Consider the following 144179-nt stretch of genomic DNA (forward strand, 5'->3'; position numbering starts at 1 on the left):
TGCATGTATTTAGTTGTGATAAAGTATATGAGTGTGTGAATGTGCATGTGTGTGTGTGTGTGTGTGTGTGTGTGTGTGTGTGAAATGTGGAAGACTTTTATGGAAAGAGATATGACTAGTCAGGACAGAGCACCACAAGTACCTTAATTCTATTCTTTTAAAAAATATTTTTATTGAAAGTATAGCTAACATGCAATATTATATTAGCTTCTGGGATATGCCATAGTTATCCAATATCTGTATACCTAAAGAAGTGATCACCATGATAAATCCAACAACCATCTGACACCGCATCATTCTATCATAATACTATTGAGTATATTCCCTATACTGTATATTATATCACCATGAATTATTTGTTTTATGCTTGGAAATTGGGACCTCTTTTTACCCTTCATCTTTCCCCCCCTTTTTAAATTTTTCAATTACAGTTGACATTCAATATTACTTTATATTAATTTCAGGTGTACAGCATAATGGTTAAACACATATAATTTAAGAAGTGATCCCTCTGACTAGTACCCACCAGGCACTATACATAGTTATTAGCATATCGTTGACTATATTCCTTATGCTTTACTTTATATTCCCATGGCTATTTGGTAATTACCAATTTGTACTTCTTAATCCTTTTACCTTTCATCTTGCCCCCACCCCCAAAACCTTCCCATATTATCACCCCCAATAAATCTAATACCCATCTGACATACATAGTTATTACAATATTATAGACTATATTTGTTATGCTATACCCTACATCCTCATAACTACTTTGTAACAACCAATTTGTACTTCTTAATCCCTTCCCCTTTTTCACCCATACCCCCAAACCCCCTCCCATCTGTCAGCCATCAAAGTGATTTCTGTATATCTATGAGTTTATTTCTGTTTTGTTTGTAAATTTTGTTCTTTAGTTTCCACATTTAAGCAAAGTCACACTGCATCTGTCTTTGTCTGACAGTCTGTTCAGTACAATACCCTCCAGGTCCATCCATGCTGTCACAGATGGCAAGAACCCATTCCCTTCCATGGCCAAGCAATATTACATTGTGTATATGTACCACCTCCTCTTTATCTATTCTTTCATCGACAGACACCCAGGCTGCCTCCACATCTTGGCCATTGTAAACAATGCTGCAATGAACACATGGATGCTCATGTCACCTGGAAGTAGCATTTTAGGTTTCTTTAGATAAATACCCTGAAGTGGGATTTCTGGATCCTTCATTGTCTCTTCTTATAACCTGTGTTTCAAAGTCTATTTTGTCTGGTATAAGTATTGCTACCCCAGCTTTTTTTTGTTTCTTTTGTTTCTATTTTCATAAAGTATCTCTTTCCATCCCTTTACTATCTGTCTGTATGTATCTTTCAATGCTTGTTGGTATGTATTATCTACGTATTAAGTAGATCTGCTATGTCTCCCTGTCTTGGTCAGGTGGGCTTATACAGCCCTGGCACAGTCTCTCTGATTACCTGCTCTGGGTGCTCCAGGAGAGTCCCTTGTGTGGATTGTGTGTGAACTTCTTTTATAGTTGATTGCTTTTGGCACATCAATAGATGGGGTTGACCCTCAAGCTGATTGGTTGTGGGGTTTAGCTACATTCACAGCTTTATGGGCTTACCCCACTGAGTGGGATTCACCCCAGTGGGCTCTGGTACCTGTTGAGATTGCCTTTTGGGTGTGCTGCTTATGGGGTTAATTGGCAATGCTCTGCTGTGGTCTGAAGCCAACCTCCAAGTGTTTTGGTTCTGGGGCATCTTGGGAAGATCTCCACTTCAGGCCCAGGTCACCCACTGCCTGTGACAGGCTAGAGTCTACCTGGTAGGAGGTACGAAGTGATCCACAGTTGTTGTACTAAATCTGAAGGTTGATGGGAGATGCCACACTGAACTGAGGCCATCTGCCACCAGTACCGAGCCTGGGGTAGCTCTTCAAAAAGCAGGACACCCTGAGGTCTGCTGCCACCTGCTGGCTTCCTTAACATTCAAATGCTGATAGAGCCTCATGTAGTATGGAAGTTGGGTGAGACAGGGTTTAAGGGAGTTACTAGAGTGGGAAGAATCGTGGTCACCAGGTTAATGTAAATTCTGATTTGGTGCCAGTGCTGAACTGGAGTAACTCAGGAAAAGTCTCAGAGCACACTGAGGCCAGTTGCTGCCTCTCTGGGGCCTGCTGGACTCAGATAGTTTTCCAAGAAGGAGTGCAATGTAGGCTGGGCAGGCTGCTCTCAGAGAAAGTGCCTCCGGCATTGGGCAAATTGGGTAGGGTGGAGTCTCAGCAGAGCTCACCAGCCCAATTCAGATTCAGATTTGACCTATAAGGGAGGGCTTAACACAGGAAAGATGGCTCCCGCCGGCCAGCTGCACAGGAGAAGGACCCCTCACAGGAAAAATGGCGACTGTCCTCCATCCCTTGCCCAGAAGCCACATACCTCAATCTGCCCCTCATATGCCTCTGACATCCCTGAGTCACTATCCCTCCACCAGAGCTCAAGGTAAGTGCCTGTGAGTGAGTGAGTCTGTGCGCAGGCCGTTTAAGAGGACATCTGGGTTTCCCACAGCCATCTGACCCACCTGGATGATCAGAATCCCCATGGTTTTTCACAGCCAGATGTTGTGGGGGCTCTGCCTCTTCCTGGCACTAGTAGTCCAGGCTGGGGAGCCTGGTATAAGGCTGGTGTTCCTCTTTCGTCTAGGGGGAGACTTCATAGCCAAGATATCCTTCCTGATTCTCAACTGCCACACAGAGGTTTGTGGCCCGTTCTGCATTTCTGTTCCTCATACCAGTCTCGTAGTGGCTTCTTCTTTATATTTTCAGTTATAGGATTTCTGTTCGGTTAGACTTCAGATGGTTCTCCAGGTTGATTGTTTTATAATTGTAATTTTAATGTGTTCAGAGGTCTCAGGGACAGTGTTTATCTACTCCCCCATCTTGGATTCCACCCTGCCTTAATTCTATTTTTAACATGTACCCGTACCCACAAATCCAAAAGAAAAAAGAAAAAAAGAAAAAAGAAAATACATGCACAAAAAAACAAAATCAAACAAAGAAACACTTTATTGCTATTCAGGGTTGGCTCCAAATTCCCATGGAGAGCTCCAGCAGGCTAGGCTAACATCAACCATACACTGATTCTTTTGACGGGGCTATTTGGTCCTAAGCAGCGTAGAACCAAAGTCCAGTGGAAGGCCTACTTGCTTTCTTTACTTCTACTCCAAAGTTTAAATTTAATTCTAAATGGCAGCACTCTGAGTCAAGTAAAGCACACCATCTAGCAACAAACAGTGAAAGAAAGCACAGAAAACGAAGAAAGTGTTTGGCCCAAGGCATAGGGCAGAGGTGGTTGGATTCCCTTTCCCTGTGTTTTTTGGGTTGGCTGGGAGAGGAACTCAAGGGAGCTCCCTTGGCTCTTCTTATGCAGCTGGGTGGAAGAACTAGCCAGGGTTATGCAACATACACCAGATAAAAGCCTAGCTCAGTTATATGAGGCCAGAAATATAAAGTGTCTGAAATTGTTTTCTTCCTATAAAACTAAACAAAATGAACCTCTTCTCTTAATCAAGAACATCCTTTGCTCCCACACAGAAATGAAAGATCCCTTAAATGAATCTTATTCTCATATTAGTTCTGAAAAATTATCAAAATTCTAAATTATGTTCAGAAATATCCATTTTCTTTTTGCCTCTTATTCTGCTGTTGGATCTGGTATTCAGGATTCCCAAAACTTTAGTGTATCAGCTCCAAGTCTAGCAGACCTCTGGTGAGTTTATTTGCTCAGTAGCTTTCCTCCTTCTTCATGTACAAATCCCATGCATTCCTGTTTTCATCCACCTAATTCAGTTGGGGGCTGACACTGATTGGTTCATGGATGAGAATATTCCACAAACTGAGCAAACCAGAGTTCCTTTCCAGGAACTGAATCTCTTTCTATCATCTCTCTGATCAGAAACCTTTGATTAAGTAATCAGGAGGCTTTCCATATTCACCATATGAGTTATTGGGAAATCTAAAAAAATAAAGCTGACTTCCCACAGCCCCCAAAATATAGTTGAGAAGTAGAGAAAATGTGGTGAGAGTATCACCGTATATAAAGATCCCTTTGGTATCTGGTTTATCCCCGAAGCTAGATCATCACCTGTTCTTCCAAAGTCTTTATTGTTTGGTAATTTTTTAAGTTTTGAGCATTAGACAAATATCTTTCCAATAAAACCCTCTTTTTTGCTTCAGCTAGTTCAAGGTGGGCTTCTGTCACATATATTAAATACAGTCCTGTCCTGACTAATACACCAAGACTTTCGTTTATTGTTGTTGTTGTTTTTAACAAAAACAAAAACATTTACAAATTGCTATACCACTCCTAACTGTGGCTTCAACTTCAAATTCTACATTGGGAATTCTAGTTGTTGGGGCTGGCCCCTGTGTCTAGACTGGGTTAGCCTGAGAGGCCTAGAACAAAACTGGTCAAAAGTTGTGGATTTGGCCTACTCCACTCAAATTCACTTACTGGCTTTTACCACATGGCAGAGATTGATAGTTGCTTATTTATTTCAGTTTCCATTCTCTTTTTCTTCCTTGTAATGGAAACCTTGGATTTGAGTTGGAAATATGGCTGCCTGGATTTTCCTTGCAGTGAGATATGGCCATGTGACTAAGTTCTGCTCAATGAAATGGATGGCATGTAAGCAGAAGTTATTTTTTGCTATTGTTGTTGTTTTTTAACAACTTTTTGGTCAGCTGGCATATGTTCTTGGCCCCTTGGTCCTTCCTTCTTTTCAGCTGCCTGTAAAACAATCCACTTGGGACTTGACCTGTTCTCTTGGACCATGAGGTGGAAATCAGAGCTAAGGTTGATGGAAACTGAGTCTGTGACATTGTGGAGTCCTATACCAACACATGTTTTTGTGTTTTTTTCCACATGAGAACAAAATTAAATTAGAATTGTTCTTCTTTGTTGTGAGCAGAACTTAAGGTAGTCTTATGGAAGAGGCTTGCATTCTCCCTAAGGCCAACATATTTATGTTTAAATGTGGTAGAAAGTACCTAATTCTCATTTCATGAGTGGATTCAGTCATTCTCAACAAATACTAAACTCTTAATATTGTTGTTTAGTGTCATATTCTAAAAATGTCGTCTGAGTAATGTCATTACCCTACTAAAAGTCCTTCAATGACTGAAAGCTCATAATTAGCAAAGATTCTATCTATTTGTTTCCTTATTTGTTTGGGATTTTTATTTGTTTTATTCTCTCAGAACTCATTATAACCTCTGTGAAGGCTGAGACCATGTCTATCTGATGTCACCAGTACCTAGCACTGTGTATAGCATATACTAGTCAACAAATGTTTGTTAAATGAACAAAAGAGATGAATAATTGAAGGAAAAATTCATGAAGTTTAGAAATCCTTGAGGTAACACTGTCTATCATGCACTTAGATTGACTTGATTATTATACTCAAGATTCTGGTGTGTGAAAACATTAAACCAAGTAGCATTTTTAATAAAATCTTGTTTTATTTATGGAGAATGGGTGCCATGGCATGCTACATACAACAAGCAGAATTGTAAAATGACTTCCAATGTTCCACGACCTTGTATAACATCCACCCCATGAGTGTAGCTGAAACTGTAAAAATGGTGGGACGTCACTCCGACGAATAGGTTACTAACCAGTTGCCTAACCACTGTCAAAATAGAGATTATCCTCAGTGAGCTGGACTTAATTGGGTGAGTTCTTAAAAGAGATAAGATGCAGCAGAAGATACATTCCTGCTGGCCTAGAAGAAAGCAAACATCTATGACCTAGGGAGAATGACCTAGGAAGAAAACAAACTCTTGACCTAGGGAGAATTTGAGATAATAAATTTGTGTGGTTTTAAGACTCTAGGTTCGTGGCAATGTTGTTATACAGCTAGAGAAAACTAATACAAATTCTTTCACATATGTTATTTTATTCTTATAGCAATACATACACAGATTTATGTTTTAGTTCAGTGGTTACAGAAAATGAAACTGACTCCAGAGAGGTTCAACAACTTGCCAATGTTTACCCACCTAGTAAGTGCATAGTATAGGGAGAGTTTTAGAAAGATCACATTAGGGGTGGAAATACCTTTAGCCTATGTGCAAGTGATGGAGTAAACTGAGAACTGAGGGAGCAAACACCTCCAGGAAATGGTGTGATTGCTTCTACCCAGCTGACAGCATTGATTGAATACCTTAATTCTAATCAAAGTGTAATAACCTAAGCTAAATCTTTTCAATTTTTAATGGTTTCAAGACCAATTATTTCAGCACTGTCAATGCTTTTTAGGTTACCTATTTGTAGTCTTGCCTTTCTACTCCTGTTTTCATTTTTCCACTATTTTATTGGACATGTTCTCATTGAAATCGCTCTGAAATACTGTATGGCATGAAGTGCAATAAGTGTAATAAAAAGAAAGGGAGGAAAGAAGGATGGGACAAAAAGAGAGAGGGAAGTAGAGGTAGAGAGAGGAAGTAAAAGAAAGTAAAGATGAAAGGAAGGAAAAATAAGTGTGGGGACAGAGCCAAGGAGAGCAGTTTCCAGGTTCTCAGCCTCACGTGGAAAGCTGCTGGCTTGGTTACTAGATGGCCATCCGCTGTGGCTGGGTGGCTATCAGCTGTTACCGGTTAGCCATTAGCCACTAATATAACTGCCATGGCTACGCTAGGGGGTCGGTTGTCTGGCAGGGAGGTGGATTGTGGATTGCAGATTGTGTGGCTCCTGCTTCCTGTATCTCCAACCCAACCTCCAGCGAGAATATGGGGTTATTCTCCATATCCATGGCTCCCTTGTTAGTCCTTTTTGGCCTCACCATATCCTGCATTCTTGTGCAGGGAGCAGGAGCTGAGTCTCTGCATTACAAAAAGATAAACAGGAAGTAAGAAAGACAAAAACTAAAGAATGATGCCTTGCAACTGAGGAAACTATGACTCAGAAAGGTTAAACATCTTGCACAAAGTCACTCAATTTACAAGATATAGTGCATAGTTCCTATGTCTTGTGGCTTTGAAATGTATGCACTTTTTTTTTCAGGCTCACATAAATATTTAATTCTCTTCATCCTAGTGCTTTCTATTTTTATAGCAGTGTGTATATATTGCTCAGGCAAATCTGTCGTGCGGGGTCTCCTGCGGGGTGACAGGGGGGGTCTCTGGTCCCGCTCCCCACATAAGAACACAGGATATGGCGAGGCCAAAAAGGAACACCCACAAAGCCATAGGTAGGGGAGTCACACCACTATAGTCTCACTGGAGACTGGATTCACACGACATGCGACCTGCTGTCCCCTTTTCTGCCAACTGACCGACTCCCCTTGCTAGCTGCAATCCGCCGCTTGCAGGCTCAGACACCATCTTCATCCTAGCGTCCATTTTTTGCTAGCGTAGCTACAGCAGTTATATTAATGGCCAATGGCTCACTGGTTACAGCTGACGGCCAACTAGCCACAGCTGATGGCCATCTGATCACAGTTGGCCATTTGCTACTTGAGCCAGCACCTTTTTATGTGAGGCTGAGAACCTGGAAACTGCTCTCTGGGGCTCTGTCCCCACAAAATCATAAGGCAAGTACCTATTCCACCTACTCACAATGAAAGGGTCATTAGTGCCCATCTGTTACCAAATAAACTTTGTAGTAGATTTGGGTCTCTTTGCACAGCTAATAGGAAGAGACTGCTTAAGGTAAATGTGGGGACAGAGCCCCAGAGAGCAGTTTCCAGGCTCTCGGCCTCACATAGAAAGGTGCTGGCTCAGGTAGTAAATGTCCATCAACTGTGATTGGATGGCCATCAATTGTGGCTGGTTGGCTGTCAGCTGTAACCAGTGAGCCATTGGCCACTAATATAACTGCCGTGGCTACGCTAATGGAAAATGGGGGCTCGCAAGAAGATGGTGGCTGAGCTAGCAAGCGACGGTTTGTGGCAGAGTGTGGATTGCAGATTCTGTGGCTCCTGCTTCCTGTGTCTCCAACCCAGCCACCAACGAGACTATAGTAGTATGACTCCCCTATCTATGGCTCCGTGGGTGTTCCTTTTTGGCTTCACCATATCCTGCGTTCTTATGGGGGGAGCAGGACAGGAGAGCCCCCATGACACCCTGCACGACAGTAAATATACCTGAGTCAGCTGTAATCCACACATGCTACAGAAATTACACTTTAACTTCAGGATAAAACTGAGGCCTTGAAAATTTAAAGAGTCAGACAGGAATCAAGAAATAAAATACAGTTTTAGGAAGGAGAAAATAATAACAACATAGAAGGTAATAAAAGAAGAGAGAAGAAGAGAAGGAAGGGGAAAAGGACAGTTATAAAACAGAACTAAATAAAAATAGAGTTTTTAAAATAAATCTTAAAATTCACTCTGACATTTTTATTTTTGCTATTGTAAAGCAGTTCCCGTTTGTGACTCATTTATTATGGATGCAGTTTGGATTGCATATGGAATATCAGAGTATCTAAAACACACTGATCCTTCCAACTTATCATTTCATTGTACAATTTGAGATGTGATTATTTGGTTTAGATTCTTTTTTCCAGAGATCGAGATATTTTTTTCAAAGCTTTGGTACATAGTAGCAATTTCTGTTTACTGAGGAGAAAGGTTGTTTGAAGAGAAAGGATAAACCCTCAGACCTTACATGTAGTCTTTCCCATCACAGTTAATGGCCACTCCATCCTTCTAGTTGCTCAGACCAAAAAATATTAAAGTCATCCTTAACTGCTTTGTTTCTTTCACACCTTATTTATAACATATGAGCAAATCCTGGATTTCAAAATAATTCTAGGATCTGACCTTCTATCACCAACTCCAGTGCTACAACCATATTCTAAGAGACCACCCTTTCTCAGCTGTTTCCTTTGTCCTCTAAAGTCTATTCTCAACCTAGAAGCTAGAGTGATTCTATTGAGGTATTAGATCATGGTACTTCTCTGCTCAGACCCTCAAATGGCTCCCCATATACCCCAGAGTAAAATCCCATACTCAAGTGTCATCTTCCTGAAATCTTCTCTGTCCACTCTATTTAAAATTGTCGACTGTCGTGCCATCCCCTGCTAGAATGACGCTTCACAAGCACAGGGATTTTGTGTATGTATGTGTATCTATTTTATTCAATGACTTTCCCTGAGTATCTTGAATAATTCCAGGCACAGAGTAAGTTATGTACTAAATATTTGTTGAAGAAACAAGTTATTGATTTGAGCCTCCTCTGAGGAATGTAGCATAAATAGTTATCTAATCTTTTATTAGCCTTGGTTGATTTTAAATTTTCTACTGATGTTTGGGTATTATCATCCTAATAAAGAAGTGGTCATAGCACTAAAATGAGACATAGCCCTAACATGTGGCCAGTTGAGGAAATACAATGAATATGTAGCAGGTACAAAAATATATCTATATCTATATCTATATCATCTATATCTATATCTATATATCTATATCTATATCATCTATCTATATCTATATCAATATCTACATCTACATCGACATCGACATCTACATCTACCTATCTACCTATCTACATATCTATCTATCTACCTATCTATCTACCTACCTATATGCATGAAATGAGGCTGGAGGAACAGGCAGAGATTAGATGATGAATTCTTTGATATGCGCTGCTAAGAAGTTTAGATTTTATATTGGAAGGAGTATAATATGGCCATTGTTGAGGTTTGAGGGATTTTTCAGCTCATCAAGGAAAAACATAGTGCCCATGAGAGGTAGTAACACACAGCAAACTTTATTGGGTGGTGCTTGGACTAGGTTGCATGAGAGGGAAAGTCCCTCGTAGTATGAGACCGTCCAGAGGCTTCTGGGCAAAAAGTCTCATATGTACTTACTTGCATAGTAAGTTTTTAATAAATAGTAGTTGTTACTAAATTTATCAATGCAATGGAGAACATTAGGGGGAATTTTAGATTAGGTGGATACCTCGCAGCAGAGTGGATGATGAGTATGGCTCCAATGACTTTTGGCACACACAATAAGGAACATTTTATAGAAAACTACAAGGAAAGCCAAGTATATGACAGTGATCATGGAATAACAATTAGAACAAAACAATTAATTTAAGAAATAGTAAGGGGAAAAGTTGACAAGACTTAATCACTGGATAAATGTGAAGATTGAGTGCAATTTCTGACTTGAGAAAATGGATGGGAAGTGGTAGTTTGCCAAGACAGGGAAAAGAGGAGGTAAGTAAATTTAAAGGTAGGAGGAAGATGGCTGAGTTCAATTTGGAACATAAATTTGAAATGCTCTAGACCTGAAACTAAGATAACATTGTATGTCAACTGTAATTGAAAATATATATATATTAAAAAAAGAAATGCTATAGACTGTCCAAGTCAAGAAATTTTGCATGTTTGTTTTTTCTTGAATTATCCATTAATTACATAGATCTGGAGTGGACTTAGGTTGGAGATTTAGATGGAGTATTAATGTTAAATGGCAGTTAAAATCCTATAAATGAATAAGATTTTCTCTATGGGAGATAAAGGAGGGAAATCAAGAGTTGGTGATGTCATAGCAATCATGAGGAAAAAAATTTCAAGAAGAAAGATGATGAATAGCATCATGAATAGTGGAGAGATCCTGTAAGCTAGGGACTGAAATATGAAAGTTGTTAGCAACTAGAAAGACATTTGTAGGATTGGATTTAATGGAAGTAAAGATGCACAGTGGTTGAAACAGTCCTAGGAAATGGGACAGTGGAAATAAGTACCTATAGCTCTTCGGAGAAACATGGCTGTACAAGGAAAAGGAAAAGTGAGGTGATAACTAGGAGATAAATAAACTAGATGGGAGATGCTGAAAGAAGAAGTTAAAGATACAGAAGAGAGGAGATACACTTGATTTATAGGGTTTCCAAAGAAATGGATACATGTGATTCAAAAACAGATGGAAGAATTAACATTTGAAATGTAGGACAACCACTTAGCTGAAATAGAAGGAGAAGGGGTAAGGCTGGCTCTAACTATATTTATATTGTTTTGTGTTGTGGGGAGAGATAGGAAGTGGAGAACATTCTTGCATAATGGTCTCTATATTTTCTCTAAAGTAGAGTTCATTTTCTGAGTGATGGAGAAAATCAGAGTGGTGAGGGTCTGAAAATATTATTGTGGGGAATGAGAGAGGAAGTGGACTAGGGACAGTTAGAAGTTTTACTGTGTAGTGTTAATAGTGCAACTGATGTGGTAGACCATGAATTTGTAGTGGCTTCAATCCATGTGGTTGTGGCATTTGTTTTCAGCAGTACTTGGCAGCCAGCTATGAGGCTGGAAAAGACACTCCTGGTTGACCCAGGGCTGCAGTTTTGCTAATTAGGTGCAAAGGAAGACTTAAGGGCAAGGGCACTGATGTTTATGGCAAGAAAGTTTTTTAACTAACAATTCATAAAATTTAGGTGGGCCAGGTTGATAACGATTATTTAGTGCCTACTCTTAGAAAAGAGCAATGCTATGTGTTTTACATAATTTATCTCTAATCTTCACATCAAATATGAGAGGTGGGTCTTACTACTTTCATTTACAAATGAGGAAAATGAAGCTCAGCTGAATAATTTAATGACATTAGAAAGAGGATGAGAGATTGAGATAAATTGAAGGAACAGGATTAGAGTTCTTAATGAGACTGAAGAATATTGTTTGTGGACCAACAGGTTGAGGAAGCAGAAAAATTAGGAGATTTAGCACAAAATTAGGAAATCACCAGAGTGTGGTGATCCAAAATTATAAATCCAGAGGTGGAAGAATTATCGATGTGGTATGCTTCAGAATGTCCATACAGGGACATATTGACAATGAGGTTGGTGTGTTGGATATATTGCCTGCACAGAAGTGGCAGTCATCCAAGAGGCAATAGAAATAGGGGTGAAAATCTGACCTTATGATTGCTCTATTCAAGTCTTTGCTAACCATGTAGGAAGTGAGTTGGGAGTAAGAAAACAGCAGTTGCTTGTAAGTGCTAGATGTTGATGCTACATGTTGATGCTAGTTGCATGTTGATGCTAGATGTCTTGAGTTTTAAGACGTTAATGTTTAAAAACAGTGACAGAAAATCTCATTCTTTTGGGTCGTCTTTCTCCATGCACATTCCTTTCATCCTTGGTCATATCCCCCAAATTGGGTCTTTTCCCTGTTTAATCTATGCTGTTTCAAGTCTGAATTATCCATTATTCACTTTCATCTCTCTCTATCCCACAACTAGAATCCAACATATTACGAAACTCTTTGTAAATTGAGCACTCCATTTCCTTGCGTTAGCTGAAATTTGAATTATTCTCTCAAAGACAGTGGTGGATTGTAGAGGGTAGCTTGTGTTTAATTTTTTTTAAAAAAGATTTTATTGGGGAAGGGGAACAGGACTTTATTGGGGAACAGTGTGTACATCAGAACTTTTCCAAGTCAAGTTGTTGTCCTTTCGATCTTAGTTGTGGAGGACACAGTTCAGCTCGAGGTCCAGTTGCCGTTGTTAGTTGCAGGGGGCCTAAAGGAGCCTGTGCTCCAACCAACTGAGCCATCTGGCCACCAAGGAGCTCAGCGGCAGCTCCTTGACTTCATTCTAGTTTAGGAAGGCACAGCTCACTGGCCTGTGTGGGAATGAAACAGGCAGCCCTGTTGCCCAGAGCTCGAGCTCTAACCAACTGAGCTACCCATCTTCCCAGTTGGTGTTTAATTAAGTAAATACATCTTTTCCCCTACTGTGGAAATCCCACCTTATATTCTGGGATGCTCTGGCCTCGCATTTCCCCACAGAGACCAGGGGTGAACTTGAAAGAACACTGAGTAAATGATCATTTTTTTTAAGAGCCCAAACTAACTGATATGAGGATACTATGGGCCTCTGAAGAAATTCTAGCCCAGGTATGCAGACACCCAGACTAACTAGTTGCCAGGGCCTGACCTTGAGGGGGAAACAGCAGCAGCCCAGGGGGTGACAAGCTGTCCCCAGCACCATTGCTTCATTGGCTCCTTTAGGCACTCGCTCAGACTCAGCTCCTTGTAAGCTTGTGGTCAACTAACACATCTCAGAGTTGAGTTTTTTCCATGCCAATGTTTATTAATTCCCTTGTCCCTGTGTAGTTTGTTGTACTTTAATGTAGCCCTATGTTTTCTTATCTTAGTGCTTTTATCGTTTTGGCCATGATCTATCTATCATTCCAGTCTGTTAGGCTGTTTTACAATTTTTTATTTTCTCATGCAAAGTATCAGTTATTTCTCTCTGCATTGTCTTATATTTTCAAATTTACATAAACATGCTTTCTTTAGCTTCATTTAAGCTATTGAGATGAAGTAACATTAAAGAATGAAGGACAAAGACTTTGTTCCACTATTATCGAACCTGCAGGTTGACATAGATAATTTTATCAATATTTCTTATATGGGGTTGCTCAGATAGATATGGATTCATGTAATTGTAGCTACCTCCGTAAATCTTATTCATGAAAATATCCAGAGAAACTCTGTCAAATTCTTCATTAAATTCAAGGTACAGTCTATGCAATTTCCCTATTTACTACCTTAAAAACTTTTAAAATAAAACATAAACTCCCAAACCAAAGAAACATGGCAGGAAAGTGGGATTTGTAAGGCAGAGCCTGAAGTATGAGAGCTATGGTGATTCTAGGAACATGTACAGCCTCCTGTGATGGTGAAGTTTGGTCTTCTGCTTCTACATTAATAGCTTAATATTAGTTTTAGAATTTTGTTTAGTCTTCAGAATCTACATTTGTTCCTCAGGGCAGGCCCTATTATTTAGGGGGGAAAAATGTTTTGAAAAGAAAGTAATTTTAAAAAATGAGCAGTTTTGAGGGGAGTGGTAAAACATAATTGATATGTTTTTTTTTAAGAATGTACAATAAATGTAAGAAAATTGCTTAATTTTCTGATTCTTTTATACCAGATTTTATGATTTAGAATCTGACTAGAAAACAATTATTTCTCTCTCTCAACCTCTCTGTCTCTCTGTCTCTCTGTCTCTCTGTCTCTCTCTCTCTCTCTTTTACTTAGGAGAAACTGTAAAGATATGCTTGATTTTTACTGATTATCTGGGTTTCTATCAGTCAGACAGCTAGAATACTATAGTTATCATTGAATCTATACTATAAGCATTACATTAACTTTCTGTTTTTAGACATGAAATAAGTTGATGGAGACAATTTAGCCCTATTTTTGCTGAATGTGCTAAGCACAAGACACTTTGTACCAGCAACTGAACACATTAATAAAACATCTAATTTTTAATTGAATAGCTGAAACCATACCAATATGTGAAAGACTGAGTTATAAATTGTAACAAAATATAATAGATTTCATTGAACAGTATTGCATATAGTGGGCTGCTGCTGCATGTATTTGAAAAAAGGAAAGCAAATGTGGAGCAAAACATTTATGTTTCATATAAAATATACTACATTTTTCTTAGTACAAATTTTCTACTAGGTAGTGATAAGTTGACTTCTTGTCAATGATTTGTATTCATGATTCAAACACTGACTTACAACTTGATTGAAAAAGAGATAAAGCATCCTTAAGTTGATAAGATTATTATACTCTAAACTAAGTATCTGCTTTATATATTTGATTATTATACTTGATATTTTATAGTACTTTACATTTTAAAAGGACTCACAACCATTTTAAATCTCTTTTGTAATTCATTTGTAAAGTAACATACAAAAAAGTAAAAATTTATATAGTATATGTAAGTTTTCGGTAAAAATTTATATAGGCACTATTGGCTAAAAGTTGAGAAACATGAGGTAGGTGTTAAGGAGGGCAGTAATACAGATTGATTTTTGATGTAAAAACCAGTTAAGGTGAAATAGCATTACCAAATGTGTTTTTATAGGAAAGGAGACAGCCAAATAAAGGAGAAAACAAATAAATTACCTTGCTGAGAATTATGAAGCAATATGGGGATTCAAAAGAGTGTTGGAAGATGTATTGGGGGGAACAGGTGAGAATGGAAATTTGGTTCCAATTGATATTTGTCCACCATGCTTAATACAATATTTTTAGTTGCACTTTTAGTTTCATTACAGGTTAGCATAATTCTACTCCTTGTCTGTTAAGATAGCAAATTTATTTTTCTTTTGCTTTAGCAGGTTATGGTGCTCTAGTCTAATGTCTTTCTTCATACACTGACCCAGGTTAATCATACCTTGCCTCTGTATGGGCCCTGCTTTGAGTTCCCTTTCTCATTTACTAGGCAAAGAAGGAACTTCCCAATTGCATTACCTACGTTCTGTACCTGCAATTCCCTACCTCCATTCTACTCACAACACACTGAGATCTTCCTCGAAACTTTTTTGAAACACGTTCTAAAGACAACCACATTGGCAAATCCCTGGGATTTGCCAGTGGATTGATTTTGTTATGGTGAGCTTGATGTAACCACACATTTTAATCCTCACCTCCAACATTTGTGTGCTATCACTTTCTTTGTTCTTTATTTATCTGTCAGTCTGTTGTTCTCAATTTCCTTTATAAACTTCCTTTCCTGTACTCACTGTTTAAATATCGTTAATAGTGTTCAATTGGTTTTCTTCTCTTTTACTGCGGTAGTCTCCTCAGGCCTACGGATCTATGCCCTCTGATTTATTTATTAGATGATTGTTCCTAAATCGATAGCTCCACATATCAAACATTTCAATCAGGGACAGACCTATATTTCAGATTCCCATGAGTTCCTCTCCATTGAATGTCTAATGTCTCCCACGTCTCAAAATCCTCAAAGTAAACAAGCAATCTCACTCTTGCTTGCAGTGGATTCCCTGACTGCCCTCCTCAGACTAGCCAAGACAAATGCAGGATTCACTTTGCTCACCTGTTTCTTCCTGCTGGCCACCAAATGTGTCTACTACCTCCAAACGATCTTTGAGACCTATTCCCTCTTCTCCTTCACCTTTCTCTTTGCGTTAATTCAGGCTCTATTTATTGTGCTGTTGAAAAATATAATTTTATACCCTTATACTTAAAACTGCTGCTCATCTGAGTCTTCTTTCCTTCATTCTTTAAAAAATTCCCCTCTTCCATTGCCACCAAAGACATCTTGGTGGGGCAAATAGAATCATTTCATCGCACTTCTTAAAACCCTTGACAGATTCATCACTGTTTTTAAGATAAATTCCAGAGTCTTTCACATGCATATAAGGCCATTTGTCATCTGTTCCCTGCCCACACACCTCCCAAATCTTTTGCAGAACACAAAAGCTACTCAGAGTTCCCTAAACAGCATATGCTCTTTTATTCCAGACTCTCCTCATGGACAGTGACGCAGTCACTCCTCTCCTACCTTGTTTGGGGGGAACTGGCAAAGAACCACTTGTACTTGAAGACTTGGTTCAGGTTACCAGGTCACTCACCCTCTCTTGGCCGTGGTCTCAGGGCTGAGCTGAGGGCTAGTTCTTGATCTGCCACATCACCAGGCACATACTTAGGTAATAACGCTTGGGTATCTTCTGTGTGTCTTCTACTAGGAAGATTCAGAGATAAGGATTTTGTCTTGTGAATTTGTATCAGCAGTATCAAACATGTTGCTTGGCAAACAGTAGATATACAATAAATAGTCATTAAATTGAACGTTATAGGAAGGTCAAGTATTGAGGGATATATATGTGTTATATACCTGTGTGTATACGTGTATGTAATATGTATTATATTATGTTATATTATATCATCATATTATACACAAACTTCTGTGATTTGGAAATTCTGAATATTTTAAACGAAACACATCTAAAATCTGATGACGATAGCAACAATTTACAGAGCACCCACTATGTGTCTGGCATGCCATATACTTTATTTCCTTTAATCCTCATAGCCACTGTATACAGTCTGTAATAATATAGTCGTTCTATATCCTCTGATATAAAGAAGATATATCCTCTTATGTGAGAATTGAAGAACTTATTTTTCCAAGAGTGCAGTTAGTCAGTGGTGGGGGGATTTAAATGCAAGTCCTGCCTCCAAAGCCAGTGCTCTTTCTACTAACTTTTACTCAATAAGGCAACTCCAGACTTGTTTCCCAGTGTTCTCTAATGATTCTGTCTAACTATTTATCTTGACCGTTTCTTTTTTTTTTTTTGAAAGGGAATTACAATTTTATTGAGTATCTTTATCATGCCAGAGATGTTTTCTATATTTTAATGTACAATATTTTTTTTTCAGTGTTTAAGAAAAGATCATTTATTTTTTGTAATAATCAACTTTTTTGACAGTTTCTTCTGAAGTGCATTTGAATTGTTATGTGATGCAGTCAAATGGGAGTCTACTGACTGGAAGGGAAAGGAGCCAGGGGTCACAGAAGAGGGAAGTCAGGGGGGCTGATGAAGGGATTCACAGAAAAGGCTATACTGTGCCCCCCACATTTGTACGTATGTGTTCTCCTTTCTGAGTTACAAAATATTTGTTTTTGGCTGAATATGTTTTATTCTGTCATGTTTAGAAGCTTGTAGTATGAAAAGAAAATGCTCTTTTTGAAACTTGTAATATTAATGAATTTTTGTTTTTTGATGATTTTTTGTTGTTGAAAGAGAGGAAATGGTTAATCACTGCAGCTGAGGATGATTCTTTTAAATTTATTATGACTTGTAGCCTGGGTAAATTTGACCTACCTCTAACCTTCGCAATCTTTTCAAACTTTGAAATACCTGATGCACATTTTAGAATTTAGAACATCTTTTATGCAGCCTGGCTACAAATGGCATTTCGGTTAATCAGAAAAAGAAAGAAAAAAAAGAATGTAATGAAATGACTGTTATTTTCAAAAGTGAACCTTTTTTTTTAAGGAAAATCGAGTTACCCTTTTGCTTGTATAGTTGAGGATACATGTGAGAAATACAATAAGTATGTGTCACGAGGAGCGGACTATTAGCAGATGAGACAGCACATCACAACTTATCTCAGCAGTTTTCCTCTGCCAATGACTCCCTATGGAAAGAGAAGCATACTTAAAAAAAAAAAAACACATATGAGATTAAATATCCTTGCATACTTACTTGACTAAATGAGAAATATTTATTATCCCACTAGTAATTAACAGGTTTGTTTCATTTTTAAATAAATTGAAATTTATGAACTATGAACAAATTATGTAAGTTTGGAATAATTTAGCTGATTATTATTATTATTATTTACTGCAAATTAGGCATAATGATTTTTTAGAAGGTATTACAATATATTCACAAATGACTTAAGTTTCTAGTATATGTGCTGCCGAAGCGAGCACAGGACTTAAGTTTCTAATGCTTTCTTTCCTTTGGCATTGTACATACGATGCTTACTACTATGTCACCTACAAAAATTTTATCAGAGCGTTACATACAATAAGCAAAGTGACTCGTAGGGGAATATCTACACCAGAATCTTCAGGTTAACCAGCAGGGACTCATGAACTCACAGGAAAAGAGCCTGACCAGTTGCTGTAGGCTCTAAAAATATTAACTGAATGGGATTCCTGCACACAAGTTGGATGCACATAAGAAGCACAGGAAACGTGATCTTTTTCCTTGTAATTGCAATACGTAATGACAATTAAATGTAATCATTACTATAATATTCTCTTACAATGGAAGTGTTGCATTTTTCTAATCTATTACATTGGAGATTTTAGTTTCCTAAGGCAAAAAGAAGGTCGTTTTCTTGTCTACCAGTTCTAATCACAGTTAGAGCTAAACATGAAATAGAGCTAAATGAACTGGCTTAGTAACAGAGCTTATTATCCTAGTTTCCTAGGTAAGGAAATAGTAGGAAACAAAGCGCCTTAAAATGTTACTAAGAAGAGTAGCCTAATTTGTGAAAAGACATGATGTACAGACAGTATTCCCTTCTCTGGGATTTTAAAGTCAAATCAGAATGTCTTTGCTTTGTGTTTGATTAATAATGGAAAGCATTTCCTAAAATTAAAAACTGAAATTCATACTTTATTAATGGAACTAAGAAAAGTTAGCACTCTCTCTCACCCCACTCCATCCAAAGCTTTGCCTCCAGATGTTATTTCGTATTTATTTTGCAATGTTTATTATGATAGTCCAAGCCGTTTATGTTTTAAAGATACATTGGTCAGTTTATTTATAGAGACAGCTTCTTGAAGTGAAGACAATTTACTTTGGGTGTGGGGCAAAGCTACACAACACTAGAAAGAATGGGTGCGGCTGGTTTTCTCCAGTGTGTTCTCTATTATTCCTTTCATCATTAGAATGTTGTTCTTGTCTTTTTCTTTCTTTTTCTTTTAACCCTGTAAGGTTTTACACAATTTACCCTGTGAGAAAGAGATGAGCTCCTGGAGCTGTTATCCTGACAGGAAATGAAAGAAACACAGGGCAGAATGGGTGACTAAGACTTGGTGTAATTTTTTTTTTTTTTAATGAGTTGCAAAGCCTTTTATGGTAACATTTATTTTTTTACCATATACGTTTGCACTGGTGGTTAATGAACAATTATTTCAATACTTGCAGATACATCTGTCTCTAGGTTTAGTCATAATGCATGAATCTAAGCTAATAAAATTAAACAGCAACAGCTCATCTAATCCTTCTTTATATTCCTTCATGATCAGCAAGATGTATAAGAGTTCTTTAAACTGTAAAACCCGTATGAGAAAGTTCAACAGAGTTCTTTTCCTTACTGTGACTACTTCCATGCTACTTTGGTAAAATAAAATAGTATTTTTTCTGAAAATTGTTTTGGATTATAAAATAGCATTCCCCCCCCAAAAAAATTCTTTTTCCTTACCTCTGTTTTGTGGAGTCCCTCAGAATGCCTTTAGTCTTTGAAATTAATGGGAAATCCAGCACTGAGTTGGTGGAGTGTAGGCTGGCGACATTGCAAAACAGAAGCTGGGAATGCGAGATCTAGAGAAGGTGAGGGAAGCTCTGAGGACAGTTTTGGAGTGGTGCTGGTATGAAGTCTTTAGACCCACCATGCGATACTTTGCAGGAAGACCGAAGCCTCATTTTGTAAATTAGAATATACGGAGGATTCCACTTTTAATTATTTTCCTCCACTTTAGTGTTATTTTTCTTTCTGCACTTAAAGAAGTTATTTGGGAATCAATTTGTTTTCTGAAGTATTCTTCTCAATTGATTTTTAACTTAATGATAGTGTTTCAAGTAACTAACACAAGAGAAAGAAGGACACGATGCTCGTTTTCTTTGAGGCTCTGAAATAATCTTATATCCAGCTGCTTCTCCATTGGAAATGCTACTCAAAGCATCTTATTTTTGTAAATCCTTTGTGACCTTCTTGGGCAGCAGGTTAAGACCTTAGTTTTGTTACCTAGGTCAGTAGTTCAGTCATGATTATTTTTAGATAAATGCATTTTCCTTCGAACTGAGACTTAAATCAGTTTATCTCTTTGCAAAATTAGAGATTGTCTTATTTTCTTTTCTTTTTGGTATCAAAACATAAAATTATATAACAAAAGCCATATGTTTTCTTTATCTTTTACAGACTGAAAAACATTAATATTTGCTGTGGATGCCAGGGTTGGTGCAGTAATTGTCACAAAAATAACACAAGGCTTTTGATCTCTACCTAGAGACCTTAGAGAAAATTTTAGAATATTTATGTAGCATATGAAAATACTAATTCTGATTGAGTAGGTTATTGGTCACTCAAAGCACTGTTGCTAATTAGTTGTACAATAAGGATGGTAGAATCTATAGTTTGATTATTTCTTTGTTTAAATGATACTTCATTAATGGATGGTCTGAATGTGTCACCCCACCCGCAATTCATGTGCTGAAATCCTAATGTCCAGTGTGATGGTATGGGGGGGTGGGACTTTTGGGAGGTTCTTAGAACTTGAGGGTGGAGCCCTCAGAACTGGGGTTAGTGCACTCACAAAAGAGGCTCCAGGGAGCTCCCTAGACCTTTCTACCATGTGAGGACACAGGTGGCAGATGCCATCTATGAAGCAGAAAGTGGGCCCTCACTTGACACCAAATTTGCTAGCTCCTTGATGTTAGACTTCTAGCATCCAGAAGTGTTGTTTATAAGTGACCCAGTCTTTGGTATTTTGTTCTAGCAGCCCTAGATGGACTCATAGACAGGAAGTGCTTCTACTGATGGGGTTTGTATTCATTTCCCAAAGTGGCTTTATTAACGTTTTTTCTGAAACAAGTAATGTTTTTCTATAGTTATTTTCTCTTTTTAAGTTTATTCTTTTTAAATTATTTTATGTTTTTCAATTTAGTCTTAATTATTATGCAATTGACTGGTGGTGTTTTTTTGGGGGGCCGGTAGGAAAGGGTGGAGGCAAGGAAACTGATACTGGTCCTGAATTTCAAATTGTTTAGGCATGCAGGAATGTCTATGACTGAACAATCTATTTTGATGATTGTGGAAAGCATAATTTTCATAATACATTTGGAAAATCTGGAGACCTAGAACACCACATTCTAATGATCTGTTTTCTTCTATAAATAATACCAGTTTGGATTTGATTGGATCATATGGAAATACAAATTAAGCATTATTCTCTTGACCCTTTCACATGTTACATATTAAGCTGTGCTTTAAATATTCCACAGTCAACAAGCGGAAATATTGGTTTACCACAATAATTCATTCTTCCTCCCTCTTACCCTAAAAACTCCAACATTTAAAAGGAGACTAGGATAGCAATCAAGAAAACTAGAATTCATTTGCATGAAAATGACTCACTTTCCTAAACTGACTCTGCTTGTCTATGTCTTTTTGGAATCATAAATTATTCTCACTGCTGGTTTGGATAAAACTAAAATCAATTTTCCTGTAGCATTTGGTGTGTTCCTAAAGTGAGTCATAACCATTTTTTACTATGGGAAAAAAAAATCAGTAAGGGCAAACAGTGATAAATGGGACCTGCTTCTAAATAGTTACCACATGAGGAAAATCCCCTGGATGTTAAATACCAAGTGTATTTATTTTTGTTTTTCTAGTTTCCTTTTGTTTTGTTTTATTAAACTACTGCTGTAAGAAGTGTAAATACTATGTTTTTCTTAGTTTTACATTAAAAGTAGAGGAACTTACTATAAATTGTTTCTTTTCCAACTTATTCCTAGATTAATTTTTAAATCATTAGGTAGTTTTTGTTTCTCAAACTTGCCAACCAAAAAACATAAACAAACATAGTACAAGACTAAAGCAGGGAAAGAAGCCAAAGTCCAGGATGATTGACATTGCCACCATGGACAGCCCAATGCCCCAGGGCTAGGTATGAGCATGGCTTTTTTTCTTTTTTCTTTTTTTTGGTATAGCATTCTATAACAGGCAAGAGGCAGTACATGGTTGTCATTGACTAGCCATAAGGATAAGGTTGAAATTAAGAGCCCCTATTCTTTCTGGGATCACAAGTTTTCTTCTTTCCTTCCTTCCTTCTTTCTTTCCTTCCTTCCTTTTCTCCCTCCTTCCTTCCTTCCCTCCCTCCCTCCCTCCCTGTCTCTCTCTCTCTTTCTCTTTTTTCAAACCTTGAGACTGTCATGGCCAGATGGTTGGCTGAGCTACTGCAGAACTTCCTACCTCTTGGGAGGTTGAGACCCACCAAGAATATTCATGATGTGGGGAGAGAGAGAGCAAGCATGATTGTTAGCATCAACTAACTCAAAAATTTCTCTGGTATAGATTCAGATTTAAGGTAGTTTATTTTACTGTGTTTGGGCACCACAAAATTGACAAAGTGAAGTGGTGCCGCGTGCTCCACCTTTGACATAACTCCAGTGCCAAGAGCTACAGAAAACTACTGTGGTCATCGCTGCATGCTGCATTCTCAAAGTTGTAGTCTCCTCAAAAGTTAGTGCTTTTATTAACTCCTTTTTGGGAAGGTTAGGGATAATTTCCTCTAAGAATGAAGTCTCCCATGAGGTCAACAGTCTGAGGAATGGGAACAGGAAAGGAAATCTGTTGCTGTAGTTAGTGAATGGCTAGCAACAATAGTAGCTCATATATTTGTTATGCTTGACAATTTTAAAGCCCTTATAAATGCATTATGTCATTTCAGATTTTATTATAAACATAGATGCCTCTGTAAAATTTTTAATGAGTTGTTACATTGGTTGAAAAAAATATGCCTGTTGCTTAAAATCTATTTATGATGGAAATTCGACGGGGATAACTAAAATAGTCACTGACGTGAATAGTATAAACACTAGTACATCAGTTTAATTAGTCAGAAAACTTTGGTAATTAAGATTGCTATTCAGCTTTGTTTAAAAACATTTCTAATGTGTATTTGCCAATTCTCTATTTTTAAAAGTAAAACTTAATCTGTAGTAGATGTCTTGGATGTCTTGGATGGTCTCAGCAGCATTTAGAACAATATTTTCCATTACACAATTGTAGATATAAAAGTGTTAGATATTTTTCAAAGTGTTTATCGATCAGATCATTTTACGCTCATGTAATTCTGTCTTCTAAAATTATCACATTGCCAACTTTCCAGCTAATGGAATATTCCTACTAGGAGAGATTCTCTTACAACTGTATTTTAATGAATATGAATAAAAGTGGTTATTATTTTTTGCCTGCCTTCTTTTCATCCCCTCCTTTTTCTTACCTGTTTATATGATAGATATGTTATTCTTTGAATTACTGGAGAGGCAAGATGGGGAATGAAAGGTATGTGACAAAATAGTGATGCTGAATGTCTGAAGTACCTGCAAGGAAGTAAGACATTGTCTAAAGGAAGTCGTTTGGGCCGTTCCAACAAAACATCTGTTGATGTTTCTTCCTGTATCGTGGCAATTCTAGAAAAGAACTCAGGAAAAAGATGATAATGTTGGAAAATATTCTTCTTACACTGCAAGAGAACTGAATTGAGAGTCAGTCCAGAGTCATACAAGGCTAGAACACTACCGGACTTTTTCCAGGAGTCATACTTGTTGTCCCTTTCTGTCTGAACTTTGGTCTTTTTCTGAAGGCACATAATTCTCATTTCTTCTTTTCCTTCTAAACACACTTGCCTCTTCCAATCCACTGCCCCACAAGCCAACCCACAGGCCCTCTGGAGAGCTCTCTCTCTCTCTCTCTCTCTCTCTCTCTCTCTCTCTCTCTCTCACACACACACACACACACACACATTCATATATACATAATCACGTATGAGTTCAGATTCAGACTTGAGTCTTATTCTGGATTGAGGCCTCAGTGATTGGACTTCTCAGGAATGTTCTAGTTCAGATCAGGGAATGTTCTAGTTCTAGTTCAGGGAATGATCTAGTTCTAGATCAGGGAATGTTCTAATGTTCTAGTTCAGATCAGGGAAACACATGTCCATAATGTGTATCGTAGACTTTGTTGGAACTAACAATAAATATGGTTTTAAGGGATATGATGTGAGGAAGGAGCGTGGGCTTTGGAGTCATCCACAACTGGGACTGACTTCCAGGATCACTGGTTGCTGACTGCAATGACTTTAGGTGCTTCTCTGTGCCTCAATTTCCCCATTTTCAAAACAGAGATATCAATAACTCAGAGGGCTTGGGAGATAATTACATAATATGATTTAGTCATGAGTAAGCATAAAATAAGGCTAGCATAAAAGACGTATATACAATTTTTTGTTTCTCTTTTTCTAACAAATCTACAAATATAATAAAAATAATAATACATACTAAGTGAGACACATTGTTATTGTTTGCAATGAGAAAGTGTCATTTGATCCAATCGCCATCTTTATTTAATCTTATTCTTTTAGTAGAGGATGGATTTATTTTAGTTTCCAGAAGAACTCTATTTGTATTATTAATATAAGAAATAATGCCCTGTTTGTAACAATTCAACCTTAGAAAGAGCCTTTAAGCCCTAATTTGCTCAGAATTAGTAGCATATATATTGAGAAAGTCTACTCAGTTCCTCTGCTATTAAAATATATCCATGAGAAAGAGGAAGTGCCTATTTATGCCCATTTATAAAAGTGCATACTTTAAAGAATAAGTAATTCCTTAATTTTAAGAGGACCTAAGACAAAACTGATATTTACAATTTAGTCACTATTATTCAGTTCATTTACATTATTCTCACTTATATACTTATTCTTTGAAATTATTACATGTGTATACTTATATGGATATTATTGCATATCATTAATCAAGAGAAATACAGTTGATTTCTATGTGTGACTTGTTGAATTAGTCATTACTTTCCATTGATATGTATTTATACACAGAATAAATATTATTATAACGAGTGATTAACCTTTTAATTTTCATAACCACCTTGCAAGATAGGGGTTTCCACTTCTTCGTTGCAGATAAAGAATGGAGGCTCTGAAAGACCACACAACTTGCCCAAAGTCACACAAGTTATGACCAATTAAATAACAAAACTGGGGTGTTAACACAGGCTGTCTAATTTTAGCTAAGTTGAATTTCCCACGTTGCTGTCTCCCTTTGTGGGAATCAGCCTCTATTCCTGGCATTAACCATATTTATGTATTTCTTCTTCCCTTCTCAATGTTATTCATGTCAATATTTTAATAACCACTAGTGTAAACAACTTTTAATTCAATCACATCAGAGCAGTGCAGTTTAAGAGACTATACATTTCCACTTTTGGGGAAAGTAGGGAACCCAAAGGACATTCACTAATGAGGTATCATTAGGGGCATCACCCTGAATTAATAGAAGTGTCACATGCCCCCCCCCCAACTGGGACTATAGTGATCATCTCTAGCCTACCTCTCTTGTGTCGCACATACGAAATGGGGACACAGAGCAGATAACTGATGTGCCAATATCTGGGACTGGAACCTAAATTTGCCAATAAAACAGAGACTTCCCTTCAATTATAGAGAATTTGGAGACCAGAGCAGGAGTGTGGATCAGACATAGACAGATTTATGTTGCTGCACTCTCTCAATTCTCTTTGTAGCAAGAATTTATGAGCCATCTGTTACCACCAACAGTTTACCAGATCTTAGAGACAGAATCAGAGGAGAAAGTTAATGCCTTCTGCGACCAGAAGTTGATCACGAGTTTTTGCCCAAAGTTGAGTATGCTGCTAGTATAAAGATCATAAGGATTCCATGTGCCTAAAGATATTACAGGTAGATTGACAATTACAGTTAAAATCAATGCTATCTTTGTCTGCATTTTATATCTCACCAATGTATCAATATTAATGTTAGTTTTCATTTCTCTTTCCTTTGTAACAATTCTACTTTTATTTAAGTGCTGCATCAAAGACTTAGATTGTCTGCCATTGTCTGGAGGACCACAAGATAAAAGTCTTGAGTCCAAACACATGGGAAGACATGATAATCATGTGCCACAATTGGAGTTTGTTTAACTCTTTGTCCAGCACTGCATATGCAGGCATAGACCTTCCTAGTAGTTTCTTGTTGAAAGAATGAGGGCAATGATAAACATAGAAAGATACACAAAAATAATTTGGCCACTTATGCTTCACTAGATAAGATTGATGACAAAGATGGTAGTGGAAACCAAGCAAAAGTTCTAGAACATGTGAAAACACTTCTACTTAACATAGTTTTGTCGAAAAAAAAATGGTCCTTGGTAACATAAGTTGTATTTGAAGATAAAATTATTTATATACATTGGGAATAGATCTAGTTAGTTGAAATATTTTTTTCATGTGAACAAGAAAACATCAGAGTAAGAAACAGAAATACATCATTCAGAAAGTTTGTATTTTGGAAGAGCAAAAGAGAAGTGGAAAATGAATTAATCCAATCAGTCCACATGAACAGTACAGTTAGTAGAGAAAGAGTGACGAGATAGGCAGCCAGAAGGCTAATTCATTGCAAATTCTTCAGAAAGCAGTGATCTTTAGAGGGCTAGGAAGCATGGTGGACAGAGCAGCCATGCATCCTTCCATTATAACAGGAAGGTCAAGGTGGGTCATGAGATTCTGTGCTGCACGATCAGAGGTTCCTCCTCCTGCCCTGGGCTGACTGTATACTCTGTGAAACACTAGTAAGGCCTCCAGCTAGGTGACTTCAATCCCCAAAAGAAGTCCACAGACAGGGGAAATATGCAGAAAAAAAGGACAAATGTTCAAGATTCAGGAGGAACCAACACACAAGAAAAGATGCTAATTTCTAAGCAATGAAATGGGAGCAGTGAAATAATTTAAAGAGGTCTTTACATTTATAACTACAATTTTGTTGATTAAAATAAGAAAAAAAGTTGAATAAATACCTCGTAATACCCTATAAGCAAATCTCTATCAGCTCATGTCCAAAGTCGGATTCAAAAATAAAATACTAAGAAATGTAACATGTTCTGAATCACATAGGCTACATAGGAATTACATAGGAATCTTCTTTTCTAATTCATGTGTCTCTAAGAGTAACAATTTTCCAACAAAACAGACAATAAAACAAAACAAAACTTTAAAAACTATCAACAAATATATTTATTGTGGTGGCTTTCCCCCCTACTAGATACACCTTGTTAGAAAGTATTATCCCTTTTAGTTCCAAGTGGACCATTAAGCAGGTAATAAAATTGTTTTTCTCTCATTGAGTGACACAGAAAACACATGACTTTGCAAACATGTTATATCCTCCTTGCTCTAGGTTTTGTTTTCTATGAAATCAGAATTTTCTTCTAATAAGTATGATTTTGTTTTGGGGAGTAAGTTACAGGTACATGTTTACAGACTTATATAACCCAAGGGATAGCAGAGGCTGAACCACACAGTGCTGAAATAGATGGGAAACCTGATCCAGGGAATCACAACCCTTCACAGTTTTGTTAAGCACAAAAGGTACCTCCAATTCTATGGTTTTTTCCACATTTGGCCTTTCTCCAATCCCATACAGTATATTGAACTCTATGTGAACTCTCAGGTTTCTTACAGAAGGACAGAATGAGGGCAATAGAACCGATCTTAAAACAGTTGTTTCTGTGGTGATAATTCTTATGATTCCAAATGCCAGGCCCTAGTATCTGAGCTCTCTCTAGATCTGGACAAAACGACACTGTCCTTTGAAAGATGTTTCTCTCCCCTGATCTCTTATTTGTTTTGAAGGGATACCGTATCTTTCAATTTGCAGAACTATCTTTTGCTTCTCAAAACAATAGCTTGAAAAAATATTTTTTTATAGGGAATAGATGTTGCTTCTCCAGATGTCATCATTATGTTGTTACATCTTATAGCCTATTGATAAGTATGTACAAAATTTCTTGTCTCTTAAAAATGCACAGAAGCATGTAAGATTACCATTCAAAACATCCCTTCTTTGAACTCTGGGCTCCGTGTTGTTAACTACGCTTGTATGAAGATATAGCGACTATTTGGAATGTTGTTTAGACTGAACAGTAACTGACGCGTTGTCCATTTGTGGTCCTAATGGCTAGAGCACCTGTCCTGGGCATTTGGTTGAGATAGCAGCATCACGAGTCTACAACAATCTCATGGGACCCTCTAGTGTACAGTGCTGACGGATACCGATTTCTGTTGTTTATCTTGGACCTTTCGCTTCTTCTGCTGCTGTTTGTTTTCTCGTTGTTCTGGGGTTTCTCTGCTGGGTTCAAGACCTTTGTTATCAGGTATTGCGTCCTTACTTTCTTCTTTATTAAGTTTTTTTCTTTTCCTCTCCCTTCCTTTTTTCCCTGAAATGAAAGGATATACCTTTTAAAAAACGCATTCAATTATGTTCTACTGGGTTATTCTGAGTTTTTAAAAATGAATTAAATTTCTCTTAGGTTGCATACCATACTCATAGAAACAAATATTTAAATCACTTACTCAGCTACTCTTTACTAAGTCCGTACTATATTTCAAGCAATATAAATATGAAACTCATAGAAAATGTAATGAAGCAGTTAATATATAATAGTCCCGAACTCTAAAAGGTTCTATTGTTAAAAGGTTGGTAATTATTTTACATGATAGTTATTTATGGATATTTAAATGTAAAGTTTTGAATAGATTTCTTGCTACGTAAGAAATTTGTTAATGTGTATATGTAATCTGGCTCTTATTAAGGCTCTATTTTGTATTCACATTTTTCCAAGTAGCAGTTATTTATCTGCAATCTGCCAATATATCTGCAGGCCATATACTAGAGGAGAACTGATTTGACACCAAAAATGCATACAGTGGTTCATGAGGAATACCAGGATAACTGTATGAACTTTAACAGAAATATTTTTATGTTGAAATTGATTTTTATTGCAAATACACTACATGCAGGGGTGGAGATGACTATCAATAATCTGGTAGTATAAGCTATGAGGGAAGGGACATTGTGTCTCTATCAATCAAACAAGTAGATAGTTATTGCACGTAACCTGGATTCCATGGAGGTCTCTGACTTTGAAGCATAGATTTCAATTCAGATTTGCACGATGAGGCATTTTACAAAGTGGTATCAACACGACTTTAAAGCTTTGATGTGGGAAGGCATATTGTAAGGTAGAGCGGAGCCAGGTGAACAAATGCAATTCATCCCCTTGGCATTGGGGAGTCACTGAGAATTTTAGAGGAAGAGAGTAATTTGATCAAAGTGCATGAGCCTGGCATCAGATGGGATGGATTGTTTTTATTTATTTCTAAATAACAAATTAACTGCATGTTTTATTGTCTTGCAAACATTATATATATATAATCAGCAGTGTAAAATAATTTCTAAGAGCATGGTTTTAGTCACATCTATTAATGCATATATTCCAATGAGAAATTACTGATTTAAATGAATATCAGTAAATGAAAACTAGGAACCAACAATTTATTGATGTGGAACAAATTCTGATAATTTGTATCCCCATCTACTAAACCATGTAAAATTTGATATTAGTCTCTGTCTACAAAAAGCCACTTTGGATCAAGGTATTTTGGAGAATTTATTTGCATGAAAGAACCAAAATATTTTCAAATCCTGAAATAGGCTGCAAATATTGAATTCAGTGGTTTGGCTTTCCTTTTCTTGAGCTCTGGTTACGGAATCCCAGAGAGCAGTATTATTAATAATGCATATGTGTACTCAGCCAATACAGTCTCCTCGGATTAATGATTTTATGCCGCAACTAGCTTTGTCTGAGACTGTATTTATAAAGGCTTCCAGTTATTTGATGAAAACCTGCCTTGTTGGGCTCAATGTAACACACCTCCAAATTCTGGACTCTAAAAGGACAGTTAATGAAAATCAGAATTCAGCCCACTGTAAAGCAAATATCAAATTGTTGTGGATATGTAGAGGTGAAAAAAATTATTAAAGTAGATTATTATGACTACTGCTGAACTAGTTATGCACTGATTCACCAATTCTATTTTTCTTTCCATTTAAAAGAATATCACTGAATTGATAAGATTCCTACAGAAGAAATCCATGTTTTGTTTTGTTTTCCCCTATACTGGCTTTAACTACAATACATTTGAAGTGTTGACTTACACTTGGTAACTGATTTTCATAAAGCTACACAAACTGAAAGAGACAAATGTTGGTTTTCATGGTATGTGCTTGGTTTTCAGAAAGACATGGCTACAGAGGTTAGATTACATAATATTTCCAAAGTGAGGAACACTTTGGAGGTATTCAACTCTAAAATAATTGTCAGTAAAATCATTCCAAAGTTTCATAAAAAACTACTGACCCCAAACAAAATGTTATTTTTATGGAAATTATCCAAAAGTTCAATGTTTGACATTGTTCTCTTGATGATGGTCCAATATCTTACAGCTGTGATCCCAACCATAATGCTTTGGACACATAAGAAATATATTGTTTCTTTCTTGGTCACAAATTGATTTATATGGTTTTTAGCCACATGTGACAACATACTCAACTTACAGCATATTCTGCTTATTAGCAAACTGATATGATTATTTCTTAAGACAAGCAGAAACATTTTTGGAAGTAGCTTGAAACTCAGTATTATTGTTTTATTATCCAAGGAATAGCTATTTAGTCTGGGCGGTGAGTGAAAGGGAGGCGCTAGTCAAGTAACAGGAAACTAGCACATTGTACGTTGTTGTTGCCCAACGGAGGGCTATTGCACAATAGAAAAATGGGATTATTTTTTTACAAGCCATGTGTTAGTGGTTGGAAATGCTAACTACCCGTTTGCATAAATAATATATTTTCCTCTCGTCCAAGAAATAAAATAGAAATGCAGAAGAGTGGCTGTAGTCCATTAAAAATCACATGCAATTTGGGATATTTTATAAGGTTTTCATTAAAAGGGACTTCTTTTTCTATTCTGGTGATTTTTCATTGATGTGGTCAACAATTATTGTTATAATTTTTTTGGTAATTTTGCAAACTAAGCATTCCAATGATCACAATCGTACATATATGTTTTTGTATTGTCATTCCCTGATTATGCTTGTGTGTACGTGCACACATGCCCCAGAATTGGGCTGTAGAGCATTCATATGATTAAAAGAATGTTCATCTCCCCTTAATGTTCCAGCTATGAGGGTGGTGTTTGGATTGAAACCATCAAAGAGAAATTGCCATTAGCAATGAAAAACAATCTGAGCCCTTGTAGGAAAGCACGATGGTGCAATGTTTAAGAACACTGTCTTTAGAGTCAGAAAAGCATGGTGTTCAAATTCTAGATCTGCTACTGACTGGTTGTGTGACTTTTAGCAAATTGTTACTATCTCTCAGGGTTAATTCTCTGATATTTAAAATGTGGATAATCATGAGTACATGTTCAACTTTGTAAGGATTACACAAGATGCTTGTAGAGCACTTAGCATAGTGCCTGGCACATGTTAATCATGAGAGAAATGAAAGTTAACATTATTAACTCATTACACAAACATGAATTAAGCCTCTACTCCATGCCAAACATTGTGCTAAAACCTAGGGATACAAATGAGATATGGAGACAGACACAATAATTGCAGTCACAAGCTAATGTTGAAATAGAGGTATGCACACGATCTTACTGGGGACACAGAAAAGAAAGCATTGAACTCTGCCAATGGAAATTGAAAAAGACTCCCCAGATGGGGTGATGTTTGAGCTGAGCCTTAAAGAATGAGTGCGAGTTTGCCAGGCTGATGAGGGAAGCTGGGCATGTGGGTCAGGGAACAATATGTCAACGGCATGAAGGCATGCAAGGACATGGTAAATCTGGGGAACTGAAAGTAGACCTCCTTGGTTTGATCAGAATCTATATATAGGATATTTTACCCAGAGAATCTGGAATGATATACAGGACTTAATTGCCATGTTGGGAGCTTGTCCTGAGGACTAGCGGTACCGAAAACTGGAGAGGGCAAGTATCAGAATCTGAGAGCTGGGCAGAGTTTGGAGGTTCTATGACTAGTTTAGAAAAAGTCAATAGGATACTTTGACATGTAACCTTATTTCTTATTTCAGAAATACTCCTATAAGTAATAAGAATCCATAAAAGGAGTGTAGGCAATGCCTGGTATTGATTCTTGAGCCTTATCTTTTAAGAGGAGCTAAAATCTCTACGCAGAACATACAACCACATATTATTTAAGATTTTGTTGCAAGTTAGTATCACATAATTGAATAAGTGATTGATAATGTTGAGATTCTGAAATTATTTTCTATTAGTGTAAGAATAAAGTCATTTACATAAGCATCTCGTAGGGCTTTCAGCAGACCAGGTTTCCAAGCATTAATGACTTTGAAAATGCAGATTCCTAGGCCCCATCCCTGGAGATTATGATTCAGTAGTTCTTATGATGGGCCCAGGAAACTGTAGTTAATAACAAGTTCACCCCCAGTTTATCCTGATGTGCAGTCACATTTAAGAACCGCAACTGTAGATCAACAGAAGGTCCAATTTCCTTAAACATATATTCTCAAAATTCATTTCACATCATATAGCTTCTCATTTAATTTCTTATATATTTTCCTGATGTATATCAAATATGATTTATTTATTTATTTATTTATTTATTTATTTTACTTACTGTCGCTACTAATTTTTAAGGCAACTTTTCTGATTAGGTATATTTGAAATAGACACCTAGATACAAAATGAAAATTTGTTGCTCACTGTCTTTTTAAAACCTGTTCAAATAGAACTGTTAACTAAAAAAATAAACATGTAAAGAGAACCAAGAAAGAGGGAAAGGATCCTGAATTATTTTTCCTGTTACGTATCACATATTTAAGTTCCAAGTGAAAATAAAAACTATATAAAATGCTCAATTACACTTTTAAATGTAATGGTGTTATGAATAGAAATATTTCCCTATAATCACAAATAGAATTTATTTATTGAGAATTACTCAAATTACGAACATCAGCACACAATTTTCTGGATGTCTAAAAACATCTATTCACAGGTCTTTATAAAAGCGGCTGCTTGGTAAATTTCTAGCAAGACCACTAAGGGGAGCCATTGAGCTTTAAGTAGCTCCACTTCCAAGAGTAAGATATTTTTTTCTCAAAAAGCTAAAACTGTATTCCACACTCTAGACTGAGGACTAAATATCACTGAATCTACAACGCAAAACAATTAAATAAATATCCCATTAAAAATTAAAGTTTTTTGCCAGGTCTTTTCTCCATTGGGTGTAGAATGAAATTCCATTGGAAACCATGGCTTTATACCTTCAGAAAGCACAAATGATGTGATAATGCAGTTAATCTGATGAGCTTTTCATCTAGAGTTGGACTTGATTTTTATGTATAGAGGATGAAAATTGCAACTTTTGTCCCTTTTAGTTTAGATATTACTGGAGAAAATGTGCAAAGAAGGGGAAATCGCTTCAGCAAAATTTCAGCAACTATGATCTATTGTGTAGATACATATTTAAAAGCCTTTGAATGTGGGCTATATAAAAACAGGACAGCCTGACCCAGTGGTGAAGCATAGTGGAAAAGTCAGCAATGTCTAGTTCCTTCTCAGCTATATTATTACCAAGTGGAATTGACTTGCATTCAAACCTTTTGTCTTTTGTTTGCTTGTTTCTTTTAATAAAATAGAAATACTTATTTCCCTGCTATTATTTTAACCTAGAAATTTATAACAACCTGGTAAAAATGGAAGAATAGATACCTTTAAAAGTAAAAATAGACACTAAATTTCTCCAAATTGAAATGTGAAGCTATCTGAATTATCTACTCTGTAGTTTAATACATAAATTAATTCAATTGCATTTTATTTATCTTCCAAGATGGTTCTGATTAATTATTCACAGAAAAATAATTTGACATGTCATTACATACTCTACGAGATGCTGTTAGCTTGGGAAATTACCTTGAATCCATTTTTGCACAGATAGCTCTGATCGTTAAAATATATAAAGATCTAACTCAGACTTAGTGTTTCTCTGCCCCTGTCACCCTGTCACAGAAACCTTCCTTACTCTCCTAATCTTTTCCTAGGCTATGTTACGTATATTTCTCTTCTCTTTGCCCCATAAACTCCCAATTAGTAATCTGTTGCCATAATCAAGGTGACGATAACTTGGGTGATCTGTTTTTAAAAATAGGACGAGTAATGATAGGTAAAATGTAACGAAGACTTGTAAGTACCAGGCATACTTCTAAGTAAGAACACTGTATCTACAATCTCTACTATAACCCCACTTAACGGATGAGGAAAATGAGGACTCTTAACCACTGTATTCTTCTGCTTACACATTATGTCTCGATAGAGCACAGTGTGACATGGCATCCTTTTTTTATTTCACACTTCAGCTACTGAGTTTAAAAAAAAAAAAAAAAGAAAGAAAGGCAAGGAAAGTGTCCAGGTATAGACTAACTTATTAAACAATGAATTTTACAAAAATTAAGGCTTACAACGTATTTACTTAGCCTCTTGAAATTTGAATTTTCTGAGCAGCAACTTGAGCATCAGAACCTGACAGCATTTTTGTCAGCACCATTCAGTTACCACATTCTCTAGTCTCCTCTTTCTTATTGCCATAAGTATATTTATTTTTCAGTATTTCTACCCCACCTTCAATCATATAGAGGCAGGATGTAGTATATATGTAATTTGAAAATTATTTGTATAGGATACAATTTATCTCTAATTTAAAAACTTTATTTTACCTTTAAACTACCACCATTGCATTTTTAAATCCTAATAAAATTACCAGAGACTTTTATATTTTGTTACACTTAATACCAAAAAAGAGAAAGAAAAACTGCATGCATTTTAATTTTAAAATCCCACCGAGGTTGGAATGCAGTCTTATCATTTCATTTTATAACAAATATCATAAACACCAAGAATCACACTTTTTAGAATCTAGTGTTTCCGTAATCTCATTTAGCATAATGAACTGTTCTTGCCAAATCAAATACTTTTCTTATGAATTGATTGTGTCAATAGGACTTTACAGATGTTTTTCCTCTGTTGCTTAAATAATTTCCTTACTCACTGAAGGCTTAGTATCTAAGATTTTGAATTTGGGCTCTATGTCTTGACAGAAGTTTCCACAGCCCTATCACCCAAGGTAACTCCATTTCATTTCGCTGCTTCTGTTGCTCAAAACTCTAGCCTGGGCTCCTGGCATTCAAAAGGGATATTAACTAGAGTCCAAAAGAAACTGTTCAAGACGCTGAATTTTGCATACTAGACTTTCTTCCTGTTGTAAATCACCAGTGTTAAAAGAATAGTTGAAAGTGGAAAGAGGAAAATGTACCCAAAGATTTTTTACTATTTGCAATATTTACAATTTACTCATTATAAAAGTAAAGGGAATCCTATATTTTATAATATTAAAAAATAGGTTTACAATTTATATTACGTAACAATTTTAAGTTTAGTAGTTAGTTACTTCAGTTAAAAAAAAAAGTAGCTGTCAACCCAGCTACACTGTGCTATAAAAAAAAAAAGTTTAGTAGTTCTTTATGTGGGCTTATTTCTGTTGATTTTACTACTTTGGGTTAAAAGTTCATTTGAAATTACTTATTTTAGAGTTTCTTTTTTTCAGTGCAAAATCTCTTAACTTGACTTTGAAATTCTATCTACTTCATTAGGCTATATTACAAAACTCTCAGAAACTAAATCACACACATTAATTTACGTGTTGAAAATTTCTGGATCTAAACATGTTTGCGTAATGTGTTTTGCATTCTATCTTGGGTCTTAGACAATTGTATCTGCTGGATTAGCATGTGAACATTCTGAATTTTACTTGCTGTCAAAGGGTGTGTTGATAAATTTCACCTATTAAATCCAGTTAAATTTTGTTCATTACTTTTGCCATGAAATTCTTGACTAGTTTGTAAAATGAATGTTATTACTCCCATAAGAAAAAAAAATGACTCTGTGTATATATTGATTGTTTTATATACTGTTTATGAACTTGTAGTAGGGAGATTTATGTGATATTGCTAATCTTCAGAAATTTAGATAGTAGTGTGGCTGGCTCCACTATTTCAAAAAACCATTGAAGCCTGCCTAGTAGCATTGTCAAGTGTCCTTTCTGACATTTTCAGTACAGACCAGTCTTTTCCAAGTACTAATGACTATATAAAAAGTGAATTGATGTGTTTATTTTTGGGGGGCATTCTGAATCTACTTTGTCTCCTCCTCTCTGTTCACCCCCGACCCACGCTGGCTGCTGCTGTCGACCACCATCTTATATCTCAAGGTAGAGAATATGTGTGAGTCTATGAAATGTTTATGTCAAACATTTCTTTCATATCCTCCTGTAAAAAATCAATTTCAGTAATTTAAATATTAAGAAAAACCAGTGAAATAGCCTGTTTGGAAATTCCTATCGCTTCTCGGCCTTTTGGCTAAGATCAAGTGGAAATTCCTATCATATACATATCGCCAAACTTAAAGTATGTAGTTAGTATCATGAATAGGTTTTCCTATAAAATTATTTTAAAGAAGAATACACAATTGTTATCCAGACCATCTATTGAGCGAAATTTGTAAGACGTCTGGAAAAATTATGTATTTAGGATTTCACTATAATTATTTTTAAAAACTTTTCACATTTTGTGTGATAAATTAGTTTGCCTAATTTCATGTCAATTTAAAATTTAAATGTAACAACTTTATTTAATATATCACTAATCAACAAATCAATTGACAGCACTGCCTAAAGTATAGGTTGCTTTGAAAATCTGAGTCTTAAAAATATTTGTTTCCTGGTGAACTTTATTTTCTTGCTCTAAACCTGAGTTGACAATCATGCTTCCCCAGCCCAATAACACATATTAAAGTAACATGACAAGGAATGCTTAAATTTGTTGACTTACTGTGGGGACAGAGCCCCAGAGAGCAGTTTCCAGGCTCTTGGCTTCACATAGAAAGGTGCTGGCTCAGGTAGTAAATGGCCATCAACTGTGATTGGATGGCCATCAGCTGTGGCAAGTTGGCCATCAGCTGTAACCAGTGAGCCATTGGCCACTAATATAACTGCTGTGGCTATGCTAGCAGAAAATGGGGGTTAGCAAGAAGATGGTGGCTGAGCCTGCAAGCAGAGCAGTGAGGGTTGCAAACAGTGTGGCTCCTGCTTCCTATGTCTCCAACCCAACCGCCAGCTGGGAATATAGTGGTATGACTCCCCTATCTATGGCTCCATTGGTGTTCCTTTTTGGCCTCACCATATCCTGCGTTCTTATGTGGGGAGCGGGAGCAGAGACCCTGCAGGCCGCCCCATATGACGCTTACCCAATTCATTTACCTCAGAAAAACCAGAAACTTCACTTGTATCAATATTTGGTTCTGAAAGTTAATAATATTATTTAATTTTTTTTCCATCCTTACATTCTCCTGTCACAAGGGAGCACAGTGATAGTGAGTTTTCATACAGAGTTTAGAATAACACTGTTATTTGAATTTTTGCCATTTTTCTTGAGTTAGATGCATAGACTCACAGTTCAGTCTTTCATACTTGATATACACGTCCTGGAATCTGTTTATGGTAAATATCCACCAAATGCCTCTCTCTCTCTCTCTCTCTCTCTCTCTCTCTCTCTCTCTCTCTCTCTCTCTCTCTCTCTCTCTCTCTCTCAGAATCACTAAGCCAAGAGCACTGCTGTCTTCATCTTTGATGAAATATAGCTTTCCAATTAACAGGAAAGTCCTTCATTTCAAAAGGCTGAACAGAATGCTACTTGAAAATTCATTCCAGCTGGTTAAATTGAAGAACTGAAAGAATTCCAAAGAAAGAATATTCTCTTGGCATTTATCATTTGATTTTCATTTGGATAAATTTCCATTTGCTCCAAGAACTTGTCTCAGAATTTTGTTCTTCTGAGACAGAAAAAGAAGTGTTGATAGCCATGTTTGACTGTGCTATACTTCCTCCCTTACCCAAATTGTCTACTCCATTGTCTTGACAGGAGGGGGTGACCTCATAGTTGCTGACACATTTGCAGTGATGGATTATACAAGAAATGTTGATATTATGCTATTCTCTTTCATCATTTTATGCATTAGTTGCCTCTGCTAATTCTCATTCTACCATAGCCCACTCTTTTCTTTGAAGCTCTTTACTGTTCTATGGGAGGGAAAAAAAGTAACTCTAATCTGGAATTACATCGCTGGGGAAAAAACAAATACCAAGTTTCTTACTTAGTGTGTGCTATGCCATGCTATTTTTAGAACAGATGTCACACACTTTTATGGCTATAATTTAATATTTCCAGCTATTTATTGATTACCTATGTAAAGCTAATTTTTAATGCACCTTTAGTATATTCTCAAATGTTTTCATTTTGCTTCAGTATTTTTTTCTTTCTTTCATATATATATATATATGTTTCATATATGTATATATATATACATATATATATATATATATATATATATATATATATATGTTTGTTTGTTATAGACTCTATCTCAAACTATTGATTTCTTAACTAGTTTTGAAAACATAGAAAAACCTCACCCAGCCTGTACTACATTAAAATTTGTAATAAATAAATTTCATTCACAATGTAAATAAAATTATAAGGAGCTATTTTACCTATGGCAGATAATGCAAACTTCAAAATACTTTGTCTCCTACTCTATTTGTTGGTGCAAATATCTGTTCTTAATCAGCAATACTTTCCACATGCATTTCCATTACCAGCAAGATAACTCCTTGTAATTACTTCATCAATAGCGCTTACATACCACTTCAGTGGAATACAAATAATTAATTTCTTTAAAATTTTTGGCAGTTCAATAATCTAGAAATATCAACCCTATAATTAAACAAGATTAGTAAGATTCTACAGGTCTCATTTTACAGCTTTTCACTGTGCTCCCTTTATCACTGTATTAATGTGTGTTAGAGTGGGGGAGGAGAGTTGAGTGAGTAGACACATGTGCAACAAATATGTGTGTATGTTTGTATATGTATATATAAATATATATGCACATATTTATTTATAGGTCCCTCCCCACAACAGCTGGAAAAGTTCTATTTTTCTGGTGGATTTAAAAATATCAATTCAAAGACAGAGAGTCTGTTTTCCAATTTAATTTTCAATAAACCTGAAATGAGATTCATTCCTATTATTCCTTCAGGCACTTGCTTGGACCCTTAAAATTAAGTGACTTTGCTAGGTTATTACTTTTAACTTTTTCTTATCAAATATATTTTCCATATGTTAACACATGCAACCTCTCCACTTTTGTTCTTTGCAGACTTTCAAAATGTTGTAGGGGAAATAGAATATGGTCCTCTAATAAGCATCTGGTTAATGCAGAAGAAATCAAAGAATTACTTTCATTTTCTGGGTACTCAACCACTTGGGTACTCACGTGGACTTTTTCAACAATGACATTATCATTAGAAGCCCAACTTCCCTCCTCTTTCTTTGCTAACTTAATGTTGATTTCTTCCCATTGTTTTTTAGTTGAGTCCCCGAGTATATCAAAATATGGTATCTACTAAATTTTGATCTATATTCTAGGCCCTTTTGTAATTTGTCATGTAATAGTAAAGTATGTCTCTGTGTAGTAATAACTGCAAATACGATAAACTTATCTTTATAGAAACTGAACCCTAATTTTGATTTCCTATAAAAATATTTAAAAAGAAAATATAATTCACAGCACAGGGTATTTTTTGGTGGCATAGGGTGGATAATATTGGGGCTTTTAGTAGTGGGCTACTGATTCATTTGCTTAATTTTGTGCATATGAGGCCCACATACCTGGTACACTGATAAGTATTGCTATCATTGTTCCAGATAAGGTAGCTTTGCCTTTCTCTTTGGCAAGAGCCTGTACACAGTAGCTACTCAATAAATATTTGTTGAAAACATTAAATGAAAAGATGATTAATGCTCTCTTTCCTTGATTTCATGCCTGTCATCCTATTTGAGGGAGAGTTAAGGAATGACAGGCATTGGAAGAGATGCTTTGGGTGTTCTCACATATGCAACCATGCTGTGATTACCCAGTATTTCAAACAACTTGTCTTAATGACTCCCAGTTATTATTATGGAGTCCTCAGATAATTAGCTACTTCTGTTCCAATATCAGCCTCAAGTGACTACAGCCCGTTCCAGAGAGCTTCATCACGGTCATGCTCTAGAAGATCATCTTTGGGATCAAACCAATGATGAGTAAATAGAGCATCCCTAAGACTGCTTCAAGAAAACAGATTAGAAAATCCAGGTTGTAACAGAGAGGTTACAGAGCATCCTACTCTTTTCTTCTATTTTGAAAAGAAATTGAAATTCTAAATCAGTTTTAGGGATTTGAGGCCTTTAAAGTTTCACTGAGGTTGGGAATGTGGACCAGAGTCCATCTCGCAGCCCAAAGCTGGCCTAACATGTTTCTGAAACTGAAGAATAAGAGGTGGTCAGGGAGAGGGACAGAAAGGGGAAATGGAAAAGGAGGGAAAGGGACTTTGGATGATTGTGAAAAGTTGAATGATGGCAAAATAACCTCTTCCTTAAATTATCTTCAATAGCAGGAGTAAATTATGCTTTATCTAGTAGAGTTGGGAATGCAGTCTTCTTTTAAAATAATGAAATATGACCCTGGTTCATCTTGGCCCAATCTTGGGGCTTTTGAAGTGGCAAAACACAGTCTCAGAAGCCTGCCTGATTTCCCCATGAGTTTTGGATGACTGTGGCTTTTGTTGTAATCCCTTGAATTTTGCTTTTAGTGGAATTCCACCAAAATGAAAGGCCACTGGGTAGTATGATGTAATTTCCAATTTAAGTGGGTATAGCAAGACAGAGATGGCATGTCTAATGCAATTAGTAGAGAGAGAAAGTACTAGAAAAGATTTTAGCAAAGGAGCTGAAAATTAAAGAAATCATGACAATCCCTGAAGGAATGAGCTCTGTCTTACTCAGTCTCCACAAAATGAACATTTAACTGCTCAGTGGAGTATTTAAGAATCAAATAATATGACCTTGTAAATAAAAAAGTCAAACAAAATGGGGAAAAAAAGTTTTCAAGGAATAAATAGTTTTCGATAACCCATGTTTTGATATTTATTTTCTGAGCAAAGTGAACAATCTTCTTGTGTACTTGAAGACCATGATAAGGTAGAAAGGGCAATATGTGGTTAATGATTGTATATAAGTTCTTCCCTTATCTCCAGGGGATTTTTAGGAAGAGAGGTCATGGTTAGGAGATAATTAAAAGTACTGGGGAGTGAAAATACTTAAGGAAGTCAGAACTATTTAAAAATGGCAGCTTTGTCTCTTTGCTGTGCTGGGGGTTGGGGGAATAGGAAGCAGAATCCTTTCTTCATAATACCTGGCCACCCCTAAGGAAGTGCATTTTGGGCCTTGTAAAATCTGTTGGTACTTTTTAGCTGCAGAAGTCTTGAGGAGCTAAGTACCAACTGTCCCCAGAGTATGAACAGGTCTAGGTGTGGATATATGAATCTGCCCTAACAAAAAACGAAACCAGTAATTTCTAAAAACTAGCAAATATTTCAGAGATCATTGAATAATCTAATAGGTAATTTTCACTGCCACTTGCAACATATGGTAGGCTGTTGTATTCTTTATGTATATTAATATATGTAATATTTTTGATTCATACACGGACTATTGCATTCACATATTCTATTGTAGTTGTTGTTAAATGTTTTGAAAAATCGCTCCTTGTTTATATACATCCTTCAGGATACAGAAAGCAGCCATTTTAAAGGCTGCTTTCTATATAAAGTCTTCCCCTCTCATTCTCCAGCAGCTGAGGAGAGAGGCAGTAAAGTACAGTTTTCATGACCTTACATTCTTAAGTTAGAAAGATACGAGTATGATTCTCTGACAAATCATTTAGTCATTGTCTCTCTTTGGGTCAGTTACTTAAACTCTCAAGACCTCATTTTTAAAAATCTGTGCTTAAAAAAAACACCTGTGTGACATTAAATTAAATGTCAAAAACTGAAAAGGGTATCAGAAAAGATCCATTTTAGATTTGATTATATTATTTATCAACAATGTGACCTTAACTGAAGCCCTTTCTGTGCTTCAGTTGCCACATTTATAAACGAGTGGATGATTCCCGTTTTTCTCACTATTTGGGGCAGGTGTGAGGAATAAGTGATATATAAGTACTTAGAAAATGTACAGATATGAAATTGTAACCCCTAACATGATGATGATGAGGGTCCCTATGAAAATATAAAATAGTTGAGTGAATCATGTCACTTTTGAAAGTAAACCTGACTTAATCTGACTAGGGTAAAACCTGGTCAGGTTTTAATTCCTTTAAGACTTTTGGTGCAAGTCTTTAATCCACTCAAGTCCATTTGCTTTAGTAAAATTTTGAAAATTTTACCTCTTACATATTTAAGTGTGTTATTCCTTCTTCGATCTCATTCAGTTCAAGTCTCAATCATCTCTAGAATGTATTCTTGCAAAAACCGGGTCATAGTTTTTGTTTGTTTGTTTGTTTGTTTCCAGTGGTTTTGCACCTTGCTGTCAGGTTACTTTCTTATAATGTAGGGGACTGGTCCATTGTTCCTTTTGGTCTCTTGTTTTTAAGTCTCTCCAGTGCCAGTACTTCCAGAGTTTGGGCTATACAGCTTAGAAGGCCCTTCAGAATCTGACTCCAGACTGTTTTATAAAACATCATTTGTTTCCCTAGCTTGCTTTTGTTTCTGCCACACTACATGTCTCACTATCATTTGATCACACCGTGCTCTTTCTTGCTTCTGTATTTTAGATACTGTTCCTCAGTGAAAAGGTTCTTAAGCTGGAAAGATTCCTATTTGGCCTACTAGAGCCCATAACAATTTACTTCCTGTTTTTCATACCCATGCATCCACATTGCTTCTAACCAACTCTCCCATGCAATGATGAACTCTCAAATGAATTTCATATATATTTGTATATCTCTCTTGTCATTTTCACTTCTAGCATCTAGCATGGTTCCTGGCAGATAGTAGTTATTTAATGCACAAACTTGAATAAAAGGATGAAAAGACAGAATGTTGAACGACAGAACCATGTAAAGCAAGATGAGTGGTGATACCACAAGGCTTAAACAACAGAACATTTTAATAACAATTTTACACATTAAAAACAAATTTCCTAGTTGGACATCAATTTATTTTATTGGATTTACTTATCCTTTGTCACAACTATATTGCTTTTTTAGTTTCTTTATGCTGTTTTTAGTAAAGGAATCTTTGCTTTAGGTGATGATGTGATCTAGTAAATGAAATGGTTTGATATGAGGCATGGTGGCATTACATCACCCCAGCTGGGAGCAGGGAAGATACAAGGCTTACTCACAGTATCATCACATCCAGCTTCCAATTTCTAGGCTTTAGTTTGTCCTCTGATTAATATCCACAACACACGCATGCATGCATTAGGGATGATAGATTTAGTCATATTTTTCTACAGTTTGTTTATAAGAAAAAAAATTAACTTTCCTTTTTAAATCAGTAAAAGATAGTCAGGGAACACAGAGAGAGTAATGAAAGAACTGGGCAGACTTAACTGAATCTGTCAACAATTTCTCATAGAGGAAATCAGCACTGTGAGTGTCCACTTCATAAAAATGAGCAATGCCAGTTAATGGCTGTCCTTGGCTTGGTGACCATTTACCTAGGGTCCATTATAAGAGAGTATTATGTAAATTGGGGGCTCTTCAAATTTCTAAGAAGCATGACCTGTTTTTCTGGAACAGCCCCTGTGGTAGGCAGAATAATAGCCTTCCCAAAATGACAATGGCAATTCTGGAATCTGTGAATATGTTACTTTACATGGCAAAGGGAATGAAGATTGCAGATGGAATTAAAGTTGCTAATTGGCTGACTTTGAGATAGAGAGATTATCTGAGATTATCCAAGCAGGCCCAGTCTAATTACAGGAGTCCATAAAAGTGGAAGAGAAGGCAGAAGAGAGGGTCAGAGAAATGTTATGTGAAAAGGACTCAACCTGCTATTTGTGGCTTTGAAGACAGAGGAAGGGGCCATGAGCCAAAGAATGTTGGCAGATTCTACAAGCTGGAAAAGACGAGGAACTGGATTCTCCCTTAGAGCCTCTGGAAAGAAACAAAGCCCTGCAGACACCTTGATTTTAGCATGATTAGGCCAGTGTTGGACTTCTGACCTATAGAACTACGAAGAAGATAAATTTGTTTTGTTTAAAACACTATATTTTTGGTAATTTATGGCCACAATAGAAAACTAATACAAGCTCAAACTCTGTAATGGTTTTCTTATATTTTAGTTCATAAACATATGACAAAAACAGTTTTAAAGACCACTATTCAAATGCTCTAGGTAACCTGAATGGATACTGGTTATGAACAGCACCTAAATGGACTGTCATAACCTAAGCACTTCAATTTCCTTTCTGAAAACTTTAGTTCAGGAAATTTGGAGAAATTGAATTTATTCATGACCAGATGCAAAATAATAGATCAAAGGCAGCCAAGAGTCAGAAAGAACTACATCCTATTTTTTTTTTTAAGTTCACACCTCTATTATTTAGTCAATTCAGAACCAAAATTTTGCTTTTCCTAAAAATGATCTGATTTTCAGCCAAATTTTGAAACAATGTGGATCCTCCCCATCTTATTTTTAGCTACATGGAGGATACACTTTCAGTGTCAATTTGTGAACAAGAATTCCTATTAAGCAGAAATTCATCTGGACTATGTCATCTGTAAGATCACAGCTTTGAGAGAAATGAAAGAATGCGAAAATAGGGAGATTCTTTAAGAATGAAATTATGCGTTCCTCCATGTGCCCACTCCAACGTGGTCACAGAACTTTGGGGAATTTATTCCCATGTTTTCTCTACTCTGTGTTCATTGCTTCAGTTCTTCCTATCAGACCCTCCTGAGGTCAGAAAATGTGGCCCTTTTTCAGAGGCTTTTTTTCAGCTGGTGAAGGCTTCTGAGCTAACCAGAAAGCAAAATGGGATGCTGCATTATGTCAGAACTGCATGTTTAGTCTGCCTTCCTAGAAATAATCAAGAAAAGTTATACATGAAAAGACACAGATGCTCCTTTCTCAGAAATAGTTTCATACTTTTGAATTATAATATGACAAAATTCTAGTTGAAACCAAGAATAATATGTATTTTGTATATCTACATATTTTATTGATTCCATTTATAAAAATTCACAAAATGTAAAGATCCTTTGGAAAATACCTAAGAATACATATGTATATAAACATATATAATTATATATAATAGTATTATTAAATTATATTATATATAATATGTAATACGAGGCAACAAATGTTCATGTTGATGCTGACTCTTAGCTCAGCATGTTTCTTTATAAATTTATACAAAATTGATACTCTATTATTTATTCTGACTTATAACTGAGCATATTTGTACCTTAGAGAATATATTTATTTATTTCTCAGGCTTCCAATCACTTTAGGAAAATCTTTGAAGAGGTACCTAAAACTAAGTTGCACCAAATTTAATCATTTTACGTATCTTTTATTTTTAGGATTTTGTGAAAAAAAATAGGGCTCAAATTAAAGCTGTTTTAATAAATATATTCCAATATAACTTTTAAATTAAGAAGCTTATGTATATATCTGAGTGAATGTCAAGGCGTTGTCTGTGATATTTATAGTTCTGGTCCAGCCCAAATTATACAAAATAGCTCTGCTTGTCAACTACAATATAATTTGTTTAAAAATCTATACAGTGAAATGTAATTAGTTAACATTTTGATGTTTGAATTCAAGATAACTATACAGACTCTCACAGAATGCACAGCCCTAGAATAGCAGCCAACTAAATACCTACTAACATTCAATGAATACCATTTTCATTTCACACTTCATTTCTATTTCAGAAATGAGTCAAACAAAGAGTATATCCCATAGATTATGAGACAAATACTAGTGTAATTAAATTTATTTCACCATTCTATTTTGCGGGGAGGGGAGGGGGAACAACAACAACAACAAAACCCCAATAACCAAAACAAAATTTTAACACCACTATTTGGCCCTCTCTCCCTTCCCTGGACAGCACTTACAATTGACTTTTGAGGAAAAACAAACACAATTTAAAAATTTTGGCTACTTGTGAGTCTTTTCTCCCTTTGTCTTTCATCTATTTTATTAAACTTACAAAAAGAAGGAACGTTTCCATTTTTTCAAACTTTTCAGTTCTGATTTCACCACTTTAGTTTTTCACCCAGCTCTGGTTATTCGTTTCTGTAGCTTGTGACGTGCCATGTTCACATCTTATCACTAATTCTAATAGAACAGAGTTAAGTTCTTATGACCAGCACTTATGACTGGCATGGAATGTTTGATGCCAACCTCAGATCGATTTCAGATTACATTTGCATTCATGCCCTCTTTGTGACAGGGTGCTATCTACTATCTCGGTGGCAAAGACAGAGCTCCTGCCTGCTGCATCACCATCACGGTTCAAGGGGGCAGAACCTCATCGTTGACAGCTGCCAGATGATTGTGCCTCTTCTCTACAGCTGAGATACAGAGTTGTCATTGGTGAGCATTTGATACAATGTGGTAGCTTGAAAGTCCGGGAATTCATACTTGTGACATTTAAGCAGATTTTAGGCTCACTGGCTTATTCCCAAGAATTGGGTAACATGTTATAGTTTTTAATGATTTGTTAAGTTATTTGTTATTCTTTTAAATTCCCAAAGAATGAGAAAAATATCCAGTGGGAACATTGACGTGAGCAATAGACTGAGCAGTCACTTTCACAAGCCATCAGCCATGGCACACCACATTAAAAACCTTAAAGGCAGCCTAATTTTGCATGAGAATTCTCCCTGGTTAGAGATAGGCATTACCATTAAGCAAGGACCAAGTTCAAAAGAAGTTTTGGCTTAAAATTTAAGGTTTGAGATTCCTACAGTGGAGGAAAGGGGGAAACAGGTAATGTTTTTTGGAAATAAAAAAAATCACTATCACAAGGAATCAAAGGGATTATCAAGAATATACTAATTTAGCCACGAGGAATTCATTTTTTTTTTCAACAGATGTCACCTGAGCTAAATAAAGATGGGCTTTGACTTTTATTTAAAATTTGATAAATATACACACCCTGGAGTAGAATATTTATTCTTTAAAGTGTGTCTTGAGTGTTTTCATTGTCTAAACTCTGGATTATGACAAATTCATATAGAATTACTTTCTGGTGACTTCTAACATAAAGTGCCTTTTCCCCTTAGACATTAAGACAGATTGTGCTCTTTTAAAAGCTTATTCTTTTCATCTGCTTGACCATCTCAATAATTGTCATAAACAATATCTAACTAAACAAATGTGTTTTTAGGACCCAAAGAAGCTGATAGTGAAGAATAAGTATTTTAGGTCTATTCACAAAAAACAAAGAGAAAGAGAGAGAGAGAGACAGAGAGACAGAGAGAGACAGAGACAGAGAGAGAGAGAGAGAGAGAGAGAGAGAGAGAGAGAGAGAGGGAGGGAGACAGAGAGAGAGAGAGAGACAGAGAGAGAGAGAAAGACAGAGAGAGAGAGAGAGAGAGAGAGAGAGAGAGAGAGAGAGAGAGAGAGAGAGAAAGAGAGAAAGAGAGAAAGAGAGAAAGAAAGAGAGAACAAGTTCCTTGACACTTGACACTGGAGCGCCAACAACTTTTGTTACAGGCTTGTACTTCAGCTTCCTTTTCTGCTTAGTCATTGCTTTAACTCCCACTCTGAGATTAATTGCATGACCCTTGGAGATGAATGATCTTCCACTTAATCTTAGCCAATACAATCTGGACAACCTCAGGGTTGGTGAGGCTCCTCTTGGGTGGTTTTCATTTGTTTTAAGAACATTAAAGCATCTCATAAATCTATATTTATTATATTGGTGAGTAATCTATTATAATTAAATATGAAATGCGGAAGACAATGTTAAGGTAACATTGGGGTCACAAACCTCTTTTTATGGTGGTTGCATGGCTGCAAAATTACTCTGGAATTTGCTTTTGTCTTTATGTCTGCATCTGCTTAACATTACAAAGCATCCAACAGCATATCATTTTCAGATGGCCACCTTATAAGTGTTTTAAAACAATAGTGATTTTTTGATGGTAAATATCTAATGCTTATAATAAAACAATTTAAGATCAATCTTAGAATGTGGCTGACAATACTTTTGTTCAATATGGTATGTTCTCACTCACCAGTATTAGAATATTTGGTGAACCAGTCTTAAAGGATCCATTCTTTAATAATACTCGCATTTAATACTACTAGATCTGTTCTTACTAGTTTTTAGACTGAGACTAGCAAAGAGATGCAGAAAGCAGGCTGAGTAATAATAATAATAATAACAATAAAAATCAGGTATAAATCCATGAATTTGGAATCTGTAATTCAGAAGGCACTATGGTAAGTGTTAAAATTGACGTTGCAATATCATTGGGGAGAAAAAGAATTGTTAGATAAATTAATATTGAAACAAACCGTTGTTTTTTAGAGGTATTTAAATTATGAAAAAGTATAAAGTTTTCCAGCACTTTGTCATTTATGGAAAAAAAAATCAATATTACCGGGAAATATTATTTGATAACTGAAGTAGTCACCTAAGCAATATCCACTTGACAGCAATAGATTATCCATATGCATTTGAAGAAAGTAACACAATCATCTGTCTTTCAAATGCATTCTGTAATTCACATTAGCAAAGCTCTGATTTCTTTAGATTTTTCTGTGTTTTCAATATTCAGCAAGATACTTTCCCCTACTTCCACCCCAACAAAAACTAAATACTGTTCTTTGGGATTTTCTCTTCATAGAACTCTATTTTCTAAGTTAGACAAATAAACAAAAGAAACACCAAATGATAAGAGACACTGAGGGTAAAATATAGGGATAAAACTACAAATCAATAAATATTTCTGTACTGAGAAAATGTATATGTTAGCAGACAAATTAATTATAGAATGCAAAGAAAACAATGAGGTGAGCATGGAAGGTTTTCAGTAAGCTGCAGATATTATTCCTTTTCATATTAAAATGTGCCATAAAATCTATTAATTAGAAAGTTTTAAAATTGAATCAATTTTCATGCATTTGCGTCTAAAATAAGGGATACAAATGAAAGACATTTAAGAGGTTCTCACTCAAATGACTCCATGGCTAGTTTAAAGAGTTAAGACAAAGCTGCCCAAGGGCAGAAAGTTCTCCACACATATAAACAATATTTCTCCCAGACACCCTGCAAAACTGGCTTAGGAAAATTTTACTGAGTACTTCAAATGGAAATCTATTGGATAGCTGAGAATGAATGCAAATAGTTCATAAAATAGGTTTTGTTTTAAAAAAATGTGTTGGTGACTATGTTTTCAGTTCTCTGACTCCATATGTATTATTTTTAATTACTGTGTAACATATACATACTTAATCTTTGATGAAAATGTAGTAAGTCTAGTTCCATTCTAATGGACCTAGACAATATGGTGGCAGTGCGTAAGGTCAATTTAAGAAGCTATGGTTCTAATCTTCCCATAGAACAACAGCAGCAAAATAAAACCCAGCACAGCAATTTCATGATGTATCTATTACTCTGATTTTTTAACATCCCATGTTTCTTTTTCTATCTTCACACCTCTTGGTCTTTTCCTGATGGCAGCATATCCACTATTCCAAAATGAGGCTAAATGAAGTGTTTGTAAAAACACACAGGCAATGCCAAAATGACAACCACTAATTTGTTGTTTCCATTAGAACATCCTTGAATTTGAAAACCAAAAAAAATAATTATGTTTCAAGTGCTTTAGAAGGCTAGCAGGCTAATAGACCACGAGCAGGTTTAACCACATCTTAATTCTAAAAATCTGTATATAATTTAAAGGAAACATGTCCATGTGTTTCTGAGTAACTTGCCATTAAGCTTATATTGTGAGCTCAATTTCATGTCTAAAAAAATATTTAAAAGCCTCTTTACATAAACACACATGCCATTAGAATAGGCTGGTCTTTGACAGCCCCAAACTAAAGGCTGTAAATAGGTATCTAGTAATTCTACTGCAGAAAACAAATGCAGCCATCTTTTTGCAAACAAGTAGCTTATTGCCCTCTATTTGCCAACTTGGATGAGCATGCTGTACATTTATAATGTTAACATAAAACTCTTATTCTGTTAACAGTTTCCCTTGTTTCTAAAGTTAAGCTGCTATATTCTAGGAGGAATCTTGCACCATTGCCTTAGCTTCAATCTCCCGTGCCTTCAGCAGATGTCTACAGCAATTGAGAGCAGCATGTGATTTTTCCATATAGTCGTGAGTTCCCAAAGAACAAACCAAAAGTCATGCTGCATCTGCTTTATTCACACATGCACATTGTGTTCTCTCTTGGAACTCTATCCACTTACAGCTTGCTTCAGGCTTGGAAGCCCCTGGGGATGGAAATTTGCTCCATGTCTGGCATATCCACTGATTCACATGACACTTAGGAGACCATATATACAATACTTCATAAACTGAGTGGAAATTTTGAACCTTTGAAATACATTTTTTAGTGAATTTCATTTTATGTCTTCAATGTTATTTTATAGTAGTTGGGTGTGGTATTAGTTTTCATGACCTTTTAAAAAACCAAACAAGGATATTTATTAGGATCCATATTTAAACATAACCCTGTGAAAATTACATAAAGCACTTAGAGCCTGAAGGTCACTGACTATTGACTGACAGTGTTTTTGTTTAGACAGAATGATGCCGCTAATGTAACCATTTACTACGTTTGAATATGATGTTGGCAATTTGTGAAAACCATTTGGCTTTCAAACATCCCTGTGATTTGAGGCGAAAGGGGAATCATTGGCCAATTTGTTCGTAAGTTCAAGTTTGTTCTTTGAACAACAGAATGGTTGTAAAACAGAAAAAAAGACTTAACTGATTTGGTGGTAGAAATATAACATTCTCAATTTTATCAGCAACAACAATGACAATAATAAGAAACAATGGCTAATGCCAACCACATGTGCGGTGGGTATAATTAGAAAAGGTCAGAAAAGAGAAATAAACGGACATCTTAAACATGAGGCAGAAGTCGTGAAACAGACAGCATTGGAGAGGATGGATTAATAGACAAGAGATGCAGGTTCTAGCCCTGATTCACTTATTTACTAGCTAACACTCCTAAGGTAGTTATGTATTTTTTTCAGCCTCAGTTATTTGAAATCTCACTGGATATGGAGTTAGGTATCTAGGAGGAATTTTGAGTTCGGTGTCTGCCACTTACTTGTGTGATTTTAAGTCAATTACTCACACTTGATGCTTCAATTTCCTCATGTTTAAAATGGAGTTGATAACAAAAATGCAGAGATGCCCAGAATGTTTAAAGGGCCACATGAGATAAATATGCAAATTTTCAAGCTTTAGATAAGTCATATTATTAAATCACAGCCCAATTGGAAAGAATCTATGTCTATGGACATGGTTATCGGATTTTAGCAAGGACATACAATTCAAACAATTATTTTCCTGTCTCTTGGCTTTTTGTAAGATGATTTGAAGTCGACTGTAATGCTCTTGGGAAACTACTTTTACTTCTTCAATAACTAGAAATCTCATCTCTATTTTAATTATTTTGTTAGATTCCCAGAATAATATAAGTAGGTGATTAAACTACCGTGTCCTAAATTCAGAAGTGAATAAATTCAGAGGTGAATAAATTCCCTTCCAGTTGTTATATTATTTAGTGGAAATCCATAGAATAGTAGAATTTAAACCAACTCAGATTTGAATATTATTTTGAAAAATTTCTGATTATAAAAGCTGTACATGGTAAACAATTTGGTTTTAGACTGTGAGACCAATAGTTAGTGGCATATTAATGCTTCATAAGCCTCCTTTCTAGAGAAATATAGGCTTGTGAAACAGGCATTTTAATTTAAAGGGACAGAGTTTCATGGCAATCCAATTTTTAATATGACGGATTAAAAATACTTATATGTTTCCTATGAAACTGTGGGTGTTTGCAGTTAGAGATCCTGGATCCCATGTTGGTAGTTTTATTCTTTTCATTATCCAAATACATATATTCAAGTCCTTTGGGTCTTAAATGAACTTATTTTTTAAAAACATTTAGTATTGCACACACATTTTTAGTTAAGCAATAAACATCTGTCATCTGCCATTTATTAATGTTAATTATAAATGGTCAGTGGCCCATGGGATCCAACTACAGCAGCTGAGATTTTTCTAAATCTGACCTCCTTAGAGTTTATATAAAAAGTGTTCAGAGAAGTTCTCCAAAGCTCTTAGCCAACTTAAAACTGGTTTGCAACCTAGTGTTTTCGATGATGTATTTGGCAGTCGAAAAAGGAGATATGAATGAAAGAAATCCTGAAAAAGGTACTGTGCCACGGGATTAGGTGTGACAAAGAGCCAAGATGTTGTCTGAAATGATATGGTGCCATGCATTCAACATTACAACAAGTTAAAGGTTATGTGTACAGTGCATGTGTTAGAAATGTGATAAAATTTCAGTCTCTCTTCCACAGTGTTGCTTCAGATGGCTATGTGGAATTGACATTTCCATAAATTAGTATAAGTGAATACAAAGTTGAGGAGAAAACCAAGAAACAAGCAAATTTAAATCCCAGCATGTTAGTGTTTTCCAAGAGAGGTAGTGTTCACAGCTCCTTACTTCCCGCCACCCTGAACATCCTACAGCGACAGCATAAGATACACGACGACATCTGACATAACCTCTGTATGATGCCGTGGGCCGCATACTGATACATTATTTCCCTTCAGAGTTTCAAGAAATTTTCAAAAGAAAAAAATTTGTGTTTTATTATAGTCAAGTGTCCATAGGAGTCTCAAGTTCAGCTTTTACCTGAGTCTAATTGGAAAACATGAAAGAGATTTTATAAACCATATTCTTTATTGGTTTCATATAGAGTACTCTAGCACAGGGTTATTGGTTCGCTAGCCCTTGCTTCAGTACAAGCACTTCTATGTTTTTAAACCATTTTAAGTTATGGTAAAATTCACATAACATAAAATTAACTGTTTTAACCATATCTCAGTGCACAAATCAGTAGACGTAAGCACATTCACACTGTTGTGCAAACATCTCTCCCACCCATCTCCAGAAACCTTTTCATCTTGTGAAATTAAACCTCTATAACTTTTATATAAAATTCCCCATTCCCACATTGCCCTGGCCCCTGGAAACTATCATTCTATTTTCTGTCTCTATGAATTTGACAACTCTAGGTATCTTATATAAGTGGAATCGTATAGTATTTGTCTTTGTATAACTGGCTTATTACACTTAACATTGTATTTTCAAGGTTTATCCATGTTGTAGCATATGACAGAATTTCCATTCTTTCTAAGGTTGAATAATATTCCATTGTGTGTGTGTGTGTGTGTGTGTCACATTTTGTTTATCTATTCACCTGGATAAACAAGTGCCATTAGCGGACATTTGGGTTGCTTCTGCATGTTGGTTATTGTCAATAATGCTGCTATCAACATGGGTGTACAAGTATCTCTTTGAGACCCTGCTTTCAATTATTTTGGATATATAACTAGATGTGGAATTGGTGGATCATATGGTAATTCTATTTTTAACTTTTTTGTGGAACCACCATGCTGTTTTCCGTACTGGCTCTACCATTTTACATTCCCACCAACAGTGCACAAAGGTTCCAATCAGTTTCTCCACATCCTCCCCAACAACATGCACTTCTATTTTTATCTATTTTATATATTGGGCTCTGCATAAGATTTCAATAAAGCAGAGGGTTCTGTTATTAAAGCCCATTTTAAAATGACTTTTCTCATCCAATCTTCTCATCTTGTAAGCATCTGTAGATAGCCCAGCAATATATTACCAGAAGCAAAGCAAGACTCAGTACAATGCCCATTGAAAAGACTGTTCTTCTCTTCATAAGAAACCTTTTGCTTGTCTTCATTACTGTGTATGTGTGTGTGCGCGCGCACGCGCGTCCCTTCCAGGCCACCTTACCAGATAGAACTCTCTTAGCCTAATGCTCAAATATGCTTTTCAGAATATCTGGCCCTAAACCACTCCAGATAGTGAGAAGAAACTCACTAACAAAGATCTATTTCATTGAATGGAGATTGTCTCTTCCATTGTAGCATTTAAGGATAGCTGCCATAGGCCCTTTGCTGTTTAAAAATAGGGTTGATAAGTGATTCAAAGAAGGAAAAGCAGGTAAAGTCAGTACAGTGATATGTTATTAAATATCTGTATAGCTCCACAAATTGGATTAATAACATCAACACGGTTGTTAATGGAAAGTAATAAAACAATACTACAGAAAATATTGTGTCCATAAGTCAGCATGATATAGTGAGAACTGCAGTGCACCAGGATTGGGCCAAGGTCACTTGGGCAAAGATTAAAAATCTCTTTAAGTGTTACTGCCAAAAAAGGATGGATCAACTAAGCATCTCTATGATCTCTTTTGACGCTCTTGTGTTTGATGTTTCATATGTTGCTATTACTGTACAACAGGAATAAGATTAGTCCTAATACACATCTCCTTTTAATTACCTTGGTAGAGGCAGAAATGACTTTCTGAGAGATTCAGGGCAAGATAGTCTATATATATATCTGCATCATCACATGTCCGCACAGATACATTTACACTGGTGTGCCTAGCACTCTACCTAGCATACAATTGCTACTTAATAAAGTAGCAATTAATAAAGCAATTAATAAAGGTTGAATGAACACCTCCACACATAAGATTATAGTACTTAACAGGTTTTTAAAAAATCAGCAACCCTGAAGGCAAAGTTGTGATTGTTTAAAAGATAGGAAAACCCATTATAAACAGTCAAATAAATAACAGAGTAAGAAAAATATTTGCATGCACATGACAAAAAGTTAACATGCGTACTATACAAAGAGTTCTTATGACTGATTCAGAACTCAATAGAATAATGGGCAAAATATATAAATAGGTATCCTGTAGAAATCCAAATACCAATAAAATATGATTAGGCTGACCAGCAGTCAGAAAAATGTCAACAATAAAACAATAGAATACCACTGTTAATCTAACAGATTGGCAAGAATTTAAAAAACTGATAACTTCAGTTTGGGCAAGTATATAAGAAAACAGGGATTTCTGATACACTGCAAATGTGAACTGCTAAAACCTTTTTGAAAACTAATTTGGCAGAAAACATTAATATTTAAAATGTGTACATCTTTTGATCCACCCACCCAGTGTTTTTATATTAGATCTCACAATTGTTGAATGTTGACCATGTGTTAGATACAAACCTGAGTTTTATATACACTCATTAACCCCTCACTATGTAATTCCTCGCTATAACTCTGAGGTAGTTACTGTTATAATCCCCATTTTACAGATGAGGAAAACAGTGTATACACAATGTGAAATAATTAAGTCATAGGCCTGGTTAAAAGCACAACTGTGATTTGTAAACAGGTATTGTGGTTCCAGAATCTGTAGTCGAAATACTGTGATGCATTTACCTCTATTACCTCTCATAGAAAGTGAGTGCATCATTTCATTAACATTGCAGAGATTATTGTTATAGTAGTACTAAGAGAAGAACCAGGAAATAATGTTACTATACATGTATACCATTATCGTATACTTTATATATGCCACTATGGTATCTACACAAATCACAGCATGCATACCATTATTGATATTTAAAAATATTGCTTTTGTAAAAACAAAGAAACAAATAACAGCTAATCCAGAGTTGAACTGAGATGGTTCTGCTTTTCACATTATTTCAGTACATTTTTACTTCAGTAAGCTGACCTTGTAAGTATTAAACATTATATTTTAAAGGCTGTGAACATGAAAGAAAACAATTCTCTGAGCAGATAATTCTTTGAAAATTGAGGAAACCTGTAAGCAGAAAACCCGAGGGAGGAAAGGATAAGGCAAGATATGAAGCAGGAGGAGGGTTACTGAGGGCATAAAACATGGTAGGAAACCAAAGGACTGAGGCAGAGAAATTAAATATAAAAACTCCTTACTCTTTCTCCTACACATTTCAAAACAAAATTTGACAGACTGAATAAGTGTGAATCTACTAGAGGTCTGCCCATGAAATACTTCAGTAAACTGTGTCTTAGCTATTGAAACAAACCAAATTTGAAATAAAACCAAATTCCTTTACAATTTTGGTGCTGTGTAGAAAGCAGATGTTTGCAGTGAGTGTGTACTTTATATTCTGAGGGATATTTCACTATCCTATGTTCATATTACATAAAAATGATTAGCTGTCTAATTAGCATCCTACTAATTACATTCTGGAAAACCAGGGTATTATTTCTGGCGATTAGGGTAATAAGGCTGCAATTAGTTTGGTATCAAATGCTGATCCTAAGTATGCATACATTTCTATGTTTATCTTATTTTTGGAATTAGCAATTATTCCTATTTCCCAAGTGTGGGTTTAGTGTGTTGATATTTCTTTCCTTGCCTAAAGTGTGATGTTTTTCCAAACATCAGTGAAAAATGTGGCACTATGTTTCTAGACATTCGGTTTCATGTAATGCAATAGTAAAATGAGTATCTCAATGAAATGGCATATTTTGCATTGAGATATAAAATGTAATTGGGCTCTGTTCAGAAACTCTTTCTAAATCTGCTCCTTTGCACAAATAGGAAAAGCAGGCTTTTCCCACAAAAATAACAAATAAACAAAACAACCATTTATAAGCCAAAAGTCTCAATTATGGCAGCCTGGGCTCACAGAGGCTAAAGTTATGACCCGGTAGTATATACACAGTATAAACACAAGAGTTCAGTAATTAGGTTTGAGTTAATTTTAAAGTTCCAGTGGCCTGCTGCATAATCAAGCAAAAGGTCATTACCCACACTGGTACATTTCACACAGAACACTCAGCAGTTAGAAATGGAAATGGACATGTCTTAAGCTTGCACAAATCAATCCCAGAAACCACTCATATGAGCAATGGATTCTTTTTCTACTCATTTCAGACCCATTTTACTCACATAAAAATGTTTCTAGCAAACCAGAGATATCAGAAAAAAAATTAAAATATTATTAGCGTTATGCTGGACATGTTTCTAGTCTAAAATAGATGGAGAAAAACTTTGGTTATTCTTCCTTAATTTTTCCCCCACAAATAATATTGGACTGGGATTCCCCTACAGAAGAGTATAAGCTCCTAGATTTTGTAAATGTGGAACTTTTTGTTTGGAAGGAGGTCATTTGCATCTGTTGTTTTTGTCAGCCTAGCACTCTTGTTTCCACATAGAACTACCACTCAAAATGGTCCACATGTTCCTTGGCTTCAATGATGAGCATGAGACTTAAGTAGACCAATCACAGAGCTCCAGTCCCCCTCTCTCAGTGATTGGTTTAAGGACTGGACATGTGACCCAGGCAGGGTCAATGTGAGTCCATTCATGATATTGGATGAATGGACACTGAAAGAGAAAACTATCCTTCTGGGTTGAGAGCAACATGAATATAGATTTAGGGCTGCCCGGGGCCATCGCCCCATGCCCATACTCCACCCTGAACCTGGAATAGAGAAAGATTCTCTGCAGCAGGGAAGAACAAAGCCGATAAACAATGAGAAACAGAGGCAGGATGAGTTGAAATGGTGAGACAGAGCCAAGTGATATTATTTGAGCACTTAAAGCAAGCTTTGCTGTAAGCCAAAAGTTTACCTTTTGCTTAAGGTAATTTGAAATCTGTCATTTTCAACTAAAATGTCCTTATGAACACAAAGGGGGTAACTGTGAACTGGATTTAAAAAAAAAGACTATCAATGGTAGATAAATACTAATATATTGTTTTCCTGTTCATGCAATAATCACATATATTTAAAAGTAATGATTTTGAAGAAACCAAAAGAGAAAAAAAATTATAGAAAAGTATTTTCAATTTAGGACATGGAAAATGGTGTGCTTTAAATGAAAGGTAAAAGGGTCTGACCTAACGATTAAGTGGGAATAGAAATGCATGTGGGAAAACAGCAGAAACATAATGGATTAAAAGGTTTTGAAGAATTTGTCATTTATACCCATTTTTGTCCATGTTAATAATAGTCTACTGGTGCCAGATACTGCTAGAAACTTTGAATTTTTGAATGTTTGAATTTGTCCATCAATAAAAAAAACATATCTCACTCTATTTGGGGTCTGCTTTGACAGTAATGCATAAAAATTAAACAATTAGTGCATTCCCATTCATGATGCTAAAATAGTTTTAATGCAAACAAGTTTGAGAATGTTTCTATTTCAATGATGTTACAGAATTTAATTGCAACCTGGTTGTATTTGGTCACATCTCTTGAGAGGCCTAAGAACAAGGTATCCAGTCCTTTCTGTCAGGCTGTAACGACCCACAATGTTAGTCTGTAACACTTCTATGAAGAAGTTGTTGGAGTAGATAAAAGGAGAACAAGATAATGATCTATGGAAAGAATAATTCTTTTGTGCCTTCAAATGTGGGGTGTCTTCTCTGCCAAAGAGGTTTCAGCAACACCAGCAGTTTTAAGGAGTGACTGTATTAGGGAGGTGCGAAAGAGGACCGGAGCATGAAAGGAGGAAGTGTCTTTTTGCTGGAGAAATGTTTACTTTGTAATTAGCAAAGGACAAGAAGGCCCTTTTGGAAACTATACTTGGGGGTCCAAAATTTAAATTTATGCTGATGCTCTCCCAGTTTCTCTCTAGGGAACCCTCCTAATTGGCAGGGATCTCAGTTGGCTAGAACAAGCCTCAAATGAAGCCAAGGTCTTGGGGTCATTTCTCCAAAGGGCCTGTTAACTCAGCTCTGTTCCACAGCCACAAGCTGTATCTTTAACCCTACTTAGCCAACTTGCAAACACGGTGGTCACAGAAAAAATACAATATTTACCTTAAGACCAAAACAAAAAGTATGCAGAGATATTTCATTTTGCCAGAATAGACACGTCTTTAGCAAACTTGAATGAAGACTGAAGCTACTGATGGAGCAAATCCCAAAGTTAAAAAGTGCCTGTACAGGTATATGTTACAAGCGAGCTGATCATCGATGCTCATTACCTTCAGGACCGCCAACAACCACAACACCAACATCTAAAATACAAGATTCATGGTGACAGGGACTTTTGTGGGTTTTGTTTGTTTCTTTCTCTTGTTCATTTTCTACCTTTAGAACCTAAGAGTGTCTAGTACATAAATGGTGCTTCAATAAATATTTGTTAAGTGCGTGAAGTTATCTTGGCCTGGCCTTTTATTTATTCTTCCTATTCTGCCCTTTACAAATTGAAAAGTACAGTAGAAATAATCTCTTACACAACATCTCCTATATGAACCACTGAGTGTATTTTCATAAAGAGACAGTACCTGAGATAGTAAGAGAATGTTTAATGATGAGCAGTCGTACTCATCTAACTGCAAACAAGAGAAGAGACCTTTGTGGTAGATCACAAAAAAAAGGTTACAGTTCTCCACTCATCTCTGCATATGCACGCCACACTACAGAGTAACTTTGTGGCTTCTCCCACCAAGAGGTGCAATCTATTTCTTCAACTCCTGAATTACAGGTTGGCCTTGTGACGTACATAGGCTAACAAAATGTGGTGAAAGTAAAATTATGCTAGTTCTGAACCTAGCTTCAAGAGAAAACTGCTTCTTCTTTCCCTCCTGAAACTTGTAGAACCCCTACCCACCTTGATAATGATAGAAACACAGCACAGTTCCCTCAGTCCTCAGCCAGCCAACTACATGAGAGAGTCCAGTGGAATTGCACTGGGGATCTCAGCCCCAAATTGCCCATCCACATTTATTGTTATTGTTGTTTTAACTTTCTATGTTTTGGAATTATTTGTTATGTAGCAATAGCTAACTAAAACAACTTTACTCTCATGGACAGGATATAAACAATGACAAAATCATTGTTTGCTCAGGGGCTGAAGAATGCTTTGTATGATATAGCTACTACTCTTCAAAAACCTGACCCATGTTTGTTATGTTATACACACCAATAAGTCGAAAAGCATTAGATATTTATAAACATCACAGAAAAAAGAAATCTGAGAAAATATAAGCATTTGTCTGGATAATTTATTATAAAAGTGGTTTTAGAATAGGGATGCTAGGTACACACCAACACAGCTGAGAAGCCTAAAAATGATTCTTCTATCACCATAGCAAGGATGGGGCTGCATAGAAATAGCAACACTTAAGTATTTCCCACCATGAATTTCGACCAGCATGAATAGCATCCCCCAAATCGTAAAGAACCTGCAAGAATGGAATAATGTGAATTTGATATTAATTCTAAAGAGGTAACTGCTGGTAGAATTATAAAACATACACGGTTAGTTCTTAGGATTGCAAAGCATTAAATAAAAGGCTTCATATTCTCTGCTGAGCTTTTTCTTTAAGGTTGAGAAGTTTAAGAACATACAACGGGACTGTAAAATGTTTTAGAGGCAAGAAGTCTAACTACTGTCAATGTACTTTTTTCAACATCTACCCAGGTGCTGGCTGTGATCTTTCTGCTCTGTTATTACAGAGGGAAGTAAACTATATATAGGAAGGATCTTGGTGTGGTCTTCAACCCACAGACCTAGGCAACGGGGAACCCTCACAAAGATCCCGTCATTGTAAAGTCAATGTCAGAGGAAACAATAAGAGAGGTTGGGGCCTGTTGCAGAGGCTCTACCATTCTTTTAGCTATATGGATAATAAAGTCTGACACATATCCACTGAGGTTGCAAGCTGATGTTTCAAGGATTAAACTGTAGTTATAGGAAAGAAACAAAAAGGAGTGAGAGTTGAGTAATCCAGCTAAGGAGAAAAAAAGACAATCAGATAAAGTCAGGAAATAGGACGTTAGAAAACATGACCGTAAAGGATCTAAAGATGAGCCATGTTTTTTTATGGGAGTCTTCAGAGATTAGTAGTGACTACATCCTTCAAAAATAGTAGTATTCCTGTATGAATATCAAAAGCCTACCATTTAAGTTAGATTGTGGTGTAATCTTTCTGTTAGTACTGACTGTATTGTAGGTCTGGCTCTAGTACTTAAAAAATTTGAGAGAGAAAATGTTGATGTATTCAGGTTGAACCATATGAAACTGCTAATATTTGGCCATTTTGTGATCTTTACAAAAGGCAGTGTCATATGGTTCAACCTAATAGAGAGGAGAGTATTAAAAAAACAAAGATAGCTGTAACCACATAATTAGTCTTGGTGGAAAGAAAGGTAAATGGTGATTAAACAACTGGCAGGATTCTCCATTGAGGACATTACATGAAAAAAATTGGGCTTAGCCTTTAAGAGGATGTATATACATTTATATTAGGGAAATATCACTCTGAGAGCGAAAAGTGTTATTTACTGCAATGGACTACTGTTATTGGAGGTTTTAGAGTAGCTGAATGTTTTCATGTGGTAATGAAATATTTTAAATTAGAATGTTAATTTTTAACAAAATTGATTATTACCTTTATATTGATTGGGGAGCAAAATTTCCCCTCTGTTCCACCATCTTGTCCTTGTTACCAAGCTTTGCACCACGTGCTGGTTTGCACTAGTGGCAACAGGTCCTCCCCAGAATCTGAGCAACCAACCCACTTGGTTGGAACTGACTAGACTCCAAGAAGGCACAACAAAGAGAGACTGTTGAATTGATACCAGAGTTTTTCATCCTTGGCATTAGCAGATGATTTTTGTTGTGTGGGCCTGGGCTGTGCGTTATAGGGTATTTAGCAGCATGCCTGATCTCTACCCACTAGATGGCTATAGCATTCCCCTCCCCTAAAATTGTGATAATCAGAAATGACCCCTGGACAAATGAGCAAAATCATGCCAACTGAGAACCACAGCCTCTAATGTCATTATTATCTCAATTCTGTACTTTGTCAAATTTTCTCTGACTTAATGTCAGATGGCTAGTCTACTCTCCTGGTGGAGGGAAAGAGCAGAAAGCTGCCATACTGCGGTGCTCATACAGGGTGAGTGTCTGCAGGCCAGCTGGTCCTCCTCCATAAAGTGAAGGTGGGGAGAGGACATCATCTAAACACTCTCAGCCAGTTGGCACCCTACAATTTTGAGGTAATGAATCCATCTATTTGGATTTTGAGAACTGTTCAGGAAATATTGGCTAAATGTCTTGTTTGGAATTTGAACGAATATTTAATATAAACCCTTCCTGTAGAAAACTTAACTATTCATCACTGGAATGGTTGTTATAAAGATTTTAAGAACTAAACTAAAAAACAGAGTAGCAAACCTAGGAACCAAGCAGACTCATTTTTTTTTTTAATTTGCTTGATTTTTTAAAAACTGATTTTGCTGTAATTTTAAATGTAGGACTAGTGATAAATATAATGCATATTTATAATACTGGCATTTGAAGGTATGACTAATAACAATTTAGAAGTTAACGTATAACACTTTTCCTTTATGTAAAACCTACTAGACTTTTACTACTTTAAATTTAATTTTGGGAAGACACATAAGGCAACCTGCAATATGGTCAAATAATGCAGTAATTCCCACACTTGTTTCTTCCCTGGAAATACCTCTGGACATTTTATTTATTTATATTTGAATGGATTTCTTCTATCTTTCTCTGCTGGAAAAAATGCTATTTCTTCTTGACACCAAGAAAATAGACCCTACCTGATTTATTCTGTGACTGTTTTCTTTCCTGGATCATGCTGCATGTAATTAATTAGTATGTTCTTTATGCAATTAGCCAAGGAACCAAATTTCTTTAAACCTTTGTGAATGGCTTTAATACCCAATATCTATATGAAATTCTCTTCAGTTAATTAAAGGAATGGACAATGAATGAGAAGCATATTTGGTGAACCTCCATCCTCTTCCCTCCTCCCATACAAAAATCACCTTTTTGCATCAAATGCAGGCACGTATATATTTCCCTGTCCTATTTCATCCCCCTTATCTAAGATGGTTACACCTAGGTAGCATATTAAAAGAGTCAATAAATATAAATTGATAACCATTGCAAGCGCATTTTTTCCTATGTTTACTTTTATTTCAATATATTGTTTTCATGCATATGTGAGTTCTATATATGGTAGTCTTTATAATCTCTTAAATATGTTTTATATCTTCGATAGTTTAGGTATATAATTCAATTAAGAGAGGCTCAAGATACAAACTATTGCAATGGTAACGACTTCTTATTAAAGCTAGTAATTGAGAAGAAGTTAACATTTATTAAAAGGTAGCATGTCAGGTAAAGGGAAATAATCTTAAATGGTGCAAACCAATAGTACATCAGATAAAAATTCAGATTTGGGGCTACATCAATTACATTTTTCTCCACAGACTCATTTACTCTAACTACCCTAAGCATGAAAAGAATGTTAGTAAAGAAAACTGTGTGTGTGTGAGTGTGTGTGTAAGATCAGCAATGAATTTTTCCAATATACGTATATGTTAAAAAGCATCTCACAACTAGAATGATCTGTTCCGTTACTAAAATCTAGTTACTTCTATTCAGCCTCTTTGGGTATGTTTCCGAAAGTCATTTCTGGATCTTATCATACTTCCCTGAAGACCTTGCCTCTGGCAATTACAAAACAGCAGAAAAAATCCTGAACACACTCTCCACACCTTTTCCAAATATGATTTATCTACCTTTGTCTATCATTAACCTCTTATGCAGGGATGATAGATGTCAGTTTAAATTCAAGATTTTCAGGCTAAATTTTATTTTTAAAAACCTTATCTTTTAGCTTATTTGTCTAGAAATGCACAAGCCATAAACTCAAATGGTCTTATTTTATGACTCTATAAGCATTTAGGAGCAACTCAAGTAATAGCTATTCTAGTGGTAGGAGAAATTATGTCTTTATCCCTTTATTGTGTTTAATATTTTATATATATATATATATATATATATATATATATATATATACACACACATATATAAAACACTATGTATATAGCATTATAAACACACACACATACATACACACACATATACACAGAATATCTCAAAGCCTAAATGAGAGTTTTCTGAGTAATATTATTTTCTGTGATATTTTATATATAGTGCCAGAGCTTATAAATACTTTTATATTTGGTTTCTTCATATTCAAATAGGATATTTGATAAGTTAACATTAAGAGAAGCTAAGAAAATTCTTAGATTAGAGAAGTAAGGAATGAAGGGAGAAGTGGTTTCCTTTCTAAGTTTTTAGGCTATTTGAGAAAATTTTTTGAAAAACATAAAAAAATGAATGAAAACAGCAATAGATTCATAGATACAGAGAATAAACTAATGGTTGCTAGAGTGGAGGGGTCTTGGGGGGGGCTGGGTGAGAAAGGTGAAAGGATTAGGAAGTACAAATTGGTAGTTACAGAATAGTCATCGGAATGTGCAATGCACTATGGGGAATATAGTCAATAATATCGTAAAAACTATGTATAGTGTCAGATGGGTACTAGTTTTATTGGGGGTATCTCTTCATAAATTATATAAATGCCTAACCACTACGCTATACATCTGAAACTAATATAAAATAATATGGAATGTCAACTATAATTTTAAAAAATACATGGTCATGGGATGTAAAGTACAGCATAGGGAATACAGTCAATGGTATTGTAATAGCTACATACAATGTCAAAGAGGTAGTAGACTTGGGGGTGTTATCACTTTGAGAGGTGTGTAAATGTCTAATCATTATGTTGTTTTGTACACCTGGAACTAATAATAAAAATGAATGAAGATTAATAAAAGTGGAACTAAATCTGGAATTTGACTTTAAATGTAATCCATATTTCCTACTTGATTGTCTATGCATTATCAAATTTGAAAAAAGAATAAACACCTACATTTTTATGGTTGTATAAAGTTCTCTTTGTAAATATAAAATATTATATCCTATTGGAGGGGAGGTAAATAGACCAGAAAGAAACTTTTAAGCCAAGCTTATGTCACAGGTTACTATTTTACACTCCTTGTGGCATTATTTATCTTATTCATTCCTAGTTTTAAAACTGACATCTTCAATGTTAATGTTTAAGTCAAGGGCTAGCAAAATACATTAGAAGCCCACATTCTCAAATAAAAGAAATAAAATGCAGTTAGTATCATAATTTAATTTTTTTGTTGGATAAGATTTTCTTCACTTATATTTTAAAAGCCAAGTAAACTGAATACTGATCTGTAATGTAGAATATTTGTGGAAAGACTAATACAAGTAAAATCCACCTGTAAGTCATTAAATTTCCAGAAAATTTAGTAAACATAAGTAAATGTACAGGTACGGGAGCTTACCAACAAGTAAAGTGATGAAATATTTGATTTCCAAATCCAACTTTTAAAATCTAAGATGTTTTAAATCAATTGGTCACAAATGCCAGAAATACCTTTTTCACTAGCCAACTTTTATTCCTTAAACCTAATTTTAATCAAAACCTCTCACAAATTTACAAAATTTTGAAGTTCCCTTTAAAATAATCCATGTCTTCAAGAATTTCATCACATTGACTATTTGATTACTAATGGCAGCAACAGGCTCTCCACATTCTGACAATGGCCAGTTCATTTGGTACAGTGAAAGACACTTTGCAAAGTACAGGTGACCCAAGTTCTTTCTTGTATGGGCAATATTCAAGTTTGCACAGCACCCTCCTCTGTGTTCCTACTGAACTTTGTTCACACACACATATATTCTCCCTTAATACATGGTATTGTGATTATCTGTTTAAATATCTCAGCCTTCTGTTGTACTCTTAGTGAATCTTCAGGATACAAATTGTACCCTATTCATTTGGGAATCCACAAGGCTTAGCACGGTGTGTGGCCATGAAGTAACAATTCAATAAAGTGATGTTGAATGAATGAATGAATGAATGAATGAATGAATGAATGAAATAAGCAAAGGAAGTTCAACTACAGAAGCAGCCAAACTCTTTTCCAATTACAATTAATTGAGAGGATCAATTATTGACTCACCAGCTAATTACCAGTAGTTACATAAAGCTATATAGCATGTCTGTAGGCAGGCAGTGGTGCTGAAAACATTAGTGAGAAAGATGAAGAAATTAAATGTTAAAGGCCAGCATTTCTAAATGGAAGTTTAATCACCTTAAAACATCATATTAAATGATATATTTCTCCTTGGCAATCATAAGACTTCAGAACAAGCCCTGAGATGGAGTTATTTAATATTGATCTAATAGGTTCTGTAATCTGGTATATAAAGTTAGTGTAATATGGAAAAAATATTGGGGGGAATCAAATGTCATTAATGCTTGTATTAATTATCTTTTATCTATTATCTTTTAGTTATAAAATATAGCCTTGTTTTTTCCCCCTCAAATGTAAAGTCAGTATTAATAACATATATCCATTTAAAGATTTAAAAATTCTGTGTTACTTTTAAAATAGGTTTAGCTATAAAAGCCTACAACCTAACTGCACTACTTTGGTTTGTAGGCAATGAAGAAAAGAGTATGTTGATTTCTGGCATCTCTTCATCATGGTTTTGTATCACATGGTATTAGATCTTGTGTTTACGAGGCTTCCCAAAAGTTTTCCAGGTACTCTGAAGGTGGATGATAAAAAAGATAATGCACCCCACCAAAAGAAAAAAAAAATTAGGCCTAAATGCCTGTAATGTAACCTCCCTCATCAGGATTCAATGAATACACCTCTATGGTGGTTTAAAGTTCTGGTATCAGGGTCCATTTTTAAAATTACATATCTATATTCCATAATTTATAGCCAACGTATTCTTTGGTTGGTACACTGTTTAGGGTTTTAGACACAGGTGATAATACTGAATCTGTCCTAAGAAATAAAGTACAATTTGCATGAAATTATGAAGATTCAAATAAGTGCATTTTGTTGGTATGATTGTACCTCGTTCTCCTTTCTGACACTTCTTTCTTTGCACTGTACACTTTCTTGTCTCACTGGTGGGGGGACACAGATTCCCCTTTGCTGATGGATGCTGTGTTATTTCTCGGACCCTTGTTTCAGTCCCTCTTTTGAAGCCACATGTTTTTCCTTTCTTCGTGCATGGACCCCAAGGACTCCATTCACTGGCCTCACAGTGCACTGAAACAGAACAGCAGAAACAGCCTCAGCTGGCTCACAAATATGTTCACCGTTGTTAATCAAACAAAAAGGTTTGCTTCCATCAATACTTGCCCAAATTCTGAGCAGAAATCCTGCAGTACAAAGTTGGGCAAGATGGTTTAAAGATAAGACAAAGAGAGATGGGAAAGCTGGCATAGAATGTTTTAGTGCTCATAGTATCTTTTAGTGCTCATATTATCAGGTAAACTCATTCTTGCGTTAGGTTTATTTTTCATTCTAGATTTGATTAACAAGGCACTAATGTAATTTCACAATGGACCAATGCTTTACAATTCTAGAGCACTGAACAATTATTGATTGATCCTTACCATAACTTGATAGAATAGTCATTACCATGTGCTAGAGAATTGAATTGCAAACTGTGGCATTCAACAGAATCACCTGGAGGGCTTGCTAAACCAAAGAACGCTGGCCCTCACCCCCAGAGTTTCTGATTCAGTTGTTTGGTGCACGGCCTGAGAATTTGCATTTCTCACAATACATGTAATACTGACTTGCAGGTATTGAGAACTTCTGTGCTAGAGAATGGTTAAGCAAAAAATGAATCCAGGTACACTATCTTTTCTACTTCATGTGCTTTTGGGTACTTATATATCGTCATTTTTAATGGGAATAGTTCAGGCATGGCAGCATCTGTTGTAAGTGGATTCTGGGTCAATTTCAGCTGAAAAACTGCTTGTAGAATTAACTTGATGGAGTGATGGCTAAGATGAACTGATATACTTTTTCTAAAGCTTCTTGTGTAGATTTTTTCATTTTTCTGTAGGTATTAATCTCTTCTTTTCAAGCATGGCTCTCCAAGGTCAGATTTTTGCACATCTAATGAAAGTACTTATCTGCAAGGTGCTATTCTTACATTAATGTCCATAAAACTTCCTAACTTACTACTGAAACATCTTGTAACAGTAACTCTTTCAGATAGATAGAAGACTCTCTTTCTACAAAAACAAATTTCCAGTAAACTTTATTGCTACCTTCTGATTTAAAGAATCTTTACTTTAGAGCAAAATGCTCTATTTCATACAACCTCAAGGAATAGAAGCTAAATGTTTTAGAAATTTAAACACATTGGCCATACATTTTTTTTCATATGCTTTTTCAGTCACTTTCTGGTATCTGCATGCAACACAGAGTTAAATGAAAATGGTTAGATAAGTGAATTTAAATTTTATGAACTTAAATGAACTTTATTGAATCACTTTCAAAATAGTTTTCATGCTCAGTTATACCATTATAATTTTGGTTAAAGAATAGAGCAGCCAAGTCACTTAATGATATCGTAATCTCTTGCCAGTTAAGCACATTATCTCCATACTGATGTTAATCATTGTAAAGCAGTGAATCTTTAGCACATACAAATGAAAACAACTCCAAGAAATCAGATAGAAAAACACAAATCAAAGTCTGTGAGCTGTCACTTGGTCCAGTATTCAGTTAATGCCAGAACTAAGAGGAGTAAACTAGAAAAAAATCATATGAAGTGGAAGTGACCAGAATTTTCGTACTTTGTCATGATAGCAAAGTGGTATAGGCAAATGTATGCCTAGACTTCAGAAAAACAACTTTTGAAAATTACAGCATAGTTAGCTGTGAATTTCTAGTGAGATGATGAACGGCTCTAAAAATAAAATTCTAATAACAATCTTAGATAATTCCATTGAAGAAAGAGGAGGAAAACTGTTCAAAACGAATGAGTTCAGATAGTAAGACGCTCTAATAAGATGGTATAGTTAAAAAAACAAAAAAACAAACAAAAAAAAAAACAAAAAAAGAACTTTTGAGAGAAGGAGAATTTTTCCTAGAAAAATACTGTAGAATGAATCTACAGTATTAGTGTCAAAAAAATATTTCTGGAAAACATGTAAAACAACAACAGCAAAAGGGTACCATGTTATATTCAGGTCATTACATGGACATTCTAAAACTAGGGAACTATTTGGTTAAGAGGTAATAAAGAAAAAACAGAACTCCACTTCTGTATTTATTCTACCTCCTGTATTAATAGTAGTCGTAACACTGGAAATTAACTATTCACTAATGAAACAAGTGTCTCAAAAAAAAAATTAGCTCCCTGTCCCTGGCAGCGGTCATGCCGTTGTCGATCATCAGTCTGGACACTGTAAAAGGGATTCTTGAACTGGGAGGAAAGTTGAACTGGATGTCTCACCAGTACTTACAACATCATTACAACATCATCACTTGTTCACTTTCGTTCTTGTTGACTAACTGCATGGTTTCACAGAACACAGAAAGGACATGTTTCTTACTACTCACTCTTTGGAGCTGGGTACCTTCCCTTTTGACTACTTAACTAAGGCCAACTCTCCAAGGCAGAATGACAGTGCAGAAAGGAAGCAAATATCTGGAGCACGAAGTGGAAGACATATGCCCCCCTATAAAATTGGGTTCAGTGGATGGTTCTGCTTAATTTAACGCGCAAACTATGGGAAATAAATACGTTTGCAAGTTTTTCACCCCAGCTCTATATCAAGGTGGTATTTTCTCTGTTCATAACCTCTCCTCTCCATTGAAAATCTGGATCAGAAATATGTCATAGAGTATAGATTTTAGCAAAGGGAGAGACACATTCTTCAACCTGCTGGGTGAGCAGTAGAAAGCTAGAGAGTCAAGGTGCTAATTAGAGCACTGACAATAAATCACTTGCATCCGTGGGATCATCATTTCAGCTGGGTCCTAGTTTCATATTTATTAAGGGAATGGGCTTTAATGGCCCTTTTTGATAATCAAGAAGGTCATCACTCTTTGTGAAATTCTGGGGCAAGTTCATGGTCATGGCTTGTGGAGTGCTTGTAGGCTAGACACCATGGGAGACATCCCACATGGAGCAGGCAACAAGCACCAGCCCTGACCAAAGGTGCTGATTTGCACTACTAGTGTGTCCTAGGTCATTTATACCTGTTCAATGAGCTAGATTTACTAAATGGCCTTTAGATTGTTAGCACCTATTCTAAAATATTTAATTTCTTAAATTTTGCTGTGTTAAGAAATAGTTTTTGTCTCAATGGTAGTATAAATTGCCAGCAAGCTTTAAAGGCTAATCCAATAGTGCCAGGTGTTCAATGCTCCCTTTGATAAGAAAGCATTGATATATTTAAGAAAAATAGCCTTTCAAGGACTGATTGCTCCGACTTCAACAACTAAGACAACCTAAACACGTGCTCCTTTTCCTAGTTAAAGAAATACGACAAACCCTTTGCAAACTCATTCTGAATTTCTGTTCTTGAATATTCCACAGAATTGTTTCCTATGTTTTTCCCACCGTTTGGAACTTATTACCTCTAATCATCAATCTTCAATACCTACAAAATCGACAAACGTGAAGTGCTTTCTCATGTACTTTTTAACCTACATTGAAGCTGTTTTTCTGTGTTTTTATTGACTACAGGAAAAGAAAAAAAGACTGAACCAAAAGGAACCATGAATTGTTTCAGAATTGTTTTTTTTTTCCAGATACTTCTGAAATTATCTTTAATATATCACTTATTTATTTCATTCTGCCAAAAACTTTGTTTAGAAATAAATGTTCCATATGGACCTGAAAGGGTGAAACCACCACTTTAGAGTTATTGCTCTGGCACTTTAGATTCTAATGGATCTGTCTGTGGAGACCCCAGGGAAGTCCTGGAGACTATCTTGTACTGAATCAGGAGGACATTTGTGCTCAGATGCCAACATCAGCGCAGCATCAAAGGTTCTTGCAGCTCTTGTCCAGGGGATTTTGAGATTTAGTACACTATTTTTGCATTTGGTTTAGCATTTGCTCCCCAAGTGTTCATCGAACTTGTAGCTGTAGTAGCTGCACAGCATTTAAAAGAAGGAAAATATAGCCTGACAGTGATCTGTTATTTACACAAACAACTTGTCTGAGGGACCTCCCTTCCAGGAAACTCAGTCTGCAATTAATCAGACCCTGGGACTGTCTCCTCTGTCAGTTTGAGTAAGTCCAAAATTCTCTCCTTGTTTGTAAATACCTGTGTAAGCAGGACATTTCATCAAAGCAGTGTGAAAGAAAAAAGTGAGATTTTTTTAACTGTATCAGTTCCAGTTTTCTAGGTCTTTGATCCATCTACTGAGCACTGTATCAGGAGAATATTTTCCTCCCCTTGGAAAATAACTTAGGTCACTGATTGAAATTAGACATAGGTCTTTTGTGAAACTCTTGCCCTAAGGTAGATATTTAGTTCAAGACCAAATTTATGTAGATGTAAATATATATAAATTACTATAAGTAAAATTTCATTTAATAATGATACAAAATAAATCTATAGTGGTCAGAATAGTTGAAGCAATTATCATGAAACAATTCCTAATAGATTATACAGCACCCAGGGTGTTACATTGTACTGTGATACATGCTGGGTAAAGCTGTGGGAACACCATTAATATGGAAGGATGGGGAGAGTCTCTTAGAAACAGTCCCTCAGGTTCTCGTGAAATAGGACTATAAGAAGCACTTCCATGGAGACTGATATTATCACCCGAGGTGTTTCTCATCCCTTCTAAATCTTATATTTTTTCCTCACCAATACTGACGCATTCCATAGTATGGTTGTTGGCTTCCAACCCTTCTGGGCAATTGTCAAGGCACTTTCCAAGGTGTAAGTAAAATCCACTTTTACACTTTGTGCAGAAATTTTTGTTGAAACATGTATCACAGTCAGCTTTGCATTCTGAAAGAGGAAAATGGAAAGAGAAAAAGGCTTTCATTAACTTAACTATTGTTGGTCCAGTTCTGGATGCTTACAACACAGTCACACACGACTTTGGTGTCAAACAAACATTTACGCTTCAAAATTATTTTGCCAAAGTAAATAAAGAATTCCTCCACAGTCATTTGATTGATGTACATCAGTTATTGATTTCAAAATTATTGTACTGATTGCCTTATGAAAAAATTTTGGCAATATGTCTATTGCCAAGAATGTTTATAAGACCAAGTATCTATTTATATTAAATGATAGTGAAAATTTTTCCTCAGAAGTTTCATGAAATACTATGGTATTGTCTTTGTGTTGTTCTTGAGGTCTATTCATTCATTCAACAAGTATTTGATTGCCGACTATGTGCCAAGCACTATTCTAGGTATTGGTTGACAGCAGTGAACAAAAGAAAAATAAGGCCCAGATTTTGCAAAGCTTACATTCACGGAGGGGAGACACCATAAAAAAAAAATATTAGTTAGCTCTTATATGATGATAGTATAAGTCAGACACTACTACATATATTTTGCAATATTAATTGAAATCTTACAATAACCCAATGGGGTAGCCCCTATTATGATTCCCATTTTACAGATAAAGAAACCGAGGCTCAGCAAGGTTGTCTAACTAGCCTAGGATCACAGAGCAGATTGGTTTTTAAAACCAGGTTCCAGAGTGATAAGTGCTCTGGAAAAACAATAATAATAACAAGAACAAAAGGTAATAAAAATGTATAAAATGACTGATAAAGGGAGGAGGTTGGATAAGAAGGTCATGAAATGCCTCTCTGAGAAGGTGACATATGAGCACAATCTTGGATGAAGAGAGAGAGCCTGCAAAGCAAAGATGTGGGCAGAGCTTTCCGAACTCCCAGAATAGTGAGTCTAGAAGAGTAATTGCAAATGCTTTGAGGTGGGAAGACCCTGTAAGAAGATCAGTGAGATTAATGTAAAGTGGTTGTGGGGGAGTCATATGAGATGAGTTTGGAGAGGTAGGCAAGGCTACATGCAGTGTAGGATAGAGGATTGTAAATTATTTCCTAATTTACATTTTAAAAAGTTATTCAGTCTACAGTGTGGAGAGTAGATTTTCAGAGTCCTGATGACAGGTGACGATATGACATTGTTTCCAACATTTATTTCCAACTGATAAACATTTCAGTTGCTATACTGCAATCCTTCTTGAAATGAAAATAGCTGGATTGATTCTTTAAGTCATTAAATACTTAGATTTTATAAACAATGGGAACTCGGATGGCACTGATGCTTGCAGTATTTTCCTATAGGTTCAACGAGTAATAACCATGAATGAAACAATAAAAAACAAAACACAAAACTTGAGTGTTTTTTCATAAGTGGTGAAAATTTTCCTGCCCTTAGGGCTAAGTCCAAGTATGCTTTAGCCTAATTGTCAGGTAAATATTATTATTTACTTAACGTTGAATAGCACAAATATTCTAGAGGCCATTTCAAATCTGGAACGTTCCCAAGGATGAGATAAAAATATGATTTTGTGTAGGCACTTACTTGTACACTTATTTATATCTGGATATCGAGTTCCATAATATCCACTTGGACATGAAGAGAGACACACTCCAATCTGCTTCATGCCAATTCTTTCCAGAACAAAAAATAGTCTGGGCTTACATGACAAACATCCATTGTAATCTGAACATGTTGCACAGCCTCCTTGGCAGCCTTGACTGACGTTAGGATGCACTGGGGGACAAATGTAGAAAGACAAAAACAAAGGTTAAATCATAAATACAGAAGTTCAATGACATTCTCTGGGCAGGATATACATTTTCTTTCATTAGCCTTCAATTTGGTGATAATGGGTGAATGAGTTTCGATTTTTTTCCCTCTCTTTTCTTTCATCTTGTATTTTTTATATATTAATTTCAAAGTTCTTAAAATTTGAGCATTTGAAAAATAAAATATATTGCCTCAAACTATTTATAGATTATATATGGATTTATATATGAAGATATATATATATATAATATACAATGTTATATATAATAATTATATCTATATCTATATCTATATCTATATCTATAGATATCTATATATCTATATATCTATATAGATATAGATATAGATATAGATATATATGAAGTTAAAATATTCTTATTGAACTAGCATCCTGACAGATTGGAGACTGTGTAATATTGTGCTCACTCACTGAAATCAATACACATTAGTTTTGCTTTTCACTTATATGGTGGTTGATAAGCACATGTCTCTAATTTCTTCAGGCAAGGATGACAACATAGACTGGGGCATACCTTGAGTAAGGACACTATGTTCTAGGATATCATTTTTCAACTATGGCCTACTAGAGAACACAGTTTTACACTTTGATTTGATGCAAAATGATGCTGAAACCATGTAGCTGTTCAGCACCCTATCCCCCAATGATAACCTGAAATACTCCTTCTCACATGAGTTTAATATTTATCAGTTCAATTGAATTAATGGTGGAAATATGATATGTATCTTGCCAATATTTCCATGTGGATCATATGTGTTTTCAGTAATTTTCCCTCCTTCTTCCGCCTCCCTCCCACTCCGGTTCAAGCCATTGTTTCTCAGTCTAGTTGTGTAGGACACAGCTCCCTGGCTCATGCTGGTGTTATGAGCCTTGTGCACAGTCGTTGCTTGGCCGCTCACAGCAGCCCACAGCAGCCCACGGCAGTTCACGCCAATCTCCGGCTGCTCATGGCAGCCAGCTCCAGGGAGAGCTGTTCACAATCTTAGCTGTAGACAGTGCAGCTCACTGGCCCATGTGGGAATCAAACTGGCATTAGGAGCACGGCGCTCCAACCACCTGAGCCACCGGGCCAGTCTTTTAGTAATATTTATAATAGCTTACATTCAACATTTTATCTTTCAGGAGATTCTTATAGTTTTGGTGCTCTCATCTACTCAAGTGAAATACATGTTTGGTGAGGACATGGCCCATCCACACTAAGGACTACTGCTGCACATATTCCTGAGAATTCCAAGGTTTCCAAGAGTCACCTATTGGTGTGGTAAGTCTATTCATTAGCAAGTCTGAACAAATATAAACCAACATTTGGAAAATTCATGTTACTTGAGACATTCACAATTTTAAGCCTTCTTTCTACCACCTGGTCAGTGACATGTACGTGTGAGCTGCTGGAAAATTACTGACTAAGGTGAATCCTTCATGTAGCTGGTGTTTGGGATGATTTCTTCTCCTAATGTATTCTCTAGTTAAATACAGTATTAATAGCTTTACTGTCCTTTCAGGAATCCAGAAGAGAAAAATTCTGACTCCTATGAGAAGCAAATGTTGATGTGTAGACATATAAAAGAATCCCAGTGTATTTCTGTCTACTTTTGTTGGTGGTGAGAGGGAGAAGCTCTGATGGATCTTACCATTATTAAGTCTTCTTCACAGTGATATTTGATTATTACTAAGTTCTTTACCACAAAAACAAATCCCACTAGGCTTAGTTAGAAAGGATACCCATAAGCCCAATTATCTTTACCACAAGGGTGCTGGGGTTAGCTACAGAGAGGTCACTCAGTTGACCAGCATCCTCTGCCTAGAGGAAACCATCCCTGAATCAGCCACAGGAACCACAAGCAGCTCATTCTCATTCCAAGACGTTTTGTAAATAAACTGAGGAAATGTGTGGGGGAAGGGAAGTCTGCTTTTCCTGTTCATGGTCCTCTGTGGGGTGGGGCGGACATAGAAAGGACCACAGGAGGTTTAGACATTATAGGACCTGAGGGACTTGTAAGTGAAAACTGCTTTCCAAGTAACAGGGTAATTTTTCATGCCAGTAACTCAGCATTGGAGACTTACAGAAAATGTGTAAATATTTTAAGCGGGAAAAGACCCTAAAAAGGAAAGGGGTGAAGAGAGCTTCATGTGTTCTAAATCTAACTGGCCCACTTTGAGAAGCAAGAGGTGTAGATAAAACCCTGTAAAACCTTTTCATAAAAACTCTATGGAAAAGTAGACCTCAGTTTGAAAGAAAATCACTCCAAGCTCAGGGCACTAAGTGAGTTTAAATGAAGACAGATTGGACGGGTCCACGTCAATCTATCCCTATCTCTGAAATGCAGCTGCTCAAAGAAAACACAACTGTAATTTTGAGCACCTTGAAACGTTTGTCAATTATGATACAGCTTTAAATAAATCATCTACGAAAACAAACATGACTCATGTTCAGAGCCTCAAACACCGACATACCTTAACATAAATTTCATTTTAAAAATTGGGTTTTGCATGTTTGGAAACTTCTCCATGGAAAAGCTGTATAAGCCCAATGATTAGAAGTTTGCACCAAAATTATGAAGACGCCCAAGTACTTGCTCATTACCCTCTTTAAAAGGTTGATGAAATGTAGCTCAGTTGACTCACACACTGTTACAATCATCCTTTCTGTTTGCTTTCTGCCCCCTACTTTTTCTTTTTAGACAAAAGTTTTTGACAAAATAGATTTTTGAAAAAAGACATAGTTGTCCTAACTGGTAACGAACATTCCTGTTTGTTTTTAATCAGGACAATTTTAAATATGGCTGGTACAAATGACAGCAGACTTTATTTCTTCAGGAAGGTTTAAGTATTATGTTGTGGGAGGTAAGAAAAATTGAGACTATGAAGCTCAGATTCTATGAGTCTAGATTTTTTTTTTTTTTGCCATTGATTGCTTTCTTGAATGCTGTATAAGGATCACTCAAATTATACAGACAGTATTACACAACTAGACACAAATTTCCCAAACTTCATCTTCAGGCAAGTGTTTTTACTTTTTATATGGAAACCACAGAAAACTTTGGTCTGGGTTGACTGTAACAACCCTTTCGGCCTTAAAATCTTATGATTCTAAGACAGAATAGAATTCTACTTTGTCATGCTTCTTCTTTGTTCGTTTAATAATAACTTCATTTTGCATTTCTGAATCACCTTTTTTTTCAAACAATGTTTTTGTACTATATGTTACCTGGTCAGTGGAGGTGTTTTTGGTGAGGAGGCTTCCTTAAATATCTGATGTTTGTACTTAATTTTAGAAAAGGAGAGGAACTTTTCAGTATGGAAGTGGTCATGGGGGAGCTAGAGAAAGAAACACCGTAATGATCCTATCAGGAAGGAGACCAGCGTGAGTTCAGTGCAACTGCTGCATAACTAGTGGTTAATGGAGGTATGAAGAACTTCCAGGAAATTGGAAGCTCAGGATAGATTTAAATTATAGAACCCTTTGTGGGCTGTGCTGAGGAAATTATTTTGTAGATATGGGGGATTTTGATCTGGTGATTAATGTGATCACATTTGTATTAGAAAGCTAATTTCCCTGATAGTGTGGCAGATACAGAAAGCAGGAGAAGGCTGATATAGTGATTAAGATAAAAGACTGATGATAGCTTAACATATGGCACAGTGAATGTAACGTGATGAGGAAGGTACGCATAGTCCAAGAATGTTTAGGAAGTGAAATCAAACATGGTGACCAACAGAATGCGGATTAAATAAGAAAGAGGATTGGAGAAGGTGTGTTTTGAGTTCCAGCCAATGGAAAGGAGAGGGATAGCTGGGGGGAGTAAAAGCCTTTAGTTGGAGGTTTGGGGCAAGATACATAAGAATAAAAAGGACTGAAAATATAAACATGGTTTGGGATCAATGATTTTGCAGATTTTATGAAATATGTAGAAACTGATGCTTACTAGATGATGCTTCATATTTTGATAGTTGCTAGAGATGTATTATATGAGTCTCTGGTGGTAGCTACTTAATTAGAGAAGACATCTTGAAACAGGGAGGTACTGAAGAATATCAGAAGAAGGAAATGTCCAAAATAAGGAACATTTTGGTAAGAGAAAAAGAAGATGTATTACCAGCTTATGTAAACAATAGTTTGTATTTCTGTACCACTTTTGATTTCAAAGCATGCATCTCATAGAAAACTAAATTAACTGTGGTAACTGCTATGAGAAATGGTAGAAGGTATCACCATTAGAAGGTAGAAGCTATTTATTTTGAAACTCCAAGCTGGTACTCAAATAAATGCTATAAACTACTGGTCAAATAGTGAGTTTAGATCAAAAGTTAGAACCTAGATCTTTGATATCTCATACCAATCTCTTTACATACAAGTAAACTTTAGATGTATAATGTAGGTAATTGTAAGTGAAAAAATGGGCTGAATTCCTGAGAACTTTAAATTGGGATCTTCTGATTACAAATGTGTCAAATACATGGTAAAATTAGTATATCTTTCCGCCAAATTAGAAAACAGGAAAGCATCATTTCTTAACTTGTATATGAAGGTTACATATGAAACAAGTATTATATTAGCATATAACTTAGACCAATTTTCAGTGTCTGAATTATTTATACTCTGAGTAAGGGACTTCAGTTTTTTCTTTAGCTGTTAAACAAGGCTTCCTACTGTTTCTCGAGTTGATAGTCTTGTGATGCATAATTGATGAAACAGTTTCTAAAGGCTACTGTCACGCGAGTTATTCATCTTTTTTAATAAAACTTCCAGAAAATAGAATTTTAAATGGTCCTAGAGCATTTGCTATATACAGTAGTTAGCGATTTTCAATGTTTATGACATACCCAACCAACTGCCACATTGCAAACTCAGTTCTGTTTCTGTAACATTTTAAGTGCAAGCTTCAAGGTTCTGCCTTACTTTAATCCCCTATTAAAGCCCAACTGCAAATTTACTAACATCTATTATAAGTTACCATGTGGAAGAAATCCATTATTGCAGGCTGCCAATTACCTCTGATGGTCATTTATTTGTGGCTAGAGAATTTACAGAAGTACAAAATATAATAGACTTTAGACTCTAAAACTGGATTGACTAAGTTTAAAGGAAGTGCTACATACGTGATATTAATGTGTTGATTTTATAATTCATATAATGAAAAATTAATAAATTAACAAATTTGATAAAAGTTATTTTTAGGCAACAAACAAACAAAAAAACCACCGAAAACCACAGATTCCCCCTATAGCATTCTGGTCTTCACAACATGCTCTGCCTGCTGTTCTCTACGTAGTGGTGTAAGAGACAGGGTAAGGAGAAGAGACCAATGGAATTCTATAATCAAAGTTATTTTTACATCTGTCCTTTCCTCCATGTTCTCTCCTCTTTTACAAGGGTGTCCACATTGACTGGATGCTCCTTGAAGGCAGGTGTCTAATTGGTCTTCATAATTTCTTGATAGTCCCAGCTTCTACACAGGGCTGCTGTTTATTGAATAGGTTCTCAATGAAGAATTTTTGATTATTGAATGGATAAAAGGAATAAATCTAAAAGATAAGCTATGTGTTTGTGTTTGTTTTTTTTTTTAATATATAGGTGTCAAACTAATAAGCGTTTCACAGGAAATATCTGAAAAATTAATTTTATTTGGGCTGTGCACATCTAGTGAAAAATCAAGTTTCAAAACATACACTTTGAGGATGCTTAATTATGAAATAAATCATTCAAAATAATGAAAGCTTTTCTAGGTGCTGTGTACTTCAGTTAGCCATTCACCTAGAGAAAAATGCAGACTTCTTTTCTTGCCTAAGCTAGGACAGCATATTTCTATCAAATTTTGGGACTCAATTGCTATAGAATCATTTTTACATGTAATGTAATGTTATAGTTAGGGAAAGACATGTTTTGTGGTTCCTCTGGAATGTTTGGCAATATTCACTTTAAGAAAAATCTAATGTTAAACATTTGAGCTTGGCAATCTCTTTCAAATTCTATTGAACCATCCCCAGAAAACATTGGGAGTCAATATTTCTCATTTGTTCATAAGCTGAAGCATTCAAGGCAGAACTGACAATAACTAGATCTCTACAACCATTGGGACATTTTGAGAGTGATTGGTACAGACAGCAAAATATCAAAAGCTGCTTCAATAAATATAATTACTTACTGGCATACAACACTCCTTTATATTCGCAAACAATGATATGTGGATGAATAAAGGTCTATCATGATCCTCTATTATTTTTGACTAATAATTTGTTGAAAGAGGCACGTGTTTATAAATACAAACGTGTAAATTTTACTATTTTTGAAATACTGTGCATCATCTGATGGCTTTAAAGTTTTAATATACCAATGCTTTAATTATTACATGAACTAAAATTTATTGATATTATTTAAATATACATATATATGCATATCTATCTATCTATCTATCTATCTATCTATTTATCATCTATCTATAGACACATGACACATACACACATTCTATTTGGTCTTTCATCAACGTCAAGAGCACAGAGCACAGACATTAATTGACCTGAACAGTTAGGATAATAGTGTCTGTCACATCTTTTGTCTCAGTGAGTCAACCTCAAATACTCTGCAAGTTTGTGCCCACACCAATGGGTTCACAAATTCCTACCAGTCTCAGAGAGGAATGTGATCACTAGCTGCTGAATACAGCCCAGTTAGGGCTCCACCATTATTATGTGGGAAAACATACTGTTTTTAATGGAAACTATTTCTTTGAGAACTTGGAAAATCTTTCTCTTTCTCTTACTGAATAATAATTTCCTAAAGGGAGTCTAATATTTATATTCTATAAATACTTTAAAATAAAACCACAGCAATAAAACAGACCTAACATTAGGTAGCAATTAGCTAGACTTTCCACTAAAATCAAGCCAGCTCAAAATATTAAGAAAATGGCTAGCAAATGATGACAGATATAGAATTCCTGAAATCTAAGATATGATGACTATTTGGTAGCTAGATGGCAACTTGGTGGCTGATAGCTGTGCTTTGTCTATGCACAGGCTATAGAATCAGACTAGAAATAAAAGATGGACAAAAGTGGGCTGCATCGTATATACATTGGGGAGACTGATTAAGATTTTCAACAAAAACTTCTGATAACTCACTATGTGCCCAACACTACACACGATGCAGAAAATGTAACAGTGAACAAGACATTGGGTTCCTGACCCCAGGATGTTAATCAGTAAATAAGCAAGTAAACAACTAATTGATTCAGTATTGTGATGAATGCTGTGAAGGAAATAAACAGATGGATAAGGTAGAGAGTAGCTCTGGGGAACTACTTTAAATACGGTGGTCAGGGAAAGCCCCTTTAAGAAGGTAACTCTTTAGCTGAGACCTGAAGAATGAGGAGTCAGCCATGAAACCTGAGAAAGAATATTCCAGGTGGAGCATCAGCAAGTGCAAAGATTTTAAGGCTGTGGGAAAGAATAAGGCATGTGGAGCAGCACAAGGGGAGCTAATGAGGCCTCTGTGCTGTGAGTGGTATGAGAGATTAGAGAAGGAGGATAAAGCCAGATTCTACAGGCCCTGTGGACCAAAGAAAAAAGCTGGGATTTTATACGAAGTGCATTTAAATTCTGCATTGCAAGTAAATATCAGAGAGAAGGCAAGAACACATTTTGCCTGATACAGTTATTCATTTTAATTTTTGTTAATTTTATGGGTTATGAAACAGAACCAGCATCTTGTATTCCATAAAAACATGTTCTCTTATTAATTTTTATATTAGAGGGGAATGTTCTAACTAGCCAAAACTTGGGAATTTACATTCAGATTATAACCTTTGTAGAGACTGTGCATTGATCTACGTGTTCTTTTCTCTTGGGAAATTTCCTTGGGAACATTTCATTTCTCCTTTGTTCCTCCTATCTGCTTCTAGCAGTAATTTTAGTTTGCTTTAGGGTTTTAAATTTTCGTTCTCTTTTACTGGAGTGTGTGTGGGGTGATGATGGTGGTGGTGGTGGTAATGGTGGTGAGGAGAAACAGGAAAGTTATGAAATATATAAGAGGTTATAGGAATGGATAAAGAGAATAATAAAAACAAACATTTTGCAATCTCGTGTATAATCTTTTTGTATTTTCTGAATTCTTGACATTAGCGACACATGTTGACACAGTCTAATTTAGAGGAACAACACTATAGTTTTTGCTTTTAGTATAACCTTCCTTTTAGAATATCAACATTATGTTCCTTTTTCTATTAAATGAGTTAATGGCCTACCGGCTAATTCCAAAATTGCTTCTTCAAAAGTATTGAAAACTATATTAGTTTTCCTATGACCTACCAGATCGCTATAGTTGATTCTGCAGCTGAAGCTGCAACAAAAACATTTGTAGAAACAAAAATAGTGGTTCTTTTCCTAACCACAAGTAAAAATTCTATCATAAGGTTAATGCACTCTGCTACGGGTGTGAAATGTAAGGTACTGAATCAGCATCTCCAGCTGTAGCTAAGGGAGGGAAAGCTTCCCCTTCTCCAAGTGGCCATGTTCCCAAGTGGAGGTGAATAGAGGACAAGAGGGTGTGGATAGGGGTAACGGAGACCCAGTTTCTGTAGAGAGCCAGGACCTGTTGATGAGTTAGTGGGTGGTAATAACAGCGTTTTTCATGAGACAGATCCAACAGTATTCATCCAACAGTGGGAATCATTATGTGCTCTGGTCTGGCTGAGACAGCCGTTCCTTTTTTTTTTTTTTTTTTTTTTTTAAAGGAGAGAATTAATTAGAAATCAACATAAACAGAAAATGTGATAGTTTAATGGTAATGAAACTGCATGGGTGTGATTCCATAACTACTAAGTTCATATTCTTGAATGAAACAAACTTCAGTTTGTGCTAAAAACAAACTCCACTTTGTTATATTATGAATAAACTTGGATCTTCTTGCCACATAACATGCTCAAGTAGAATATCTGGTGGCTGAAGTCTTAGCATAAGCAAACAGCAGGCAAGGGACTTGTGGTATTTTAACAGGCACGAGAAGATGTGCAAATAGTGGGTATACCATTAAATAAATCCAGCTTTATGTGTTACATTTAAAGTCCTGAGCTGAAAAATAAGTGGATTTTTCTCCTAGAGTCACAAAATTGCTGAGAGAACAGAAAGTGCTAACGTGCACCTTTGTGAGTATGATGCATTTGTGGATGTGTCTACTCACTGTATCACTACCTTATGCAGAAATGGGCCCTGCACACTTCCCAGAGGAGCACAGAGAGTGGGTCGTGGAGAACAGGCTTTGGACTCATACAGAGTTCTGACATTTACTAACTGAATAACCAAAATGTATCTCTTCATCCAGCTATGCATTTAAACAAATTATGTAATATCCAGACTCTGCTTGTTAGTGGGCATCCAAAAATGGATAAAACCCATAATCTGCGTCAGGGAGTTCACAGTCTGATTATTTATTTAGACAAAATTGTTTACCTCTTTGAGCCTAAGCTTCCTCATCTGTCACATGAGAATATCTACTGGATAGATATGGGGTGGGGGTGGGGGGATTAACTGAGATCATATGTAGGCACTCAGCCCTCTTACAGGCACTCATTACAAGTCAGTAGGTGTAAGACATTTTGTTTTACCTGAGAAGTACTAACTCTATCCTTGTGCTCTGTGCACTCATTTGAGGTAGCTAGAAACTTTAGTCAATAATAATTCTCTCAGAAACATCCAAGCAAGGAAGCTGGAGAGAGGGCAGATGCTGATGCTTCTTTCTAACACAGAAGATTTGGGGAACCTCAGGGAGCCAGAGACTAATAGTCATAGGAAGAGGCTACTTTTGAAGGGCTGCAGACACAGTATTTAACGGGTATAAACGATGCTCTCACACAGCATTCTGGGTAAGAAGTCCTCTGGAATCTACCCTGAAGACAAAAACCTGCTTAAACAGACTGAAAGAGGTAAGGCATGCTATAGAAATGATCCCCAAATGGTATAGAGAGCCTGAAGGTCTATTCCAGTGGTTCTAAAACTTTACTATGTATAAAAATAATCTGCAGTACTTTGTGATAATTCAGATGCATAGGTTTTACTCCAAAAGATTTTGATTCAGGAATGAAGAGGTAGGCCTAGGTAGAGCATTTATAAGAAGTACCCCAGATAAATGTGATACAGGTGATACAAATACTGTATGTTCAGCATCACATAATTCCCATCTTTACAAATAAGTATTTTTTCAGTGATTATTGGAAATAACCCATATAGGGACTGAGAGACAAAACATGGTCTCTGATCAAGAAGCTTACCATACATTTAGTAAAATAGTCTTTTTCTATTCCTACAGGCCAGAAATATATAGACCAGAAATGTAGTGCAACAGATATTAAAAAGCAGGAAGATTTACTGATGGTTGAAGTATTTGAAGACTATAGAAAACAGGAACAGTTATGAAACTTAAAGGAAAAGAACTTAGACAAATGGAGAACATGGAGGTCTACACAGCTGCTTAGCTCCCAGCTGATAGAATCACAAACCTTTGGAACTTCAGAGGGATCTAGTTTAAACAACTTGCCCAGAACAGCCTAGTAGAACAAATCGTATGATATCTGTGGGCAGCCAGTATAATTATTTTACAGCATCTCCTCACATTGAACATCTTAAAACATCTCCCCATATTGAATGTCAACCTATCTTTCGGGAAGTTCTACTACCATAGAGCATGCCCAATATACAGTGGTACCTTGGTTTTCCAATGTAATCCATTCTGGAAGTCCATTTGAGCTCTGAAATGTTCGAAAATCGAGGCACGGTTTCCTCATAGAAAGTAACGCAAAATGGATTAATCCATTCCAGACCTTTAAAATCAACCCCTAAAACTGCAAATTTGGGATGAATTTTACTACGTAATGATAGCATAGATCCATAAAATTTATGGCGTTCATAAACTGAAATGTTCGTCAGTGATGTTCGAAAACAAAGGTATTACTGTATTTTCTCCTTTTTTCTTAAGACAGTTTGTCAAACAATGCTTGGTGCTTTAAATGGAAAGGTGGATAAGACCTAGGAGTTTGAAGTATGGTGAGAAACCATAAACAAAGCCATTGTGGTAAGGATTATGTACAAGACCTTGCCAGATAGGAAATAACTAACCACCAGGAAGCACCTACTTGGAAGACCTGACATTTGAACTGAATTTTTAGAATAAGGGGAAACTGGGTGGGGATTTGAATTTAACCTTACATGCATTTTGGAGTAACAACTTATGGACAGATCGGTGACATTATCATCTAATTTGGTTTTAAGATCTGATGATGGCAGAGAGAAGAATCAATGAAGGAGAGATTAAAAGTTGAGAGAGTCAATGGGATGTTATGTTCTATACTTGGTACTGTTGTTAGCTGAATAAGAATAGCGTTGATGGTATGCAAAAGAGGGCATGGATTTTAAAGTTATTTCCAAAGAAGAAAGGGCAGGATTGACAGGATTTGACAATCAATTTTAAGTGGGCAAGTGAAGGTGTACTAAATGTTGATTTTGTGGTTTCTAACTTAGGCAACCAAGCACAAAAATCACGTAATTAACTGAGAAAAGAGGATTCAGATATCAAACTAGAAAGATAAGTGAGGGAGGGAGGACAGCAGGTAAAAATGATTATTTCATTGTGAGGTCCTGGGGGCTTGGACTCGTCTTACTTCCCCATTTCCCCTTTGTATTTCAAACACATAGCCCAGGACTAAGTATATTAGCAGGTTCATAATAAATCATAAAGAATAACTACACTCCTTCTTTTTATAAAAAAGCAAAACCTCACAAAACTCCCCAAAAACCAAAACTGAGGCTTATGGAGTTTTGGTGCCTTGACTCGATCACCCAGTGTTAGTGGCACACTTCAGGGTTCTTTTTGTTTGACTGAAATGTAAAATTTAGGGAGAGAAAACATTAAAATTAAACATTAGGAGCAGGCTAAGAAGTTCACTGTGAAGGTAAGGAAACATCACTGCTTAGAGGTGATAAAAGTTTAGGAAAATGTTTACATGTTACAGGAATTCAGAGAATAAAGTTGGGGGGATGCTTCCAATATAGCAATTCAAACATCACACCTGAACATGCAAGAGTTTAGGTATGGAATGGAAGTGTTTTCCAAAGTCAAAGAGAGCTAAATTGTTGGAGCTAAGCTTGATTTCTTAAAGTAACAACATCCCATTACATTTTCCAGTGTTTGCGATCATTCAGTTCTGGGTGAGGAATTATTGTGGAGACAGGACCTGGAAAGTTAGTCATGAAAATTGCCCGGAGTAAGAGCAGAGACACCTGACAGTAATTCCTCTGATTTCCCCTCTTCTCCAGAGGATATAACAAATTTTCCCATGGTCCATTATAAATCACCAGTCTACACTGAGACTACAGAGGCAAAACCTTTTGTTACAAAGAGATCCAACATGGTTCATTTTCCATCACAACTCCAACAGGCATGTTGTTTTGGACACTCTGCCTCACCAAAAGGCTCGCTGATCAATTTTAATTAGGAGCTAATTTCAGGATCCTAATTCACTGCCCTAAATCTAACAAAAAAATGATTATAGACAGTGAAATAACAAAATGGGATTTTTTTCTTAATCATTTTACAAAATAATATATCACTACAAGTCTCTTTAAAAATTACTTTTAGTTGATAAGAACTGTTAGGGAAGCCATGGGCTTAGAGTTTTATTCTAAGATTTCAAAGCATTTTTGTTAAGTCTTTAAAATAGCTTATTTGGCACCCTTTTCCCTCCTATCTCCTACCCTCCATGAGGGGCTTACACGAGGGCTTACAATACCTTACATGAGGGCAGGTATTCAAATAGGAAAGGACTTTAAAGATCCACCAATTCACCATGTCAGCCAATAAGAATAATCTCATCTGAACAAAGATTTCCCCTAACTTACATGTTTTTAATGTCAAACCCAAAGAAATTATACTAATAGCAGGAACTTCACATGAGCTAAACGGGGATACTGACAATGCAGGAAAGGCCATGAACTTCTAGTAAAACAAAATAAATGTCCCCTATAAGAAATTTGAGGCTGAGTTCTGCCACTTAACTACCTTTGTGATACTCTACAAGCCACTTAATATTGTTAAGCTTTATCTGTAAAATGAGAATGGTAAAACCTGCTCTGCCCATTTCAAAAGGTTATTGAAAAAAATCAAATAAGCTATACAAAATTATAATGATATGTTATTATTAATAATGGGCATAATAGCATTGTCATGCGGGGTCTCTGGTCCCGCTCCCCACATAAGAACGCAGGATATGGTGAGGCCAAAAAGGAACACCAACAGAGCCATTCATCCCACTATATTCTCGCTGCTGGCTGGGTTGGAGACACAGGAAGCAGGCTCCACATGATGTGCAATCCGCTGTCCGCTTTTCTGCCAACCAACCAACCCTGCAAAATGCAATCGCGCTTTCTAGCATAGCCACGACAATTATATTAGTGGCTAATGGCTAACTGTTTACAGCTGATGGCCAGCTAGTCACAGCTGATGGCCATCTACTGCCCGAGCCAGCACCTTTCCATGTGAGATCGAGAGCCTGGAAGCTGCTCTCTGGGACTTTGTCCCCACAGATACTTTAGAAACTCAGGGCCAGACTTGAACCTAACCATTCTCAGAAATAGAATAAGAACACATGGGATAAGAAAACTGACAACTGTGTTTGATGAGAGTATGTGCAACTTTTTTTTTTTAAATTGTGCCCTTAGCATGAGCCACCTTAGACTAGGCCAACAGTTATAGTAACTTTTTTAAGATTTGGATTTCATGGAGTAAGGAAATAAAGAGATTGTGAAATAACTCTTCAGCCAGTAAACAGATAATTCTCTTTGAAATGACCATGAGTTAAACAAATAAGAAATGAGATTGCCAGAATATCTGCAGAGCACTTCTCTAGAATGTTAGTCCTTGGACCATCCATCTGGTATGTGGCATTTGGTGTTACAAAATGGCCATGGGAGTTGTTTCTACTCAGTTCTCCACTGGGAAGTGACTTCAATCAAGTAACTACTTTGGCCTTTTTTTTCTGAAAGTAACATGAAGGGATTATGCTCATGTTACTTTCCCCAAATCTTCCTTACTATTAAAATATGTTGAACACCTAACCCACACATGTTCTTTCTCTAGGATTTTCTATTTTACTAAATGGCACCCATTTCCAATCACTGTTTCCTATGGATTCTATCTCCTTAATTAACAGAGCTCACAACTTTCCATTTCCTACCACTGCTAACATTTAGCAATTAGAGTGATGTTTTAAGAACAATTGTTATGATCTTATCAAGCTCCTGCTTTAAAAACATTTTAAAGGCTTCTCATTGCACTTCCCAAGTAACCACTTCTGTCAATGAGTCTGGTTTACTCTCTCTCACTCCTTTTTGTTTAAGGGGGCATTAGTAGTTTAGTCTGAGCTGCAGAAAGAGAACTCTTCATCATTTAAACCTCCTCTGGCATTCTCCTTTAACAGGCTTAATGAAAAGCAGAGTGTAATGGGGAAACCGTGCTTCAGGTCCGAAGATCTGGATATACGCTTAGTTCTACCATTTCTGGCTATGTCATTTTGGTCTGTTCCTTAATTGTTTTGAGTCTCAGTTTCTTCATTTATAAAATAGTTATCAATATATCATGAGATTGTTTTGAGGGTTACATGAGATAACTCATAAAAATACGTGATAGCTACTCGAAACCCTTCTCAACTTAGTAATGACATACAGAAAAGAACTGGATCATGTTATTTTGAAGACTCTGAATTCTGGCAACTGATATGTTTAATGCTATCAATTGATGTTGGGAAAGGTCATCAACAGACTTACATAAGAAATCCAAATAACTTGTTGATATGTGTTTGCCAAACTGGTACTTTAAGTAGATGGGATTGTATGTTCCATGCAGTGGTCAAGGGTTTACCATAAAAGGTTTGAAAAATGCCTCAGAGAGATGGACAAAAAAGAACTATTTTTAAACATAAAATATTTTAATGTTTGTTTGGTAAAAGTAATTCCAGTTAATGAACTAGTGTGAAAGTTCAACTATAGAAATTAGTCAATGTGCCAAAAATGGAAATTCACTCAGCCAAACTATGCCACTCCATTACAAGCTTTACCTAACAATGCCAACTACGTTTACAGTGCGCATAGCATACTTCCTATGATTGTCACAAACGTCATGCTAAATGATGACTCTCGTTCATTGGTCATAAATTTTCAGACAAGAAAACACTGAGAGGCCCAATAAATTCCAGTGTTTTCAGTTGATCTTCCTTCCACCTTCCTGCTTCATCCCCATGATGTCTAGTATCTTTGTTTTCCCGGGAAGAGTCTGGGTATACATTAGGCTCATTTGTAAACTGTCTAATTTCCAATTCTATTTAAACAAGCCTTTTTAAAAATGTTATAGAGCTTATAAAGAGTAACAGTTTTAATTTATCTTAAGCCAAATATTATTTAATTTTGACTTCATATTTTCTTTCCTTAACCACTGTTACAGGCGATAATGGCAATTTTCATGAGTGTTTTGCTCACTTTTGTAATACTACCACATACTAAAGGTTCAACAAATGGCTGTTGAATAAATGAATTTATGCTGTTTGAATTAGGACTAAGTTTAATTTCAATTTTCCTCCACAATTTCCCCCCAACAAACCTTCTTTTTTTTTACTTGTTATCTTTCTAAAACTGTGATCTAAGAAACTGCATTCAAGTACAAAAAGAAATTTATGTTTTTGAATTCAAGCCTTAACTCCACATTATTGAAATTTTGTCAGACAACTGTCTAAGGTTAGAGCATGCTACAAGAAGGAAAAGGAAAAGACCTTCGATCTTACTGTTCGAGGGCCTTCAACATCAGTCTCCTGCTTTCAAGTAAATGAAAGATTATGAGTCCCATTTCATAATGAATGAAGCTGAATCACACACTAAGTGATTTGTCTAAATTTTACAGCGGAGTATTAATTAGAAATCAATCCATCTGTCCCCCTAGTATGGATTTCTCTAACCACAGTCTAAACTCAAGAAGATCTAGATTCAAGGAAGGCAGTTAGAAAGGTGCTATTCTCCTTCACTGAACTTTATGAAGTTTCGACTTCATTTCTCTTATATTTATTTTTATTATTTTCCTTTTTAAACCATGAACAAATACAGGATTCAAGTGGGACTCAATTGGAGACTCAGCAGTGAATGATTATTATTATTTGCTTGAAATAAAAGAGAAGTAAAAGCCCATTATGGACATTTCAATATTATTTACATAGCATCCTTTTTTTTCTAAAATGCTCTTCTATAGAAAGAAATCCTAATGTAAAGCAAAAAGAAAAAAAGTCCTACTCCTGTAAAGAAAAGCTGCTGTATATACTAATGAGAAAACTTAGACTGTGACTTGTCAATAAAGAAATTGAATTAAAATTTATGTTTTTCATATTTTAGTGTAGACTTTAAATCATCGAAGGAAGGAGGAAACAGTAACTAGTCTAAAGGATATATACCTGTTCTAATCAAGTATCACAGTAATCATTAATACTGTAATGTTAATTTGAAATTCAGTCAATGAAGCCTCTGATGTTTTAAATTACTTAGTTGTATAATCCCCTGGTATATAATAAATACTTGAAAATGCCATACAAACAGAAAAGGAAGAAGTGAAACACTGGTGAGCTTCCTTGAGCTAGTGGATTTGAGGCTATTTTAACAAGTGTCATTTGATATTCAGCATTAGAGCCCAACCATTATGCCTTTCAATAGTTCTTGAATAATGATATAGAAACCAGAGCTTACATCAGACAGGGTCTCAGATGTATTAGTTTATTTTGGTGGGAATATAGAGAAATAGTTAAGAACTACATTAGAACTGTCATAGTAATAAAAAAAACACGGTAATTATCCTCAACCTTTTTTAAGCCATTAAAACACTAGTAGCAAATTTTTGCTACTTTCAATGTAAATGAACTCATTTCCCCTAAATTCTGTGCACTTAAAACATGTCATCTCTATAGTGATAACTTAAAATAATATTTTGCAGTTCAGATTACATGCAGTTCAAACCAATTCCTGTCTTGATTCTTTTCCCCTTAGTCTTTTCTTCAGTGTACAGCATTGGAGTCTGTGCATCAGAAAGCATAAGGCCTGCTGTTGCAAACATTAATAAGATCTATTATTTAGGAACAGTTACTCACACTTTGTTTAATCTCTAATGGAAAGGATTTCTCTAAATATTTACACCAGAACAGTTGTCAGAATGAATCCTGCAAAATTGTTGGCATACTCCCAGGAACAGGGGGCTGTGTGTGGGGGAGGGGAGATGCCTGGGTCTTGGTCATGTAATTTTAAGCAGCCCTAGAATTTCAGGGAGCTGCTTGCTAGAATATCAAGGGTTTGTATTAACAAAAAGATACATCAGTGTATAGACCAGTTCAAGGAAATATCTGAACAGCCACTTTCATTTATTGTGCTTATAAAAATGACTCTCCATTTGCTTCAGGCTTAAAGGGATTATTCAGGTTTCAGGGACCCAGTAAATAAATTGTATCTGAGGAAAGAAACCTGTACAAGAAGCATGAAGAAACACCAAACTTACTCTGTGCAACGGTCCTCAAGGCACTTAATATATAGAAATGACTTTCTCCTTCCATGAGCTGCTGAGTGAAAGTCAGCATGCAAGAGTTAGAACGAAGAGGATTGAAATGTGCCAAGATAAATGCAGCAGTGTTTTATAAATTAACTCTGCTATCTGTGTGTTTGTTTTTTCTTTGGAAGATTCTACAATTAAGGCTGTTCAATTCATCTTAGTAGTGGTTTAGAATTTGGGATGTGGATGAGGAAGTGAGTTTGGGCTAGGAAGGGTGGAGAAAATATCCTGCACTGGAAAATCTTGGCAATTTTCATTTGAGATGTGTTCTTATCTGATGAATGATAGCACTTATGTCCCTCAGCCTGTGGTTTAAGTAGTTTGGTTAAAAGCTATTACTTAAAGTTTTCTGGTATTGTAAGCCCTCCATGTATAGTATGGGCAATATATTAAGTTCACAAGGAAACAGTTTATAATGAATTCCTGGAATGTGAGATGTCTACATGGGCGTTGAAAATGGCAGCAGTAGCCTGAAATGGTATGGAGCTCCTCTTCCTGAAACTCTCCCTTATTACTTTAGCAATTAAACTTTGAGATATGAGCACATAATGCTCACACGTCTGAAAACACACATGAATCAGGGCTGGGTCCTGGAGGCTTGGAGCTGGATGAAACAGCACATGCTATTGATTGTATTAGGGCCCATGTTCATCGACATGGTCCTGCAAGCTAATTGGCTTCCAAAGGAATCCCGCTGATCGATGTTAAAGGCTTGGATCTACATCAAGCTCTGGACAGACTGGGAAGTTGGATGGATGTCTTAGAAATGTGCTATGTGAAAGAGAAACTGCCCCTTTAAAATTATATTAGTCTTTGTAGAGGGGGCTAAGAGTTACCATCTTGAGGATGGCATGAAATGAGTGGGTGAATTGAGGCCAGAGGGGCTGGGGAGACCACTTTTGTGCTTTATTTCTTGTTACCAAATAGTAATGAGGGTACTTTTGGACTTAGATCAACAAATCACTCATAAATTGGAAAAGAAGATTGAATTCTGTAAGAAACAAATATTCAACTGCTCTCACGATGTGCTCATTTAGTTTGTGGCCAAGCAGCATTTGTCCATATCATTTGTGTTTCATGGCAGAAAGTACATACCATCCAAAGGCAGTGATACAGGGAAACACAGGTGTCACGGTTTTGCCACTAAGTTTCCAAAAATTAGGATTCTTCTATTCTTAGATTATTTCATGGTCAAAGTTAAGACCAAAGAAAATAAAATATATAGCTCCACTAGATTGGTAACACACGGACTGCAGGTTGTTATAACCCTCTAGTGTGCACCGTGCAGGGGTCAGTGTTTATTTGCCAAATATTACCTGGAGATTGCCAGCTGCCAGAGAAAGCTGGACAGAAAGTGAATTTGACTGCCGGCCTGTCTGTGGATTTAAAATAAGCAATATTACACATCCACGTGTTTAAACAAAGAGAGCTAGTAGTCACAGGCATGCTGAATATACTGAAGTCGTTCTGAATCATAAAGGAATGTGAAACTCATCACATTAAGGATACAATCAGTGGGATCTCTGTGTCTTTGTTCCATTAATGATCAATCACAAGAGGTGACAAGAGTATCTTTCCTTGGTATTTGAGGCATTGCCAATACTTGCAAAGGTGAATTTTCACTTAGGTTATTACAGCACAGATATATTTGCACTACTTGAATATTTGCCTCTAGAAAGGTTTACCAATCTTCTAGTTTGTAACCTATTAAAAGTTTAAAATTAGAGCACTGCTTAGTTACAGTATCAGTAACTTCTGCTCAGCTGCTTATAGCACCGTGTTTCCACAGGGTATTGTTTTCAGCACAAGAAGTCGTAAGTTTGCTCTTGGCCTTTTCCAAGCTCTATAGAGATTTTAGAACTCCTATCCTGGTGGAATGTACTACTATTTTCTTATTTCCAAATGTTACTTTGGCAATATTATATCTACATTGACTTAAGGATGTTTACTAGGATCCCTTCCCTTCCCTTTCCATTCCTAATCAGACACCTCTTTTACAAAGATTCAGACTAAATTCCTTGGGTTCTTTTTATCTACTCAGGAAGGGAGGAGGAGAACTTGGAATGATGACGACAGGAGTTTTGTATGCGTGCGTTTGTACTCATGAAGGCAGACAAGGTGGTTTATAAGATGATGGTGACATAAATATGCACGTATACCAGGGCATACTTCCATCTCTTGCATGCTTAGGGTGAATAACCTATTGAAGCAAAAAAAATTGGTGGAAAGCATTGTTTTCTGGTGGATTTCCTGCTCTCTGTAACTCATGATTGCTCCCAATCCTTAGGGACAAGTAACTAGGTCTGACCACGGAGCAATGGCTCAAGCGTGCTGTGATGACCCTTCTCCCAGGGAGCCTGGCTTTCTTCAGTCTAATTACTTTTGGCAATTGTGGTTATTGGGATTTGGCCTAGTGACTCACTAGAACCCAAATTCTCCCAAGGAGCCCCCTTAACAAGCAGAATTAAGTCTGACAGGAAGCCCAGACTTCCACCTCACTTTTACATGGAGCTTTCCCTGCATTATGAAAGGTTTGAAAATCCTTCATGGACTAGAAAAGAATAATAAACAAGATTTAATGGAGATAGCCATGCAACGAAGAGCACATTTGGAAAGAAGTAAAAACAGTAAGTTCACAAATAAACAATGTACCGCAAAACTTAACCCATTAAGATAGAGTTGAAGTTATGCTATCTGTAGTAGTTTTACTGATCAACAGTAGTCAATCTAAAGTTGGTCAGGAGTTATAGAAACTACAAAAGAAAAGGATGTTTATTGTTAGGAGGTTTTCTAACCATTATGTTTTTCCTAAAATCAAAGAGGACGCTAGGGTATATTACCAGTCATCTGGTAAGACATGAAAACAGTTGCTTATTATTAAGTGTAGAGCTTTGAAAAACATTTCTGGTATGGCCGATCCCCCGTCTTCTCTCCTATTTCCCGTAGCACCTCACGCACCCATGGCATATAGAGTTCAGCAGTACACCCACTCAGCCCTGACTGTACTGTATCTAGCAGCAGTGTTCTTATTCTATGAAGCCAGAATCTGTGAAACTCACCATCACGTCCAACTGTGTGCACTTCGCTCTCTTCTCTTAGACTCTTTGGCTGAGACAATTCTCTATCAGATAGTCTTGTCTGCACTAGTCAGTGCCACAAGTTTAACAATACTCTATTGATAAACAACATAGGACTATTGGACTTCTTTATATTTTAAACTACTATCTGTTCAAATGACAGATACCTTGTCTCTTATCTCACTCCACACAAGTCTGTTTCGTCTGTCTCACCCTTGTGAACTGGCACTGTTTTCAATAGTTGCTCAGCAGTAATAATTATTATTGAATGAAGGGTCCAACAGTAGTTGGCTGTACGTTAGAATCACCAGGACTACTTTTGAGAATACAGATGTTCAGGCCCCATCCCCAGACATTGTTTCATTGGGCTTAGGGTGGAGTCTGGCATTGGTTTGCTTTGTTCTGCAAGGTTCCCGGGTGATTCTCATTTGAAATCAGGGTTGAAAAATCACTGTACCAAAGCCCATAAAGCAAGAATTTGGAATGGAGGTTACTGTTAATGTTCATGGTAAACGTAATATAAATAACAAATTTTATGAAGCACCATAAAGATAACTTTTCTGGATCACAAAAACTAGCCAGTGAAATATCTATTGTGGTTGTAAATTACATAGAAGGATTTTGATATTTAACTGCAAAATTATAGACTCTGCCCACATCCTCATGCCTAAGTTAATCTTCTCTTGGACATGCAAACTGTAGATGGGAAGAATAATCTTAGAGTGTTTCATAATAAACTGTGCTTTTCTGTTGTTTCTAGTGAAAAAAAATCAGCAACTTTTGATGTTTAAGAATCATGAAGAGGGAAGGTTTAAGGAAATAGAGGAAAAAGGGTAAAGAAAAAAAGCAATGTGGGAGAGGGTATTAGAATACCAGAAGCAACTTCCACAACAAATGTTTGAAAAAGATTTGTGGTTTGTTAAATGAAGAAGAGATAATGAGCAAAGAGAGAGTATGGGAAAGAAAAAATACGGTGGGGTTTGCAAAAATACCTCCACGATTGCCTCCAGTACCAATCCCAATAGCTGAGGTGATATGAAGAAATCAAGGAAGGATATGGGCTTTAGAGTCAGACCTGGGCTGGAATTCCAGGAGCACACCATCTTCACTGACTGATCTGAGGCAATTGACATGGGCCTGTTGGTACCTTCCTTCCAGGGTCAGGGTGAGGACTAAATGAAATAATATTTGCAAAAACATCGAGTACAGGGTCTGACACTTCATAGATGATCAAACCACGACAGCTATTTAAATAATAATAGTATTATTTCAACAAGTAAAAATAAATGTATGTTAAGATAAAATGTATATAAATATAACAGTGGCTCTGAGAACTGGGAAGCTGTATTTTGTATTATTTCAACAAGTAAAAATAAATGTATGTTAAGATAAAATGTATATAAATATAACAGTGGCTCTGAGAACTGGGAAGCTGTATTTTGCTATGAAGCATTTACACACACTTTAGCATAGTATTTTACCTGTTCCTTATCAGGAAAATGTGACTGCTATCTCCTCTCCTTATATGACAGCTTTTGTTGAAATGACTGTGTTCATATCTGTGAGGTCCCTTTGTATGAGAGGAGAACCTAACATTGAGAAACTAGCTATTCCTTTTCTTTCCAACTTATCAATCATATGTTAAGAAAACAGTGTTCTAAAATAAGCAACTCACAAATTCTGTTATTTTATATTGTGTGGTGGTGGTTTGTATTATGTGGTTATAAAATGGGGGCTGCTTTACCACTTACTCTCAGGAATGTGCTTTGTATTGGGGTATAATTATAAATATGCTTACCAGCTAGTTTTTTGAGGACATTTTTGGGAGTGAATAGTGCATTGCATTATTGTGTATTCATTTTAAAAAGATGTTTCAAGGTAACTAAGTCCAATTCCATGCCCATGCCAAGATCTCAGAAGAGAGCTAAGAGAATAGACTCACTAGAAAATATAACCTGCTTCTGATGCAGAAGGCCCAAATTGAATAGGAGAAAAAAGAGAGGGCATGGGACCAGGTTGTTATGAAGGCTGCACAATTACTCCATGGAGATATTGCAAAGGTAATCCATGCTCTATGTAGATGGACTGGATTCCTTCAAGTTTCATCCCATCCTGAGATTCTCTTATTTTACAAGAACACACTTTGTAGAGGAATCAATCTACTTGAAAGTAGAATGTCACTGTTAGGAGTAGATGCTAGAACCAAAGGAAATGATATAAAACATCATTCTTACACCTAAAGGAAACTTATCTTTCATTACCATAAAGTTTTTCTAGTTTCCTATGATCTGCAGCAAAGCAATACAGTTCCACAGGTGATAAGACATCCAAGTATAATCTTCAATTGAATGATTTGGCAACTTAAAATTGCAGCTCATTACCAGTGACCATTCTCTTATATAATTAATACAAAAAGCACTATAAAAGCCACACAGTTGAGAATGACATACTAGACTCTTTAAAATAAACAACGTACCTTAATGTGATTAATCTTATTTTGATACCAGCAATAAGAATGAGTCTCAACGTCAGCACTGAAAACACTTTTAAATAATAAGCAAAACACTAATTGATTTTTTCATGCATTCAACTTCCCCCTTTATGTGAGTGTGAATGACTCCAAAATATTTCTCTTTAGCCCCTGACTCTCTCTGAAACTCTCTTAGAGTTGCTGGCCCTCAAAGTAAAGATAACTCAAAAGAAAAATAAGTTTCCTACCAAAGCTGCTTTCCTTATTTTTCCATCATTTTGTTCATCTCCATCGTTTTTCCATTTACCTACACTTTAGTCCTTATACTCCAAAGTTTAGTGCCAAATATGGCCCTCCTCCTCTTCTTCTTTAATATCCAATTAGTTGCCAAGACCATGGATTTGATTCATATAAATTATCTGCTGTATATGCTCGCTTGCTCAGTCTGTAATTGTAACACAGGGCCTTATTACCCTAAACCTGGGCCATTGTAATTGCCACTCCCATCCCAGCATAGGCCAATTCAGAAAGCCTGTTGTGGTAGAGGGGTTCTGCAGCATCTCTCTAGTTTATATTCCAAATGAGCTCTCTGTGACTCTAAGCCCAAGAACAAGATGGACCTGCTGAAGACAGAGCATACGCTATGGCTATGGCTTTCAGGCACTAGAAATTGTGAAGGATAAGGCATATCATAATAAGTTCATTATCTACTTTGGTAAGTTACTAATTAATCTTTGTACAATCAATCTACTTACAATTAATGCATACTTATATTTGTTTTCATTCTTCATCTTTATTCACTAAACTTAATTAAATGAAATCACTTCAGTTTAGAAGCACTGTTTAACTCCGTGGTCACGACTTAGGTTCTCACCAAAAGATTATAAGTTTAGAAGTCTATAGGAATCCCTTAGATCTAAATTTCTGACCAATCACCTCATTTGAAGACGAGGACCTGCAGCCTACTGTGGGCAAAGGACGTGAATGGGTTACCCAGACACTCGCAGCACTGCTGCATCTAGAATCCAGTCTGCTTCTTCTCAGTCTGCTTTTCCCAACATACACCGGGGCTTCTCCCTCAATGGCGTCTTAGGTCTCAGTCCCTACCATGAGCTCGTGATGCTTGCTAGTCATCAAATTGTTAAAAGATTAGATGGAACCCTTGTAAGTTGTGTTTTGAAGATTGAATTAGATGCTTGCATCAGGCATAAAGACAATTAAAATTTATAAAATATATATTTAATTGGGCAATCATATTCTTTAGTGAGTTTTCACTAAAAACTTCTAGAAGAATTTTAGTGACAGCAGAAGGTAACTAGATCCCTTGCCAAGATTACAAATAAGGCAGAAATACTCTCATCAGAGAAGAGGCACCTGTCACCGTAGTTTTAAAATGAATGTCTGAAATTATTTCAACTTTTCATATATGAAAAGAATTCAGGTATTTTGCTTAAAAGTTTCATGTTGTTGAAACACCTTTGGAGCAGAAAATGGGATTAGTTCCCATTCAATGGCACTTAGATGGTAAGCATTTTCAGCACTGACACAAATCTTGAGAACGGAATATTGCATTATTTTCAGTATTGCTGGATGAGTATTTTAATCAGAATGCTAGTAATATTCCTGAATGGAAAGATCCAATGGGCAGAATTAAATAAGTAGAAAAAATGGGCAGCATATTCTACAGATGTATATTTTATGCTTTATATAATTTTGTTATGGCATAACTGCAAAACATTTCAAACGTACTAGGCTGTCCATCAGATGATAAATTCTAAGATAATCCAATCATTTTAAACCTTAAGAAAAAATTCATGGTCCCACATTATTCCTCAAAATCAAAAGCAAGGAAAAAAAAATCTCTGTAATTCATGATGCAACACTTTTCAAATCATTCTCTAAAGAATGCCAGTGCACAATGCTCAGTACAGAAAAGAAATAGTCCTAACCAAGTAAAACATACAATTTCAACACACTGTCTTGCATGATCCTTACCATGCTCTCAAAACTGAATGATGTTTTCCTAATGGTAACCAAAGTTGATTCTTACATTTCATGAAACATAATACCCACTCTGATGGTATTTCAAGAATTCACTATTTGGAAAAAAATTTCTGGGGGATGGAGTGAGTGAATAGTAAGACAATGGGAAGAGAGGTTAACACAATGTCCAAAATGAATCATTTGAATATGGGGGTAAAGATGATTGAGTAAATTACTATACATAGAATAGTTTTATTTCTTGATAGTTCATTTTAATAACTGTAGAAGGATCATTTGGTCTTAACCCTACATAGGGTTCTTAACCCTACATAGGGACTACACATAATAGTCCATCAACGTTACATAGAATTAGAAGAACTATTGTATATTTTTTAAAAGATAACCATTTAACTTTAAAATATTTTAGACATGTAGTAGCAATCTGGAAATCTCTGTCCAGATTCAAATAGTCTAGAATGATCAGATGACTAAGAAATCTGTTTTGTAGTAGTGTGGCAAGGGTTTCTCCATGATAATTTGAAAATCAAATTTAACTGCATGTTGCAATTTTCATTCATAGCTTTCTTGGGACCTAATTTGTAAAATATTAAATTCAAAGGGAAATATTTAATGGAGAAATGATTTAGCAAAACTTATCTCCTTACAAATTGAAATATTTCATGCTTAAAGGGATATTGAAATGATGACATTAAATCACTTTTACATTCTTGTATTCTCAATTACTTTACATAGAATAACCTAAAACTAAAAAATAGTATTTAAAATTATTATTCTTAATGTTCTAGTAAAATCCTTCTATTGAAGTAATAAAGCATTAAAATAGTATAACAAAGGGGTATTTTAAGAAATAGTTCTGATAGTGTAATGATGACTAAATTAGAATTCACAAAAATAAATGTTTTTTGCTTGTAATTAAGATGTTGCCATTTTGCCTAAGAATTTTAATTTGTGTTTTTGATTCACACAGGTATCACATATGTTGTGGAATATACTTACTCCAGCAAATTTTACACATGTCTCCATCTATTAAACAATGTTTATCTCAAAAACAAGGTAGACTGGTAACAAAAGTAGACAGGTGAGAAAATACATTGTAGCAAATATGCAAACCATACTTTCATTCAAAATTAATATTACAAAATGCATAGCAGAGTAAAATGCTTTTCTATCTTATAATTAGCTTGTTGTTTTCCAGAAGTAGCAGTGTAATCAGAATCTCAAAGAATGGCTCAACATCTGAAACAATGTCATGAGCAATAACTAGTATATTCCAATAAATGGATTTTATTTTATAACCATTAAAATTATTTCCCTTGTATTCTTACTCCTTTATTTAAAGCATTTTTATGAAAGATTTAAAAATTTTATAGATTGTGCAACAGATGCTTTGTAATTAGTATGCATACAATGGCTTTTCAAAACTTTTATTTATCTGGAATCTAAACAATTAAAACCCAATTAATAGATGGCATCAAATAAAAAGAATATTACAATGGCAACAGATGTTTCTAACAATAGTCTTCTGGCATAATATGATCCTACAATTTCTTCTGAATAACCAGATAATATTATATTTAACAAGCTTCACTTTGCTATTAGAGATTTCATTATTTGGCAATGGCCATTAATATATAATACATACACATTTGTATTTATATCATTTCAAAAATTTTCAGTCAAACAGAAGAGTTTACTTTTCAAGTATATTGGGAAAACTGATGGTCTGGAGATTATAATATTTATTATTTAACATGCCCGACATCTTCTTTTGGACATGAATGACCATGTACTAATATAAATAGCAGGAGACAGGTTTCACTTACTTGTTGTATGGCTTTCTATAGGTTACTTAGCCTCTGTTTCTTGGGTTTATTTTCTGTAAAGTGGGAATATTAATACCTGTACTTCAAGTGGCTATTTAGGGGCCCAAATGAACAATTCAAGGGCAAATGTAGTGCAATAGTAAGGTACTGTGGTTATTATTATGGCAAATTAGACCATTAATATTATTAGCAGATAACTTGTAGTTTAGAAGCTGACTGTACCAAGTTGCAAATGCTGAGTGGGAAATAAGTTAACTGGGTTTTGTGTTCTTGATTAAGCATTCTGTACTTAAAGCTAGGCTTGCTTCTGAAAACATTGCTGCCTGAGGATTTTTAAATAATGATTGCATTTCATTTTTATTCGGAATAAGTTCAATTTCATCATTTCTATGAATTCAAATGTATATGAATCCAAATAGGTAAACAAGTTATTGTGTATTCACCCATAACTCAATAGATATCTTTAAAGTACAAAACTCCTGCTTAAAATGCTGTTTTTATTATAAACAGAAACAAGATCACTAACGTGCAACAAAATAGAGACATATGGTATAACAGTTGTTTTAGGGAACCGAGAACACTGGTATTGTTTATCTGCTATATCTGAGGATTAGCCATAGTTTCTTAAACTTGACAATAGTAACACTACAAATGAATATCATTTTTTGCAGGACACTTTTCTACTAAAACATTTCAGAGACCACTTTGCAAAATAGATCTTACACCTCAATTTTCTCTCATATAGTTAGTTAAGATTTTAAGAATTTAGGGAAGTGAAGCTATTTAACTACAGCTTAGGAGGAATACTCTTAAATATTCACTTTAATTGTCTCTTGGTGCTGGGGGGGGGGGGGAGGAAAGACCACTTCTTTCTAAAACATCTTTGACTATTGCCTTATTTTTCACTAAAAAACATTTCCTAGTACTTATTTGAGAAAAAGGCTCTTCATGCGTTTTTCTTTCAGAAATGTCCAAAGAAATGAGTATGTGCACAGGCAATTTGACTTTGAGTTTCTGGACATTTAGCAAAACTCCCTCCTTACCCTCCACCCCGTCCCCATTCTCAAAAAAAAAAAAACAAAACACAAAACAAACCCAAACAAAAAACCCAAACAAAACAAAAAACAAACAACAACAACAACAAAAACCCCAAACTGCACCTGCCAAGAAAGACTCGCGTGTCTCCTCGGAGAACGCAAGGGGTCGCCCCTCTCCCAGGATTGCACCAGCAAACCCAGACCTACGTGCTAAGGAGCAAGGAGCCTCGCCTGCTACGGGGAGTTCTCTCCCAGTCCCACTCCCACAGAATAATTGGAATTTCAACCCAATTCCACCCACTCCCTCTCTCATTCCTGCTACACAGCCAGAGGGCGCCTTTGACTTGGCCTTGAGACGATCGAGGCAGGTCGGAAAGCAGTTCGCTTTTTGACTCCGGGATTCCTCTCTAGTGTGATCCTAGAGGTGCATTATCCCTCTGCTCCCCGCAGCCTTGCGGGAGCGTCACTCGGTAGATTCCCGCACCGTCGTCATCGCTGGGGGAGGTGGGAATAAAAGAATGGCCAACTTTCTTTCCCGTGTCTTTCAGAAACAGGGGTTCCAAAACTGCAATCGGAGGCACCTCTGACAGTGACACTCAGGTCCCTGTCCCGCCCCAGCAATTGTATAGCTCCTGGCCCCGCGGATACTTAGTGGGACGAAAGCGGGAATGGGCTATGGGCGCCGGGCGGGCACTGGCTGGAAGAGTGATGGGGAGCAGGGGGCTGTGCTGGTTCTCGGTATTCCCCCTCCCCACAGACCCGCGACTCAATTCCCTGGTCGGACCCTTCCAGGAGAGGAGGCGGGGACCGCGGGCGCGAGGGCCAGGCTTGAGTGAAAGGGTGGTTGGAGGAGTTACGAAGAACACAAACCATTCAGAGGGCAAAAATAATAAATCGGATGCCCTGACATGTTTAGCTTAGATGCTCCGGCGCCCTGCTGCGCGATCCTAGAGCCGGTGAGGCCGGGCTGGAGCCCCTGGCGCTCCGGCCCAGCTACATTTTTTTTTTAAACGCAATTTTCAGGTGAATCAAACCTTGTCTACCCTAGGCGAGCGGTACAAAGGTAGCTTTCAGGCGACGCTCACATCCCGGGGCAGGACAGAGACAAACAGCGGTGGAGAAGTGATTACTAAATCTCCATCTCACACAAGCCTGTCCTGTGTCCTCTGTGCTGCACCCGCGCCTGCACCGCGGGGCTGAGAGAACTCCGCGCGTGGGACCAATGTCTCTGGCTCCCCGGGCCGGGAGGTCTGAGGGGCCAAAGCAATAGCATCGATCTCTGCGCCCCAAGAGCTCGGGAAAGTTCCTCCCTCCCTCTATTCACCAACATCTCCCTTTACACCCTGGAGCTAGGGTGCCCACCCCCAGCTCTGCTGTTTGCGAAGCGACTCCCCCACGCGGCACAGAGGCCAAAGCGGCCCGCGCCCGGGGCTACCCCGGAGCGGGGAGAGGTGCCCTTCTCGCGTCAGTCCCCTCATCTCAGGAAGACGCCACTTTTCACACAAACCAACCGGGTTGAGGGTGCTCTGGGAGTGCCCATTTAATTTCAGCTAGGACACTGTCCTAAGAAGCCTTCACAAGCCAACCTTCCAAGTAACAGGAGTCAGAGTAAGACACATCGAGGAGGCAAGCGTGAGTTTTTAGGGGGAACCCCACCCTCGGTATGTGTCTGTCCCAGGGGATCCGGTTGAAAGGAACTGAGATGGTAAACGCGCTCACGCGTGACAGGCAAGGTTGTTACTGGAAACCTGGCTCCCAGCGTCCGGTTCAGAGGTCCCCACAGCCCCGGGAATGGGACCGCCAACGGTTCTGTGTAGCGCGCATACACGCGAAACCTGAGCGCTTTGAGCGCCCTTCTGCTCCACTCGCGCGTGGCCGGGGAAAGCGGTAGCGCAGGCGCTCGCTGGCTCTTTCCCTGGCTGTCCCCGCGGGCTCTTCGTAGCCGAGCGCCGCAGGAGAACCTAGCCAGATCGCCCCACGGGAGGCGGCGACGCGAGGTGAGCAGGGACCACGGTCAGGACGCCACCCCTGGCGTTTACTCAGTGATCAGGAGCATCCCTGGGGCTCAAAGTCCCCATTCGAGTCTCTGGAGTAAAGCACAAATCCCTAACGCTAATCAAACGAAGCACCCAACTTTTGTGCGAACCTGAAGTTACGAGGGGGCGGGAGCCACGTTAGCGCCGGTTCCACCCGAGTCTGGCACCCGCATGGATGCGGGGGAAGAGCGGGCAGAGGAGAGGAAGGGGTGAGAGACGCCGTCAATACCGGAGCCTACACTGTTACCTCCTTGGGAGGCGGGGGGTGCAGGGCGCGAGGTGAGCTGCGCTGGGAGCCAACTCTGGACGAGCGAAGCGACCCGACAGGTGAACGCGGCGGGAGGGAAAAAAAACGCGTAAAAAACCCTGCACTTACTTCTTCGCTGGCGCCTTCCCCGGGAGGCGTTTTGACTGCCGATGTATTCCATAAAGTTCAAAATGATAAAAAACCAAGAAATCAGTCGCAAGTGCATAGTAACCCAGTAATATTTCCCTTCCTTTTCTCCTTTTTTTTTTCCTTTTGATTGTTAATTATATTGAATGTTTTAGAAATAGATGTAGGTGTTAGGCGTAGAGAGAGAGAGCGCAAAAGAGAACCCAAGCAGCGGACTTCTCCACTCAGATCCGATGGGCGTGCTGGGATGGCAAACGAAGCGGGTCGGGTGGATAGGGAAACCAACTATTGTACTTTCAAATTGTCCGAGCCCTCAACTGCGGCGGGTCCGCAAGGGTGGCTGTCAACGCCGCGAGCGAGGGTTCCGGGAGCAGCGAGCGGCCTCGCCCGGGCGGCCGCAGGTAGCATGGTGCGCGGCGGCGGGGCCGCGGGTCGGATCCGGGCGGGCGGCGGCGGCGGCGGCTCCTGGGGCTCAGAGGGTGCAGCGGCTACGGCGGCAGAGGTGGAGGCCCCGGGAGCGAAGGGGAGCGGGCGCCGTCGGCACCGCGGCCATGGCCAAGGGGCGGCGGAGAGACCCTGAGCTGCTTCTGCCGCGCGCGAGGAGAAGCGGCTCCAGTGTTGGGCTGGGCTGCCGGGAGCACCCCAGAGGGGTGGAGGGAGGGAGGGAAAGTAGGAGGGAGGGAGGGAAAGACGGGGCGAGGAAGGGGAGGGGGTATGGCTGCGGGGGGCGGGGGGAGCTCGGGGGCGGAGAAGGAAACTGCTGGAGCAACAACCCCGAGCGACCTCAATAACTTTCAATTTCAAGAGGGAAAGAGGGAGCTGGAAAAGTACAGGCGTTGCGATTTGGCAGAGGGACGGGAAGAGGCGCCTAAGGGGTCCCGGGTCCGTGGCGGAGCATCTCTGGACACTACAAAGAAGGCGGGAGAACACGAGACGGGAGGGGAAGTGGGGGAGGCACTGCGTGCGGAGCAGAGACCTCCAAAGGGCTGTTCTCCCGGGAAGAGGTGGGCACGCTCGGCCTGGGAGTGTGGAGGCCGAAGGTCCCGCGGGCACGAGCCCCTCGGCCCCGACTCCCCAGTCAGGCTGGGCAGAGCCTGCCCTGGCAGGCCGAACGCCCCTGCATCCCCGCGCCGTCTCCCCCAGCGCCGGCGCGCACCGACTGCCCCTGAGCAGCTCTCCCCTGGCCCGCGAGGCAGATCGCTGGAAGGTTCCTGGCTGCGGACTCCTTCCCAGTTTTCTTGAGCCCCTCCTCTGTTGCTTTCCTCCCTTCCTTTCAATTAAAGTAGCTGCAGTTGGGTGCCGGGCGGGTGGTCCGGAGGAAGCTCGGTGGCGGCCGACGGTCAGCTCTGCAGCGGGTTACCTGCCTGGAGGGGGCAGGACCCAGAGGTTTGTGCGCTCAGGACCGTCCCTTTGGAAATTCAGTTGTGCTGCTGCTTCCTTCCACACTGAGCTGTCGCTGCGGCTCGGGAAGATTCATCCTCCCCTCAGGCAGCTCCCTCCGTAGTCTGCTTGTCCTCCTCGGCGCTCTTCCACCCTCTGTCTCCCAGTCTTCTTGAGAGGATCTGTTGTGCAATTTGGTTTTTCATCTGGGGGACTAAGAATGATATTTGGATAGATTTCCCCCGGTCTGATGGGAGGAAGGGAGGGCCCACTACTTCCTCCTGTTCCCAGCGCAGGTAGGGGTCCCATGGCTGCGTAAAATAAGGTTTGCTGGTCCATCCAGGGGTGGGAGAATCGAGGGCCGGCTGTTATTAGTAATGGTAAGCGCCTCTTCTCCAGTAGCACAAATCGATGAGCTTCTAGTAGTTACTGAAGAAGTATTTAGTTGATTGTCACAAGCCCCCAAAGTGGTTTTAAACTAAACCTGTCCTATGTACTGCATTTAACAAAATAGCGGAAGGACTGCACCCTGTAGTATGACAGTTTTACATAGCTCCAAACTTCTGAGAGGTCACTTTGAAAAAGGCCCCGTATCATAGGTACCTTGCTAATTCTTATGCTCAAATAATTTAGGTTTAGAAAATACCTAAACTTTGGGGGGAGGGTTGGGACAAGTAAGATTTGTATTCCTTTCTCTTTCCTCCATTTGTAATCCCTATTACTGGATTGCCTTTAATTTATGTGTTAATAAGTGAGAGGAGAAAAAAGGTTATTGCTCCTATCCACCCCATTTTGCAAGCTCGCAAGACTTCAAATTGTGTGTCTCTGAAGTCGTCAGTTATACTTCCCAAAAGTGAGGATGGAGGAGATAAAATGGCCTGTATGCAAAAGGAAGGGAATATGAAACATGAATTCTTGTCAAGGTGCTAAAAATTAGAATCTGAGAGACCTTTCCATGCATTAGCTAATTCCTTAATTAAATATTATTTATCACTTTGCATACTTGTATGGGAGTTTTGAAGACAGGAATAGTTTACTTTACGTTTTATGTTATGGGGAAGAAAACAGTCCCATCAAGATTATGATTTTTGGCTTATCTTTAAGGATTCCCATTTGCAACATTTCTCTTTTGGGATGGGACTGTATTTACCCCCCCCCCCACACACACACACACACTCTCCTCCTTTATCTGCTGCATAATGTCCAGTAGCAAATGACTGAGTTTTATCACTTTGAAACAGAAATGTCACAAATAACAGGACAATTCCAATAATGATTATCCAAAAAAAGAAGCTACTCTTTTTCTGTGCCAGTCACAGTCAGCTTTCCTTTCTTTCTCACTTACTACCTCAGATCCTGACTATCTGCACCATAAAATGTGGGGGATTTAAAGGCTGTGGGAGGCTCCCTTTGAAAAGGACTCCAGAGAAGGCAGGTCTAATCCAGGATACTTGAGCCGGATGGGATGAGATTGCAAAAGGGATGTAAAAAAGCAATTTGGTGAACAACTTTAGGGAAATAAACACTAAGAAAGACATTTACTTTTCACTGTGTGTTGTGCAGACACATGTTAGCTTGGATGAGAACAGGAATGGCAGTGTAAATAAATAAACACAGTGAGAAGCTGCAGTTCTTGAGCCATCCCAGAAAAGAAGTAGTAGATGCAGTGGGCAGGAAAAGCTTGTCAAGGAATAAGCGCTGTTCTGAGGAAACATAAGGAAAACATTAAATAAACGGTAAGTGTACTCTTTCTCTCTTGACGCTATGCTTTAGAATAACTTTTTCCTGATCCATGTTACCATACTATTAAATGTGTGTTTACTTGCCTGGCTGAGTCTTACATTCCCTCAACTGTCCTAGCAGCTTATGGAAAGCATGCCATGGCCTATTTTGTGCAACATAGTATCCTTCCCCAACCCCCTCAACTCAAGAAAGCAACACTCACAGAAGCCTGGGGCTGCCAATGATTTCTAGGGCCCAAGCTTAAAGCAAATTGAAAACCCTAGGCTCAGCATAGAATTCAATATTTGCTTGTTATTTTTCTCCAGAAAACTAAAGTCCCAGGGAGTTTGGATAACCAGGAGTTTAAGAGGGTTGAGCCAGAAGAACAGAATAATTTTGGACAAACAAATCCAGACTAGTTACTCAAACTTCTCATCTCTCCTTTACCACCTGCCCCACCAGGCAGTGACAACAGTAACAAGTTATTTTTGTCCGTCACAGCAATGGCACTTAAAGAAGAGACAATGATTGTCATACTTTTGAATCCATACTGCAAATATGTGAAAGGGGGTGTGCTCCACAAAGAGAGAGCAAGCCCCATAGTTTGGAATGGGGTATAACTAGTAGTGATGAGACATGTTTTGGCAAAGTTTGGGCTGACATCAGTCATTATACCACAGGGCTGACATGCAGATCCTGAAAATGCTCAACTCTCCAGTTACTCAGATCTGAAGGCATCTGAGTAAGTCAAACAGGGTACTGCTGGCGGGGTCTGTTTAACGGAAGCAGCTAGAAGTCATCTTTGAAATAGAGAGCAGACACCAGTATTTGAAAGCCGTTGAAATTAGATGGACAACTGCTATTTTTAGAGAGAGAAATCAAGGAGACAGAATTATTATAGCAATTTTAAAAAAGTGATTAAATGATTATAGAGCATTAAGAAAATGAGAAAATCAAGACCCATGATGGATTACTTTCTGTCAAAAAGAAAGAATGTTCTTCCTCCCAGATGAAGTGAATGGGACACTTATAAAATTGTGGTGAGCACTGTCTTGAAACCAGGTGTGCCTATTTTTAATAACTTCTTTCTTTCACAAATCAGTTAACTGCTGGGTTCATTTAAAAAATGAGTGTCCAACAGTACTTAACATAAAGAATTTAATATCGCAGAAAATGTTATTTGATTATAGCGCTTTAATGTAAAGAGGCTGTGTGTTGCACTAGACAGCAATGGAGGGGTCAAGGGAGGTCCTTTTCTGCATTTGTTGTTGTGTTTCAGGTTTCTTCATGTGAAAAATGAGGGAATTCAACTACATGATCTCCAAACTTCCTGTTAGCTCTGAAAACATATATCCAAAATATATCCAAAAAAGAAAGACAGACTTATAATTGCAAATGTCAAAACTATTTCTAGTTATGTGACATCATAGCTTTCACTTACGGAATTGTGTTTAATTGAACAGGTTCAGATTTAGAAATCTGCTTGGCAATTCGTTGATTTTCTGGAAATGTCTAAGCCATTACAAGAATCCTAGATAACTCTGGCTTAGCAAAATCGGTCCAGGACTACTTTAATTTTTCCAAATGTCTCTAGACTTTGGGACAAGGAAGCACAAATTTTAAACCTCAGATTCTGGGCAGGTGCCCAGAGAGAGTAGGGCAAAGAACTTTTGAACCTCCTGGAGGTACCACTCAGCCTCCACTTGTTTTCAGGCATTGTAGGTGAGGAAGGAGCATGGATTTCATTGAGTGAGGACTGTCCTTTTTATTTTGTATTATTCCTTTCTTTCTCCTATCCATATCTTTGGATGAGGATTTAGATCCATGTCTCTGTTCCAGAAAACTCTTCAGAAAGCCAACAGTGAAGCTTGAGTGGCTGTGGTCACAGCGTTAGGTTGAGGGATTACTATCAAAGACATAAAAATACTGTAAGAGGTAGAGTGCAAGGCTAGATGAGGGATAATTTTAATGAGCAATTCCTTTGCAGTCGCTTTTGCATGTGTTATTTCAAAATAGCCTCAAAAAATATTGTTTCATAGATGAGACAACTGAAGCCAGAAAGGTGATTCACTTGCCTTAGCTTATGTAGAAACTGTTCTGGTTATTTTATATTACCCCAACATTTATTTCCCTGCCTTCCCTGTCCCTCCCAATGTCAACTTCTATGAGCTAGTCGTTGGGAGCTTTCTTCCTCTGGTTTCTGGTTGGGTTCAGTCAATGGGGACACCAGCAGGAGCATGAAAGGAAAATGCTCCTGCTTCCTCCTTGCTTTGGCCTAATTCTTAAAGTGGCCGTACCCTTGTGGGTGACTATAGCTATGTCAAGCAGCCCCTTTTCTGTGGCCCTAACTCTCAAGCAGGTTTCAATAACATTATTTACTCTTCCCGCTCTTTAAGCCTAGGAGTGGAAATAGATTCCCACTGTTTCTCGTCCCTGGGTGTCTCATATGTCCTGTTGTTTCCCTTAACTCTGCACTATTATAAATAGTCTTTTTGTGGAAGTATCTTCCAAACATTCTTGCTGGGTCCCTAAGTGACACATAAGTGTCAGAGCTGGGACTTGAAACCAGGTTGTCTGATTTAAAGGCTTTGCTTTTTCTACCATGTCATCTGGCCTTTCCACTGGAATGCACTCTGATTAAAACTGAATTGGGTGAAAGGGAGGGGATCAGGAGAGAGGCTGGAGGTTTACAAGTCAGGAAGGCTTATCAAGTAAGGAAGCAGGCACATAACAAACTTCAGAGCAAGGCAGTGGGCTAAACCAGAGTGAATAACTAGAATCAGAATGGCAAGGAACAAAACAAAGGTCACGTTCAAAATTGCAGTCAGGCTTCAGAAACAAGGTGATAAATAGGAAAATAAGAAGCAAGGCAGTCAGGACATAGCAGCAGCAGCAGCAGCAAAGGATGACATTGATTTTTAAGGCTGTTTTGACAAAGGCATGTTTTACTTATTTATTTTTTCCTGCTAGGTCTAAAACCAGTCTTTCACAATCTATAGGTGAGTAAGAGTACCTTACTGGAAAGAGTAGTGAAGGCTGTCAACTAAGGTAAATCAGTCATCCATTCATCCCACAAACGTTTGTTGATGGTTCCCGCTACAGATAATTCCAGGCTAGACAAAGAAACAAAGTTTTATGCATAGCCTTGAAGAATATTAAAGGATGACCTTATAGGTTGTATTGGTGCTCTGGTTAAAAGCCAGGTTATAATTTATGAAAGAAATAAAATGGCATGTTGAGGCACATAAGGGTATGCTCAACAATAAGTTTTAGGAAACATCTCTTTAAAGCAGTTATGTTAAAAAAAAAAAACAAAAACAACAAACCCTCTCTCCATCTATAAATACTTACCTATCATTTATGGTTTATGTTTGTTAATATTGATGCATTTGAGTAACTACTTTGGTCAGCTAGCTACTCTTATATCAACATTCACCGAACATCTGGCAAATACAAAGATACAAAACTATGAAGACTAGGGACTTGCCCTCAAGTACACCCTCTGTAAGGGAGGCAGGTGCCTAAACCATTAAAGCCTCCATAAAATAAATGCTATGTGATAAGGGCTATACGGTATGTTGTGGGAAGAGGAAATAGGAACAATGCTTGGGGCTATGGAGGAGATAAACTCTATGTCAAAGATGTGCAGCTTTTAAAGAACTAATAGTGAATATTAATGAGGATAAGAAAGAATTCTTTCTTTTGCTTCAGACTGGCCCTGATTCAGAGGTAGAGGGATAAGTTCTTCTATCTTGTTTTGTGGAAGTCAGTGGTCACGGTTGTCTGCCTGCTTGCTAGGGAGGCAGCCATACTCTGGGAGTGGTATAGGCTACCTCCTCCTCCTCCCCCAATTCAATGTGGCTCAGTATTGACCACGTGGGAGTGTTGTTAATGACTGATACCTGTGGGGGGTCTATGCAGGTTAATTATTTGACCAGTTTACTGTAGCTACACTATAGGTAGATTCCTCTCATGTGAAAAAAATGGCATTTCCCTTCTCCTGTTTCCTACAAGTGTTTGAGTACATTGAAAGTAACCAACAAAGAAATGAAGATCGGCCTTCCTAGGTGTCTGGCTGCTCTACTCTCCTGCTCCAATCTCCGTGCTCCACCATTCCCCACCCATTCTAGTATTCCTTTGCAGCATGTTTTCCCAGACAGAGTTTTGTGTACCCAACCTTTCCCCCAAATTCCCTGCTGAGTCTTGCCCATTCTGCAGTCTAGCCCTGCCACATTAGAAGCTCTCTATTCTACAAACTAACCCTAATGCACACATTAGTGGTAAAGCATTAGCTTAGCTCTGTCCCCTTCTCTTTTTTTCTTCCCATATAGTCCCTTCTTTCAAGAAATATAATTTGATTTCATATTGTCCTCTGGGGTGTACCCCAGAGGTATAGAATTTCAAGCCATTTTCAATATAAGGAATAGAAATGGTTCTGGTTGGCTGGTGGTACTAACATTTGGATGCTAGCCTGCTTGACATTTTTTTTTCCAATTTGGCAGGTGGTATTCTATATTTATAGGTGAGATTGCCTCAGTGAGAAGTATTCTGCAAGAAGATGGAGGGAAACAAAGGACTTGCCTCCTAGGGAACTTGTATCTGTTACATATTGTTGTATAACAAGCCATCCCTAAACTTAGTGGCTTAAAATGTCAACTATGGTTTCTCACAAATTTTTGAATTGACTGGTTATTCTCTTGGTCTTTGCTCATATGCTCATTTGCATCACTCATATGCTACATGTAGCTGTCAGGTCACTGGACCTGGACTCAACAGAGATGGCAGAGAAGGTAGAACTTTCACCCCAAGTGGTTTTTCATCCTCTGAGTATGGAGCTTTCTGGGTGCTAGATACATAAAAGGGGAAGCTTCAAGTCCCCTTGGAAGTTCTCCAATGTCATTTCTACTACATTCTATTGGTCAAAGCATGTTACAGGGCCAGCCCAGATTCCAGGGTTTACTCAATAAACTCCATCTTTCGATATCAAAGGGACTGATATCAAAAACAACCAAAGAATTGTTGGCTGTTTTTACTCCACTATAGAGCTGATGAACAATTTATTTATCTTTTCAAAGTGAAGCTTTTAAATCTTTTGTCTGGTCAGAAAAGTAATATTGAATTGAAACAAAAAAGCAAAACTGAGGTTTACCATGTACCTTCTCTGTAAAGAGTGTTGTGCTTCTAGATTAGTTCTCTCTCTGGATTGAGTTTCAAGTTCAGTCTTGAGGATTCAGAATATTAAATAAGTAGAAAGTTCCAGGCCACTACTGGAATGAATTTTTGGCCTTCAGTCCATAAGTAAAAAGCCATTATGGTTTGGAACTCGTAGAGAAAAAATTGTTGGGGCATTCTGATCCTGGGGAAGTCACAAGGGCTTCCCTTATATAGAGGTAACACCAGCCTGTTATTTTCCCTCCTTTCTCTCTTGTCTCAAGAGTTAGGAGAGCATGGGGGGCGGGGGGTCCACAGTGTGAGGGATATAAATGATGAACGTCTAAGTATTACCTTGTCTTGTACACCTGAAACTAATAATAATAATAAAAAAAAACTGAATGAATTGTTGTGACAAATAAAATATCCAGTACCTTCAAAATAAAAAACAATGCACACACACACAGACACACACAAAAGAGTTAGGAGAGCATTACTTAAGATTTGTGACTACAACGTAGAAGGTTCCTCATTTAAAAGAACCACTGTGTAAATGCCTTCCTAGAACTTCCTTTCGTCTATTAAAATTGATGGAAAGGCTTATCATTTTAGTGCACAGGAATAAAAAGCCACTATCTTATTAAATTCCATAATTGTAAGATTTAGTGAAATAGATTCATTTTTTTCTGCAAAATTTTTCCTTACAAAATAGATTTACCTTAAGTATTGAAGGAGACAAGTAAACTAGTGGATTTCTCCCTCAGTGTTAATTAATTCTCTGACTTACTTAAGAATGATACATTGATTTTGCATGACTTTATAGTGAATTTTCATTATTCGTGATCATAAGAATCAATAATTTTTTTAGTAACATGGTAATTAGTTTAAATTATTTAAAATATGGTGTCTTTCATATTTTTGTTAGAGATACATGGTATAATACTTAGAAATGTTAAGGCCAGCCTGACTTCTAATAGATAGGTAATAGCTACAGATGTCTCTCCCACATAATATTGATATGTATAGCTTCTTCTTTTCTCTCTTCCTCTCTCTCTCTTTCTCTCTCTCTCTCTCTCTCTCTCTCTCTCTCTCTCTCTGACATTCTATTCTCATTGCTGAAATTACTCCATCATTATGCATACTACTTGAAATCATCACAATTAGAAACTTATTTTACAGAGGGTAAGGGGGTGGGGGGTGGGCGATGAGGGTAAGGGGGATCAAATATATGGTGATGGAAGGAGAACTGACTCTGGGTGGTGAACACACAATGGGATTTATAGACGATGTAATACAGAATTGTACACCTGAAATCTATGTAAATTTACTAACAATTGTCACCCCAATAAATTTAATTAAAAAAATTTAATTTAAATGCAAATACTCCCAAGAAAGTTAAAAATGAGCAAATTACTTTAATTAGATTGTTTTATTCTTAACAGATCTCTGGCATTTGGGAAGGGGAGAAGGTCTGACTTGTGCAGGGCATTTTGAAATGTATGTGGCAGACTTCTGTCTAGTAAGGATGCTTAGTGACTATAGGAGGCAGAAAAGTAAGGGCAGAAACAGAAGCTGCAAGAAAAAGCAGCAGCAAAACGGGAGATATGAGTGTTTCAAGGATAAACTCAGTTTCCTAGACATGGCCCTATGAAGCATTAATATAAATTTAAATTAGACACCTTCTTGCAATAGAAAGAATTTGTGCAAAATATTACACAATGGATTATTCTAAAATTAACTTAAAATTCCCTGACATAGATTCACCTGAGAGTTAGCATGCCCGATGAGAGAAGAAAGAAGAAAGTACACTTGAACATCAAAAGTAGATGAGTATACACTCTCAAACATAAATATATATATGGCAAAACATACTGTACCATTTTTACTCTACATCTATTTTCTTTTTAAAATTAATTATTATTGAAAATGATATTTTTGATACTTATTAGTAAGGATTGTATGAAAGGGTTTTCTTTGCCATGACTGACTTCTAAATGTTTCATTGGGGGGAACCCTCAGTGACAACATAAATATATTTGATTAGATACTACCATGTTTCCCCGAAAATAAGACCTAGCTGGACAGTCAGCTCTAATGTGTCTTTTGGAGCAAAAATTAATATAAGACCCAGTCTTATTTTACTATTATGTAAGACTGGGTCTTATATAATATGATATGATATGATATGATATGATATAATATAATATATAATATAAATTATAATATAATATGATATAATAATATAGAATACCGGGTCATATTAATTTTTGCTCCAAAAGACGCTTTAGAGCTAATTGTCCGGCTAGGTTTTATTTTCAGGGAAACACGGTAGTACCAGTATTACATTTTAATTTAAAGACGGCCCCAACTAATGAAAAATATTTTGTTTAATTTATAGCCCTGAAATGTAATATTCTACATTCCATATTTTGAAGATAACAGTTTTGAAAATGTTAAGCAGATTTTCATAGGGACTTTTAATTCAGTAAATGTTATGCTGTCTGTCCTACAGCTACTCTATCCAATCAAGACCATTTATTATTTGGGGTTAATGTAGCACTTAGACCACAATTTTATTGTTCTGCTTAGAATCTCAAGGCTGCCTTTCTTGAATCCCTAGTTAATATTTTGTCATGGATTTGTTCAGAGACAAGAAATTTCTAAACTTTAAAATTTTCCTTTATATATACAATCAAAGTTGGCAGTCCAAATATAGAGTTTCACTGAAAGTTGTAGTATAGTGAGGAATCAGGATATGAAAGATATCCTTGTCAAAGGGAAGAAGAAATAGAGAACCCTTCTAAACTGGAGGAAAGAGAGTGGGAGAGTAGGATAAAGAAGTCGTAGTCTAGTCTCCTCTTGATGGTTTATCATTCATGTCCCTTTTCACGTAGGAGGGGTATCTACAGCCATGTATAAATTGTCTATAAAAAATTTATAATAAAAGTCAGAGGATGACCCAAAATTCCTCCCTATATTAGAGGGACCTAATATAATATGTCAAAGGCAGATTTGTTTGGGGGCCAGAGATATCTTATACAGCACTCAAGCATGGGTGAAAAGTGACCAAAGGACATTTCCCTATAATGCTGGCCCTGGCATGGCCTTATGGGTAACCATGGGGCTATTCACCAAATAGTCTGCCTCTCTTCACCATGCTTTCTGGACACCTGTAGAGATTTCATTGCCCCCCCCCTCCTTTTAAAGTTAGGCATAGAACATATAAATTGAAAGAAATGAGAGCAGAAGGGACAGATATTAAGTCACTGCAAGATAAAAGCTATAAGAGTATAAGAGCCAGGGTCAAGTTTACAACATCCTTTTTGTAGTGCTGTGATGGTCATGGAAGTCCATGAGAAAATGAGTCTTTCATCAGACTTGGTCCCTTTGGAACTGTGGTGAACAGCCCTCTCACTCCCCACCCTTTGCTGACTATGCTGGACATACAGCATGAGTAAGAAACACAACTTGGTAGTTATCAGGCTACTAAAATTTCCTTTAAATCAGATTCTGATTCCATTGTCAGCATAGGTCCTAGCACATACAAATCAAGATATGTGTGCAGAAGGGGAATATATGAGGGAATAAAAATACACAATTTCCACTAAAATAACAAAGAAAGAATTCATGGATAATTTGCAGCGTGAGAGTCAAAAGGTCCTTATTGATAATAGGCAAGATTGATTGAAAGACGGAAGAGCTGAATCCTTTGGAATAAGATACATTTGCTGGTGTGGAATTAAGAAGCATTTAAAAGTTAAATACAAGGATGGATTCTTTTATTTTCTATTATTAAAGAATAATTACCTTTAATACCCAGTTGACAATACATACATTTTAGAGAACTTGAAGGGTTCGGTGGTTAATCTAATCTTTCACACGAGGAAAATATTCAGTCTGGTACCACAACTCCCTCTCTCTGAAGTACACATTATCTATGTGATCTTGGGACTGAATCACCAGTCCAGGATCCTTCACACACAGTGCTCTAAGCTGTCACTGCCGGTTGATGGGAGCAGGAGTACAAGAGGGAAACCTGTTTGTCACGTGAACCTGAGGTAAGAGAACATTTAAAGAATCCTTGAGAGACAAAAGTGCATACTAGTTTTAAAGAACTTTTGTGCATACTGGTTCTAAAGACCTTTCCAAATTTTTCTGCAAGATTTTAAAAAGACAGAACAAATTGCATTTCTCTCTAATGGCCAGTGCTGACAGCATAAGTTACCCATACTGGTATGAAATTTCAAAAAATTGGAATCTTTGCCTAGAAATTGGTAAAATGTCTGATTCTTAATAAAAGTCCTAGGTTAGTTTGGCTTGCAAAATTCATAGATTTCTGGAACTAGAAGGACTCTTAGAGATTATCTGGTATACATTAGTTTATTTTGTAGATGAAGAAGCTGAGACCTGAAAGATTAAATGGCTTGCCTGAGGCCGTACTGGCAAAGCTGAGAGACGAAAACTCCCTCCCTCTCATTATCGGGATACTTTTGACTACACCAGAATTCTGAATTCTATTTTATTCAGCATCCAGTGTTTCATCACTCATGCTTCTTTGGATCTCCATATTCTTTTGTTCTCTATCAATGGAATCTGAGAACAGTTCATTCATTCACCAGTTTATTCATTCATTCACTCACTTTTATTCAGCATTTCTTTAGTGCCATCTCTGGGCATTGTTCTCCATCCTCAATACCATTTTCAAACAAAGAACCCTTTATATAGTTTAAAATAATTATGAATTTATATGTTTCCTTGGGTTCAGCACTGTAATTCTGGTTCTTTTAACAATATTTCATTGACTTTCATGTATTGGTATTTGCAAAGTCTAGGTTCAGGTGAATTGTGAGTAGAAGGAACATCTAATATTTTTGCTGAACCCAAGGAAACATATAAATTCATAATTATTACTTCCTGAACTGAAGCCCATTTTTTAAAATAATAGATAAATGTGAATTTGCTATAGAAGTGGCCATATTTTTAATCAGTTATACTTAAGGAAAAAAAAATTATATCCTGCTCCAATAAATAAGGCAGTGTGTTTATTCCATTTATATCCCTATAGTTGTACTGCTGAAATTTATTTATTTATTTTCAAATTTCTGCAATGTATAAAAATCACTTGGATTCTGCTTCTACACTGCCACTTAGTGACAGTGCTAAATGTGGGGACAGAGTCCCAGAGAGTAGTTTCCAGGCTCCTGGCCTCAAATGGAAAGGTGCTTGCTCGGGTAGTAGAAGGCCATCAGCTGTGCCTAGTTGGCTATCAGCTATAGCCAGTTAACCACTGGCCACTAATATAACTGCCGTGGCTAATCTAGCAAGGGGGATTGCAGCTAGCAAGTGGGGTTGGTTGGTTGGCAGAGAAGCGGCGGGCGGATTGCGCATCATGTGGAGCCTACTTCCTGTATCTCCAACCCAGGCGCCAATGAACCCCCCATCCATGGCTCCGTTGGTGTTCCTTTTTGGCCTTACCATATCCTGTGTTCTTATGCAGGGAGTGGGACCAGAGACCCCGCATGACACTAAGTGTCTACTATGTGGGCAAGAAACATAAATTTATTAAATGTTATGAGAGTAGCACCAAAGAAATGAAGGATACACGTCTTTGGGAGCACATAATTTAGTCATGAAGAAGATTAGAAGAAATATGTGAACAAGGAAAATGTTATGCTGCATATACTTCCTGATCTCTAGAAAAAGATTACTCTTATACTACAGAGAAATGAGCAGGACTAGGTCTGTTCAGTCAAGGTACCAGTTTTTGAAGACTTGGAGGCTAGGCCAGATTTTGAAGCAAATCTGATTGAAATGTAGGGGAAGGGCAGTGGCAAGGGAAGTTCAGGTGTTCAAGTTATTACTTTTAAAGGAAAGACTTAGGCTCAAAGAGTTTCCTCTCTCCTTGGAGACCAACAGAATGGCCTACTCTGTGCAATGCCTTTCAGAATGTTCATATTCACATCCACTGGCAATTTCTGGGCACTCAGGCTCCAGGCCCTAGGCAAGGCACTGTAGCATGTGTGCGGACAGAGTCCCAGAGAGCAGTTTCCAGGCTCTCGGCCTCACGTGGAAAGGTGCTGACCCAGGTAGTAGATGGCTGTCAGCTGTGGCTAATTGACCATCAGCTGTAACCAGTTAGCCAATTACCCACTGATATAACTGCCAGGGCTGTGTTGGTTGGGAAGTCCGTTGGTTGGCAGTCAGAGAAGCAGACAGCAGGTTACAGGTCATGAGGATCCTGCCTCCAGTGAAACTATAGTGGTATGACTCCCCTACCTATGGCTTCGTGGGTGTTCCTTTTTGGCCTGGCCACATCCTACGTTCTTATGTGGGGAACGGGAGGTGAGACCCTGCAGGCCGCCTCACTGGACGAATGGCGCAGCGAGCAGGGTCTCCCACATGACAGCATGTTGTCACATTTGTTTGCCTAATAGTTCTTGCATTCAGGCAGAATTGCAAGTTATTCTCAATCTTTTCTTCCATGCTATTTGTCTTATTCGCCACTGAAATCTAAAATATATAAATAATGTGTGAGGGGGAGGGGTAGGCGAGGGGGAGTGAGTGAGCAGTGGCTCTAGCTCTGGCTCCATTTCCAAAGATAACAGTTTAGTTGGCCTTGCGGTTCACATGTGGTCTACAGAATAGTAGCCCTGAGATTGCCTAGTTAGAAATGCAGAAACTTAGGTCCCACCCTTTACCTGCTGAATCACGTCTCCTGAATCATCTTAACCATTCTCCCAGGTTTGTATGCACATTCAAGTTTGAGAAGCTGCTTCAATGATGTACTAAACATTTGAGGGAGCCTTTAAAAGTTCTGATGAACAGGTTCTATTTCAACTCATTTAAGTCAGAATCTCTGGTGACTGGGGCATGTTTATGATTTAAATACTTCCCCCAGGTTCTAGTGTGCCATCAGTGTTGAATGGCACACTGCTCTACTCTTTCCCAAATGTACCTAAAGATAAGAATCACTTAGAACCCTTGTTAATAAAATAGATTTCAGAGTCTAGGTTTAGGACCAATTGAATCAGAGGTCAATTTCCAGGGGAGGTACCTGTTTATCTGTATATTTAACATGCAACTCAAGTGCCATTTATTAACAAGGAAGCCTAGGATATGCTGGTAATCCTATGATTTTCCAGTCCTTTCATCTGGTGACTTTGTAGGAACTCATTTTTGTCTCGGTGTGTCTATATCCTTTTACCAAGTGACAAGAGGGTGTGGACTTACAAAGCAGGGAGGAAAACATGGAAAGGAGAGAATATGGGATAAGATATTGGTTCAAAATATTTGATAGGGTGGGAGCCGAAGTGGAGGTGGGGCTCAAATCAGCTTGCATCCCTTTATCTTTTTTAAGAGCCATCATTGCACCTAGATCAGAGAATGATTCTGAACAACTCTAAATCTCTTTGTTCAGGGAAGAGTTGGTGCTGAAAGGGAACATTTTAGAGAAGATAACTGTGGGGACAGAGTCCCAGAGAGCAATTTCCAGGCTCTTGACCTCATGTGGTAAGGTGCTGGCTCAGGTAGTAGATGGCCATCAGCTGTGATCAGTTAGCCATTAGCCACTAATACAACTGCTATGGCTAAGCTAGCAAGCACAGATGGCAGTTAGCAAGGGGTGGTTGGTTGGCAGAGAAGCAGATGATGGATTGCAGCTAGTAAGTGTGCTTAGCAAGCAGATTACATTGCGGATCATGTTGATCCTACTTCCTATGTCTCACGGGGCCGCCAGCAAGACTGGTGTGCAGGAAGACCCCTCAGTTAGGTACTGAAGTATGTTTGCTTCCTGTGTCTCCAACCCAGCCATCATTGAGAATATAGTGATATGACTCCCCTATCTATGGCTCCATTGGTGTTCCTTTTTGGCCTTGTCATATCCTGCGTTCTTGTGCAGGGAGCAGGAGTTGAGACCCTGCATGACAATAACCAAAGTTTTTAGAGGAAGAGAGAGGGCACACCAGAATGATTCACTTAATTGAAAGTCTTAGGGTTCAATATGAAAGGAATGAGTGGTTATTCTTCAGAATTGTGGGGAGCTATCCTATGGATTTCTTTTATTCTTATTTAACCCCCAAGTTCAGGAATACTGTTTTCAAAAATGTGTAGTCTCTTAATTGGAAAATGTGATACAAAGGGCGACAACACACTTCTAATACTGGAGTGGATTCCATTTATTGCATCTATTCAATGTATCTGCCATTGTGACATAGAACACCAGGCTGGTTTGATAAATTCATTCTTTATAAAATTATGTTAGTTGTCATTCAAGACCTTGTTCTTTTCAAGACCTTGCATTGATTTATAGAATTATTTGTACTTTTATTTGTTATATCTCATAGTAAGAAATCACTATGTATTTTAAACGCCTACATATAAAAATGTGTGGAGCATTCTGCTAGGTGCTAAAGATAAGAAAAGTCTTAAAGTATAGAGTCCTTGCCTCTTGGAGGGCTTAAAATTCATCGTGGGGGCAGTCAGAATTTTTATGTCCAAAAAATAAACAATAGTGGAGTAGAGCATATATTGGGAGCCAAATGGGAAGTTCAAACAGTAAGCGTTAAAGAGGTTGAGGGTGCTGTTTGTCTTGGGTGTTGTGGTTTGGGCTCTCCCTCTGAAAGATGCCTGTGTGAACTAGGAGACTTTTTTCTATTTCATCACCTATTCTCACTTATAACTTTAACAATGATTTGACTTCTCCAAACAGTAGTTGAATGCAAATGCTTCCTGGATTTCTCCTGGTGCTAAACTTAAAGGCACTTCAGAGACACAAACTTGAATTACCTTATCAAGTTTGAGTATCTAGGGAAATTACAAGACCCTAAGATAATTAGTCTTTGTAATATGCACCCAAACTGGACATTTGGCAGATAACTATTGTCTTGCCTTTTCATTCTAGCAATGAGTTGTGATTTTCCGACAAAGGCAGAGGAGTTGCAAAACAGCAGGACTTTGCCACAGTTGGTAATTAATGAGGTGCTAAAAGTGCCAGAGCAGAGGTTCCCAGACTCAGTGTGTGACTCAAAGGGATAAGAAGCACCCTGAATTTCAAACAAGAGTGTCACTTAAATAAATTGAAAGTCAAGTGAGTCTAGTCTGTGGAATGGGAAATGGTCCATTGACATCAGGAGCTATCCCACAACTGTGTACTACAATATAATAAGGATTAGTCACTACAATTTTGCAACTACATTTGTGATAAACTGGAGTTTTGTTTTTTTTCCCCCCTCAGTCCTGAAAAAAGTGAGCAATTATCTGCTTTAAAGTATTCAAGGAAGTCAAAATGAACTCTTAATGCACCAATGTTCATTTATAAATAACCAATCTGTTAAAGGTTCCCACCAGCATGACTTTCCTCTGCCCCTTTAACTTATATTAATCAATCAAGTTAATTATTAATATTAGTAGACAAGCCAAAGTACTTTACTAATCAACTAATAGCTGGTACTCAAAGCCTAATGAGAACTTTCTTTACTGGGTGGGGCATTACTGGGAGAGAATGACATAAGGGGTCATTTTGGACCATGAGAGCTATGTAAACCAGAATGGTTTTCTACAGAGTAGAATTCCTGCATAAATTTGGATGAGTGTTACTGTAGTTTCAAATTAAGATTTATGGTTTCTTCTCCCATATTATTTCCAAGTTTGTATATATACAGTATTTAAATTTTGGGGTGGTAGGTGCCAAAATTACATTGTAATAGGGTCTACTTAACATGAAATAGGAGAAGATCATTAAACAGAGCTCACTAAAACACATATCTATATCCATAACAATATTTATATCTATGTATATATATAATATATGTGCATATAAATACTTTATATAGGTTCCCTGCTAGAATGGGAAAGGACAAAAACGATCTGATGTAATTTGATTATCCCAGCATCGGTGTGGATTTTATAAATACTTCAATTATTATTGATGTGTGGTGCTTACATCTTCAATGACCTTGAGAAAATTTTTATATTGAATAAGTCTACCTGAGATTGAGAATGTAAAATATGTGAAAGAAATCTCTTAAATATTATATATTCAAATATTAAGAGTTGAGGAGAATTAAGAAAGTCCCTTTTTGCAATATGGAACTAATACATCTGTATCTTGTAATAAAGGAACATATCACATTTGCACGTTTACAAATGAATGTATGTTCATTATATATGTGGAAAGCTGAATGTGATTGAATTTGGTTAGTGAAATTTAAATTGTAGAAATAAAAGCTTCATGGTAGGTTTATTTTATTTGATAACATTTATTAAGTGCTAGTTAATTAAAAAAACACTACTTGCCTCACACTAAAGCTATTACTGTGAATCTAGAATTTTAATAATTTAAGTCATGGAACTACTATGTAAGGACTTGACTTTCGAAATCTCTGGTCCTGGTACCCATAGGTGAATGAGTTCTAGATAAAACTCTGTAGTTTACTCGACAAGAGCATTTCAACTCTGTCCCTCTGAAAGTTAAGAAATACTGAATTGATTTTGCTATTTTTTTAAAGAAAACCTGTAGATTTTTTTTTGGCGGGGAGGGGAAGTCTTGTAGTAAGCACTTTAAAATGTAGTATATTGAAAAAGAATTCACTGGATCAAGTCTTTTCCTCCAACATACTCTAGAGGGAGTCAAATCTAAGAAAGTTTTGTTTAATGCATTTCAACTGCTATTGGTTCTTTTTAGAAATTCCTTTTCTTAGTGACAACATTGTTTTGACCTTCATAATAAGGGCCCAGTCCAGAATTTGGTTAGAACCTGGAGCTAAGGAGGCCAAAGTAGAGACTGACTCCCTGTGTGAACCAGTTAGCATTTTACAGAGAAATAATTCTCCCTTGGTCACGGATTGCTTGGGTTAGCCTGTGAACCAATGCATATTTTGGCATGAATGGAAGAGAATGAGACGTAGGGTGTGGAGCAAGAGAGTATTTATGGATCAGGGAAAATCCTTCCTCCCAGACTAGAATAATAAACTCCAGTACAGGTCTCAATGCTACCGGCAATTAGCTTTATGAACTTGGAAATGCCATTTACCTTCTTTGAAATTCAGGTTTTCAATTCTGCTAAAATAGAGGGTTGAGTTTGTAGGTCTCAGATCTAAATTTTAGGATATTATTTCAACAAAAGATAGTTTATATTTTGTGTAAAAGTATGTCTTGAAAATCTGAATAAGAGCCACTAGCTCACTTGCTGATAGAAAACACACAAGGCTAGCATTTTGTTTTTAATATACTTGTACCATCACTAAACATACACAACTGGACAACATGTTCTCCCAAAACACTTCTTGGGCTTTTTCACATTTGCTCCTTTTATTGAACCGTTTTTGTCACTTCAAATTCCTTCAGTCTCTGTCTACAATTATAGAAATCCTGCGTGTTCTCAAGGCCCAATTCGACTACTCTGTGCTCCATGAAAAATGCTTTGTCCCTCCCAACACTAGGGGAATGATTTCTGCTTCCTTCGAACTTTCCTGGCATTTTGCTTTAATTTTTCTTCTGGCATTATCATTTTCTACCTTACATTATAGTTGTTTTTTTGGACATGTCTTACCTTTTCAACAATTTTCAAGCTCCTAAAGTATAGGGATCAACTAATCTGAACTTTACATTTTTCATTTTAACCTTTAATTTTCATGGTTTGCTCATAGGCGATGCTCAACAAAACTTGCTGACAGAATGAATAAAATAAGTTATTGAGAAAGAACACCTAGTTTTTGAAAACGTATTTAAGAAGACATAAAGTCTATTTTAGTATCAATAATTGCAGTTCTTCAGGCTTCATATTTGAGTGCTGAGACAGTGCCTGTGTTTGTGAGGAAATAGTTTTAGGAAAAGTTTTCTCTTTAGGAATTGAGGGAGGAAAAAATATTTTGTATATGTTTTTCTTTTGTAATTTATATATTTATTTTTAAGAAATCATACAGCTTCAATTTTGTTCTCAGGCAATTATAAGTTGGTATGTACTCAAAGCAGATTTTTGAGTGAATGTTTTTCAGGATTTGCATAACATTTCACACAGTTAATCTCCTGTAAACGTAGCCCTGGGAGACAAAAGTAGTCAGCATTTTTCTCATCAGGTACCAGTTTATTTCCATATCACAACAGGATCATATCTCCATCTAGAGCTGGACATGGAATTAAAAATTCTCACATTTAGTTCAAGGTGTATATTAGGATTTTGCTTCACAGTTTCTTAGTTATTGCTGTAACTTTGATTTCTGTTATTATGCCTCTTTCCTGTCTTCCTACTTTCATTTGTACATTTTGTTTCTTCCTTATAGCCCACAGCTGCAACAAGGTATATATTATGTGCCCTATACATATTTTATTATTTTACTTGCTTTGATTCTCACTGCTCCTTTTCCTTAACCAGGGTATAGAATTTTATCTAGGGGAAAGAGTGACATATGTGGATTCTTTTGTTGTTGTTGTTTAATTTACAGTTACCTATGCTCTCCGTGGCCTTTTTCATCACAAACTTTTCATCCTCTAGTTTAGTTTTTCTACATTTCTTTCTTCAAGTGTCTGCCATTTCATTTCTCTGGGGTATCAGCTCACACCGTGGGATCCCCTCTGTTGGTGATTGCAAAGCCATAAATCCCTGGTAATAAAATATCAAATGGTGGGGTTGAGATTTTTGGATAGGAGGACCTGGTCATCATCACGTCCTCACCATCATCATATTCTCAGGCCATGAACATATATGGGTGGAGGTGGGCACAGCGTGCTTTCTTCTACCCCATTTTGAATCTCTTCCACTTGGGTGTAGCCTCCTGACCTCTCAGCGCTGCTCAGCATCAAGGCAGAGCTGTAGAGAGTTTGCTTAATTGTTCTCTCCCCCGACCCCTTTGCTCCTCCTGCACTGCTGTGATGATTGGGGTGAGAAGAGTTTATCACCATCTGAAAATATCAGAAGTTTCCATCTCAATGGTAGGATAGCAGAGTAGGGTCACTGATCAATCATGGTTAGAGGCTGTCAGAAAGATTGATATTAAAGGCTGGACAGAAATATGACATTAGAGAGAAAAATGTCACTGGCAGATGCCATAATTAGCATCCTCTATGACATTAGAGTCTTAGTTTGTGTGTCTTATTTGACAATTCCTTGCATAGTTTGAGGTCTATATTTACTGAACTCAAATCTTTTTTGAAGTTCCTAAAATGAACAACTGATAATGCTAGGGCTTCAAAATAACATTCGTGCCATAAACTTTCCGAATCTAGAGCTGAACATGTCATAGTGATTGTGTTTTTCTACAAAGATGTATAAGGCCAGTGCCAAGATAGTTCCTTGGAAAAAAACTAGTGCCAGAGAGTAGGCTCTATCGTAACCTGTCAGCTACTTACAGCTCGGATAAGGTTTCTGGAAGTCTTTCCTGCCTTTATCTTGGATATATGGTTTTTATTCTTCATATTCTTCATACAGTTCATAGCAAGGATAGAAATAAAGGAACAGAAAGAACTAAATAAGTGGCCCAAAATCTCCACTGAACATGTGGCCAAGACCCTAGGAAGCAGATGGGAGATGTGGCCAAGTGAATGTGGGAAGGTGTATGAATGTTTAGTTCCACAGCAGGTATATCATTCCCAAATATCACTTGCTGTTTCAGGGTCTCCTGGCAAGAAGTCAGGCCTTATTGCACCTGATGGTGGAAGACCTGCAGCAGCCTCGAAACTGGGCTCACCTCAACTACATGCATGACAATTCTGTCTCCTTCCTTTGGTTCTGTATCCAGATGAGCACTGAGCATTGGGCAGTAGATGTGACTTTCACAAAGGCTCTTCAGATGCGATAACTAATTCAACCCAGAAGTTCAGGGGACTCAACTTGTGAGGAAAAGTTGACCAATGAGGAATAGTAGGTGAGAGAGAGGTGATTCTCTAGTCCGTTCCGCATCCCACCCACAACTGTTCCAAGGTGCAGATGTTCTATGTGGCCTGTCAGAATGTGTCCCCAGCTATGCTTTCCCAGGAAGCTGTGCCCCTCCATACTGCCCCATGTTATTTCTGTTCCCCTTGTTGCCCTGCCTCATTTTCTGGTTTCTCTCACTCTTGCAGCTATTGATTACACTCTTTCTCCCAATAAAACATTAATATCCAGGCTTTACCTTGGCCTCTGTTCTTTGGGAACCTGGGTTTTAACATTTATATATATCATATATGTCATATATGATATATATAAAACAAATCCCATATAGAATTATAAAAATGTAGGCATTTAAATAATTCCCCTCTTTACCCATTTTCCCTGATTTTAATAGGCATTTTTATATGTTTAAGACAGATTTTATATATATATGTATATGTATATATATATATAAAATATATATATATACACATATATATACACACATATATAAAATATATATATATACACATATATATACACACATATATATACATATATATATTATATATATATTTTATATATATATGTGTATATATATGTGTGTGTATATATATATATATATATATATATATATATATATATATATATATTTGCTTTGTGGAATTTTTCTATAAATGGAAAACCTTGTATGTATTTTCCTGAGATATTATTTCTTCACAAACCTATGAATGTTGGACATTGTTCTATGCCAGTACATAGTGTTCTATCTCATTCTTTTAAACACAGTATTGCATAGTATGGATGTGCCATATTTGTTTAACTCTCTCCCTTTTTAAATCACTTTTAATAGTTCCAATTTTTGCTGTTACAAATAAAGCTGCAATGAATACTTTGTAAGTGCTTGTATGTGCCATGTTCAAATATGTCTCTGGGATCAAGAAGTATTATGAGTGAGATTGCTGAAGATGAATGTTATGCATATTGTAAATTTTACTAGCTACTCCAAAATCTTACATCTCCCATCATGTATACATTTTCACTGTGATCAATTTCAGCTATTTTCAACTCAACAGCACTGAATAATATAAATCTTTAGTTTATGCCAAGCTCATATGTGAAAAATAACATTTCACTGTTGTTTTAATTTATGTTTCCTTAAGTAAAGGAGGACAAATAGTTTTCCATGTTTATGGCCTCTACAATTTCTTCTAAAAGTTTCTCTTTTCATTCTGTCCTCATGATATTTTGGTCCATATGTATGGGAATATTTTACTTTCTTTAGCCCTTAATGCTACTGAGGTACCGTTCTTATTTTTTTTTTTTTTTTTAACTGGCTGACATACAAGATCTTATTAGCAAATGATTATTTTTTTCTTGTGGTTTTTCATTAAGTTTTATAATTAAGTGAGAATTTTAGCTTGATTCTATACCTAACAGAGTTCAGCACTTACCCTTGGTTTTAATATTATGATTGTCTATTAAGTTTCTAATTTTGATTCATTTCTTTGTTGCCAGAAATATTTTTTAACTTTCATTATTCTTTTATGATGAAAGGAATTACACACTACAAAAATAGAAGTTCATGTGAACAAAGGAAGAAAATAAAACTACACGCTAACATTTTGGTGTATAACTTTTGAAATACTTTCTATATTTGTAAAGATTTAAATTTTTCAAAAAAGGGCTTAAATAATGCCTATTTTATAATCTGCTTTTACATTTAACTGTGTAATGCAAACATTTTTGAGTATGTCTTTATTTTTTTCATAGATATTGCAAAGAAGGTATGTTTCTGAACCTTTGAATATCTTTAGTTGCCTTCACAGGTGAATTATAACTTGGCTGGATACTAAATCATTGGGTCGTAAAGTTTGCTCTTAAGTCTTTTGACCATTATTATTACAGAAAAAGTTATGTCACCTGTTTTTCTTTATAGACATCATGCAATTTTTGTCTTCAGTCTATGTTTATTGTTATGGGTTTATTCTGATATTTGATGTAACTTTCAAATCCTTTATCAGTTGCATTCCCTTTTTTAATTTGACTGTTTCTTTTGTTGTTGATATTCTTTTTTCAGGACACTATAACAAAGTGAGTAACTTTTATGTCCAATGGCCTCTGTTGGAACTCTGTCTTTCCCTAATAGCTTTGTGATCTTAGGGTAGTCATTTTTTCCCTCAGTTTCTACATCTATAAATATGGGGATGGATTGTTGAGAGAATTAGTGGACGGAATGTTTGTAAAGTGCTTTGACAGATGCTCTATAAGTATTAAGTATTGTTACATATTTAGATATTTGTTACCTGGTCTATTTATCTATCATTTAGTTTTTTTTTCTTTTTCCACAGTATTTTGGGAGAATATTTTAGGCCTGTCTACTATATCGCTGGTTTCATTTCTCAGAATCTTAATATCATTTATGTTTTCCAATGTGAATTTTAATTCTGTCATTGCATTTTATCTTAAAGTCATCCTTTCTTATCTCACCTATATCTATGTTTTTTTGTGATTCTGCTGATTTTTCATCTTACCCTTATGGCTTTCTCTTCTGTTTCTTAGATGTTCTAACTTCTCATGTCCTAATTAAAACACCTAACACATACATTTAAAATTTACTTTTTTTCAAAGTGCTCTTTCTCCACTGGTCCTTAAATTTGATGTAACCATTTTCAGTTTGCCATTACTTTTTTTTTTCCCCCAGAAGTCCAGCTTTCTTTCTTTTTTTTTTCTATTTATTTACTCTTGGGGTTTGCCAGCACATTGCGTGTGTGCATTGCCCTGTTTACTTTAGTGATGGTAAAGTCTACTTCTCAAACTTATGGCTCAAATTCTGGTGGGTGCACAGAGTTCTTTCCCAGTTTTCATAATCTGCAACTGTTTATGTTATGTGGTATCTAATTTTATATTCTATTGCCTGTTATATGTCATTTTGAGCACATGAGTACATTAAAAACTACGATCTTCAATTTAGTCTGCTTCCACATATCTTGTCTCTACTTATACATGTAACGACTCACTTGTAAGAAAGATTTGTGCCATTATTATTGTGCCCATACTCCATACCCTACCCAGTTGCCTAGAGTTTGCAGGCTTAGACCAGATATAGAAAGGGAGGTCCAAATGGTGGCTTGGAAAGTGGAAGTGTGAAAAAGCCCTCTGCCTGCTTCAAAAACCTGCAGCTACTACTAAGGATATATAGGAATTCCCTCTGGATAGTATACTTCGGATCCAATGAGCTGTGACAAATTAGTTTCTTATCTAAACCTACTATTTGGTTGGTGCAAAAGTAACTGTGTTTTAAAAGGTTAAAAATAAAGACAAAATCCGCAATTACTTTTGCACCAACCTAAGAGATTACTTGACACATGGTAGGGATTCAACAAATACGTGTATATAACCCTTCTTTTTTATGGGGGGAAGTGCCACAGACTTTGCATTAATGAGGATTCTTCCCAAATTTTGGTGTTGGTTTGCTATCAGTCTTAATTCTCAGTGTTACATCATCTTTTCATTTCTTTTAGATGGTGAATAGTGAGAAGATTTATCAGGGTCTTCTAGGATTTTCATACTAAATTGTGTATGTATGTTTCAGAATATTGCTCTGGTATCACTACAGCAGATACATTGATGGGGGGAGAGGGATTGAGAAAGCAACAATAGATAGTAGGCTACATTCATGACGCTAAGCCAAAATGATGAAGACTTGAATATTAGCAAGAGAATTACAGAGAAGAGGAGAGATTAAGAGATACTTAGGAGGTATAATAATACCGCTTAGCAAGTGATTCTATGTGATATCTGGGGGAGATTGGCAAATAAAAGGAAGGAGTCTACAATGAGTAACAGATTCTAACTTGCACTATTGATTTAGTAACTTAGTGCAGAGAGAAGTAGGTTGCAGCACAGGAAATTAAAAAAATCAGTTTTTGACATGTTAAGCATATAGAGTCTGCTGAGCATCCATTTGGAGACATTCCGAAGGTAGTTGTAATTATGGATTCGTAGTTCAGGAGATCAGTCAGGACAGGAGATAAGTTTTGGGACTTACCAGCATATGGAAGTAGGATTAGAGTGAATGAATAATGTTCTATATAAGGGGACAGATGATAGGGAAAGGCAAGACTGTAGGCAGGGAGATCAATTAGGAAATTGCAATAGTCCAGGAAAGAAATGATCACAGATTTCTCCAGAAAGGAACAAAGCGAATGGAGGGAAGAATCACATTTCAGGAAGCTTACTGTAATGTACAACTTAAAAATATGGGAAGGAGGTAATTAAGAAAGAATCATCTGCTGGGACTGTGGCAAGTGGAGCAGAGCACTGAGCTTAAGGGAAGACGTGAGAATTTGGAGTGGTTGACATGAGCCAATAGGAGGGAGGGACAAAGTCCACGGTCCAGTGAACATTGTAGGCCCAACTGAGGCCAGAAACCAGAAATTTGTGGGGGCCACAATTTTCTCCTTATTTTCTGGGTGTAAAGAAAAAAAGAGGTGGAGTTTTTGCATTGACACAAGTTTGGAAGTTTTCTGGTTAGCAGACAGTTACTCCCATCCAAAATGTCCACAGAGAATTTGGTCTACACTAAAAGGTCCCTGATACTTGGTCCTTGATATTTGGTCCCATCCAGACCATCCACAAAGACATTTAGTCAACACCAACTCATCTACCTCATCCCATGTGCCATGACCAGCTAGATTACAGAGGTGAAAAGAATTATTTTTGGCAATACAGTCAACACACAATTATTGGACCAACAAAACATGACAGTTTTTTGTTTGTTTGTTTGTTGTTTGTTTTTTAATGTATGAATCCTGTAAACCAAAAGTATAAATAAACATTATAAGCTATTTGAACGCAGGGAGGTTTTCTTAAGTGTGGACATTTGGCTTGATATGTCAATGTAATAATTATCTTGTGTGCAACAACAGAGGTGGCTGTTATAAGGATGAATCCCAACAATAAATAAATCAGATGACTGATATAGTTTGATGGCTGTATATGGGTCTTTAATACCTATTTATCTCTCTATGCTGGCCATGCTATCTGAAATTTTCCTTGGATCACTTTCTTTGGATTAACTTTAAAAGAAAGTACAACCCTCATGATGGAAACGAATTCACAGTCAGATGACAGTAATTTAACAATTCCTTTACATAGGAGAAAAGAATGACCAAGTGAAAGTTCTGGATGTGTGACTGGAGAATGGGGATTATCGTGGTTATAGAAAAAAACACAAGCTATTATTGTTATTATTTTTTAATCCAGGCTAGTTTTTATTTTTCTAGTACCTTACAATTTAATAAAAATGAATGACAAGAATGAGCCTAGCTACTTGTAATTTTGTTTCTCTTTCAACTTTGCAAAAGTATAGTAATTTTATATAGTAATTTATATATATATATATACATATATATATGTATATATATATATATATATATGTATATATATATATATATTCTGATAGGTCAAATCACTTAATAAATATGGCAAGTTAAACCAACTAACAACCTAAATATTTTTGTTGGAGTGGCAATGTATGTTTGCTTCTGTGATGGTCTGTTTCCAAAGATAACTGCCCATGTTAAGTTCCTTTAGGGCAGGGATTTGGTTTTGTTCCTTATTTGGTATTCTGTGCTGAGGAAAATGCTTTAAATATAGATTATCAATGACTTTTATTGCATAAATAGCCAAACATGAAAAATCATAAACTAAAATTACAGTTTAAAATGTAAATTCTAGGGGAAAACTTCCATGGATAGAAATAAGATCCCTGCTTACCCAGGGCCCTATCATGCAGTCCTGAAGAAACCAAAACCGTGAATACCAACGTGTAGTTATTGAAATAAACAATTCCTCTTTTTGTGCGTGTGACACCAAGTCGAGTAAGCGCATGAACCTGGTTTTGGCCAATTTGGTGTGGCCCAAAAGAGAGCTTGATTCATAACATAGATTAGTTGGAGCGGGTACACGCTTTCTCATCATCTCTGAAACTTCTCAGTTCTTTTGTACCCGTTTTAATAGACTTTCTTAAAAATATTGCCTTTGTTTTTGAGTGGGAGGACTTGTTAGACCACAGACTTCCAGGCTCAATTTTTGTATATCCTGATGAAAATTCTCAAATTTCCCTACTGAATGTAAACATCTGTGTGATGTGTTTAAACTGAAACTTACTGAGTGTTGGCAAGGATTTGCTGAAGTGAATAGGGTGGTGCATTTGTATTGGTTGAGTTGTTTCAGAACATTAAAGTGATAAAACAGAATCTAAGCTTAGGATATACTAGCATGTCTGCCTCAGGCCACCATGCACTGTAACCTCTGCCTCTTCTGTTTTCTCCCATGATGAACCTCTTTGGATTTTACTGACCACTTTCCCTCTTTGCCTGTCCTTCAACTTGTCTCGACACTTTGTTCTTTCTCTCATATTTACATATTATGATCCTTCACCATCTCTATCTGCATCGTTCTAAAACTATCGTCCAAGATGACTGCCCCAATCTGAATATAATGCTGATAACATTACAAAATGAATTTAAAAAATCCAAAGGACCTTTGTAAAGAATGTCATGTAGATATAAGTTCATATTTAAGTTCATATTTCCTAGTGTTTTTCATAAAAGGCTTACAGTACTGATTTGGATAAATAATTTAAGTGCTGTTGCGGTGATAACAACATGCCAATATAATTGAATTATAAATTATTACCATTTGAGACTTACAAATGTCCTGAACATCCTGAGGATACAAATAAAACTAAGTGCAAATTGGAGCAAAGATCAAAGATAACTGAGGTGAAACTCAAAGTCAAAGTGGAAAATACATAGGATTTCTAAACCCAAGTGTTATCAACTAAGGATATTTATTCTATCATTTAGGAAAAAAAAGTATTAACTGTATCTTCAGGTATTAGTGGGTTTATTTTAGTAGGTATGTATAGGCTCTTAAAGTTATATAAAGCCAATATTTTTGGTGTCTAAAATGTAATAGACAAACATAACATGAAGTATATACAGTGGTTAGTCCATTCTTTTAAATTCTTCCAAGCTAATGGTAAAGTATCACTTCTTTTAAAAAAATCTTTATTACATTTGTTAGGGTGACATTGGTTAGTAAAATTATATAGATTTTAAGTGTACAATTCTATAATACCTCATCTATATCTCACATTGTGTGTTCACCATCCAGAGTCAGTTCTCTTTCCATCACCATATATTGGATCCCCTTTACCCTCTTGTAACACCCCCCTCCCTCTTACCCTCTGATAGCCACTAAACTGTTGTCTGCGTCTATGATTTTTTGTTTGTTTGTTTGTTAAGTATCACTTCTTACCTGGAGGCAGTTAACAGAGGGGAGTCTCTCTTAAGATAGTTTTTTTACAAGTAAGTTATTTCAAATTATTTTTTTAATCCTCTTTGGGATTTTATACCCCTTGCAAGCTAACAAGTTATCTTGTCACAGTTTCATAGATGCTGGCAGAAGACACAAGACTCTTGCCTCAGAAAAAAAAGATCTGGTTATCAGCAATAGCAATAGATGGTATCAGCACTTTCTTGTGCTGTTTCCCAACACTCCGGTTCCCATAGAAAGTGCAAAGATTAGGCAATGTCTGTCCATGCTTGGTATTAAAGGAGAGGGGTCCTGAGATTAGAAAATCTAAATCATGCACAATAGATAGTAACCAAAAACATACTTTTTATTATACAAGTCAGGAGGCAAACCTGCCCTTTGCTTTGGTCTTTAACTTTATCTTTCAAGACTGTTTTACAAACATCCTTAAAAGATAGTCTGGAAAAATGACAGAAACTGCCTCTGTCATTTGGAAAATGACAGACCCGTGTGGAAAAATGAGAGACCCGTGGAGAATTGTCTCCCCAAACAACATTTGACAAAAAACATGCCTCTCCTCTACCTGTTGTACAGTTAAACTATTGAGTGGTCTGAAAAGCCTATTATTTTTATTCCGTCAGAGCAAGAGTGCCAAGGTGATCACAGAGAGTCCAAAACATCTTAGGAGGGTTTGGCATTTTTATCTTCTCTACTGGATAACCATGGTGCTAAATATCCAGTTTAATTCTCCTTTAAGCTGACCAATCTACCTACTACTCAACATCCGAAAATATAAAATGAAAAGATCCTGGCAGTCTTTCTTCATTTATTCACAGACAAGATAGCAGTATTATAAACATTTCACTACATGCCACCTTCTCTGATTTCTGACTTGCTCACGGTCTTTTTGCCTTATTTCCTGTCTATGTCTTTGCATTTGTTTATTGGATCTTCCGTTTAATAATATTCCCCTGACAGTGACAGATAATTACCTGTGTTAATAGTAGTGCCTATTCTTTGGTTTACATCTGCTGTCCAGTACTCTACAAAACAAATCTGATTCAGCCCAGCCTCCTCGATTCTATCTCATGCTTCAGAACTAGTCCACAGGGTTGAGGCCCACACCCAGTTTTCACCAGCCTTTATGAAAAGAAGCCAGACTCCACCCCAAGCATGAACACATTCTATAAGATCCCTACCAGATGGACATAAAGCTTTTACTTGATTTGTATCTTCTGGGTTGACAATGCAATCAAAAGAATCAAATAGTAATATACACTAGGAGGAATATTTTGCAAACCATTTTAATAAAGATTCAGACCTTAGATTTAAAACCTATTTCAGTATGGATCAGATATATATGCGTTAAAAAGTATAGAGAATATGTGATTTTCCTAAGACATGTAGACTTGCCCAACCCTGAGTTCTTCAAATATGATCAGGGACCTAGAAACAGGGTATATGACAGGGCTTCTCCTGATTGAGACAGATAGTTGAAAGAAAAGACCACAAATATTTAAAAGTATATAACCTTGAAAATAATAAATGTAATTTCACTACCCAATATGAAGTTATGTGATCTTTAATCATAAGGGGAAAACACAGTGTGAAGACAGACATGAAGTTCCAAGGTAGCAAAAGTATAGGATCTTCTCAATTTATACATCTTTGTTCTATCTTACCTTACGGTCTTCATCTTATACTCATAAATTCCTTATTTTCATTTTTTGATATTTTATTTTTCCATACTTTTTATGTGTTCTTTTAAGTTGTGAATTAAAGCAAAATATGAACAAATACATAACATCTTCACTGGTTTTATTTCTATTTATTTAATTTACCTGGATTAGAATACTTTGGGTTAAAACAAGCCCTTTGCTATCTGTGCTGTAGGCTCTAAGTTGCTTTTACTCTCCCTATCAGAGTGCATGGAAAGTTTATTGTGCTTAGAAATGTTACCTCGGTGTTTTGCAACAAAGGAAATCCTGTGAATTGTTTGGAAGTCAGAAATTCATAGAATTATAGAATATATTAAGGCCTTAGAAATTAAAACATTTTTCTGAATGGTGGAGAAAACTGAGCTCGATAAAAATCAATGCCATACAATTAATTAATAGCAAAGCCAGGACCTCAATTCAAGTTTCCCTAATATCAAATTCAACATTTATTCCACTATAACTTGCTGTGATTATTTTAGCTGGATATTGAAAAATGGATTAGAATTGAAAAATTAAAAAATGAAACTAGTGCTCCTTAACAAAAGACGGGATAATATTTCTACAGAATGTAGAGCTAATGCATACTGAATTGTTTGTGGGAAATGGAACTCATAACCAGTATGTAGAGACAGGTCAGCAGGTTAATAAAAGTGAATCAGAGATCTTAAAAATGCAGGTATTTTGTAAACAGTAACATTTGAATTTATACAAATCAGATGACCTTAATCAAAGCTCATACAGCAGCACACAAATTGATTGCGCCAGGGATCCAACGCCTCATTTTCTTTCTCCCCCTCCTCCCGTATGAAGTAATTTCTTGGCCCTTAGAACTGTTTTCACGATTTATTCAAAGTATTGCTGCCAGAGTCCTATCCCATTTGGCAGAAGGAAGGGAACAAAGCCCCCAACAACTCCACTGCTTACTACAAAGGCCTTGACTCCCACTGTCTTCATTTCTTGGCTTTGGGCAATAACAGATTGCAGAATCAGATGTTGCACAGAAGTCTTGATAACGACTTAGGAAGATGACCACTGCTTGCTCACTCGGTTTCTTTTTTTCAGTGGAAAGTTCATTCTGTATGCTCTCAGGCCTTAAAGAAAAAGTTTTAGCTCTGTCTTCACAGGTATCTGTCTCTGGCAGGAGTGCAACCACTGACCCTCCAGAAGACCAGACTGATATTTCTGCAGCTCTACTAACATATTTTTCAGGATGCTAGTGCATTTCGTTTACTCTAATAATTCACTTGGAAACTTTTTTGTACCTGAACATGATCTGAAAATAAAATCACTTTTTGACAGTCTTGTAAATAAGTGTCTATATAAGTAAGAAATGAAGCTCAAGGGAGTGTGCTTTCTGTAGTAGGAAGTGCACATATGTAATTGGAATCAGAATTCTGGGTTTGAATGCAGGCTCAGCTGCTTATGAACTGGGTCACCCTGAGCAAGTCAGTCCTTAGTGTCACCGCCTTCATCTGTAAAATGAGGGCAATATGTAAAATGATCTTTCTACTGCAGAGCAGTGTGTGCGATTCAAATGGAAAGATATGAGTGAAGGTTTTTATAAATACTGTGTCATCCATGCAAATGGGAGTTATCACTATTACCATCTGAAAAGTTTGGGAGGATTAGAGAATAGTTGTTCCAAGACAGCCAGATTGATGAAAAATGTCAAATTCAATTTGTCTTCAAATGTTTGTGTATTTAATTGTCTTAGCTCTGTAATAATGCACTTTGCATTTGTGATGAACTATTGCCTTTTTATCAGGGTATTCATCCTCATTGACTATGGTAAGGGGGAAGTTAGTGCAAAGTACATACATGGTGTTGCTTCCTGGAGCAGAGTTTCCATTGTGAAGAAGGCATTTTTCAAACTGTAGTCCTGTGCAATATCATTAACTTGAAATTCTATGGAGTACTTTAAAACTATAGTGAAAGAATATTAAGATAGGACTTACTGAGGCGTGGGTTTGAGTGTTGCCTCTGACTCGCCCTGAATAACAAGGATGATGATGATGATATCAATAATGTTGATGATAATATATATGATAGTAGCACTAATAACAATAACTTTTATTGAGCTGTTACTCTGGATCAGACACTATGTGCAGTGCCATATATACATTATTTAATCATCATTAAGTTATTTAATCATCTCAACTATTCTATCAGGTAGGTGTTATAATTATCCTCATTTAACAGATGAAGTAAATGAGAATCAGACAGAGAATCAGACCAAGAGACCATGGCTATTAGGAGCCAAGATTTAATCTTGACTGTATGATTTCAAAGCCATGCATTTACTAAATACTATATTGCCTTAATGTTTCTGTGCCATGGTTATTTCATCCTTAAAATGCAAGAATTAGGGAAAATTCTCATGAAGTTTCATCAAACTCCATCATTATGTAGATAGGATTTATTTTTAAAATTGTGTTGCAGAATACAGAGTTCCTAAAGTACCTTTTGGATATCCTATGAGGTGTGATAAAAAATTACGGTGAATGTTGCTGCCGAGTGCCATCCGATGGAAAGGCAGGGATCTTGAATACAGGAAACAACACATTGAACCTCAGTAACAGTATGTGACAAGTTTCAACTTGTTCGGTGCAGTCAGTCGGGTGTGAGTTACTGTAGAAAGAAAGTGTGTTTTGAAGTGTGCTGTAAATCATCCTCCATCATGATGATGCTCCGTGTCACACATTGCTTCTGGTACAGAAATTTCTGTCAAATAAAAACATTGTGGTGTGCCCTCATCCATGTTATTCACCGGATCTGGCACCAAGAGACTTCTGGCTCTTCCCCAAAGTCAAAATGTTTCAGTACATCGAGGCAGCCATGACAGCGCAACTAAAGATACTCATGAAAGAGTTCTTTCAGAACTGCATCAGAAAGTGGCAAGAATCATGGGATAAGTGTGTTTGAAGCGAGGGGGACTATTTTGAGGGGGATTAATGGCCATGTTTCTTTTACTGTAATACATTTTTTAATTTAAACATTCACTATATTTTTTGATCACCTCATACACGTCTGGGATAAAAGAGAAAATGTTATCACCTGAATTTCCCAACACATATTCATTATTATCTGGATCACTTCTCATTTAATGTCTAACCTCTGCTAGTACTTTTCAGAGAATGGGCAAATATTCAGAGAGGGGATTTTTTTCCCAAATTAAATATGACATATTTATTAAATTAAGTATGCACTTTTAAGTGAAAGAAGCGCAATGATGAGGAATTCAGGATTTCAGAAAGTAAAGGAAGCTGGGGAAGATCAGGCACTGGTATTACCAAAGGGCTTATTTTGAAGCCCTGCTTTGCTGACAGTGAAAGACTAAGGTGAGTTGTCCACACAATGGAGATCTTACACAATGGAGATGCAGAGAATGTTAGTGTTGGAAGGGGTTTTAGAGAGTATCTAATCCCATAATTTCACTTTACAGATAAGGAAAAAGTGGAATAGAGAAAGATTGCAAGTTTTGGAATTAGACATAGTCACATTTCAATCCCTATATTTGCTACTTACTAAATATTTTGACTTATGTCAAATTAACTACTGTGAGGCTCTTCAAATAATGAGAATAGTATTCTCTACCTTACTTAAGATATAAGCAAAGCTGCTAGAATGATACTGGGTGTCTAATAAGCATTCTATAAAAATGAGTTCTCCCATTTAAATACCTGATTTTTTTTGTGAAAGAGAGCCAAGTTCCACCTCACTAAGGTCCCGGGTCCTCTGCTCTCTACAATCAGCAATGGTCCTGGTGCCCATTGGAGATTTGTGCCACTCTGCTAGAGAGGGTTGCAATGCCTGCTTTTTTTATCTTCCTCAAATGTCCCCTCCCAACTTGAGGTGCTACTGTGAAAAAAATGGGCATGTTTAGTATTATAGGAAAGGAACAGTGAACTTTTACATTCTAAACAAAACAAAACAAAAATTGATCTCATCTTTCAGTCCCTTTTGGGAACTTCTTTCTTTAATATTCTGTTTTCCCTAATTTCTTTGTCTATGAATATACTGAACATTACAATTTGCTATCCCATTAACTTTAAAGATTCACTCAAGTACTTCTTTTTATTAATTATCATCATTTAAATATTATAAAAATTTTAAATTATTAAAATACCTGAGAGAGTAGTAATCTTTACTGATTATCCATTTTTCATCCTTCCTTCATTTATTAAGCATTCTCATTCTTACCAACTCCCTTATATATAGGCATATCCCATGTCTCCCATTCTCATACAAATAAATCAATATTTCTTAACATTGCCATTATCAACCCTATACTCATGTTTTCAGATTTCTATTTTACCCAACTTTACATTCATGTTCCTAAGTATCTCAGTATGATTTAAACAAAACAAAACAAAAAACAACTTTATCATTTTGCCAGTTCCCCTTGTTCCTTTCCTCTTTGGCTCTCTAGTCCTTTGAACATTTAAAGTGATTTTATTTCCTACATTCCATTTCTATTCATGGCCCAACAACAATATGAAATCTTGGGTACCCTCCTGGAATGTCTCACCTAACTAACAAGTTACCTACTCTGCCAAATTAATTTTGTCATCACAAAGCTTTTAAGATTCAACTCTTCTTTTCCATTATCATAGCCAGTATTCTAGCACAGATTGCTATCAAATCATTTTGGAAACATTGCAGTTATTTACTATTTGATCTGTTTTTCCTCTTTTAATTTATATGCATAGTTTTGGCAGAAAAAAAATCACCTTTGACTTCCTTTCTCCTCAACTACAAGAGCTTAGAGTGCTTTCACATTGCGTACTGAAATAACTCTAAACAGATTACAACAAAGATTGCAAACAAAATCATTTGACCCTAATTATATCTATCTAACTTGACATTACTCCCAGTAAGTCTTCCACTCCAACCAGGACAGCTTTCCTACTATCAGTACTCCCCCTTCCATGTACTAAACTCACCGGGGTGCCTGGGTTTTCAGTTACATCATTTCCCAACTAAAAGCACCCAAAACATATTCATGGTTCTTTGCAGATTTCAGAGCACTTCTACAGCCATTATTTCATTGCATCCTCCCTATGATCATAAGAGATAGGTGGCATTATTATTATTTCCCCTATTTCTGTGAAACCTGAGGTTCAGAATGTTAAATAGCTTACAAATATCATAAAATGCTCAACGGACGCAGTCTTATTATTGCAAAAAAAAGTGTTTATTACTTCAGAACACTTATTAAAATACTTTCCCATGCCTCATTATTTTTCCATTTATATTCAAGCCCAATTAAATTTTCTCTCTTCCTTAAAGTTTCTTATGGTTACAAAAGCCCACAGAAAAGTCTTCTCATAGTAGATGAGTATACAATAGATGTTTAATGAAAAATATTTACTTTTTATTCCTTCTCCTTTCTGTTATGTTAGACCATGCATTCAAAGGGCTAGAATAGCATCTTTTCCTTTTTACTTCTGAGGACCTACTATGGTGCTTTGATTCTCAAATTATTTTTTTGAATGAATTTTGTTCTGTCTTTGTAGGTCAGAGTTTCCTATGCCTAACACCTTTGAAGCAAGGGTTCACCGCTGTCTTTAATTACTTTTTATGTAAAAATATTGTCCGTATTAAAAGAAGCATATTTGAAAGTACAACTTTTATTTTCCCCACAGCAATTCAATGGTAGAATTAACACAAGAACTTAGTTGACTCAAAAATGTCCAGTATGTTTGTCTCTTGTCTAATGCTTTTAATTTTAATATGAGAAATATAACTTGACATTTCAATCTCACTTTAGTTCTCAGTTATTAAATTTTTTTCTGAGAACAAGGTGTGGCTGCTCAGTTTTCTCTGAGAATGAGAGAGATGTGGATTAGCTAAGTAACAGTTAGTGTTATTCCACTGTGATTAACCTCAAGATTGACAAACAGAAATTCCAATTGATTATCTTATATGACCTTAAATAATCTTTCTTAGCTGTCATACTACTTTTACATTGCAAAATTCTCTCTACTTGGCTTGGACTTATTCATACGACACAATTATACATGACTAGCCAAGAAAAGACAATGTAAAATACATGCTAACATTTCCTAGTCATTTTGTATGCAACAAATCGTAGAAAAAACACTAAAATGGAAATTCTTTTTTTCTATACAAAACTTGCATTAAAATATTATATAACTCTATTTTAAGTGAAGTAGATCCACACTAAATTCCCCACCTTTAAAATACTTACCTTTAATTATCACTGACCTGCAGATTTGTCCAATTATACTTACTACATGTTTTTTCAATGCATAGATTACAAACACTCAGATTAAAAAACTACATATGTAATCACTGTGGATAGACTATAAAGCTCATATCTACTGGTAATAAATGGAACCCACTCTCAGCCAAGTCTCCTACAAGAAGTGTTTCAAAAATCATCTCATTCCCAGATTATAAATTATTCAGATGGTTGGTTGTACTTGCAGAGTTTCTAATTAGTATATTAGGGATGGGGCTTAGGCATTTATAATTTTTAGAATATTCTGCAGATGATTCTTATGATTACTCAAGGTTTTGATTTACAGTTTTACAGCCACCTGATTAGTGTTGTCTTGCAGACTTTTGCAGATTGTTTGCCTCTTGTATGAGGATGACTTTCTTTGAATGTCCTAGGCATAGGAAACTGACCTACAAAAACTAAACCATTTATTCAACAAAAATTATTTGAATGTAAAGTCCCTGTTATAGGCACTCAGGATACAAAAGAAGATGCTACTCTAGTCCTTTGCCTGACTTCTTATTCTTTATGGAAAACAGCATTCTGTTGAGATTAACAATATTTTAGTTATTGACAATCATAAAGAAGTTATAATTCTTTAATAAGGATTGTTGAGCATATACTTTGTTAGATTCATTAGTAATACCACCATGGTAAGAAGCAGCTGCTGTCATCTAAGCTTCTACCATAATAATAACAAATATCTGTATAAGACATAGGGGGATAAGGCAAAAATGCAAAAGAGGGGAATTTGAAACTAAATCTAATAAGAATTACACAGTATTTTAAGAAAGGGTTCACAGCCAAATTTATGATCAAGAAAGGCTGCGTAAGGAGAATGACATTTAGGGCAGACAATGGATGATAAATAGGATTTTCCAGTTATATGAAAAAGGATGGTGTTCCATAACAGAAAAAAAGAGCTTAAGCAAATATTCTGAAACTGGACAACACAGAGCATATTCGGGAAACATGACATAATTTAACTTGGTTCAGAGTTATGGCACAGGAACAGCATAGAATGAGTGGGTGGTCAGTAAACAAGTGATCAGGTGTTGAATGGCTATTGAAATCACCAAACATAATACAAGGCTAATGGTAAAGAGAAAGATATTTTCCAGGTGATAAAATATTCAGTGAATCAGAGGGAGTGACCTAGAGGATGATACACATCTGGAATAAGGAAGAGTTACCACATATCAGCGTCTTATAGCATGTACTTGGAAGTAGCTAGAACTTTTGGGAGTAGGTTGGACATGACAATAAAGGGGAGAGGGAATATCTACCTCATCCCTGTGAGTGGAAGAGAAAGCCATCAACTGAGGGGCATGCAAGGTATGCTGGATCTGATGGTAAAGAGAATTGGTAGAGACAAGCCATGAGTGTCAGAGGGCACAGTGCAAGAGTCGAGAGTGTTGACAAAAGGTGGGGGATTAAGGGATGTGTGGATCCAAATTAGGGTACAAGGCCAGCTGATGCGCAGAGAGGCTGGCCTGCCAGTGCTGACTGAGGTAAACCAGAATGTAGGGCGTGATGGGATTCAACTTAGTCATCTCATAGGGAATGTGGATAACCAATTCTATGACCTATTTAGGGCTTGCAAGAATCCTTTAAGATACATATTTTTAGTACAAATTACAGATGAAGAAAGTTAGAAACAAAGAAACAAGTTGTATAAGGCCCTGTACCAAGCAGTGGAGCCTTATTTGAACTTGGGTTTTCGGACTCAGAAACTTTTATTTCCCTTCTCCCTTTCCTTACTCAACCTTTCTTCACTCTCAAATCATGATCCTTCTAGAGGAGAATGAGAAAGTACAATGACAAGTAGAAAGGAGATGGTGAAGTCTCTTAAAAAACAAAGGAGATTATTTGAGGAAGAAGTTGATCAACAGGGTAAAATGTTGCAGCCAAACCAAGAATGATGAAGACAAAGGAAAGACCTTTGAATTTGATTACAACATAAGTGTTTCCCAAGATCAGGTTAAATCAGATATGGCATGATTGTATAACCCATATAGTTTGCAGAGTGCTCTCTATATCATTTCCTGTTATGTTGACAACAGGCTTGTGAAGAGCTATTTCTCTATCTTGTTTCAGAAAACCAAGATTCATAGAGTAACTACAGCTAGAAAGTGGTAACGCAAGGATTCCAAATATAAGTCTTTTGAATTCAAGGACCGTTCCCCTTTCCAAACTCCCTGATACTGAAAATCAAGAAAAATTCTTCAAGGTTCCAGTTATACCGTCAGATCTAGTGCCTGCAGAATTCCGTGTAAGATATTTTCACCTGTGACTTGGTATTTTTATTCTCAATCAAAAACATAATTTCCAAAGAGACTTGTAGCTTTTGCTTAGCAAGATACCCTCTGCCATGTCACCTGATATAGAAGGGAGTGACCAAAAGCAAGGAAGGAATGACATAGATGTTTTCTGTGATTCTTTAGAAACATCAGTGATTAGCAGCATGGAGACATGCA

General features: G+C 36.8%; 1 protein-coding gene across 1 annotated transcript; it reads right to left on the reverse strand.

Annotated features, from left to right (window-relative positions):
* Window positions 1-26957: 26957 nt before the first annotated feature.
* On the reverse strand, window positions 26958-104940 carry RSPO3 (R-spondin 3). The gene is made up of 5 exons (XM_081044404.1): window positions 104301-104940; window positions 73614-73805; window positions 71911-72057; window positions 67127-67324; window positions 26958-28588 (listed from the first exon to the last, which is right to left on the reverse strand). Exons 1-5 carry the CDS (start codon window positions 104395-104397, stop codon window positions 28401-28403), a joined length of 822 nt encoding a protein of 273 aa, XP_080900530.1. The 5' UTR covers window positions 104398-104940; the 3' UTR covers window positions 26958-28400.
* Window positions 104941-144179: the final 39239 nt, after the last annotated feature.

The sequence above is a fragment of the Rhinolophus hipposideros genome (assembly GCF_964194185.1).
Source record: "Rhinolophus hipposideros genome assembly, chromosome: 3".
NCBI classification, from domain to species: domain Eukaryota; kingdom Metazoa; phylum Chordata; class Mammalia; order Chiroptera; family Rhinolophidae; genus Rhinolophus; species Rhinolophus hipposideros.

Excerpts from the sequence above, each read along its gene's own strand:
- RSPO3 (XM_081044404.1), bottom strand. The coding sequence starts at position 104,397 with ATGCACTTGCGACTGATTTCTTGGTTTTTTATCATTTTGAACTTTATG. Across the intron at positions 72,058-73,613 it reads AGATATAAATAAGTGTACAA|AATGCAAAGCTGACTGTGAT; the intron begins GTAAGTGCCTAC and ends TTCCTCTTTCAG. Across the intron at positions 28,589-67,126 it reads GTGTCAGAAAGGAGAACGAG|GGAAAAAAGGAAGGGAGAGG; the intron begins GTACAATCATAC and ends CTTTCATTTCAG.